The 141,775-nt window shown below is 52.8% G+C and overlaps 1 pseudogene across 1 annotated transcript; it reads right to left on the reverse strand.

Moving 5' to 3' along the window:
- Positions 1-15,197: 15,197 nt before the first annotated feature.
- On the reverse strand, positions 15,198-89,233 carry LOC309585529 (epidermal growth factor receptor kinase substrate 8-like protein 2; annotated as a pseudogene). Its single transcript has 6 exons — positions 89,093-89,233; positions 88,207-88,326; positions 87,209-87,356; positions 85,938-86,121; positions 85,399-85,531; positions 15,198-15,230 (listed from the first exon to the last, which is right to left on the reverse strand). The product of its transcript is annotated as an epidermal growth factor receptor kinase substrate 8-like protein 2 (transcript).
- Between the last annotated feature and the right edge of the window lie 52,542 nt (positions 89,234-141,775).

Genomic DNA, 141,775 nt, shown 5'->3' on the forward strand with positions numbered 1-141,775 from the left:
GATTGCATTGAAATGCCAGGGGTGCCAAATGTTTTCCCCAGGCAGAGCTCGGAGCCAGCCCAGTGGGAAGGGGTTTAGTGGCCATTTTCCCGCTCCCTCGGGGCAGCAGCACTGGAGCACTCGCAGCCACCCGTGCCCGAGGTGCCGAGTACTGGCAGGAGGCAAAGCCAGGGACTGGGCAGGAGGAGCTTGCAGTGCTCCTGGAATCGCAGAGCTGGAGCTGTGGGTTAGAACTGCCAGGAGCTGCTGCCTCACTCAAACCTTGTTTAAAGCTCAGCATCCCTCCTGCTCCCTTGGAATGATTGTTGCTTCTGTTGTTGCTCTTTCCTGATCCATTATGATTATTATTGTAAATTCCCACTCCATTTCTTCCATAGCCCTTTGCTTCCCAGAGGTGGTGCTTTAGGCAAGCCCCTCCAGCCTGGGAAGGGGCTTTTGGCTCCAGACTCAGTCCCAGTCCCCATGAGCAGCTGGAGCTGTGCTGTCCCCAGCAGGTGCCTTTCCTTCCTTCCCTGCTGCACTTTGGCTTTTTGAGGGCTCTCTAGGGGGCTGAGGGAGAAGTTCTTTGTCATTCCAGGGCAGCATAAGCCCGGATCCCACTCAAAGCAGGAGGAATCATTCCATCCTTGGTTTTGGATACACCTTTGGTGTTCTCTCTCTTTTGCTGACACTGTGTGGTGAAGCAGCAGCTCCCTGGAATAACTTTTATTTGTAAAACAGTGAATTCCCTGCTGGAATCCCAGTCCCAGCCCCCCAGATCAAGGTGCAGTTTAAGGCCTTACACCCTGACCAGGACAAGTTCCTGTCCTTAGACATGGAAAACAGGGGAAAACTCAGACTGGATTGGAGCCAGCATCCAGAATGGGGAGAGTGAGGCAGCGTGCTTGGCCCAGGCTGGGGCTGGTACAGGGGGTGTTCCCCATAGGATGACACCCGTTTGGAGCAGATGCTTCTCTTCCTTTGTCCAAAGTCCAATGGCAAAGGAGTGAAGAACCCACAAGTGGGGCCTGGAAGGAAAACAGTTCTGTTAAAATTAGGCAAAGAATACACTAAGAAAAAATGGACATCCTTTTTAGGTATGAAAGTAAGTAGGGGAAAAATGTTGAAAAAGAGCTCTTTTATTTGGTGCCACCTCTCATTTTTTTATGGATAAAACCTTCTAGTGAGCAATCAGAACAGGAGTGGGAAAGCCAGGAGCCTTTGACTTCCACAGTGGACTTAATTGCCATGCTTAATTTCAACAATTTCTTCTCTCTCTCAGGCCAGGAAAACCCACTTAACTTGTCCCATCTTTGCCAAAAGCTTTGGTGTTTGAGCAGCCAAACCCAATGGGCTCTGGCCCCACCAGCCTGTACTGGAGGGCCCCTGGTCCTGCCCATGGTGTGGGATGAATCCCCAATTGTCCCCAGAGGGGGCTGCCCTGGTCCCTGCAGTGCCCAGCACCTGAGACACAGAGAGAGCCCTGTCCAAAGGGGCTCCTTGTCAGGAATGTGGCAGCAGCCCCAGGAGCAGGCTGGAGGTGAGAACTGGGGCTGTGTTTGAGACTGACCAGGTCAGCTCAGTGTTTACCTGTGGGGGGAGTTTGGCCCCCCATGCTGAGTTGAAGCTGGATCAGGGTGACAGATGCTGCATTTTGGGCACCCTGAGAGTTTCTCTCCCCCTTGGAGATTTCCTGCGGGGATGGGGCAGGGCAGGGAGCAGAATTAACCCTGCACCTCCCGTGGGCACTGCTGGCCTTTGTCTCTCTGCTGTGCCATCAGCCTGTGGGAATTTGCTGCTGCCGCTGCTACCCCACCTGGGGGCTGCGTGCTCCTGGCAGCCCTTCCCAGCCCCACACCCGAGCTCCAGCGCTGCCTCCAGGCTGTGTTGGGAGAGTTTGCTGGGAATGTGCCTCATCCCTGGGAGTATCCTTTCCTTCCAGAGTGGCTGGATGGAGCTTCTGGGCTTGTCAGCTTCAGAGTTTGCTTGCAAAAGTCACTGCAGGGAAGAATGACAAGGAGGTTTGTCAGAGTGCTGCTGTCAGACCCCACCTGCCAGTCTGTGCTTTGGCTTGGAGGTTGTTGTGTATTGGCCCTGCAGGGAATGAATGTCCCCTTCCCACCTCAGCCCAGCAGATCCCAAGGGCTCTTCCTGGAGTACTTACTCTTTGCTTCCCTTTGGGATAACTTAATCTGCACCCTTCCAGGAGCAATTCCTTGGCTTCTCCTGGAGAAAACCCCAGGGCAGAGGCAGTGTGCAAAGGAGCCCAGAGCTGTGCTTGGAGCAGGGAGTGCTGAGAGCTGCATGTGCCTCTGCTGCCCCAGGCTGGCAGTATCCCCATGGAACAGACTGGGCAAATGGCATTAGAGGGAGCACAATCCCTTCCTGGAAGAGGTTTTCTCCTGTGCAGATCAGGCACGGGGCAGGAAGGGAACTTTGGAGATCAGCTGCTTTCCCCCAGAAAGCATCACTCACACCAGCATGGATGACATGACCTGTGCCCACTGCTCACCATGCACCCGGCCAGAATCAAGAGCAAAGGTGGGTTTGGGTGTGAGCACTTGAAATAACTTTGAAAGAGAAGCAATCACCTTTTGCTGCTTTTTTCTTTCTTGCAGATGCTGCGATTGCCTCTGGGCACATGGGCTGAGCTCTCCCTGCAGGGAACTGTCAGGCCTTAACAGCTGTGAGGTTGTGTTCTTCTCAGTGGGGAACTGGAAATAATTATTAATTAATTGCAGAAATGTTTTCTGAACCTTTCCCCTTTCCTGGTAGATCTTCTCTCTCTGCCTCTGAATTTACAGCTGTTCCCTGGTGTCATTGGCCCTGCCTGAATTCCTTGCAGCTCCTCACTGGGAAAACCTGGGATGACTTTGAGGGGACAGAGGAGACATTTTCAGCTGAAAACCTGGGGTGACTGAGAAGGGACACAAGAATTGTTTGTGTAGGAAAATGGGAGGGGATGTCAAGCAGAGCAAGGTGGCATTTTTGAGGGAAAAGCTGAGGTGATGTTTAGGGGAGAGAATGCACATTTTTGGGGCAGAAAAGAGTTAATATTGTACAGGAAGGAAAAACTGGGGGGTAAAACTTGATGTAATCTGTAGGGGACAGAATGAATATTTTGGAGCAAAAATGAGGTACTCAGTAATAGACAAAGAAGGAAAATTTTGGAGGCCAAACTTGACAAAGTCTCAAGAGCAGAGAATGAACACTTGGAGGGAAAAAGGAGGTGATGAGTACTGAGCATGTGGGGAAAATTTGGGGGCTAAATCTGAGCTAATCTCTAGGGGAGAGCATGAACACACTGAGGTAACATGAGGGAATCAGTTGTGGGCAGATAGGGAAACTTGTGTAAAAATAATATTAAATAAGCTGTAGAAAGAACATTTTGAGGTAAAAATGAGGTAAGCAGTAGTAGACAGATGGAAAACTTTGGGGGTAAATCTTGATAGAAGCTACATGGTAGAAAGGAAATAAATATTGAAGGAAGAATGAGGGAATCAGTAGTGGACAGGTAGGGGAATTTTGGGGGGTCAAACTTGAAATGATCTAAAGGTTGAGAATGAATCTTTTTTGGTAAAAATGAGGTAATAAGTTGTGGACAGTTAAGGAAAATTTTGGGGGTTAAACTTGAGGTAATCTCTAGGGAGAGTGTGACCACTGACATGAACTGAGGCAATCACTGGGGCTAGGCAAGGAAATTTGGGGTGTAAAACTTGGGAAGATCTGTAGGGCAAAGAATGAACATATTGAGGAAGCAATGAGGTGATCAGTAGTCAAGATGAGGTAGAATGTGGGGGGCAAACCCTGAGGTAATTATGTAGGAACCATAAGTGGTTTTGAGAAAAAATCTGACCTAATTTGTAGGGGACAGAATGAACATTTTGGGGGTAAGACAGACATAACCTGCGTGGTTTGGGTTTTAAAATCTAGTCAGTGTACAGGGGACAAAATAGACATTTTGGTGATAAAATCCGAGTTCATCAGTAGAAGAAAGAACTCATGTTTTGAGGTAAAAAGGAGGTGATCAGAACTGGGCAGGTAGGGAAAACTGAGGGGGTAAAATGTGAAGTCATCTCTAGGAGAGAGCAGGAGCATCCTGAGGTAAACTGAGGGAATTGCTGTGGACAGGTGGGTAAATCTGGCAGGTAAAACTTGAGGGAATCTCCATGGTAGAAAATGAGTATTTGGAGGTAAAAATAAAGTACTCAGTCAGTGGTGGAGATGTGCAGAAAATGTTGGAGGTAAAATCTGAGGTGATCTGTAGCAGAGAGAATGCACTTGATGGGGTAAACTGAGGTAATCACTTATGGACAGGTAGGGAAGTTCAGAGGGGTAAAAATTGAAAGCATCTGTAGGGCAAAGAATGAAAAGATTGAGGTGGAAATGAGGAAAGAGGTAGTGGACAGGTGGGGAAAGTTTTGGGGGCAAATCTTGTGGTAATCTCCAGAGCAGAGAAAGAATGCTTCCTTGTAAAAAATGAGGAACTCAGAAGGAGGCAGATGGGGACATTTTGGGGGTAAAATCTCAGGTCATCTCAAGGTGAGGGAAGGACTATTTGGAGGTCAACTCAGCACTCACTGTGTCTTCCTTCCTTGGCAGCAGCTGGCAGGGAAGGGAGAAGAGGCCTCAGGCTGGAGAGGGGCAGGAGAAAGGCACTGTGGGCAAAGGCACCTCCCTGGCATCCCCAGGGCACCTGTGGGGAACACAGTGGACACTTGGGGAGCAAAGGGAGGTGATGGCATTGTCCCTTTGGGGGATGCTGGCATTTAGATCATTCCATCCATTTGCCTGCTGACATTTCCCAGCCCAGGGGCTTTGGCTGCCAGGGCAGCACAAAGATTGTTCCCTGGGTGGTGGGCAGATTTGGGGGTTGGCTTTGCTAGTTCAGATGAATTCTACCCAAAGCCCTGAATTCCCTGCTGAATTGCCACTGGCATAGCCTCCCAGCGCCTCCTGGAGCATGGATATTCCCATGCAGAGCTGCCTATTTAACACCAGCTGTGTCAGGACCCAGCAGAGCTTCCAGGGAAGCTCAGCAGGGTCAGGGCAAGGACAGCTTCATGTTCCATAGAATTTGCTGTTTGTAACCCTCATCCCCCAGCCCCCCCCCAATGTCCCTGGGGGCACCTGACAGAGTTCCCTGGAATTCAGCTGCCTGCACCCCCCGAGCTGGGGCTCCAGGTGATATTTGAAAGCAGGAACAGGCGCTGGCTGGACACGCTCCCAGCCCGTGCTGAGGCAGCCCCTGTGCCCACGGGAGGACTTCTCTCCCTGCAGGAGTTGATTTCATTCCAGAGCCTCAGGAGTGGCCTCTGCAAGTTCTTTTCCCTCAGGAAAGGGATGCACATCCCTGCCTTCAGGGCACCTGCAGTGGGAGCCACCTGGGAAAGCTTTCCATCAGTTGTGCAGTTCCAGCTGGCTCCCCAAAAACTCCCAACTCAATCCAAAGAGATTTCTCTGACTCTGACCTTTCATTTGAAGGCATCTCTGAGGGCATTGCTTGGCATTTCATTGCTGTGGGCGAAGCTTGCCTTGGCTTTAACACTGCTGAGGGATGATGGCCTCAGGCTGGAAGGGAAGGCATTTTGGGTGGCTGGGACATAGCTGGCAGGTGTGTGGGAGGTCAGCACTGGGAATTGCTGTCTGAGCCCCTCTGCAAACAGCCCATTCTGACATTGCCCAGTGCCAGCTGTTCCTTGGGGCATTTTTGGGGTGTCAGTGGGGTCTGTCGGGACTGAAGCATCTCTGGGTGCCTGTTCAGAGCAGCCCCTGGCCGAGGGGCCGCGGGCAGCCCTTTATCCATGTCCATCCCAGCGCTGCCCGGGCAGCCCAGTGCCCGTTCCAGGGATGTGTGTTTGGCACACTGTGTGCCACGGGCAGGACACTGCAGGCACAGCTCCTCTCTGCAAATCCAAAGCACAAGAGCTGCTGCTTCCCTTCCTGGGCCTTCTCCTTCCCCCCATTCCCTGCCAGCTGGGACACACGGAAGGAGCACCAAGGAACACTCCTGGCAGTGAGCAGGAGTTGCTGAGAGCTCTGTGCAGCTCTGGGCCACAAAAGCTGGCCCGGCCTCAGCAGCCCCTGGGATTTTGGGCTGTGAACACTCACCTGTGGGAAAGGCCCCTCTGCAGGCAGGAGCAGCCCTGACCCTCTCCAGAAGAGCTTTGGCCGTGGAGCAAGTGAACCCTCAGGACTTGCCTTGCTCATTTCTCCCTGGAAAGGGCCATGGAACAAGCACCTTTACAGCTGTTGGGTAAATCCTGGAAAGGGCAGGAAATCAGGGTTATGGGAAGAGTTCAGTGCTGTCACACAACTGCTCACCTGTGTTGTTGCATGATCAGGTGCTGGCCATGGAGCTCTGCCCTATGGCAATTACAGGGGCTGGTGTGGCAAGCAGCATTAGCATAAAAGAAAGAGTTGTATTTGCATAGGAATGACCTTGCTGGCACTTGGCATTCCTATCCCAGGCAGGACATTGCCAGGAGCTGAGATTGGCTTGGCTGGAGCAGGCTGCTGAGAGTGCCCAGGTGTGGGTTCAGTGGCCAGAGGAGCCATTCACATAAGGGTTCGACTTGGTGGTCCTTGTGTAGCCATTGCCACTCAAGATCTCCTGTGCTCTGGAAATAAAGAAGAAACATTTTTCCCTGGCCTTTTAAAGCCAGAGGTTTTTGCAGTGGAGCGTGCAAGCCGCAGAGAAAGCGGGGGGGAGGAAGGAGAGCATCAGGTCTCAAGCGGCAGTTGTGGGATGAGCGGCTCAAGCAGCAGCGAGCCCCGGCGAGGCCCCGGTCCCGCAGCGGGCGCAGTCAGAGCAGGAGCGGCAGCAGCGGCCTCGGCGCCAGCGGCCGGGCCGGGGGAGCGGCTCGTCCCGCTGCAGCCGCGCTGGTTGGGCGGGGCCGCGGCGGGCGGGAGGCCCCCGGGGGAGCGGCCCGGGGCAGGGGGAGGCGGGCGCTGCCGTGCGCAGGGGGAGCGGCGGCCTCGGCAGTGCCGGGGCTGGGGGAGCTCCGCGTCCCCGCGGGGGCTGCGGGCGGGGCCGGGCCGGGAGCGCCGGCGCTCCGGTTGCGCCAGGGGGCGCCCCACAGGGCGGGCGGCGCTGAGGGAGCGGCGGCCTCGGGGGGTGCCGGGGCGGGCACGGGCGGTCCCCGCGGCCCGGCCGCTTCCAGGCGCGATCCAGCGCCTGCTGCGGGGAAGCGCCGCCCTCCCGGCGGGCCCGGCACCGGCACGGCCCCGGCTCCCCGCGGCCGCAGCGGGAGCGTAGCCGGAGCTCCGGCGGGAGCCCAGCCCCGCGCTGGCCGCAGCCGGAGTGGCAGCGCCGTGCTCGGCGCCAGCGCCAATCCCGGAGCGGCACTTGCCAGCCGCGGCGATCCCGATGCCTAATGCCATCCCCCATCCCACCTCAGTTCTCCGAGCCCGGCAGCCGCACCCCGCCCGCCGAGAGACAAGCGGCTCGGCCCGGGACCCCCAGCAGACACCGACAGGACCCAGCCCCGAATCCCAGGGCCCGGGTCCCGTTCCCACCTCAGCGCCTCGGGCTCGGCGCAGCGCCGGGAGCAGCCCCCGGTGCCGGGCTCCGCACAGCGCTCCGAACGACGGTCCCGCCACAGCCCGGGAGGAGCAGGATGAGCATCCACCGCACAAAGCGGAGCGGGCGCGGATCCGCCGGCATTTACGGGCGCGGGCGGGGCGGGGCGGGCCCGGCACAGGTGTGAAGGGCGGGGTCCGCACAGGTGCGCGGGGCCCCAGAGCGGCTGCGCGGGGCGGGGCCGAGGGGATTTAAGCCTCGGGAATCGGCGCCGCCGCCATTTGCTCCCTCGGCGCTCGGTGGGAACGGTTGTGGCCGACCGGGCTCTAGATCTCTGTATTTCCATATTTCTATGTCTCTGTAGTTCTTTTCCTTTATATTTGTGTTAGTTTGTCTTCTTCTAACCCTTCTCCGTTCTCCTCCCTCTGCCTCCCCTCCCCCACCCCCTACACCCCCCCCCCTACCCCCCCCCCTCTCCCCCCTAGCCCTCCCCTCCCTCCCCCCCCGGCCCGGTCCCCCCCATCCCCCCTCCCTGTCCCCCTACACACCCCAACCCTGCCCTACCCCTCCACCCTCTCTCCCCTTCTCCACCGTTCCTTCGCCCCCATCCCGGGTCCCCCCTGCCCCCTCACCCTGCTCCCCTTCCCCTCCCAGTTCCCCCCACCTGCCCTCAATCCTCCCCCTCCGTCTCCCACCTTTCCTTCCCCCTCCACCTCCCCGTGTTCCTCTTCCCTCGTTTCCCCTCTGCACCTTGACCCCCCACTTGTGCTCCGTCCTCGTCTTCCCCCCGCCTCCTTTCCTGTCCCCCCATCCCACCTCTCCCTGCACACCCCGAACCCCCCACCTGCGCTCCTTCTTTGACCCCCTCTGCTCCCTTATTCCCATCCTCTGTCCCGTCTTTCCCCCGCAGCCGCGGGGCTCGGGGCGCCGGAGAATAAAGCCCAGAGGGCCGGAGCCCGGCGCCCCTGCCCTCGCTGGAGCCCCACACGGGCCGGGCCCGCTCGGCGGGTCCCCCGTGCAGTACAAAAACAGCGCCGGGGCTCCGGCTTTCCACACATCACACTGGGGATCCCCTCCTCAGGAGGGGTTCCCGGGGGGGTGGTGGGTTTCGGGGAGGGTGGTGGGTTGGGGTGGGCCCCCTCCTCAGGAGGGGTTCCCGGGGGGGTGGGTGGGTTTCAGGGAGGGTGGTGGGTTGGGGTGGGCCCCCTCCTTAGGAGGGGGTCCCGGGGGGGTGGGTGGGATGGGCCCCCTCCGGAGGAGGGGGTCCCGGGAGGGGGTCAGGGTGGGCCCCCTCCGGAGGAGGGGGTCCGGGGGAGGGGGGTGGGGCGGAGGGGGGACTTTCCCCCCCTCCAGTCCCCGCCCCCTCTCCCGGACCCCCTCCTCCGGACGGGGCTCACCCCAGCCCCCTCCCCGGGACCCCCTCCTCCGGACCGGGGCCTCGGGGAGGGGGGTGGGGGGGGAAGCAGAGGGGGGGGGTCACGTCACTCTGTGGCATGAACAGACATAGAGACCACAGGCCAAACCAACAGCCCCTCCCTCCCCCCGGGGCCCCGGTCCGGAGGAGGGGGTCCCGGGGAGGGGGCTGGGGTGAGCCCCGTCCGGAGGAGGGGGTCCGGGAGAGGGGGCGGGGACTGGAGGGGGGGAAAGTCCCCCCTCCGCCCCACCCCCCTCCCCCGGACCCCCTCCTCCGGAGGGGGCCCACCCTGACCCCCTCCCGGGACCCCCTCCTCCGGAGGGGGCCCATCCCACCCACCCCCCCGGGACCCCCTCCTCCGGAGGGGGCCCACCCCAACCCCAACCCACCCCCCTCCCCGAAACCCACCACCCCCCCGGGAACCCCTCCTGAGGAGGGGGCCCACCCCAACCCACCACCCTCCCCAAAACCCACCACCCCCCCCGGGAACCCCTCCTGAGGAGGGGATCCCCAGTGTGATGTGTGCAAAGCCGGAGCCCCGGCGCTGTTTTTGTACTGCACGGGGGACCCGCCGAGCGGGTCCCCCGTGCGAGGCTCCAGCGAGGGCAGGGGCGCCGGGCTCCGGCCCTCTGGGCTTTATTCTCCGGCGCCCCGAGCCCCGCGGCTGCGGGGGAAAGAGGGAACGGGGAGGGATGAGATGGGGTAGGGAGAGGAGTCGGGGTGGGTTGGGGAGAACGAGGGGGGAAGGGAAAGGTCGGGTGAGGGGGAGGGATGATGGTCAGAGGAGGAGGAAGAGAGGGGAGTCGGGTTGGGGAACGGGGTACGGAGAGGGGAGAAAGGAGGGGTGGGGGAGAAAGGAGGCGGGGGGGGTCGGGGATGCACAGGGGAGCAGGGAGAGAGGGTGGGGGGGCGCTGGGGAGAGGGCAGGCAGGGGGCTGGGAGAGACAGGGAGGGTGTGGGGGAGAGAGAAAGAAACTGGGGGGGGTAGGAAAGAGGTGATAAGCGGGGGAAGAAGGAGGAGGATAAGGGCAGGAGAAACAGGGGGAAGAAAGACGGGGAAGAAAGAGGGGGAGCGGGGGCCTCTCCCGGGCCACGCCGGGGGAGCCCGGCCCGGCCGCAGCCTCCCCGAGCTCTGAGGGAGCAAATGGCGGCAGGGGCGATTTCGGGGGCTTAAATCACCTCGGCCCCGCCCTGCGCAGCCGCCCTGGGACCCCGCGCACCTGTGCGGACCCCGCCCCGCGCACCTGAGCCGGGCCCGGCCCCGCCCCTGAAGCCGCCCCCGCCCCCGGCCCCGCTCGGCCCCGCCCCAGAGCCCCGGCCCCGCCCGGCCCGGCACGGGGGCGGCTCCATCGCTCGGGGCCCCGCCCCTCTCTCCCGGGCCGGGCCCGCCCCGCGCACCGGGGCCGCACCGGGGCCGCTCTCGGGACCCTCCCCTCCGCTGACAGACCCGGCCCCGCTCGCTCCTGCTCCTTGCCACGCTCGGCAGCCACCGAGGCCGCCGCCCTCTCGGCTCAGCCGGCACCGGGCGGCAGCAGCGCCGCCCAGCTCAGCCCGGGGGCAGGCACAGAGCACAGGGAAAAGCCGGCTCCGGGCGCTCTGCAGCTCCTGCAGCCCGAGCGTCTCGGCTCCTGCGGCCAGGCGCTTGCTGCTTTCCTTCCTACAGAAAAACGCCGGCTCCTTATTCTCAAAACCTGCGGATCTCTATTCCCAGCTTCTTATATTGCTGTATGCGACAGAGTAGACAGAGAGGGCTGGCTCATTTCAAAATGAATTTACATCTAAATCAGTAGCATTTGCCTATAGACGTAAAAGTGAAGAACTTAACAGGTTTTAGTATTCTGCACACAGCCCTCGCTGGGAGGAATGGTAAAAAGTTAAAAACAAATGAAATTTTAAAAGTAGAAAGTTAGAAACAAAGTTACAACGGCAGAAATTTAGAAACAAACAAAGAGGTAAAATACAAGAAACAAACAAATTTCTAAAGGGAGAAAGTTGAAAACAAACAAAGTTAGAAACAAACAAACAAAAAAATTAGAAACAAACAAAATTAGAAAGGTAGAAATTTAGAAACAAAGTCAGAAAGGCAAGTGTTGAGCCTTTGACAGGGTACCCCTCCTTCTCGGACCAGGGTGAAAGAGCAGAGGAGGCTGCTGTTCTGCTGAGTTCTTTATTTCACGGTCTCACAGCTGTCTTGAAGGCAGAGTTCGAATGGGGTTACATGATACAGCCAAGCAGCAGCAGCAGGCAAAAACAGCTTCTTCTATATGCTCCATACACTCTATTTTTTCTTATAGAAGTGTGGATTCTATTTGTTCATTGACCAGTAAGATTAACACACGATTCTAGTTTTCCTTAAACCCATCCCGGTCTAATTCTAACAGTCGTAAGCCTCACACAAGTGTCATCTGCCCTTGTTCCATAAGGAATCTCTCTACAGACAGGGAGTTGTCACCGGCCCCGTGCTCATGGGCTGCAGGGGACACCCGCACTGAGGAGGAAATGGAAATGGGAAAGAGGGAACTGCAACCTGATGGGACGCACCTCTGGCACCACATTTCCTCTTCTTCCTGCTGTCCTGGAAAACCCCAAGTAAATCCGGTCCCTCAGACCTTGCATCCCTGAACACCAGGAGAGCTGGAGTTTTACCCAGATCCCAGTGCCCTGCACGGCTGCGCTGACACGAGCGCAGGCCGATCGCTCCGCCCAGCACCATCCCTCATTTTCTTCCCATTGCTCCCCAAGCGGCCCCAAAGCACCCCAGCGTGTCTGTGCCGGGGCCAGGGCCTGCCCCGAGCCCGACCAGAGGCTGTCACCCAGCCCTGCACCAGCTCCCACCCCCGGGTGAGCTGGGAATGCACTGAGAGCTCGGCTCCCCGGGCTCCCCAGCACCCAAACTGGTCCTCAGACACACAGAAATGCCCAACCTGCCCCTCTGGGCACAGCCAAACACCACAATTCCATCATCCCCAAGCAACTCTGGCACTTGCCTCTTCACCTCGGCCCATTTCCAGTAGCCACGGCTAGGACCGGGCTGTCAGAAATAGCATTCCCTAGGCAGTTCATCCCAGCGCAGAGGAGAAGAGGAGCCTGTCCCTGACCCACACCATGGGCAGGACAAGGGGGGCCCTAGCTGGCTTTGCCTACTCCAGCACCAAAGCTCTTGGTCCCAAAGATGGGGCGAGTTCAGTGGTTTTTCCTGTCCTGAAAGAGAGCAGAAAAGGGAAGTCAATCCCACTGTGGAATCCAAGACTCCTGCATTTCCTATTTCTGCTCTGATTGCTCACCGTGCAGTTTTATCCGTGGAAAAAAAAAGGAGAATGACACCATATCAAATAAAAAGTGCCCTTTTCCAGCATTTTTATTCCAGGCATTAAAAGGATGCTCATTTCTCTTCTAGCATTGTTTCCCTCATTTTAGGAGAACCGTTTTCATCCCAGGCCCCACTCGTCAGTTGTTCGATCCTCTGGCACTGGATTTGGACAAAGGAAGGGACGCACCTGGATCGCAGGAAATCACTGAGAGAAACCCTTCCAAAACGTGACAGAGAAAAACAACAGGAGATGCAGGAAGACACATCCCTCATTTGCACGTCTGCAAAGCTTTTCTAAAGACTTCTCTGCATCTGGATGCTCTTTGCTCTTGGCTTTCTTCACAGGAATGCATTTGCTGCTAAACACGTCTCAGACCCTTACCTGATCGGGATAAGGTGGGATGGAGATGAAGACTCCCACAGGGAAGAGCCAGGGAGATGCAGGGCCTGGGAACATCAAGGACGGAGAAGAGAAGGAACAGGGATTGTTTCTCTTGTTTAGAGCCAGCAGTGCTGTGAGCTTGGAGAACACACGGCACCGCAGGGATCCAGGGCAGGAGCGGGATAACTGCGGGATAAGGGGAATCTGCTCCCACTCCAGGGCTGTGCCAGGGAAGGAGGGGAATTTTTTAGTGCCTTCATTACACACAAAAACCAAACCCAGCACCACCGAGCTGGACTTTCGTGAGCTGCAAAACAAAGCGGCCCCTGGCCTTTGGGGGAACACAACCTCACCGAGTCACGGAGCCAGGGGATGACACTTGGGAATGATCCTTGCTGCTGCCTGCAGGCAAATCGGATGAGGGAGCCACAGGAGCTGTGGGGTTTCCTGCTCTTCCTGCAACGCCATCGGTCCAGACCAGGAGACCTTTCCTGGAACAGATCTTCCCTGTAAAGGGAGCTACACCAAAGCTCAAGCCCTCATTTAGAGACCCTTGGAAAAGCAAAGGTGAGAGGGGATTACCTGGAGCCCCAGGGGACCGAGGCGAAGGCGATGAAGAAGCAGACAGCAAAGTGCTTCCACTGCTTCTCACTCCAGCAAAGGGAACATCCCTGGAATTTCATGTCCAGTGTCGCTCCCAAACCCCACAGGTGAACCCACACGTACTCCAGGACTGATCTCCTTCAAACTTCCAGCAGCACAGACTCACCGGGAGGAACTGCAATCCAAGGACACACATCAGCAACCGTCTTCCCGCTTGCCGCTCTCTCCACATTTTCCCTTTCCAGTGGGTGCAGGTGCCACCCCCCAGAGGCAGGAAAACTGCCTTGCAATCCAGTACAAAACCTGCCTGGAAAGCCCAGGATGCCCGGAGCCAGCAGCCATTTCTCCTGGAGCTCCTGCTGACAGGCATTTGAAGCCTGCTGTGCCTCACAGCTGCTTTTCTGCCAAGGGCATTCCCACCTTTTCTTTTTTAGCCCAAAGAAAGGTTTGCAAAGCTGAGTTTTGTGAGAAGTGCTTCATATTTGGATTATTCTTAACTTGGAGTTTCCCTTGGCACCAAAATCAGGGGGTAAACCCAACATGGCCTCAAAGGGCCATAAGATCCCAGATATCCAATCCCCAGTTCCCTCAGGATTGGTTCATTAAAGCTTTTCAGGGGTAATTTGGCAAACTTCAGGGTTTGGTGATTTCACCATCAAAGCAACATGAAACCTGTGCAAAAGGAACTTAACTAAAGCTGGCTAAAAGTGGTCCCTGCTGATGACTCATTAAAACACCCCCTTAAAAAGGAGCTAGGGCTGATTCCATACTCACAAACCCCCCTTGCCACGAGCGGCGCTCTCTGCCCACCAAGGACACGGCACCGGGCAGGGACATTTCTCCCACTCCCCGGCAGAGACCTCCTCCTGCCACATCCAGGGAACCGCAGCCGCTCAGGGAACACCAACTTGGTCCTGGGCTGGGAACAGGACAGGGACAAGGAACACTTTGAAGTCATTCCCACCTCGGTGCTGTCCAGACCTGGCAGAAAGCGCTTCCCACACCTCTCCTGGAATTCTCTTCCCTGGCCCTTCCAGCTTCGGACGGCTTCTGTGGGAGCCTCAAGTTTCGGTGCAGCTCAGAAGCTGCACGCGCCTAAAGCATCCCCACGGGAACGCAAAGCTTCCCTCGGGCATTTCGTTTCTTTATCCCAAATACTCTCCCCACTCAGCCACAATCTAGAAAGAACAAAAGGGAAAAGAAGGAAGACCAATTAATTCTGACATAAGGAGTCTTGACTATCCCAACACACTGCCAGGTGAAAAAACATCCCTGCCCCTCTAACAAACCCCTCTGATACTGTCTCCATTCAGGATCAATTATTTAAACGTTGTATTAAGGAGCGTAAGAACACAACGCTTGGAATTCTCAAAAACAGCTCAGCTCTCGGCTGCTCCAAGCACTGTCCCACCCGGGGAGCTGAGCTGTCCCAGATTTAAATGCCACGTTTGATCCAAATCCGACAGAAATCTGATCTTGTTTGGCTACTGAGCTTTCCCAAAAGCTCTGCAGTCAAGCCTGGAAATCCTCGCTGAAGCTTTGCCATGTCACATTGGGATTTACCCTTGGGAAAACCCCACTCTGAGCACTTGGGTTTCAAGAGGTTGCACCCGATGTTACAGACACAGAATTCCTGTGGCGTTTGGCATTTCCTGCACCTCCAAACACGTGAAAAGAATGAAGTGCAGAGTCCCAAGGCTCCATTATTGCCATTCTCCTCACATCCCTTTCCTCAGCTCCACGTGGCTTTGTGCCTCCTCGGAAGGGCTGGAAAGGAATTTGGGAACCCCCCCTCAGCTTCTTCGGTTTTCAGCTTTTTCTCTGAGGCGGCCCAAAAGGCAAACAGGAAAAAAAAAAAAAACCCAGAAGTGCACAAAATCCCAGCCCCTCCCAAGATGCAGCTCCTCACACCAAACCTTGGGAGAATCCCTGGTGCTTCCAACACTGCTGCAATCCCACCTGGAGCTGAGCTTCCGGGGTGCTCTGCCTAATCCACATGCAAGCCTGGATAGCCCAAAGCCTGCAAGAAAAGAGGAGGCAAAGTGAAGGGGAGAGGGGGGGAAAAACGGAATTTTGGGTTTTTCCCGTGTTTGCAACAGGATTGAAGGGCAGGATGGAGAGGTTTTGTGGAAAAGAAGTACCAAAGGCTGCTTCATTGCCAGCAATTAGCGCTGCTCAGGTTGAATCCAAGAGGACAAATGCACCAGGATCAAACAGGAGCGGCCGACAGGATGGGTTATGACACAGATCTGTGAAGCTGGAGCCTTCTTTCTTCTCCCGGGCTCTCCCAGAAATTCTCCATGGCTGGACATGCTCCCGCTCTCCCCGCTGGGATAGCCCGGGTGACTGGTGAGCCTAAAACAAGAAAGTGATGCAGTGATCCAAGTGTTTTTCCTGAGGAAATGACATATTCTCTGGACCTGGGATAACCCATATCCCATGGCCTTCTCCAGGAAGGGTCCCAGCTGGATATGGTCTCCCAGAAAGGATTCCATAGGGGCTCACCTTTTGCCTGGAGCTTGGCTGAAGTCCTCAGCAATGCCAGGGAATGTGGCCATTGGAGGCTTTGGGCAGATTTGGCTCATCTGCCTTTTTAGGCTTTGTTTCTTTCTCTCAGCCTTCCCACTCGATTGTGGCCTCCGAGGAATACGTAAAATCCCATTCCATTCCTGCTCTTTTGGACAATTTTTTGTACCGTCCCTGTACAAAACGAGGCCCCCTGTTCGATGCTTTTCCCCACCGTTCCCCGGCACTTTTATCTGCCGGTGCATTCCCTGCGTTGCTTGGGCTCTTCCCAGCTCTCTGAGCTCCTTCACAAGGCAGGAGATCGATTTGGCCCAGGAACTAAACCCTCCCGAGGAATTGTCTGATGCCATCTCCACATTTGACACCTGATCCTTGTGCTCAAAGGATCCCTCTTTCTTCCCTTCAGCCAATTCCAAGGCTCGCTGCCCCCAGCTGCGATCAGGCCCCAGCCTGATCCCTGCAGTCTTCCCTGCCGGGATCCTGCTCAGGAATCCCTGGGCTACAAATGTAAGAATTCATTCTTCCCACCCCTGCCCACTTCAAATTCCAAAGGATTTGGTGTCTGCCTTACCCGGCTGGAGCCTGCTTCCAACTCTGTTCTTGCTGCTTCTGCTGCTTTCCGTTTCCCAGGAATTCCACCGACGGAGCGACAGCGTTTTCCACCTCCTCCAGGATTCCCTCTGTTGCGTTTGGATGCTGGAAGGATATCAAAACTTTATTCCTAGTGCTGGGCTCTGCATATGGCCGAGAAAATCCCGGCCTCCACACAGACCCAGATTCCAAACTTTTTGATACATTTTAGCAAACCGAGAAATTCACCCTCCCTGCTTCTTCTTAAGGGCATCCTTCTCTTCCCTTACCCGGTGCGCTCTCTCCCACTGGGGGTGGGTTTTCCCCTTCCCATGCCAATTAGTCCCTACTTCTAGGAGGTTTAGGTACCTTTCTTCCCTGGCAGGGATTTCTTAACACAGCTACCGAGGCTTTGGGAGTCTTCTTTATCTCCTACTTTCTGGAAAAACACCCTGTGATCCAGAAATGCCACAGTCCAGACGCCCAACTTCAACAAGACATCCTTTTTACCTAAGAACACTCACTCTCAACTCTTAGATCTTTTGAAGTTTTACCCCCGCAAAATTCCCCTATTTTTCCACCACTGAATTCCTCACTCCTGCTTCCAAGGATTTCTTGGGGCTTTTCTCAAGATTTACCCCCTCAACCTTCCCTACGTGCCCGCTGCTCATCACCTCATTTTTCCCTCCATGTGGTCGTTCTCCACCCCAGAGAGTTTGTCAAGTGTTGCCTCCAAAATGTTCCCCATCTGTCCACTACTGAGTGCCCCATTTTGCCTCCAAAATATTCCTTCTGTCCCCTCCAGATTGCATCCACTTTTACCCCCAACATTTTACTTCCTCTACAATATTGATCAAACCTTTTCCACCCCAAAAATGTGCATTCTCTCCCTTAAACAGCACCTCAGCTTTTCCCTCAAAAACGCCCCAGAGAGAAACTCAGATTCAGCCCCCAAACTCCCATTTGCCTACACAAACAGTTCTTGTGGCCCCTCTCAATTCCCCCAGGCTTTCAGCTCAAGGAAGAACTGGAAGCCTATTCCCTCATCTCCGCCCCTGTTTTGCTTTCCTGGAAAACCTTGTGATCCCACACTTTCTCCAAGAGATCTGCTGGGAGTACTGGAAGGTTTGCTCTCTCAGAGCGCCAGGGGGCTTTACAGCACTTGTTCCTCTGCATCTTTACCCTTTTATCAGCTTTCCCCCGGAACGGAGTTGTGGGAGAAGCTTGGAATTACCAGAAATGGATCAGGTTCACATTTTTGCCCCACCAGTTTTTATCTGGTTTCAGATTCCTGGAATTACCCTCAAATGTGCCCTAGAACACTGCTGTGAAAGGATCAATGAGAAGAACAGCCGGAAAGCAGAAAACCACCTCCAGCAGCAGCCACAATGATCCCATTTCTCTTCTTACCTGGTCCTGCCAGAGCTCCCAACAGCCATTCCCATTCTGAAACAAGAGCTATGGAAGACATTCCTGCTGTCCGTGAGGGTGAGGCGGCAGTTCTGGATGTTCTTCGCTGTGCAATCAGACAACAAACAGAGTGTAAATGATCCTGGTGGTCCCTTCCAAGCCAAACCAGCCCGTGATTCCATGCGTGGATCAGCACCTGTCCCAGCTCCATTCCAGAAACCTCCTCCCACTAACCCAGAACTTTCCTTTTTCTGCTCAACATCAGGGATTTGCTGCCGAGTGCCCCGGGCAGGGGAAGCCTCAGCATTCCCTGGGCTGCCTCAGCCTTCCCTGGGACGCCTCAGCCTTCCCTGGGACGCCTCAGCCTTCCCTGGGACCGCAGCATTCCCTGGGCTGCCTCAGCATCCCCTGCGCTGCTGTTCCACGCCCATCCCGTGGTCCAGCGCCGTTCCGGGCTGCAGTGCCGGGCTCTCCCCACGGGGCGGCAGCACCGGGAGCGAGCAGCCCCGGCCGGTCCCGCTGTCTCGGGGCAGCTGCGCCTTTAACCCGCCCTGAGCCGGCGGGGCCGTGAACACAGCGGGCACAAACCCCACCGCTCCCCTTTATTTCACCCTCAGAGGCACAGGATCGCAGCATTTCCTGGGCTGCAAGGGACCCACAGGGAGCATCGAGTCCAAATCCTGGCCCTGCACCCCAAGAATCCCACCCTGTGCCCGAGAGCCTTGTTCAGACCCAAACGCTTCCCCCAGGATCCTGAAAACACAGCGGGGCTGGGAGAAGGATGACCACGGAGGATTTTTTTATACAGATCTCCTTGCACGATCGTTAAATAACATTATTAGACAGTCCATGAACGCATCCCTGTGCCGGGACAGCCACCCCTGGGCCGGAACACTCATCCCTGGGCCGGAATACCGATCCCCCGCGGCCCCCACCGTCCGCTCGGGGCTGTCCCCGTTCCCCGCTCACCTCCGAGCCCGGAGCACCCGCCCCGGTGCCCCCGGCCCGGCAGCGCTGCTCCCCGGGCTCCCCGCCATTGGCGCTCCTGGCGAAGAAGGGCGGAAGTCACCGGTACCGCACCGATGTGGCTATTCGACCTTCTCAAGATGGCGGCCGGAAGGACCCCCCCCCCGCCCCCCCGCTCCGTCTATTCGACTGCCTGAATGCTCCCGCCTGCCCCAGGCGCCGCTGACCCCACAGTCGCTGTCCGCGTAGCGGGAAACGCCTCAGAAAATTGCGTGCAAGCGCTGGGCTGGCGTCGGCGTCGCGTTCAGGCAGCCGAGTAGACGCAGCTTGGGGGGGGGGGGGGGGGGGGGCCTTCCCTGCCGCCATATTGAGAAGGTCAGAAAACAGTGCACACGGCCGCCATCTTTAGTGTGGCAGTGACGACACTTCCGCCCCTTTGCCGCCATCTTGGGTGCTGGCAGAAGCCACTTCCGGTCGAGCCGCCATCTTTAGTGTGGTACACTTAGGGCCCCCGCCGCCCCTCACAAGGGCTTCTGTCTAGTCGGCTGCCTGAATCCGGCCCGGACTCCGACGCCGGCCCCGCGCTTTCCGCGCGATTTTCCGCCGCGCTTCCCGGTGCGAGGACACGGCTGGCGGGGTCAGCCGCGCCGGAGGCGGCCGACGGCTCCGCGACCGGCGGCAGGCATCGGCAGGGACACCTCTCGCAGGGGGCCTACTGCGTCCGCCATCTTGAGTGTGGCCGAAGTGTAAACCACCCTCTGCAAGGTCCTGGCAGATAATAAAATAATAAAATAAAATAAAGACTGTCATATTCTAATAAAAACGTCACTTAACGCCGTCCCGAGAGCGCGGAACTGCGCCTTCCTTTCCGAGCCGCCTCCTTGAGAGCGACACGTGGGCGGCTCGATTCCGACCGTGCCCGCCCGGTGCCTCCCGCCCGGGTCGCGCTGCGACCGCGCCTCTGCTGCCCGGCAAAACCGGCCCCGCCGGGCCGCCCCCCGCGCTGTCATTCCCCGCGGTCGCCGCCCCGCACGGCGCCCGCTCCTTTCCATAGCTGTGGCCCCGCTCATGCACGGCCGTGTCCCTTGGCGCTGCGAACCGCCCTTCGCCCCTCCCCTCCGCTGACAGACCCGGCCCCGCTCGCTCCCGCTCCTTGCCACGCTCGGCAGCCACCGAGGCCGCCGCCCTCTCGGCTCAGCCGGCACCGGGCGGCAGCAGCGCCGCCCAGCTCAGCCCGGGGGCAGGCACAGAGCACAGGGAAAAGCCGGCTCCGGGCGCTCTGCAGCTCCTGCAGCCCGAGCGTCTCGGCTCCTGGGGCCAGGCGCTTGCTGCTTTCCTTCCTACAGAAAAACGCCGGCTCCTTATTCTCAAAACCTGCGGATCTCTATTCCCAGCTTCTTATATTGCTGTATGCGACAGAGTAGACAGAGAGGGCTGGCTCATTTCAAAATGAATTTACATCTAAATCAGTAGCATTTGCCTATAGACGTAAAAGTGAAGAACTTAACAGGTTTTAGTATTCTGCACACAGCCCTCGCTGGGAGGAATGGTAAAAAGTTAAAAACAAATGAAATTTTAAAAGTAGAAAGTTAGAAACAAAGTTACAACGGCAGAAATTTAGAAACAAACAAAGAGGTAAAATACAAGAAACAAACAAATTTCTAAAGGGAGAAAGTTGAAAACAAACAAAGTTAGAAACAAACAAACAAAAAAATTAGAAACAAACAAAATTAGAAAGGTAGAAATTTAGAAACAAAGTCAGAAAGGCAAGTGTTGAGCCTTTGACAGGGTACCCCTCCTTCTCGGACCAGGGTGAAAGAGCAGAGGAGGCTGCTGTTCTGCTAAGTTCTTTATTTCACGGTCTCACAGCTGTCTTGAAGGCAGAGTTCGAATGGGGTTACATGATAAAGCCAAGCAGCAGCAGCAGGCAAAAACAGCTTCTTCTATATGCTCCATACACTCTATTTTTTCTTATAGAAGTGTGGATTCCATTTGTTCATTGACCAGTAAGATTAACACACGATTCTAGTTTTCCTTAAACCCATCCCGGTCTAATTCTAACAGTCGTAAGCCTCACACAAGTGTCATCTGCCCTTGTTCCATAAGGAATCCCTCTACAGACAGGGAGTTGTCACCGGCCCCGTGCTCATGGGCTGCAGGGGACACCCGCACTGAGGAGGAAATGGAAATGGGAAAGAGGGAACTGCAACCTGATGGGACGCACCTCTGGCACCACATTTCCTCTTCTTCCTGCTGTCCTGGAAAACCCCAAGTAAATCCGGTCCCTCAGACCCTGCATCCCTGAACACCAGGAGAGCCGGTGCTTTACCCAGATCCCAGTGCCCTGCACGGCTGCGCTGACACGAGCACAGGCCGATCGCTCTGCCCAGCACCATCCCTCATTTTCCTCCCACGGCTCCCCAAGCGTCCCCAAACCACCCCAGCGTGTCTGTGCCGGGGCCAGGGCCTGCCCCGAGCCCGACCAGAGGCTGTCACCCAGCCCTGCACCAGCTCCCACCCCCGGGTGAGCTGGGAATGCACTGAGAGCTCGGCTCCCCGGGCTCCCCAGCACCCAAACCGGTCCTCAGACACACAGAAATGCCCAACCTGCCCCTCTGGGCACAGCCAAACACCACAATTCCATCATCCCCAAGCAACTCTGGCACTTGCCTCTTCACCTCCGCCCATTTCCAGTAGCCGGGGCTAGGACCGGGCTGTCAGAAACAGCATTCCCTAGGCAGTTCATCCCAGCACAGAGGAGAAGAGGAGCCTGTCCCTGACCCACACCATGGGCAGGACAAGGGGGGCCCTAGCTGGCTTTGCCTACTCCAGCACCAAAGCTCTTGGTCCCAAAGATGGGGCGAGTTCAGTGGTTTTTCCTGTCCTGAAAGAGAGCAGAAAAGGGAAGTTAATCCCACTGTGGAATCCAAGACTCCTGCATTTCCTATTTCTGCTCTGATTGCTCACCGTGGAGTTTTAGCTATGGAAAAAAAAAGGAGAATGACACCATAGCAAATAAAAAGTGCCCTTTCCCAGCATTTTTATTCCAGGCATTAAAAGGATGCTCATTTCTCTTCTAGCATTGTTTCCCTCATTTTAGGAGAACCGTTTTCATCCCAGGCCCCACTCGTCAGTTGTTCGATCCTCTGGCACTGGATTTGGACAAAAGAAGGGACGCACCTGGACTGCATGAAATCACTGAGAGAAACCCTTCCAAAACGCGACAGAGAAAAACAACAGGAGATGCAGGAAGACACATCCCTCATTTGCACGTCTGGAACGCTTTTCTAAAGACTTCTCTGCATCTGGATGCTCTTTGCTCTTGGCTTTCTTCACAGGAATGCATTTGCTGCTAAACACGTCTCAGACCCTTATCTGATCGGGATAAGGTGGGATGGAGATGAAGACTCCCACAGGGAATAGCCAGGGAGATGCAGGGCCTGGGAACATCAAGGACGGAGAAGAGAAGGAACAGGGATTGTTTTTCTTGTTTAGAGCCAGCAGTGCTGTGAGCTTGGAGAACACACGGCACCGCAGGGATCCAGGGCAGGAGCGGGATAACTGCGGGATAAGGGGAATCTGCTCCCACTCCAGGGCTGTGCCAGTGAAGGAGGGGAATTTTTTAGTGCCTTCATTACACACAAAAACCAAACCCAGCACCACCGAGCTGGACTTTCGTGAGCCGCAAAACAAAGCGGCCCCTGGCCTTTGGGGGAACACAACCTCACCGAGTCACGGAGCCAGGGGATGACACTTGGGAATGATCCTTGCTGCTGCCTGCAGGCAAATCGGATGAGGGAGCCACAGGAGCTGCGGGGTTTCCTGCTCTTCCTGCAACGCCATCGGTCCAGACCAGGAGACCTTTCCTGGAACAGATCTTCCCTGTAAAGGGAGCTACACCAAAGCTCAAGCCCTCATTTAGAGACCCTTGGAAAAGCAAAGGTGAGAGGGGATTACCTGGAGCCCCAGGGGACCGAGGCGAAGGCGATGAAGAAGCAGACAGCAAAGTGCTTCCACTGCTTCTCACTCCAGCAAAGGGAACATCCCTGGAATTTCATGTCCGGCGTCGCTCCCAAACCCCACAGGTGAACCCACACGTACTCCAGGACTGATCTCCTTTAAACTTCCAGCAGCACAGACTCACCGGGAGGAACTGCAATCCAAGGACACACATCAGCAACCGTCTTCCCGCTTGCCCCTCTCTCCACATTTTCCCTTTCCAGCGGGATGCAGGTGCCACCCCCCAGAGGCAGGAAAACTGCCTTGCAATCCGCTACAAAACCTGCCTGGAAAGCCCAGGATGCCCGGAGCCAGCAGCCGTTTCTCCTGGAGCTCCTGCTGACAGGCATTTGAAGCCTGCTGTGCCTCACAGCTGCTTTTCTGCCAAGGGCATTCCCATCTTTTCTTTTTTAGCCCAAAGAAAGGTTTGCAAAGCTGAGTTTTGTGAGAAGCGCTTCATATTTGGATCATTCTTAACTTGGAGTTTCCCTTGGCACCAAAATCAGGGGCTCACCTTTTGCTTGGAGCTTGGCTGAAGTCCTCAGCAATGCCAGGGAATGTGGCCATTGGAGGCTTTGGGCAGATTTGGCTCATCTGCCTTTTTAGGCCTTGTTTCTTTCTCTCAGCCTTCCCACTGGATTGTGGCCTCCGAGGAATACGTAAAATCCCATTCCATTCCTATTCTTTCGGACAATTTTTTGTACCGTCCCTGTACAAAACGAGGCCCCCTGTTCGGATGCTTTTCCCCACCGTTCCCCGGCACTTTTATCTGCCGGTGCATTCCCTGCGTTGCTTGGGCTCTTCCCAGCTCTCTGAGCTCCTTCACAAGGCAGGAGATCGATTTGGCCCAGGAACTAAACCCTCCCGAGGAATTGTCTGATGCCATCTCCGCATTTGACACCTGATCCTTGTGCTCAAAGGATCCCTCTTTCTTCCCTTCAGCCAATTCCAAGGCTCGCTGCCCCCAGCTGCGATCAGGCCCCAGCCTGATCCCTGCAGTCTTCCCTGCCGGGATCCTGCTCAGGAATCCCTGGGCTACAAATGTAAGAATTCGTTCTTCCCACCCCTGCCCAGTTCCAAAGGATTTGGTGTCTGCCTTACCCGGCTGGAGCCTGCTTCCAACTCTGTTCTTGCTGCTTCTGCTGCTTTCCAGTTCCCAGGAATTCCACCGACGGAGCGACAGCGTTTTCCAGCTCCGCCAGGATTCCCTCTGCTGCGTTTGGGTGCTGGAAGGATATCAAAACCAGGCTCTCTGGGGCTTTACTATCAGGAAATTACATCCCCGGATTCGTTCATTTCCAAATATTATCTCTTCCCAACAAAGCACTGGGCATCCAATGAATACAGAAAGTGATGGGCTGACCACTGCTTACTCCTCTGGAATGTCAGAGCTTGGAAAAAAAGGGCACTTGAGGCTTCTCCTGGTGCTGCCCATGAGGTGTATTTTACTTGAGAGCCCCTTCCCGTGTCTTTCCCTGTATCCACCAAAAAATCCACCCCTTCATTCCCCAGCTGCTTGCTTCCTCCCTCTTTTCCTGTATCCAACGGAATTTTAACAGGTCAATAGTCCCCTCTGCAAGAGCACCTTTCATTCCAAACCTAAGAACAAACGAATCACTTCCCTTCCACCATCCTTATTAGGATTCCACTGAGAGCAGTGGATGGAAAATGATCCTCTCCTGGTCCCTGCTGGATTCCCGGAGCAGGGATCCTTTCCCTCTTTCCCCCCACCACGGTGCCCTCCTCCCCCTCCCGCCCCACCCCACACCCTTTTCAGGCTTTGTTCCACAGCTTTTGCCTCCAGGCCTCAGATCCTTTCGTTCTCCACGAGCTCCCAGCAGCTCCACAGCCTTCCCGCTCCCATCCCGACCATTTCTCCGGGAATGGAGCTCCGCATTTCAATTGCCTTCTCTTTTCTCTGACTACTCCCACCAATCCAGAAGACCTAAAGCTGACACAAGGAACACTCGGTGCCCACAAATCCAAACCCAGACCCGGCCATCCCCAAACCAGCAACTCCCGGACAATTTGCGTTCATTCCAACCTAACACTGAGGACTCACCCAACCCTTCAAAATTCCCAAGAAATATCCTGTTGCCTTCACAGCTCCCAGGGGATTCTGCTTCGTGCTCACACGAAGGATTTGGGACTTCCCTGAAAAAACCCGTGCAGGGCACGCTGGAATCCCCGATCCCGTGAATCCGGGGAGCGTTAAAAGCTCGGTCCAGCCTGGGCCCCCGGAAATTTTTGCCAAATATCCCCCAAGTCCTCGGGATAACAGAACTCTCTGGTACTGCATTTTTGGCGTTGTAAAGCCTGGAATTACTCTATTCCTAGTGCTGGGCTCTGCATATGGCCGAGAAAATCCCGGCCTCCACACAGACCCAGGTTCCAAACTTTTGGATACATTTCAGCAAGCCGAGAAATTCACCTTCCCTACTTCTTCTTAAGGGCATCCTTCTCTTCCCTTACCCGGCGTGCTCTCTCCCACTGGGGGTGGGTTTTCCCCTTCCCATGCTAATTAGTCCCTACTTCTAGGAGGTTTAGGTACCTTTCTTCCCTGGGACGGATTTCTTAACACAGCTACCGAGGCTTTGGGAGTCTCCTTTATCTTCTACTTTCTGGATCCATAAATGCCACAATCCAGACGCCCAACTTCAACAAGACATCCTTTCTACCTAAAAACACTCACTCTCAACTCTTAGATCTTTTAAAGTTTTACCCCCGCAAAATTCCCCTATTTTTCCACCACTGAATTCCTCAGTCCTGCTTCCAAGCATTTCTTGAATACCACAGGGCTTTTCTCAAGATTTACCCCCACGACCTTCCCTACGTGCCCACTGCTCATCACCTCATTTTTCCCTCCATGTGGTCGTTCTCCACCCCAGAGACTTTGTCAAGTGTTGCCTCCAAAATGTTCCCCATCTCTCCACTACTCAGTTCCCCATTTTGCCTCCAAAATATTCCTTCTGTCCCCTCCAGATTGCATCCACTTTTACCCCCAGCGTTTTACTTCCTCTACAATATTGATTCAACCTTTTCCACCCCAAAAATGTGCATTCTCTCCCTTAAACAGCACCTCAGCTTTTCCCTCAAAAATGCCCCAGAGGGAAACTCAGATTCAGCCCCCAAACTCCCATTTTCCTACACAAACAGTTCTTGTGGCCCCTCTCAATTCCCCCAGGCTTTCAGCTCAAGGAAGAACTGGAAGCCCATTCCCTCATCTCCACCCTTGTTTTGCTTTCCTGGAAAACCTTGCGATCCCACACTTTCTCCAAGAGATCTGCTGGGAGTACTGGAAGGTTTGCTCTCTCAGAGCGCCAGGGGGCTTTACAGCACTTGTTCCTCTGCATCTTTACCCTTTCATCAGCTTTCCCCTGGAACGGTGTTGTGGGAGAAGCTTGGAACTACCAGAAATGGATCGCGTTCACATTTTTTCCCCACCAGTTTTTATCTGGTTTCAGATTCCTGGAATTACCCTCAAATGTGCCCTAGAACACTGCTGTGAAAGGATCAATGAGAAGAACAGCTGGAAAGCAGAAAACCACCTCCAGCAGCAGCCACAATGATCCCATTTCTCTTCTTACCTGGTCCTGCCAGAGCTCCCAACAGCCATTCCCATTCCAAAACAAGAGCTATGGAAGACATTCCTGCTGTCCGTGAGGGTGAGGCGGCAGTTCTGGATGTTCTTCGCTGTGCAATCAGACAACAAACAGAGTGTAAATGATCCTGGTGGTCCCTTCCAAGCCAAACCAGCCCGTGATTCCATGCGTGGATCAGCACCTGTCCCAGCTCCATTCCAGAAACCTCCTCCCACTAACCCAGAACTTTCCTTTTTCTGCTCAACATCAGGGCTTTGCTGCCGAGTGCCCCGGGCAGGGGACGCCTCAGCCTTCCCTGGGACCGCAGCATTCCCTGCGCTGCCTCAGCATCCCCTGCGCTGCTGTTCCACGCCCATCCCGTGGTCCAGCGCCTGCGCGGGCTGCAGTGCCGGGCTCTCCCCACGGGGCGGCAGCACCGGGAGCGAGCAGCCCCGGCCGGTCCCGCTGTCTCGGGGCAGCTGCGCCTTTAACCCGCCCTGAGCCGGCGGGGCCGTGAACACAGCGGGCACAAACGCCACCGCTCCCCTTTATTTCACCCTCAGAGGCACAGGATCGCAGCATTTCCTGGGCTGCAAGGGACCCACAGGGAGCATCGAGTCCAAATCCTGGCCCTGCACCCCAAGAATCCCACCCTGTGCCCGAGAGCCTTGCTCAGACCCAAACTCTTCCCCCAAGATCCTGAAAACACAGCGGGGCTGGGAGAAGGATGACCACGGAGGATTTTTTTATACAGATCTCCTTGCACGATCGTTAAATAATATTATTAGACAGTCCATGAACGCATCCCTGTGCCGGGACAGCCACCCCTGTGCCGGAACACTCATCCCTGGGCCGGAATACCGATCCCCCGCGGCCCCCACCGTCCGCTCGGGGCTGTCCCCGTTCCCCGCTCACCTCCGAGCCCGGAGCACCCGCCCCGGTGCCCCCGGCCCGGCAGCGCTGCTCCCCGGGCTCCCCGCCATCGCCGCTCCTGGCGAAGAAGGGCGGAAGTCACCGGTACCGCACCGATGTGGCTATTCGACCTTCTCAAGATGGCGGCCGGAAGGACCCCCCCCCCCCCCCGCTCCGTCTATCCGGCTGCCTGAATGCTCCCGCCTGCCCCAGGCGCCGCTGACCCCACAGTCGGTGTCCGCGTAGCGGGAAACGCCTCAGAAAATTGCGTGCAAGCGCTGGGCTGGCGTCGGCGTCGCGTTCAGGCAGCCGAGTAGACGCAGCTTGGGGGGGGCCTTCCCTGCCGCCATATTGAGAAGGTCAGAAAACAGTGCACACGACCGCCATCTTTAGTGTGGCAGTGACGACACTTCCGCCCTTCGCCGCCATCTTGGGTGCTGGCAGAAGCCACTTCCGGTCGAGCCGCCATCTTTAGTGTGGTACACTTAGGGCCCCCGCCGCCCCTCACAAGGGCTTCTGTCTAGTCGGCTGCCTGAATCCGGCCCGGACTCCGACGCCGGCCCCGCGCTTTCCGCGCGATTTTCCGCCGTGCTTCCCGGTGCGAGGACACGGCTGGCGGGGTCAGCCGCGCCGGAGGCGGCCGACGGCTCCGCGACCGGCGGCAGGCATCGGCAGGGACACCTCTCGCAGGGGGCCTACTGCGTTCGCCATCTTGAGTGTGGCGGAAGTGTAAACCACCTTCTGCAAGGTCCTGGCAGATAATAAAATAATAAAATAAAATAAAGACTGTCATATTCTAATAAAAACGTCACTTAACGCCGTCCCGAGAGCGCGGAACTGCGCCTTCCTTTCCGAGCCGCCTCCTTGAGAGCGACACGCGGGCGGCTCGATTCCGACCGTGCCCGCCCGGTGCCTCCCGCCCGGGTCGCGCTGCGACCGCGCCTCTGCTGCCCGGCAAAACCGGCCCCGCCGGGCCGCCCCCCGCGCTGTCATTCCCCGCGGTCACCGCCCCGCACGGCGCCCGTTCCTTTCCATAGCTGTGGCCCCGCTCATGCACGGCCGTGTCCCTTGGCGCTGCGAACCGCCCTTCGCCCCTCCCCTCCGCTGACAGACCCGGCCCCGCTCGCTCCCGCTCCTTGCCACGCTCGGCAGCCACCGAGGCCGCCGCCCTCTCGGCTCAGCCGGCACCGGGCGGCAGCAGCGCCGCCCAGCTCAGCCCGGGGGCAGGCACAGAGCACAGGGAAAAGCCGGCTCCGGGCGCTCTGCAGCTCCTGCAGCCCGAGCGTCTCGGCTCCTGCGGCCAGGCGCTTGCTGCTTTCCTTCCTACAGAAAAACGCCGGCTCCTTATTCTCAAAACCTGCGGATCTCTATTCCCAGCTTCTTATATTGCTGTGTATGTTAGGGTAGATAGAGAGGCTGTATTTGAAAATTAATCTAGACATAAATTAGTATGAGGCATTTCCCTTAAGTGTCCAAGGACATAGGCAGCAGCAAGGAAGGTGATGAAGCGAGTCAAGTTGAACCCCAGAGAGCTCTCGGCTCCTTGTGAAAGCTCAGACAAGCAGCAGAGAAAGAATTAATGCTCCCATATCTGGCATCTAGCAGCCACAGGGCAAGTGAAAAGTTGGTTTCAGAGAATGAAGGAAATACAGAAAAAGCACTAAGTAATAAAAGGTGAGAAAAATCCATCACTCCAACAGGTAAAGGAAGGTAAACCACTTGAAGAAGCAGAGGTAGATGGAGGGAAAAAACCTCACAATTTAGAGTGTCCATGACACCCAGAGCTAAAACAAGGCCAGGGGATCTGGGAAGAGCTAAGCACATGTGCTCCAAAAAACAGCAGAAATGAAGTGAGATCTCTGAAGGGAACAAAAGAAAGAGGCAGGCTGAAGAAAACAAAAAAGTGCCTCCCCACTTTTCATTCCCTGCCCACAAAGCACTTTGGGATTTTTAATCTTGTCTCTTGTACTATGCGGTACAAATCCGAAAATAAAGGTCAGGCAAAGCATGGTTTATTGGGAACTCTCCTGCACAGCAGACAAGATATATCCTCATGCAAATGATTCCATGCAGCACTCGCATCTTCAATCACTTCTTTTCCTCTTGCTGGGGAAGCAGAGCTGCTTTATTTACTCTAAGCAATATTTTCTCCCTTCTCCTTGGCAAAAAACAAGCTCCCATCTTGGCAATGCTCCCCAAACTACCTAATGCTCATCACCCCCCATGCTAAGGAGAGTGGAGCAGGCTAATTTATCACTTCTTATCATGATTAACTTGCCCAGCTGCCGGCTTCAAGAGCCCCAGAGTGCCTCGGGTGATACAGGATCACAGAAGGAAAAGCTCTGTTGAATGAAGCTGCTGCCACACTGGCCCTCTTTGCCTGTCAAACACATTCAGCTGCTCTTGCACTGCCCTGTGAAAACCCCCCATAAAATACAAGTGAAAATCCCTCAGCACCTGTGATAAAGCACAGCTGGGCTCTGCTCAGGGCATTTCAAACTACCGGAGGTATTTGTGACCTCCCCTTGCCAAGGCAACACCTCAGGAAAACCAAAAGTTTCTTTTCATGGACTCACAGGATGGGTTGGGTTGGAAGGGACCTTAAAGCTCATCTTGTTCCAACTCTCACCACACTCAGGACACATTCCACTAGACCACTTTGCTCCAAGCCCCATCCAAGCTGGCCTTGAACACTTCCAAGGCTGCGACAATCACAGCTTCTCTAGAACCTGTTTTGTTCCTCCCAGATCTAAAATCATACCAAACTTACCAGCCTCAGAGGTAGATTTCTATTAAATGTCTACATTTTTCTAGGACAGGAATCCAGCAAACATTGTTTGCATCTGACTTTGCAAAATGAACATCAGCTGCCGCCCACTTTTCTTATTTTTCCCCATTTGGTGGAACATTTTCATTCTGTTGTTGTTTGGAGCCGTATTTTAAGATACCTGGCTGAGGCTGCTTAAAATAGCACAGCAAGATACCGGGGTGTGAGGGGTGGAAAACTGAGCTCTTGCACATCTGGTGTTTCTATTGTTGGAAGTCTTAAATCCCACCTCTCTGGTGGGACGAAATAGGTGGCACTAATCCAATTTCTAAAGTACCATGCATCACGCTGATGCGATTTTAAGACTAAAAAACAAAACAAAACAAAAAAGCCAATTTAAAAAACCCTCTGCTCCTTTCCATTTTCTCTGTTCCACAATTTATGACAGAAGACAGGAGAGAAAGATTGTTTTGGGAACAATGTTTTCAGGACTCTAAAAAGAACATAAAAACTGCTCTGCCACACTCTCAGCTGTTACAGCCCCAAAAAGCACTGGCTCTCTGCTCACAGAGCCACAACTGTGGTGGGATTTCTACCCCAGGTACCAACCTGGTGACCACACCATGGGACAGGCATTTCTTGGTTTTCTCCTGGGAATAGCTACAGCACTTCCGTGTTGCAAGGCAAACTTGAGCCTCTTTTAATGAAACTGGACATGTGAAATGAGGTACACAAAGCCAAAGGCCAGCTGAACCTGTGATCTCTGAATGGGTCTTCACATTCTTCCCAGGAAGATGAATGGGAATCACTCTTTTGCCAGGGAAGCTGCATCAGCTGGGAATTTGCTTTAGAAAATGTGCTTTCTGCTCCTCTCAGAGCCAAAATTCCTACACAATTCTTCTAAGTCCTTCTTAGAGAAGGACCATGTTAAACTAAGTGACAGTGAAGCAAAATGACAATCCAGGAATAAATTTTCCTGTGCACATTATCCTTCACCCACGTGGGTGGTTTCTCACTGGCACACAGGGGTGAGGAAGGAACCCAAATGCATCACTGTACATAAAGTCACACGTGCTGAGGGGTGAACAAATCTCAGAGATACTGGAAACCTCCTCTGAAGACCCAATTCAGGGAAAGCCTGAGCTGCTTTGTGTTTCTGGGGGTGAAGAAGTTCAGGATCTTCCACAGATGCTCCGAGGCAGTAGGATTGTGCCTGAATCTCGCTCTGGAAATGCCAGTGGCTCAGCTGAGAGCTGTGGCAATGATTGACATTGCATTGAGAAGGGCCACAGTCCTGCAAGGCTCTTTCATCAGGAGCAAAGAGCGGCCTGGAGGGTGGGGAATGCTGGATCTGTAGCACCGAGTGCTCATCCTTCACCTTCATGTGGAGCTACCCCCAAAGCCGCCATGTAGCACTTTTTCTATTGCCCCTGTTGTGTATATTCTGGAGCAGCTGTTCCATGTGGCTTTTTATGGTGATCCTGTGGGAAGCAGCCATTCGCCTGCTGTGATATCCTCACAACTAAGACGAACTCCTCATTCCTTTTGGTTTTATTTGGGTTTTTTTATCTGTTTGTTTGATTGGTTTGTGTGGGTTTGTTTGTTTGGGTTTTTGTCTTTTTTGGTTGGAGTTTTTTGTTTGCTTTTTTATAAATGTCTGGTGAAGCTGGCACAGCCAAAGTCAAGAAAATGTAAACCGGGTTCGACTTTCCAGAAATTACTTTGGACTGGGTTTAGCTGCATCCCCCAGGCTCAGGATTATCAAGATATTTGCAGGTTTTGCTCTGCGCCATCAGCCTGCTCAGATTCTGCTCGGTGTTTCACCAATGGAGAAGACAATGGATGCTGTGCCAAGCTTCCTTTCAAACAGCAAAACCTGGGTCAGCATGAGAGAAAAGAAGAAGAAAAAAAGAAAATATTCATCAGTTAGAACAGAGCCAGTGTCCCACCATCTGCCCCTCCACTCTTCCTAATTTTGGCTATTTCGAGACAAGCCTGGGTCTAAAGCTTCCCTCTCTCAGCTCCTGGTGCTATTTGCTACCTTGCAGCTTTGATTTCTGCTGATCTAAGTCCCTGCTGTCCATGTGGGGTTGAGAATGTTCAGCCTGGAGAACAGAAGGCCCTGGAGAGGCTTTGCTGTGGCCATGCAGGACTCGAAGGGTCCCCTAGGAAAGATGGGGACAGTGTTCAATAGGGCCAGTGGCAAGAGGAGAAGCGGGGATGGCTTTGAAGTGCAGGAGGTTGATTTAGGTTGGCTCTAAGGAAGCTGCTTTTTCACACTGAGAGTGCTGAGGCACTGGCCCAGGCTGTGCACAGAGGATGTGGATGCCCCATCCCTGCCAACACCCAAGGCCAGGTGGGAACAGGACTCTGAGCAAGGTGCTCTGGTAGAAGATTGCTCAAGTTGGAACAAGACGATCTTTAGCGTCCCTTCCAAGCCAGACCACTCAGGGATTCCATCATTCTGTGATGCCCGTTGTCCACTCCACGGTGACCCTGGACTCCTGTGAGTTGTGACGTCACGGTCTGCATTCACACTGGAGCTCCCAGCATCCAGCACAGAGGACAACACAACCATTCGCCCTTGTGCCTACACACCCGTCACCCTGCTTGGCCCCTGCTCCGATACTCCCGAGTGTTCCCAAAGGTCTCTTGTGCCTGGATTTTGCCGTTCATCCCTGCCAGATGCTCACATTTGTCCTGAGGAAGGTAAGGTGCCATTCCATGGAAATGGACACCACCTAAGTGCCTCTGTGGGGATGCTGTGGGACAGGGATCCCACTCCGAGGTTTTGCTACATCTGCAGGTTTCCAGAGACGAAGAGAAAGAGATGGAGGTGGATCTAAAGATTGATACAGAGGAGGAGATGGAAGTGGAGGGAGGAGAGACCGGAGAGGAAGAGATGGAGGTGGACGTGAAGGACGAGACGGAGGAAGAGATGGAGGTAGAAATGGAAGAATACAGTGAGGACATGGATGTGGACGGAAAAGACGAGGAGGAGGACATGGTCCTGGGATGAGGACGGACTCCAGCAGTAGGACAGGTATGTGCTCCCCACAGGCAGAGTGGGTGCCCTGCTGCCAGGCTGGGCTGGGCTGGGTGCCCCGCTGAGGGACACGGTGCCCCGTGGGCTGGATTCTGGCAGCACAAGCAGCATCCCCAGCCTGTCCTGCCCTTGCTTTGGCTCACACAAGCCCCATGCCAGTGCCTGGGGCCTGACCCCCAGCCCCAGCCAGGCTCAGCGCTGGCAGCAGAGTCCCGCTCTGCCAGTGTGTCCCAGGCTGGGGGCACATGGAACAGCCCTCTGTGCCTGACTGCAATGACTCTGTCACTTGCTTTTCCTTCCAGGACTGATGGAGATCCAGGCCAGAGACGGCACCCTGCTGTATATACGTTTTAGCGTTTCTTATTGTCTTCTGTAAATACGTTTAATATAGTATCGATAGCTATGTTCTTGTAAATACGTTCTATAGATCGTCGTTGTTACAAAGGTTCTTACAATGTAAATATGTTCTGTAGTTCGTTTTTGTTGCTGCTCTTAGATAAATAAAGGACCTTTGTTTTTCATACCTCAGTTCTCTTGGCATTTTCTTTGGGCACAGGCCTCCATGGACCAAGACTTCCTTTGGAAACCCCCTCTGTCACCAGACTCTGGTACAAGCATAACACGAATTGATCCTCGTAGTTAAAGGCGTGACATTAATTGGCACAAATTTGTCCCTTAAGACTTTCTAGCACAGTAAACGTCAGTGCTCATAATCCCCAATTCCTAATGAAAGCTTTCAGTCTCCTCACCTGCCACGGCACCGCAGGGATCCACGGCAGGAGCAGGATAACTACGGGATAAGGGGAATCTGCTCCCACTCCAGGGCTGTGCCAGGGAAGGAGGGGAATTTTTTAGTGCCTTCATTGCACACAAAAACCAAACCCAGCACCACCGAGCTGGACTTTCGTGAGCCGCAAAACAAAGCGGCCCCTGGCCTTTGGCGGAACACAACCTCACCGAGTCACGGAGCCAGGGGATGACACTTGGGAATGATCCTGGCTGCCTGCAGGCAAATCAGATGAGGGAGCCACAGGAGCTGTGGGGTTTCCTGCTCTTCCTGCAACGCCATCGGGCCAGACCAGGAGACCTTTCCTGGAACAGATCTTCCCTGTAAAGGGAGCTGCACCAAAGCTCAAGCCCTCATTTAGAGACCCTTGGAAAAGCAAAGGTGAGAGGGGATTACCTGGAGCCCCAGGGGACCGAGGCGAAGGCGATGAAGAAGCAGACAGCAAAGTGCTTCCACTGCTTCTCACTCCAGCAAGGGGAACATCCCTGGAATTTCATGTCCGGCGTCGCTCCCAAACCCCACAGGTGAACCCACACGTACTCCAGGACTGATCTCCTTCAAACTTCCAGCAGCACAGACTCACCGGGAGGAACTGCAATCCAAGGACACACATCAGCAACCGTCTTCCCGCTTGCCCCTCTCTCCACATTTTCCCTTTCCAGCGGGATGCAGGTGCCACCCCCCAGAGGCAGGAAAACTGCCTTGCAATCCGCTACAAAACCTGCCTGGAAAGCCCAGGATGCCCGGAGCCAGCAGCCGTTTCTCCTGGAGCTCCTGCTGACAGGCATTTGAAGCCTGCTGTGCCTCACAGCTGCTTTTCTGCCAAGGGCATTCCCATCTTTTCTTTTTTAGCCCAAATAAAGGTTTGCAAAGCTGAGTTTTGTGAGAAGCGCTTCATATTTGGATCATTCTTAACTTGGAGTTTCCCTTGGCACCAAAATCAGGGGCTCACCTTTTGCTTGGAGCTTGGTTGAAGTCCTCAGCAATGCCAGGGAATGTGGCCATTGGAGGCTTTGGGCAGATTTGGCTCATCTGCCTTTTTAGGCCTTGTTTCTTTCTCTCAGCCTTCCCACTGGATTGTGGCCTCCGAGGAATACGTAAAATCCCATTCCATTCCTATTCTTCCGGACAATTTTTTGCACCGTCCCTGTACAAAATGAGGCCCCCTGTTCGGATGCTTTTCCCCACCGTTCCCCGGCACTTTTATCTGCCGGTGCATTCCCTGCGTTGCTTGGGCTCTTCCCAGCTCTCTGAGCTCCTTCACAAGGCAGGAGATCGATTTGGCCCAGGAACTAAACCCTCCCGAGGAATTGTCTGATGCCATCTCCGCATTTGACACCTGATCCTTGTGCTCAAAGGATCCCTCTTTCTTCCCTTCAGCCAATTCCAAGGCTCGCTGCCCCCAGCTGCGATCAGGCCCCAGCCTGATCCCTGCAGTCTTCCCTGCCGGGATCCTGCTCAGGAATCCCTGGGCTACAAACGTAAGAATTCATTCTTCCCACCCCTGCCCACTTCAAATTCCAAAGGATTTGGTGTCTGCCTTACCCGGCTGGAGCCTGCTTCCAACTCTGTTCTTGCTGTTTCTGCTGCTTTCCAGTTCCCAGGAATTCCACCGACGGAGCGACAGTGTTTTCCAGCTCCGCCAGGATTCCCTCTGCTGCGTTTGGGTGCTGGAAGGATATCAAAACCAGGCTCTCTGGGGCTTTACTATCAGGAAATTACATCCCCGGATTTGTTCATTTCCAAATATTATCTCTTCCCAACAAAGCACTGGGCATCCAAGGAATACAGAAAGTGATGGGCTGACCACTGCTTACTCCTCTGGAATGTCAGAGCTTGGAAAAAAAGGGCACTTGAGGCTTCTCCTGGTGCTGCCCGTGAGGTGTATTTTACTTGAGAGCCCCTTCCCGTGTCTTTCCCTGTATCCACCAAAAAATCCACCCCTTCATTCCCCAGCTGCTTGCTTCCTCCCTCTTTTCCTGTATCCAACAGAATTTTAACAGGTCAATAGTCCCCTCTGCAAGAGCACCTTTCATTCCAAACCTAAGAACAAACGAATCACTTCCCTTCCACCGTCCTTATTAGGATTCCACTGAGAGCAGTGGATGGAAAATGATCCTCTCCTGGTCCCTGCTGGATTCCCGGAGCAGGGATCCTTTCCCTCTTTCCCCCCACCACGGTGCCCTCCTCCCCCTCCCGCCCCACCCCACACCCTTTTCAGGCTTTGTTCCACAGCTTTTGCCTCCAGGCCTCAGATCCTTTCGTTCTCCACGAGCTCCCAGCAGCTCCACAGCCTTCCCGCTCCCATCCTGACCATTTCTCCGGGAATGGAGCTCCGCATTTCAATTGCCTTCTCTTTTCTCTGACAATTCCCACCAATCCAGAAGACCTAAAGCTGACACAAGGAACACTCGGTGCCCACAAATCCAAACCCAGACCCGGCCATCCCCAAACCAGCAACTCCCGGACAATTTGCGTTCATTCCAACCTAACACTGAGGACTCACCCAACCCTTCAAAATTCCCAAGAAATATCCTGTTGCCTTCACAGCTCCCAGGGGATTCTGCTTCATGCTCACACGAAGGATTTGGGACTTCCCTGAAAAAACCCGTGCAGGGCACGCTGGAATCCCCGATCCCGTGAATCCGGGGAGCGTTAAAAGCTCGGTCCAGCCTGGGCCCCCGGAAATTTTTGCCAAGTATCCCCCAAGTCCTCGGGATAACAGAACTCTCTGGTACTGCATTTTTGGCGTTGGAAAGCCTGGAATTCCTTTATTCCTAGTGCTGGGCTCTGCATATGGCCGAGAAAATCCCGGCCTCCACACAGACCCAGATTCCAAACTTTTGGATACATTTCAGCAAGCCGAGAAATTCACCTTCCCTACTTCTTCTTAAGGGCATCCTTCTCTTCCCTTACCCGGTGTTCCCTCTCCCACTGGGGGTGGGTTTTCCCCTTCCCATGCTAATTAGTCCCTACTTCTAGGAGGTTTAGGTACCTTTCTTCCCTGGGACGGATTTCTTAACACAGCTACCGAGGCTTTGGGAGTCTCCTTTATCTTCTACTTTCTGGATCCATAAATGCCACAATCCAGACGCCCAACTTCAACAAGACATCCTTTCTACCTAAAAACACTCACTCTCAACTCTTAGATCTTTTAAAGTTTTACCCCCGCAAAATTCCCCTATTTTTCCACCACTGAATTCCTCACTCCTGCTTCCAAGGATTTCTTGAATACCACGGGGCTTTTCTCAAGATTTACCCCCATGACCTTCCCTACGTGCCCACTGCTCATCACCTCATTTTTCCCTCAATGTGGTCGTTCTCCACCCCAGAGAGTTTGTCAAGTGTTGCCTCCAAAATGTTCCCCATCTCTCCACTACTCAGTTCCCCATTTTGCCTCCAAAATATTCAATCTGTCCCCTCCACATTGCATCCACTTTTACCCCCAGCGTTTTACTTCCTCTACAATATTGATTCAACCTTTTCCACCCCAAAAATCTGCATTCTCTCCCTTAAACAGCACCTCAGCTTTTCCCTCAAAAATGCCCCAGAGGGAAACTCAGATTCAGCCCCCAAACTCCCATTTGCCTACACAAACAGTTCTTGTGGCCCCTCTCAATTCCCCCAGGCTTTCAGCTCAAGGAAGAACTGGAAGCCCATTCCCTCATCTCCACCCTTGTTTTGCTTTCCTGGAAAACCTTGCGATCCCACACTTTCTCCAAGAGATCTGCTGGGACTACTGGAAGGTTTGCTCTCTCAGAGCGCCAGGGGGCTTTACAGCACTTGTTCCTCTGCGTCTTTACCCTTTTATCAGCTTTCCCCTGGAATGGTGTTGTGGGAGAAGCTTGGAATTACCAGAAATGGATCACGTTCACGTTTTTTCCCCACCAGTTTTTATCTGGTTTCAGATTCCTGGAATTACCCTCAAATGTGCCCTAGAACACTGCTGTGAAAGGATCAATGAGAAGAACAGCCGGAAAGCAGAAAACCACCTCCAGCAGCAGCCACAATGATCCCATTTCTCTTCTTACCTGGTCCTGCCAGAGCTCCCAACAGCCATTCCCATTCCAAAACAAGAGCTATGGAAGACATTCCTGCTGTCCGTGAGGGTGAGGCGGCAGTTCTGGATGTTCTTCGCTGTGCAATCAGACAACAAACAGAGTGTAAATGATCCTGGTGGTCCCTTCCAAGCCAAACCAGCCCGTGATTCCATGCGTGGATCAGCACCTGTCCCAGCTCCATTCCAGAAACCTCCTCCCACTAACCCAGAACTTTCCTTTTTCTGCTCAACATCAGGGCTTTGCTGCCGAGTGCCCCGGGCAGGGGACGCCTCAGCCTTCCCTGGGACCGCAGCATTCCCTGGGCTGCCTCAGCATCCCCTGCGCTGCTGTTCCACGCCCATCCCGTGGTCCAGCGCCTGCGCGGGCTGCAGTGCCGGGCTCTCCCCACGGGGCGGCAGCACCGGGAGCGAGCAGCCCCGGCCGGTCCCGCTGTCTCGGGGCAGCTGCGCCTTTAACCCGCCCTGAGCCGGCGGGGCCGTGAACACAGCGGGCACAAACGCCACCGCTCCCCTTTATTTCACCCTCAGAGGCACAGGATCGCAGCATTTCCTGGGCTGCAAGGGACCCACAGGGAGCATCGAGTCCAAATCCTGGCCCTGCACCCCAAGAATCCCACCCTGTGCCCGAGAGCCTTGTTCAGACCCAAACTCTTCCCCCAAGATCCTGAAAACACAGCGGGGCTGGGAGAAGGATGACCACGGAGGATTTTTTTATACAGATCTCCTTGCACGATCGTTAAATAATATTATTAGACAGTCCATGAACGCATCCCTGTGCCGGGACAGCCACCCCTGTGCCGGAACACTCATCCCTGGGCCGGAATACCGATCCCCCGCGGCCCCCACCGTCCGCTCGGGGCTGTCCCCGTTCCCCGCTCACCTCCGAGCCCGGAGCACCCGCCCCAGTGCCCCCGGCCCGGCAGCGCTGCTCCCCGGGCTCCCCGCCATCGCCGCTCCTGGCGAAGAAGGGCGGAAGTCACCGGTACCGCACCGATGTGGCTATTCGACCTTCTCAAGATGGCGGCCGGAAGGACCCCCCCCCCCCCCCCCCGCTCCGTCTATTCGACTGCCTGAATGCTCCCGCCTGCCCCAGGCGCCGCTGACCCCACAGTCGGTGTCCGCGTAGCGGGAAACGCCTCAGAAAATTGCGTGCAAGCGCTGGGCTGGCGTCGGCGTCGGCGTCGCGTTCAGGCAGCCGAATAGACGCAGCTTGGGGGGGGGGGCCTTCCCTGCCGCCATATTGAGAAGGTCAGAAAACAGCGCACACGACCGCCATCTTTAGTGTGGCCGTGATGACACTTCCGCCCTTCGCCGCCATCTTGGGTGCTGCCAGAAGCCACTTCCGGTCGAGCCGCCATCTTTAGTGTGGTACACTTAGGGCCCCCGCCGCCCCTCACAAGGGCTTCTGTCTAGTCGGCTGCCTGAATCCGGCCCGGACTCCGACGCCGGCCCCGCGCTTTCCGCGCGATTTTCCGCCGTGCTTCCCGGTGCGAGGACACGGCTGGCGGGGTCAGCCGCGCCGGAGGCGGGCGACGGCTCCGCGACCGGCGGCAGGCATCGGCAGGGACACCTCTCGCAGGGGGCCTACTGCGTCCGCCATCTTGAGTGTGGCCGAAGTGTAAACCACCCTCTGCAAGGTCCTGGCAGATAATAAAATAATAAAATAAAATAAATACTGTCATATTCTAATAAAAACGTCACTTAACGCCGTCCCGAGAGCGCGGAACTGCGCCTTCCTTTCCGAGCCGCCTCCTTGAGAGCGACACGCGGGCGGCTCGATTCCGACCGTGCCCGCCCGGTGCCTCCCGCCCGGGTCGCGCTGCGACCGCGCCTCTGCTGCCCGGCAAGACCGGCCCCGCCGGGCCGCCCCCCGCGCTGTCATTCCCCGCGGTCACCGCCCCGCACGGCGCCCGTTCCTTTCCATAGCTGTGGCCCCGCTCGTGCACGGCCGTGTCCCTTGGCGCTGCGAACCGCCCTTCGCCCCTCCCCTCCGCTGACAGACCCGGCCCCGCTCGCTCCCGCTCCTTGCCACGCTCGGCAGCCACCGAGGCCGCCGCCCTCTCGGCTCAGCCGGCACCGGGCGGCAGCAGCGCCGCCCAGCTCAGCCCGGGGGCAGGCACAGAGCACAGGGAAAAGCCGGCTCCGGGCGCTCTGCAGCTCCTGCAGCCCGAGCGTCTCGGCTCCTGCGGCCAGGCGCTTGCTGCTTTCCTTCCTACAGAAAAACGCCGGCTCCTTATTCTCAAAACCTGCGGATCTCTATTCCCAGCTTCTTATATTGCTGTATGCAACAGAGTAGACAGAGAGGGCTGGCTCATTTCAAAATGAATTTACATCTACATCAGTAGCATTTGCCTATAGACGTAAAAGTGAAGAACTTAACAGGTTTTAGTATTCTGCACACAGCCCTCGCTGGGAGGAATGGTAAAAAGTTAAAAACAAATGAAATTTTAAAAGTAGAAAGTTAGAAACAAAGTTACAACGGCAGAAATTTAGAAACAAACAAAGAGGTAAAATACAAGAAACAAACAAATTTCTAAAGGGAGAAAGTTGAAAACAAACAAAGTTAGAAACAAACAAACAAAAAAATTAGAAACAAACAAAATTAGAAAGGTAGAAATTTAGAAACAAAGTCAGAAAGGCAAGTGTTGAGCCTTTGACAGGGTACCCCTCCTTCTTGGACCAGGGTGAAAGAGCAGAGGATGCTGCTGTTCTGCTAAGTTCTTTATTTCACGGTCTCACAGCTGTCTTGAAGGCAGAGTTCGAATGGGGTTACATGATAAAGCCAAGCAGCAGCAGCAGGCAAAAACAGCTTCTTCTATATGCTCCATACACTCTATTTTTTCTTACAGAAGTGTGGATTCCATTTGTTCATTGACCAGTAAGATTAACACACGATTCTAGTTTTCCTTAAACCCATCCTGGTCTAATTCTAACAGTCGTAAGCCTCACACAAGTGTCATCTGCCCTTGTTCCATAAGGAATCCCTCTACAGACAGGGAGTTGTCACCGGCCCCGTGCTCATGGGCTGCAGGGGACACCTGCACTGAGGAGGAAATGGAAATGGGAAAGAGGGAACTGCAACCTGATGGGACGCACCTCTGGCACCACATTTCCTCTTCTTCCTGCTGTCCCGGAAAACCCCAAGTAAATCCAGTCCCTCAGACCTTGCATCCCTGAACACCAGGAGAGCCGGTGTTTTACCCAGATCCCAGTGCCCTGCACGGCTGCGCTGACACGAGCACAGGCCGATCGCTCCGCCCAGCACCATCCCTCATTTTCTTCCCATTGCTCCCCAAGCGTCCCCAAAGCACCCCAGCGTGTCTGTGCCGGGGCCAGGGCCTGCCCCAAGCCCGACCAGAGGCTGTCACCCAGCCCTGCACCAGCTCCCACCCCTGGGAGAGCTGGGAATGCACTGAGAGCTCGGCTCCCCGGGCTCCCCAGCACCCAAACCGGTCCTCAGACACACAGAAATGCCCAACCTGCCCCTCTGGGCACAGCCAAACACCACAATTCCATCATCCCCAAGCAACTCTGGCACTTGCCTCTTCACCTCTGCCCATTTCCAGTAGCCGGGGCTAGGACCGGGCTGTCAGTAATAGCATTCCCTAGGCAGTTCATCCCAGCGCAGAGGAGAAGAGGAGCCTGTCCCTGACCCACACCATGGGCAGGACAAGGGGGGCCCTAGCTGGCTTTGCCTACTCCAGCACCACAGCTCTTGGTCCCAAAGATGGGGCGAGTTCAGTGGTTTTTCCTGTCCTGAAAGAGAGCAGAAAAGGGAAGTTAATCCCACTGTGGAATCCAAGACTCCTGCATTTCCTATTTCTGCTCTGATTGCTCACCGTGGAGTTTTAGCCATGGAAAAAAAAGGAGAATGACACCATATCAAATAAAAAGTTGATTAATCCACGTAGGGGCTGTGGAGAGGATACAAAGGAGCTTTTCCATGATTTTGGGGCTTGAAGAGGGACTGAATTTCCCTCAAAGCTGGGAAGGGCCTGAGGATAATAAAGCAAAGGAGCAGCTTCATCTCTCCCTGGCAGAGAGCTCGGGGCTCCATTATGGATACAAATCAATCCCAGCAGGATTTCAAAGGGTTTCTTTAGGATGTCAGGTCCCTCTTTATCAGACCCCTGCTGGGATTCAGGGCCTGCCTGGTCACGGGGTGCTTTGATAAGGGCTGGATTTAAATCCCAGATCTGAGAACAGACATGAAAGGTCCCTGGGTTTCTAGGGGGTTGAAAAACTCAAGCTGGATTCGCTGCAGAGCTGAAAAATCAGGGTAAGAGAGAGCAAGGAGTGGCCAGCAGGCCCAGGCTCCTGATCACGCCCCTGGGATCCATGGGATCCATAGGATCCACGGCCTCTGGCACGCTGCTCCAGCACCCTGCAGGGTGACTGACAGCCGGGCAGGGGAAGGAGCCACCAGCAGCTCTGCCATGTGCACCATCATTCACCTTGCACGTGGCCTAAACAGCCACCAAGCACTGATGGACTGACTGAGCCGAAAATATCGGAGAGATCTCAGTTTGCACTCCAAATTCCCTGCAGCCTGTTCCCTTCCTGATCCATCCCTTCAAGCAGCAAGAGTGGAATTCCTTCCATCGTTGCTCTTTCCCTCCTGTTTTCCACTCAACAAGAAAAAGAGCAGCCACGTGAACAGGAGTAAAAGCCCCAAACCCACAAAAAAGCACATTCTCAGCATCACTAATCCCTGCCAAACTGCCAGGAACCTTCCAAAACTACATCCAAGCTTGGAAACAGGGATCCAGTTGTTTGTTTAAGCAGCTATTGATCCAGTCTCTTCCAGCTAATTAAACTATTCACTATTTAAACTCATTAAACTGCTCATCCTGCTCCTGGCAGCCAGAGGCAAAGAAGAAATCGTGTCTAGATTAAATGGTGTTGGTGAATGTGCCCATCCCAGTCCTTGGAGAGGTTGGAATTGCATCCCTGTTCCTCTGCTCTCTTTTCCTTCCTTTTTCCTGCAGTGATTCCCACCCGGATTCCTCAGCTCCAGCTCTCTGAGCAGCCTCAGGGGGAGCATTTCATCCCCTTAGAGCCAACTCCATTTGTTGCATCCTTCATGCCTCAACCACCCCTAAAAGCAGGCAAGTGCTGATGGGCAGTGCAGCTGCTTCCACTTGGGAATGTTTCCAGTGGAACAGGGAGGGAATTCTGAGAAGCTTCCACCCACTGCACGTTATTGCTGGATAAAAGGTCAGGCAGCAAAGGATCAACAAAGGGAGATTTCAGCAAGACAAAGTCCAGACAGAGAGGCTGCAAGTGTGGCTGGGGCTGCTAAACTGGGAAAACTGCAAGGTCAGGCTGTGGGAACATGGATTATACTGAGGTCTGGAACTGGTGTTGGGAAGAGAAGGAGAAGGAGAAGGAGAAGGAGAAGGAGAAGGAGAAGGAGAAGGAGAAGGAGAAGGAGAAGGAGAAGGAGAAGGAGAAGGAGAAGGAGAAGGAGAAGGAGAAGGAGAAGGAGAAGGAGAAGGAGGAGGAGGAGGAGAAGGAGGAGAAGGAGGAGAAGGAGGAGAAGGAGAAGGGCCCGAAGTAACTGCACAGTGAATTTCCTTACCATGAGCCAGGCTCATTCCCTGAGCTGACCAATATCTCCGAGCTCCCCTTCATGGCACAGCCCTGCCAGTAAAGAACAGAAGTTCCTGCTGCTCCCACTGGAATTCTGTAGCGTGCCTGGCATTCCATACGTTCTGCTGCCTGAGAGTTCCTGCAGCCGTCCTCGGGAAGAGCAGTTCACTGCCACAGGAGGAACAAGAGGAAAGCAGCTGCCACTCTCGGGTTCTGTGCCCTGTAAAAAGTAAAAGCAGATAAAGATCAAAGCTCCATAAAGCTGGAACCATCTCCAACCTCGGGACAGCACTTCTGTGGGAAAAGCGTAGATGGGCCATTAGGAAGGAGATCATCATGCAAATGGGCAAGGGGGGGAATTAAATTCTGCTGCTTTCTGATTGAGGCCTGCTTCAATTTGCAGCCTTTATAATATCAGCTTAATGGGACTTTTTGTGCTTTAAAGAGGTTTTTATTAGCTGGGGGTTGTCCCTGCCTGGACTGAGGCACAGCACAATGAGTCTCCTGCCTCCTGAAGCCGTGTCGTTATCCCAGCATCTGAAATTAAAAACCAGCACTCTGGGAAACCTCTCTACTCTGAGGAGAAGTGTGAGGAGCGTTTGGGTCTGTGGAAAGCCTGGAACAGCTCTGAGAGACACCAAACATCCTGTGGATCCCAATAAACAGCAAAACATTCCAGCAGCTCCTTCCAACACCGCCCTTGTAGGGAACTCTGTCACCCCAGTGGGTATTTGTGGGAGTAAGGAAGAAATCCCACTAATGACCTCAGTGTGATCACCTCTGGTTCGTCTGGGGATAAATCTCCTTTATCCTTCTGGGAGAATAAAGGAATCCAATGCTGCCTTAATCCCCAGCTCCTCAGAGTCTGCATTTCCAGAATCCATCTCCTGGCCCAGCATGGGAAGGGTTGTCCAGCGCTGGAACAGCTGCCCAGGGCAGTGGTGGAGTCACCAACCCTGGAAGTGCTCATAAAATACATGGATATGGCACTTGAGTGTTCATAAAATACCTGGGTAAATACATGGGTAAATATAGGAATAAATACATGGGTAAATACATGGATAAACATATGGATAAATATAGGGATAAATATGTAGGGATAAATATGTATGGATAAATACATGGCACTTGAGGTCATGGGTTGGTGTGACCATGGTGGTGGTTGATGTTTGGACTTGATGATGCTAAAGGCCTTTGCCAGCCTCAACAACCCCAGGATTCCATGATTTTCTGCCTTTTTCTCCTGCTCTGGGGCTGAGAAACTCCTTGAGCGGAGCAGCAGTGGGAGCAGGGAGCCACAGGCTGCACATCAGAGCTCTGCAGGCACTTTTAATCCACCTCTCTTCATGTTCATGGAAGATGGCACAGGAAATCTCTCAGCCCGAAAGCATCTCCCCAGCTCTGCACACCCGGGACAAAGCCGAGGTGAATGATCCCCTCCAAGCTCCTTCCAGAGCCATTCCAGCGGCAACCAGAGGCAGCAGTTCCTAGAGAAACGGCTCCTATCCAATTCAGGAGCCTTCCCTTGGGGAGGAGACATCCATTTCCCCTTCTACCTGTCATTCTTCTTCATTCATGGACTCGATAAGGCAGGAAATCTGGCAGGCTTGAAGTAAAAAACGAGCTGTTCACAGCAAAGAGAGCCTCAGCGGGTAAAAAAAAAACAAACCCCAAACTGTTGGAATCAAGATGAAGTTAATAGGAGCAAAAATAAATAGAAACAGACCCTAAATGTAAATGAACATTACATCACCACTGGCATTTCAGCTCCTTTTCAAATACAGAAATAGCAGCAGATTTAACTTGCAGAAAGTTGCTGTGTTCACACAGCCAGAGCTGCTTCAGGGGCACAGCCCTGAACCTTCTGCTCCCCAAAACAACTCAAGACTCGAGAAAGGAGAAACAGGGATCAGGCAGAGGGGGAAAATCCCAACTTCCCGGTCAAAAGAGGTTAAGAGAAATACAATTCCATCCCTTAACTCTGTGGAGATGGGATCTGTTGGCGTTTGCCAGCTCCAGAGGAGTTCACTCCACCTCGGGCAGATCGGAGGTGAAAGCAAATAATGCAACTGCAGCCCCGGAGAAGGCTGGGCTCTTAATTGACAGAGATTCCAGAGAGAGGGAAATAACCTCCAGTACCATTTGGGCAGCAGGTTTCTCTCCCAGCTGCCACCTCAAATCCTCGAGATCCCCGTTGGCCACCCAAAATTCCAGGCACCATTTCCAGCCTGGAAACAAACTCAGAATGCTCTCAGAGTGAGACCTTAAAGCTGGAGCACCTCAGCCCCCACACCTGCTCAATCCCTGCTCTCCCAGGGGCTCAGCCTGGAGAAAAGGAGGCTCCAGAGAGACCTTTTCTCTCTCTGGAATTCCCTGACAGGAGGGGGCAGCTGGGGGGGGGGGGGGGGGGGGCGGGCTCTGCTCCCAGGGAACAGGGACAGAAGTTCTGAGTCATTTCAGGGAGTGAAGAGTTACAGGGCAGGAAACAAAGGCAGCTGAAGAAGATCTGAGACGATTTTCCCTTATTCTTACACACCTCAGACATTCAATTTTGTCCAAGTTTGTGTCTCGAATTTAAACCCAACTCCTTCCCTGTGGGAAGGAGGAGATGATCCCGGCCTGCCATGTGCCAGAGCGAGAGTGACAGAGGGAAGGATGTTACTTGGGGAAGGGTGGCACACTGACATTTCATCGTGGCTGATATGGCAGAGAGACTTCATTTTTTTTAACAGCAAAAGCTTCAATATTTCACAAAATCTGTGTTCCCTGTGATTATTTGTAAAGCATTGTGGATGGGCTTGGCACTTCCCTGACAGAAACACTGGCAGGGCTCTGCCTGGAGGGATCTATAATTGAAGATGGGAAGAGTGGATGGGAGGACAGGGATGCAGCAGAGGGAGATCAGAAAGAGAATTACGAATTCTTTCATTCTTTTCTGGATTTTTTGGGTTCTTTTAATGTGATCCATTTTAAATCCAGGCTTAAGATCTGATTCAACTTCAGATTTTTTTTGCTGCCCAAACTTTCTTCTGTCCCTGGCTGGAGCAGAAAACCAAAATTTCAAAATTCCTCATGAAATAAATAGGAGGGTGGTGTGGGAACAGCCTCACTTTCCCAGGTGGAAACACTTCCCTCCGGGTTTATCATTCTGGGAACAATTCTGGCCCAAAGAAGGGGAAGCACAGAGTGGCACTGCCAGGGTGTGACACGGCCAGGGCACAAGGAGGCCCTGGGTTCTCCTCCAGGTTTGTTTGTGGAAGGTTTGGGGTGGTTTGGGGTGGCTGAAGGGTTTCCGACAGCATTAATTGGGAGTCAATCCCCCTACGGATCCCCATTCCCAGTTCTCCCAGGAAGCTCCTGCAATGGTCTCTAAGGGGTTAATGGAATATCTGCTTTTCCCTGCACGGATGAAGGGGCCCAAAGCACTTCCCTGGCCCTGCAGGATCCCAACACTGAAAATCCCCGAGCAACACCTCGGAGCTGCCGCAGGCACCCAGACAGAAGGGGAAGGTGCCCATTCCCTCAGCTCCCGGCTGCCAGATGGGGGAATATTTTGGGCTTTTGGGAAAAGCGTTGGGTTTCCACCTTTTCCCTGCGTGTGAGGAAGCGCCTGGCACCAGGGAATGCTCTGCTGAGCTGGGAGGCCCCGGCATTCCTGGAGAGAAATCTTTAGGATTAGGTGGGGGATTACACCACCTGCTCCCTTTCCCTGTGGCTGGGGGCACCAGGCTGAGGGCACAGCGGGCGGGATGTGCCGGAGACCCAAATCCCACTGGAACCACGGCGTTTTCCATCCCCTTGGGTCCAATTCCGGGCAGGAGCAGCACCTGGAGGACAAAGCTGCGCGGCAGCCGAATGCCGGGTGACAAAACCCCTGAAAAACAGGCTTGAGGAAGTGGCTGGGTGGAAGGGTGAGCTGAGGGAGGTGGTAATTAGAGCACTGGGGGAAGGTGGTAATTAGAGCACTGGGGGAAGGTGGTAATTAGCTCTGCTGCTCACCGTGGCTCAGCCTTCAGCTGTCACTCACCCACGCCTGGAGCCTGTGGAACACGTTTCTGTCCCATCTGCGAGGGAAACGCTTCCCCTTCCCTCTTCCTGCAAAAGCAGAGGAATCCTTGTCCCTGGATGACCAAGGCCGGGCCAGGGGTGGAGACGCCATCCCTGCAAGGCTTCAAAAACCGTGGATGTGGCGCTGGAGGACAGGGGTGGCTGGGGAGCGTGCTGGTGGGGCTGGGTTGAGGGTTGGACTTGGCGATCCCAAAGGTCTTTTCCAGATATTCTCCTGCAAATGGAATGTTTATATAATAAAGCACACAATTTGGAGCTCGTTAAACAGTTATATTTCAGTCAAAACTCTGCACATAATCTCTTCATGAGGGGTTTTGAATTCCACCTCCCCTCTGCAGCAGCGATCCCGTGATTCCAACACGGATCTCCAGTCCCCTTTGGCATTTTCTGATTTCCAGGCAACATCTCATGGCCTCAAAAGCCTTGGTAGACTTAATCAAAACTGGGCTGAGTCTAAAGTGGACTCGAGCACAACGTTCAGGTGCAATGGATGCTGCTGGAATGGGGGCTCTAATGCCAGGTGTCACATCCTCCCAAACTTCCAGCTCCCGGAACTAGAAAGGAGCTTTAATGGATGGAAAAGAAATCCCCAAACCACAACCCCGTGGGAATCAGGGATGCAGGACTCGGCTGTGCTGCCATCACTCCCTCAGGAATAGCCAGGTTTAGCTCATTCTGTCTGCCCAGAGAGGAGGATTTGCCCCTGGATGCCCTGGAATGTTCCAGGCCAGGCTGGACACTGGGGCTGGGAGCAGCCCGGGACAGTGGGAGGTGTCCCTGCCCGTGGCAGTGCTGGCACTGGATGAGCTTTAAGGTCCTTCCAAGCCCAAATGGTTCTGTGAGTCTTAGAGCCCTGAAATTCTCATGACAGAGGTGGAACTGCAAGAGCTTAAGGTCCCTTCCCAAAGAAACCCCATTGCAGGACTCTGCAGCTTCTGGAGCCCTGGGTCCATGGAAATGCAGTTTCAGAGGAGCTCCGAGGAAATGGGTGTTTTGGGGAGAGCAGAGTGGCTGGAACAGAGGAACAGGAACGGTCTCCTCGAGCAAGCCCTTGTGTCTCAGGGAGCGGGATCGGCTCGCTCCTAACGCACCTGGTGACTCCCAGAGCGGGGGATGGAAATGCAGCCCAGGTCCGAAAGAAACCTCTGCGCATCATGCGCGGGCGCGCTGCCCCACTGCGCGCGGCCCCCGCGCGGGCGCGGTTGCTACTGCGCATGCGCGGGCGCGGTGGCTACTGCGCATGCGCGGGCGCGGTTGCTACTGCGCATGCGCGGGCGCGGTGGCTACTGCGCATGCGCGGGCGCGGTGGCTACTGCGCATGCGCGGGCGCGGTGGCTACTGCGCATGCGCGGGCGCGGTGGCTACTGCGCATGCGCGGGCGCGGTTGCTACTGCGCAGGCGCGGGCGCGGTTGCTACTGCGCAGGCGCGGGCGCGGTTGCTACTGCGCAGGCGCGGGCGCGGTTGCTACTGCGCATGCGCGGGCGCGCGGGCTACTGCGCATGCGCGGGCGCGCGGGCTACTGCGCATGCGCGGGCGCGCGGGCTACTGCGCATGCGCGGGCGCGCGGGCTACTGCGCATGCGCGGGCGCGCGGGCTACTGCGCATGCGCGGGCGCGCGGGCTACTGCGCATGCGCGGGCGCGGTTGCTACTGCGCATGCGCGGGCGCGCGGGCTACTGCGCATGCGCGGGCGCGCGGGCTACTGCGCATGCGCGGGCGCGGTTGCTACTGCGCATGCGCGGGCGCGGTTGCTACTGCGCATGCGCGGGCGCGCGGGCTACTGCGCATGCGCGGGCGCGGTTGCTACTGCGCATGCGCGGGCGCGGTTGCTACTGCGCATGCGCGGGCGCGGTTGCTGCTGCGCATGCGCGGGCGCGGTTGCTACTGCGCATGCGCGGGCGCGGTTGCTACTGCGCATGCGCGGGCGCGGTTGCTACTGCGCATGCGCGGGCGCGGTTGCTACTGCGCATGCGCGGGCGCGGTTGCTACTGCGCATGCGCGGGCGCGGTTGCTACTGCGCATGCGCGGGCGCGCGGGCTACTGCGCATGCGCGGGCGCGCGGGCTACTGCGCATGCGCGGGCGCGCGGGCTACTGCGCATGCGCGGGCGCGGTTGCTACTGCGCATGCGCGGGCGCGGTTGCTACTGCGCATGCGCGGGCGCGGTTGCTACTGCGCATGCGCGGGCGCGCGGGCTACTGCGCATGCGCGGGCGCGGTTGCTACTGCGCATGCGCGGGCGCGGTTGCTACTGCGCATGCGCGGGCGCGGTTGCTACTGCGCATGCGCGGGCGCGCGGGCTACTGCGCATGCGCGGGCGCGGTTGCTACTGCGCATGCGCGGGCGCGCGGGCTACTGCGCATGCGCGGGCGCGGTTGCTACTGCGCATGCGCGGGCGCGCGGGCTACTGCGCATGCGCGGGCGCGGTTGCTACTGCGCATGCGCGGGCGCGGTTGCTACTGCGCATGCGCGGGCGCGGTTGCTACTGCGCATGCGCGGGCGCGGTTGCTACTGCGCATGCGCGGGCGCGGTTGCTACTGCGCATGCGCGGGCGCGGTTGCTACTGCGCATGCGCGGGCGCGGTTGCTACTGCGCATGCGCGGGCGCGGTTGCTACTGCGCATGCGCGGGCGCGGTTGCTACTGCGCATGCGCGGGCGCGCGGGCTACTGCGCATGCGCGGGCGCGCGGGCTACTGCGCATGCGCGGGCGCGCGGGCTACTGCGCATGCGCGGGCGCGCGGGCTACTGCGCATGCGCGGGCGCGCGGGCTACTGCGCATGCGCGGGCGCGCGGGCTACTGCGCATGCGCGGGCGCGCGGGCTACTGCGCATGCGCGGGCGCGGTTGCTACTGCGCATGCGCGGGCGCGGTTGCTACTGCGCATGCGCGGGCGCGGTTGCTACTGCGCATGCGCGGGCGCGGTTGCTACTGCGCATGCGCGGGCGCGGTTGCTACTGCGCATGCGCGGGCGCGGTTGCTACTGCGCATGCGCGGGCGCGGTTGCTACTGCGCATGCGCGGGCGCGGTTGCTACTGCGCATGCGCGGGCGCGGTTGCTACTGCGCATGCGCGGGCGCGGTTGCTACTGCGCATGCGCGGGCGCGCGGGCTACTGCGCATGCGCGGGCGCGCGGGCTACTGCGCATGCGCGGGCGCGGTTGCTACTGCGCATGCGCGGGCGCGCGGGCTACTGCGCATGCGCGGGCGCGGTTGCTACTGCGCATGCGCGGGCGCGCGGGCTACTGCGCATGCGCGGGCGCGGTTGCTACTGCGCATGCGCGGGCGCGGTTGCTACTGCGCATGCGCGGGCGCGGTTGCTACTGCGCATGCGCGGGCGCGGTTGCTACTGCGCATGCGCGGGCGCGGTTGCTACTGCGCATGCGCGGGCGCGGTTGCTACTGCGCATGCGCGGGCGCGGTTGCTACTGCGCATGCGCGGGCGCGGTTGCTACTGCGCATGCGCGGGCGCGGTTGCTACTGCGCATGCGCGGGCGCGCGGGCTACTGCGCATGCGCGGGCGCGCGGGCTACTGCGCATGCGCGGGCGCGCGGGCTACTGCGCATGCGCGGGCGCGCGGGCTACTGCGCATGCGCGGGCGCGCGGGCTACTGCGCATGCGCGGGCGCGCGGGCTACTGCGCATGCGCGGGCGCGCGGGCTACTGCGCATGCGCGGGCGCGCGGGCTACTGCGCATGCGCGGGCGCGCGGGCTACTGCGCATGCGCGGGCGCGCGGGCTACTGCGCATGCGCGGGCGCGCGGGCTACTGCGCATGCGCGGGCGCGCTGCCCTTCTTATATTGAAACTAAAATTTTCACTCTGTCCCCTGTAGTTTTCCTCGTATGTACCTTCAAAACGTTCATTCTGTCCCTCACAGATTAGCTCAGGTCTTTTCCCTCAAATTGTCTCTGTCTGTCCCCTACCGATAAGAACCTCAATTTTCATCCCAAAATGTCACCTACTAATTGCCCCGATTTTACCTCAAAACGTTCATTTTCTCCCATACAAATTAACTCACATTTTACCCCCAAAACGTTCGTTTTATCCCCTACAGAACGTGCCCAGCATCCGAGCAACAGGACCGCGAATGCCTGGCGGCAGCAGCGCCACCGCTCCGCGATTTGCGCTCTGGCCACTGAAGCCCCACACGGCCGGGACAAGCATGAGGCGGCGGCACCCACGGAAATCGTGAGGTCGTGGCCTGCGGTACGGGATGTTACCCCCTGAGCGGCAGCACCGAGCGTAAAAAGCCGCCGCGCCCGCACGGCCTTCCCGCGGCGCTGCGCGTGGGTAGCTGCGGCCGCTCCCTGCACACGCGCAGCTTTCTTCAGCCGGCATCGTTGGGCCAATGCGCGCCTGCAGCTGCTCCCCGGGGTGGCTGCAGTGCCTCCTGTGCACCAGCAGGTGGAAGCAGCGAGCAGCACCACGCAGCTCTCCCGCTTCCCTGCGCGCACGTCGCTTTCTGTCATTGCACCGGTGCGGTTTTCCGCGTTACTGCACGGGCACGGCTTCTCAATTTACTGCGCGTGTGCCGCTCTCCAAGTCGTTGCTCATTCCTTTGCTTTTTTGAGTTCTGCCGCTTATGTGCAGGTATTTTTGCTGGGGTTTTTTTAGGTTTGAGGAGTTTTATTACTGCTTTTTAACTGCACGTGCACGGCGCTGCTGAGTTCACATGCACGGGTGCGGTGTTCTTACTTGCGGTGTTAGCGAGAAGGAGAAGAGCCCAGCCCGTGCTTGGGTTCGGGAGGAGTGCAGCAACGCGCAAGACGAACGTTTGAAACAACGCAGGTCAGCGCGGTGCAAACGACCTGGCAGGTGAGGGTAGCGCACAGAGAAAGGCTACTACGCGCACAGTAGCAGAAGTCAGAATTGTGACACGGAAAAACATGCTTTCCTTCTCGCCCCCGATACAGGAGTCCAGGATGGACGCTTGGAGCACGTCCATCAGAGCACCAAGGACCTCTGCAGGAGCCACAGCCCTAAAGACTCACGATGGCACTGAACACCTCTGTGCTCTGTTAACCAAAGACTGGGGCAGATCATGCCTGAAGAAAGAGTGGTCTCTGTTTTTTTCCAAGCTGCTACAGAAACAAACAAAGGTAGAAAGGTAAAAATGAACAAAGGAGGGAAGGTGAGAAAGGTCGTTTGAAAGTCAAAGTCAGAGAGAGAGAGAGAAAGAAAGTCAAAGTCAGAGAGAGAAAGTCAAAGTCGGAGAGAGAAAGTCAGAGAAAAGAAAGAAAGTCAGAGAGAAAGAAAGTCAGAGTCACAAAGAAAGAGAAAGAAAAATAGAGAGAAAAAGGAATAGAGAAACAGAATAGGGTTTGAGAGAAAAAGAAATCGAGTTTAAAAGAGAATTAGTGTTGAAGAGAAAAAAAGAAACTGAGAAATAGAGTGACAGAGACATCCAGAAACAGTTAAACAGTGAGAAAAAGATAAAGAGTTAGAAAAAGTCAAGGGAGGAATAGACTGAAAAGTAAAGCAAAGCAGAGCAGCAAAGCAAGAAATACGGCGAAAAAATTACTAAACCACACCAAAGGAAGAGAGCAACCAAAAGGGGGGAGGGGGGGTATCTTTATTAGGGTTTATTCAACTTTACTGAACGAGGGTTTTTTATTTACACTTCAACAAAGCAAGTGGAAATAACAACATACACAAGCACAAGCACAAATACAATCCATATGCACACTGGTCAAAGTCCAATTGACATACAGAGCAATATGTGCAAGTGCAGCAGCAAACACCAACACAGAGCAACACAAGCCAACCCCCTATCAGTACAATGGAACAATTGTTCTATTTCTGGAAAATTCATTACATTTTATTGTTTCAGGAAACCCAAAACAACAGCAGCACAGGGAGAAGAAAACACTCATCCACCACACACCTCCTTCAGCTGACACACAAACCCACCCTCGCTCTCGTCTCGAGAGCACCCCATGGGAACGCGGTTCCCGGGAGCCCCAAAATCATCCCGCCTGACAAATCCCCGGCACGGTCGGCACCCAAACCCTGGCGATGAACGGCACCTCACAGACCGGCCGGGTCCCAGATAAACAAACCCAGCCGGGAGGGAAAACATCCCCAGACAGCGCAGCTGGGTTGTTTTTACTCTGAGTTTAAAAAGCAGCTGAAAAGCCTGAAAGGCAAAACTCACACACACAAGGTTAGGACCATTCCACACCCGCACTCTTCTCGCAGGCAGACAGACACAGGCACACACACACACAGTCACACACCCTTCAGCTTACACCCTGACTGCAGCCCTTACTCCAAACATCCCAGCCATGGAGATGCTCCGACACAGCTTCTGGATGCCGCTCCTCGACGTCGAACGGCGCGCGCCGGGAAAATCAGCAGCGTCGGTGACCGCGGAGATCCGGAGCCGCCTCGGGGACCTGCGAGACAACGGGAGGCGGTCAACGAGACGCCGAGGGCTGGGAGTTATTCCCACACCGGGCCCATAAGTCTTCTGCCCAAAAACCCATGAAAAAGAGATGAACCACTAAGTTTTATAACTCTTCTACTTAACCGTGACCCTACGTGCCGGGGCAGGGCAGCTCAAACCCAGAAAGCACACAGGGAAGTGTTTTACCATGTACAGCCCCGTGAAACAGAGTGGGCCGAGAGGCAAGAACTAAAACGCAGGGGAAAGCAGGGATTAGATACAATAAAATGTCGGTAGGGCCTTTTTTAAGCTGAACCTGAGTCGATCACTACATCAGGTTGAACTCTATGTTAACTTCCAAAGACATATGTCTTTTCAAATCCAGACAGCTGGTTTAGAACTTCTGTGTTGCTGTTTAGACATCAAGCTTTGGGGCTGAGGTTTTTTTATTCCCAGGTGCTTGCTGGCAGTAAAAATACACTTCACATCTGCAGTGTGTGCACGTGGCTTGGGCTGTGGATTCTGGGGCAAAAAAAATTCAGGAATCAGGGAAAGAAAGAGATGGAAAAGAGAAAGAGAAAGGGAGTGTGAAGGGAAAGGGAAAGGGAAAGAAAGGTGGAAGAGAGAAAGGGAAAGGAAAGGGAAGGGAAGGGAAAGGAAAAATTAGACATAGAAATAATATTAAACCCAAAAATAAAAATAAATATGATGCCGCTCCCCATCCCGTTCCCCCGTTCCCCATCCCGTTCCCCGTCCCGTTCCCCCATCCCGTTCCCCCGCTCCCCCATCCCGTTCCCCGTCCCGTTCCCCATCCCGCTCTCCCGCTCCTCGCTCACCGCCCGGGCCCGTCCGTGCCCGCCCGCCCCAACCGCTCCCGCCGATTCCAACTGGCCACGCGCAGCCCCGAGCCGCCTCCCCATTGGCCAGCCCTCGGCCCGCCCCGCCTTCCCATTGGCCGCTGGGCCCGTCAATCACGCGGGAAACCCCGCCGCCCGCAGGCGCTGTCCCACGGCGGCCGCTGGAATGCGGCCTGGGCACATCCCCAAGGGAAAAGGAGGCACAAAATGAGGAATTGGGAAGTAAAAGGGGAAGGCTGCGCAGCGCCCGCGGCGCCCCGACAACGAGGAGCAGCCCCCACTCCTCTCCCCATCTTCGTTTTGCACCCCCGAGCCCTGCACGTTATCAGGGAGCAGCCCCAACCCTCTCCCATCATTAACTCGGAGATATTCCATGGTTTTTCCAAACTGCTGAATTTATTGTGCTGAAGAGCCGCTTCGTTCAGCACACACCGGTCCATAGAGCTGCATAGAAAAGTGCTGAGATACAATTCCAGGCTTCCCCAGCCCATCTCCAGGTGTCACCCCCAGCCCTCCCAGGGGCTCCCAGTTCCCAGGGCAGAGCAGAACCAGCACCCAGCCAGCAGCTCCTCGGTCCTGCGAGGTGTGTGGCACTTCCAGAAGTACACGATGCCTTGGAGCAAGCTGGCCAAACAATTCCACACCTAAACCCTTCAATCCCTGCACGTCAAGGCAGACTCACAAATGCCCAAGAATTCGCACCTGCCATGGAAAAGTTAAAAGATCAACGTCTGCCTGAACTGCATTTGCAGAGTCCAATTGCACCCATTTTGCTCTGCCTCACGCTCGCAAATTGCCCGGAACGTGCTGTGTACAACAGCCTGGAAACCATGGAAAACTCCTGACACTGGTATCCTGACGCCTCTTGCAGACACCCAGCTCAGGGAAAGCTTTGCAGCAAAGCACATCCCAAAGGAGCTGTTTTCCCCGAGGAAGCCCAGCAGCGGCAGCGCTGCCCCAGAGCACAAAGCAGCAGCTCTGCTGGGGAAGAGCATCCTTCAGTTCCTCTGCTGCTCACTTGACCAGAGAGCTGTTCCTAGGCCACATTCACTGCCCCACCCTGGATGAAATACCTGCACCCCCCCCTTCCAAGTGCTCACTGCTCCCTGCTGTTCACGTGACCTTTTCTACATCAAACTACCAGGAACAGTACCCAGACAAATGGAGACCTTTCAAAAAAAAAAAAAAAAAAAAACACCTGGGTTTGCATAAATAAGCACTGAACCTAAAAACTTTTATGTTTCCAGTATTCCAACCATGTCCAGATGGTGAGCAGGTGCTAAAAATAACAACAGAAAAGCACAAAAAGACACAAATCTTCCTTCTCGACCTTCAATATCCTCAATTCAGGAAAATCACCAAACTCAACAGCTCTATATAGAAGGGGAAAAAACCCCACGTGTACTTTGAGCTGGTGAGAAGAACAGGAACCTGCAGCAATTAAGGCTGCACAGTCCACAGCAGCGAGAGCTCAGCACACGTCCAGACAGGCAATTCCAGCACCTAAATTAAAAAAAGAAGAAAAAGTTGATTACTTTTTTTAAAAGTTACTCTAAGTTAGTAAAACCAAACCAGCCTTTGCTCTTGATTTTGGCTCACTGATGCACACACACACACACAAGAAGCCAATGGTCACACAGGGCCCCCTTGCAGAATTCCTGATCCAAACCCTCGCCTTTCCTGCCCAGCACTGAGGGAGATCTGACAGAGGATTCATAAAGAGCCCTCGCTGAGAGCAGTCATCGCCCCAGGCCTTCAGGCTTGGCAAGATCCTGAAGTGAACGGACCCAAATTCAATTCCTAAATCTGAATCTCTGACAAGTCCTGTTAGAAAAACAGCGGACAGTCCATCAGAACACAGAATTAAAAGGCTGCACAAGGAATAACAGAAGCTTTTCCAGGAATAGCACAAGTTCCTTCTCTCCCTCACCGGTCCGGGACCGTGAGACCGAACCTTGGGCCCCAGGAGACAGGAGAGCTGTTATCAACACCCGAACCTCCCAAGCGTTGTTATTGCTCAGAGAGCTGCGCCGGCACTGAGCTACTCCCATGCGCCTGCAGGGCTCTGGGGAGGGGCAAGACGACCTCCCACTCCTGCCTGGAGAAATTTCAACGCCCTAAAAAGTCATTTCCCTTCTCTCTCTCTGAGCCACGGCCAAAGCAGCTGTGTAGAACGACCCGGGGGATTTATGGGAGGGCTGATTCTCTCAGGAAAGACCCCAGACCCTGAGGAAACAAAACCACCCCAAATTTCCAGCTGGAAACACGCTGCCTCCTGAACGGGAGCGCACAAAACTCTCTAGAGCCAGACAGGAGGTGACAGACCGGAAAAAGCCAAAAGATGTGCTCTGCTTCCATGCACTCTCTGACTGGTAATTCCACAGGAAATTCCCCACGGATCGTCAGCAGTCGCCTACAACTTGTCCTCTGCAATCATGACTGCCTTGGCTTTCTGTGGAAGTGTTTCAAACATCCAGGGAGGGTTCAGGGCCTCGGCTGGCTCGTTTATGGCTCTTCCTGACAGGCCCAGGCCAAACCCAAGCACCCCCCTCACTGCTCCAGCCCCAGGTTCAGGGAAATATTGATACGGCTTAGAAATACTCTCCTTCCCTGCAACTCAGTCCCTCCCTGCACATCCCCGGAGAGGATTTACTCCGTCCTTTGTTCCCGACAGCACCTCTCCAGCGCAAATCCCGCTTCACACAGACACTGACTAAGCAGACCTAAGGCAATGGTTCCAGCAGCAGCTGCAATCCCGAGCTCCCTGTCTCCTGCACAGCTCATCCAAGCACTCCCAGCAATCTCACCTCGGCCCAGACACTCTCTGTCCTCAGAGGGAAACACAACCCGATGGCACGCAGCTCTGGCACCACATTCCCTCTTCCCTTTTTCCAGCACACCAGGCTGCTGGCAATGGCATTCCCATGGCAGTTCATCCCAGCACAGAGAAGAGGAGCCTGTGACTTACCCGCACCATGGGCAGGACAAGGGGGGCCCTAGCTGGCAGGGACGGGTTCTTCTAGCACAGAGGTTTCTGAGCCCAGAAAGGAGCCTTGCTTTGGCTTCCCTGACTTATTCAGCAGCCCTCTGGAAACACGTGGCAGGGAGGGAAGCTGCTTTTCCTGACACCATTCAGCTGCCAAAACCAGTAACCCCTCCACAGTGCTCCTGCAGCCTTGCCTGGCCCTGGGGCCATAGAGCAGGAGCCTTGTGGGCATGAACCTGCCCCTGATTCATCCCCTGAGCAAAACCCGCTAGTGAAAGGTGGTGAGAGCAACCAGGGCAGGGGTGGTAAGCAAATCTGGGACCCCTTAGGAGAGGCCTGTGCCACCAGAAATGTAGAATGGTGTCTTTCAGTTGAAAGGGACATACAGTGTTCATCTAATCCAGTTGCCTCACCAAACACAGTATCTGACATACAAAATAATAAGCAGAAACCTTATTTCTGATATTTCCTCACTTCTAAGTCTCAGAACTTGCAACTAAACCTACTCCATCTGAAAATTTGCGAATGTCATTTATTAGATTATTTGTAATCGTCCTCGCTGCTGAAGGGTTAACATGGTGTCCTTATATCCTGATGCTTATCAATCATTAAGGACACAGCAGAATTCTTCACTAAAATCTACTGTAGTCTTTTCCAGAACTGATTTCTAATCCTTTCCAAGACAGCTGCACAATTTAATTAAAAAAAAAAAAAGTGCTGAACCATATTTCACAACTTGCCAGCTGCCTGCCAGGGCAGAGGGGTGCATGGCTCTGGCAGGGAGGGCACAGCCTCAGCACCAGCCTGCCTGGAGAACCTAGCTCTGCTCAGTGCCTCAAGCAGCAGTGCCTCAGGAAGGACCCTTTCCCAGCCCATCCAAAAGGACATAGGCACTTACTGGTCTGGCCACAGGGAGGGGGTGAGTGCTGCAACGGGGAGGCTCCTGCACAAGTTTGGAGTGGGCAAAGAAGGCACAACTGAGAAGGAATGGCCACCTCAGCCCCTCTCCTTCATTACAGCTCTGCACCTTCCCCTACCTGTAGGTCATAGGGAGAGGTGACAATGGGCACTGAGGGAATTAGTTGGCTGAGCAAGCTGGTGGGCAGAAGGTCCAAGAAGCTGACTTGCAAAAAAACCCCAAAACCTAGAACGGTTCATCGTGATTAACCACATATCAGAAATGCCTTCCTCTCTAATGGTAAAGCCACTGACACACTTCTTCTTCTCTTGCTTTGTCATTTATCTCGTAAATCAACCCATCTGCTTTCAAACCAAACGTGCCAAGTAAATATGAAGATTATTAGGAAGCCTTTTTATTTCCCTAGAGCAAATTAAACAGCTGGAGGTTACATTTTTTTTAACATTGCCAAGCTGTTACCAGGCGTAACAAAAGGCAGTTGGCTGCACACACAGCCCCGCAATGTTTCACTGGGCTGATGCAGCAAAATCAAGGAACTTGTGCCTTGCACCCAGCTGCAAATGCCAGAGACGCACCGCTGATTTTATGGCAACTGTCACACCAGGAGAGCTGATCCTCCCAGACAGTGGAAGTACACAATTAGGTCACATTAAACATCGAGAAAATGCCACAGCAGTTCCACATGCCCACTACAAGGGAGTGACACTGGAAAACAGTTCCTAGCTGGCAAGAGCCATCCCAGCATCAGTGCATAATAAACTGCTAAAAGTTGACAGATGAAGTCTGAGGGTGCGGAAGCGTGAGCAATCACCCAAACAGAGGGATTCATAACATTTTCCCACAAGGCAGAGAAGTAAGACAGGCAAGCACCAAAGCCTGGTTTATTCCCCCTGGGAAGCCACCGCTACCTCCTGTTCACAGAAACAGAGGGGCTGGGTACAGCATTCCTTCAGGAGGGTTTCCTTTAGGGCCAGAATAACAAGATGAAGCAGTGGTGCTCACAGCAGAAGCTTCAGACTTGTGTAGGCTTTTTTTCCATGTACAACACCAAGCTCCTAGCCCTACCACAGGAGCAAAAGTGTTTGCAGTGTCCTGACCATTGCACCCACACACTACAGAGTACGTCCTTGGCCAGAGGTGGACAAGCGAGAAAAGCACAGCCCAGTCTGCTTACAGAAAGCCTTTTGCATCCTGTCAGCACCACCTACGTTCAGCTTAGTCCAGTCTTGCACACCTGAAATCAAAGGTAGTTATGAAAGGCAGCTGTTGTCACAGATAACAGACATTCTGTTGCACAATTATTTGGTGCTCGCCACAAATTGCACCGAAACAACTTCTATGCCATTGCCACAACAGTGGTAATTCTTTAAAACATGAATAAAAGGGCTCTGTACAGGAGGGCAGTGCTGCATGGGGAGAGAACACACCACACCATGTAAACTTCAACACTGTGAGAAGTGTCAGTCTATGTCTTTTTACTCCCATATACTCCCATGTATCTTGAAACTACTTGTGGAGTCTACTGATGACAAAAGCATGCTTAATTTTGCCTGTGATCAAAGACACAGCCATGATGCAGCAGCAAGCAGTGCACCTCAGGGAAACGTCACACAGTTTTTGGGATGGTAAGTGGGCAGCACAGCTTTCTCAGCACATGAATTAACACCTCAATTCTTTAAAAGTTTCCATTTTACCAGTTTCTTCACCAGCACTAGTTGTCGTGATCAGCAGTCCTGTTGCAATATCTCCTCTGCATGCATCCTCACAGAGCATCCCCATGGTTTGCTCCCCAACACAAGAGCAAGGCTATTCTTTACACTTTTAGGTCAGCCCTTTAGCACAGGCCAAGAGCAGCAGCTCATCCCAAAAGCAGCTGTCAGAAAGGCACAGGCAGATACGCATGCAGGAAGTAACCTCCTGAGGTACTGCTGCTGCACTGCCCGTGACCAGGTCTGAGAGCAAAGCCACGCACCAGCACATGCTAAGAACCAAGCTGAGGGCTTAGAGGAAACAACCAACCTCCAGGATATTTTGAATTGTGAAACTTAATTTAAGCTACAGCCCAGAACAAAGAAGTTATGACACCCTCATAAACCAGATTTAGTCTGCTCTGTCATGGCACAAGATTACAATGTCACACTTTCACAGAATGGTTAAAGATTGGAAAGGGACCACTGGAGGTCACCTAGTTCCCAGACATGCAAGGGTCCCCCAAAGCAGCTTATTGAGGATTGTGTCCAGATACCTTCTGAATACCTCCAAAGAGGGAGACTCCACAACTTGTCTAGGCAATCTGTTCCAGTGCTTGGGCATCCACACAGTGAAGTTCTTGCTCGTGTACATCAGTTTCTGCCCGCTGCCTTTTGTACTATCGTTGGGCAAAACCCAACCAGAGCCTGGCTCCATCCTCTTGGCACTCTCCCTTCAGATACTGATAGACTTTGATGAGGTTCCCTCTCTGTCGTCTCTTCTCGAGGCTGACCAGGGCCAGCACCCTCTGCCTTTCCTCACACATGAGATTCTCCTTAATCATCTTTGTCACTCTAAGCCGGACCCTCTCCAGAGGCTCCATGTCTCTCCTGTCCTGAGGAGCCCAGAACTGCACACAGCACTCCAGATGCGGCCTCAGCAGGGCCGAGCGAAGGCGCGGGGTCCGTCCCTCCCGGGGAGGCTCCGGCGGCCTGTGTGAGGGCCGGGCAGGAGCGGGGCGCGCCGGCCGCTCCCTCTCGCGGCCGCGGGGCCGCGCTGGGCTCGCAGCGCTGCGGCTGCCGGGCCCTCGCTCCCGGCAGGGCCCGGCCTGGGCCCCACCGCCCGTGCGGGAGCACCGGCCGCCGGACCCGCCTCCCGGGACACAGCCCCGCTCCCGCCCGACCCCGGCCCCGCTTACAGCACCTCGAGCCCTAAGTGACAGCTGGGCTTCGCAGGACCGAGCGCCATGGAAAAAGGGAATCCAGCCGAAATCCGCACGCCTCACACTCCCAAGCTGTAGGGTGGGCTCTGATGAGAGCAAGAGCTCATCAAGACAGGCCCAGCCTAACCTGGGGGAGACCTGGGACAGAGGAGCTTGAATGTCCCATACCTGGGAAAGCAACAAAAAGCCTTAACCCAAAATTATTTAAGTAGTTCATATTCAGCATAAGTTTTCCTCCCTAATTCCCCATGCCCTCCCCACGACCCCAGCCAGCCTGGGTTTTGTAGAGTAATTTTAGGGCTCCGTGTTTCTGACCAGATCTCATCTACCGTGACATGTGACAGAGCCCAGTGAGTGGAAGGCTCCAGCCCACAGATCCCCAAGAAAATCTAAGATTTCCTTGCTGCTCATGCAGTTTTCTCAGACTGTTTGTCAAAAGTTATTGGTGGCTATTTTTTAAATGAAAGGAGTAGAGAGAAAATAGCTTTGAGGCATATTGGGCTAGCATATTGTTCAGACTCTGTACAGGAACAATAAAGCTTTTAGGATCCTTTGATTGACATATATAATGAAGGTAGCTGTCAAACCTTTGTGCAGCAATTTTATTTTGTATTGACAAGCTATTTCACTGGCCAGGGTTTTGCATAAAAGGAATAATTCACATTGTTGTGGTGCTGCTATTTACAGAGCCTAGAGGACAGTGGCATCACTACAATATAAAGATTAATATTCAAATTTCTTTTGAAATACATAACTCTGTATGCAACCTATCCTACGTGCGCATCTTCATACAGGGAGAAAGGCATTGTTCTGCAGAGAGAAGGGGGCCTGGAGCTGCTGGGGGTTGTTGTTCATTCACTGATTCATCATGTAGCTTTTGAAAAGCCACTTAGTCACTCTGCAGTTGAATGTTTCTCTCTGGAGAGCAGAGAACAAAGCCTCAACACAAACTGCCATCACTGTTACCAGTCAGTGGCAGAGCTCACAGAGCCAGCATGGGGTCAAGGGGCTGCTCTGAGCAGCCCTTGTGTGCACAAAGCCCAGGACAGCTGTGCTCCTCCCAAAGAAGCTTCTTTCTCCTGCCAAAGCAGTGGCAGGGTCAGCTTGGGCTACCTGAGACAGCAGTTGCTGCTTGCCCACTACCTTTCTTTGATTATGAACAATAACTTGCCAAGAAATCACTAGCCTCAGAGAAAACAGGCAGAAAGCAAACGAGAGGGCAAAGCAAAACATAAAGGAGAGGGGGGAAAAAAAAATCCACATAAGCAAGGATGACTCTCACACTATTTGCTATGCAGTCAAGCCCACAAGTGGGTTGTGTATCTGAAGGTGGAAATACAAAGACGTGTCCTGTTCCCTGGGGAAAGGTAAGCAACTTCTCAAATGATCTTTAGAGGCTATTATCAGTCTCGCACTAGCACTGACATACCCTGTGCCCAAAGCCACAGCATGCACACACTGTATCCATAAAAAGAGATATTCATAGCTCTGCAGCTCATAGAAGTGCTGTGCCCGTGCTCTGGTACCAGTATCATTTAAAACAAAACAAAACAAAAAAAAGTTTGAGTTGCAAGTGAGGGCATGGAAGAACTTGCACGGCAAGAATTTGGAAAGAGCATGGTAATCCAGCTTGGTCAATGGGCACACAATTTTTTAAGAGTGTACCACGTTTGTTTGTTCAGTCATTCCTATATTCATTTTCAAGTCCAGAGACAGCAGCTTCATGTCTAGCCCCAAAATAACAGCACTGTCTGAGACAAAACCAGCTTGGTCAGGGGTACCAGAGCTTTTCCCAGCCCGTTTATGTAATAAAGCATTATATACAACTGTTGGAAAACATACCAGTTTAAAAATCTTTTATCTATGACTTTAGCCAGGTTTGCTCATCTTTGCCCCAGGGGAAGGGAACTGAAGCTTCTTTCCAGGGCATTGTTTCTCTAGGTGAGGCCTGATGGGCTTAGCATTTCAACAGACTGGGAGTAGCCCCAACAAGATAAAGCCATCGATGGAACATCAACAGAACCAACAGAACGTCAGCGGCCATCTAGGAACATCTACCCCAGACTCTGCCTCCAGCAAAGACTGATAAGAAATTCAAGCAATGAAGATCTAATTAACATCAGAAGCGAAGAAATCCGGATCTAATAGGAGAGCAGATACTAGGAACTACACAACTTGAGACCAATGAACACTGACCCAATTCGTTTCTATGAGTTTTGACTGCAAAAAAGATCTGAAAATTCTAGTAAAGATCATGTGTCATGGAATGATTCTCTCTGCACACCCGGGCTATGTGCGGATGAGATGATTTCTGTGGTACATCCTGGCCAGAGAAGAAAGTAGTGCCTTGACTCTCTAACATTAAAAATGTTGTTGGAGGCTTTCTTGTTTTTCCTGCAGTTTCAGTGACACAACCAGGAAGCAGAACAGGAGCTATATGTCCCTGTTACTTGGGTCCTAAAATACAGAGAAAGAAGACAGGGCAGAAAGCAAAGAAGAAAAACAGAGCTTTGTCCTCATTCACATGATAGCCCTGTAAGGCTCTAACCCAAAAGATGTAACTGTATAGTGAAACATCTATGGGGGACTCTCTTGCCTGGCACAGAGGGGTTCTGCAGATAGACTTCCAGGGTGGGGAAAGAGTACCAAGTCGGCAACACAAATTACTTCAGGCCAAACTCCAATACATAACTAGAGATTCCATAGATACATCCAGCCTTAAGCCCAGGAGCAATACAGGTGGGGAGAACGGAGCCTGGGTGATTAAAACTACCTATTTAAGCAGTTCAAGGTAGCTGGAAGCAGCACTGGTGCCTCTGGGTTTCTCTGTTCATTATTTAAGGTGAACATAAAAACACAGAGTGCAGGAGCCCAAGGATGTTCCTCACTGGCTTCAAGCTGGCAGTTTGCTAAAAGCAGCGCTCCTTGGTTTCCTTGGTTTGCCGACCAGCAGTGCCACCTCCCCTCCCTGCTGCCACGGTGCTCAGCCTTCCCCAGGGTTAACAAAAGGGCACGTTACTCTGCTTCGCCAGATTTCAGCTCTGAGAATTTCATTCTGAACAGTTCAGCATCTGCTTTGGCCAAAACAGTTCCGCTATTTCCAGGAATATTATTAAAGGAAAAATATACTGCTTGGCACACGCTACCTAAATTCAGGCAACCTTTTATATGAGGATCTCTAGCTTCGGAAGGGAAATTTTGAAATCTGGCAGAGAGGTGACCTTTGTGGTAGAAATGTGTCTATCCCTATCAAAACCTACCTACCTTTGGCCAGATTACAGAGCAGGGAAATACTGCAGTTAAGGGCACGGTAACGAGTTCTGAGAACTGCAGTTACTTGCTGTTTCTGCTGTGGGCAAGAGGTCCCTGATCTCCTGCAGAGCTGCAGCTTGTGCTCACCCACTGCCTTGGCCAGTTACGGCTGCACAGGTCCTCCATGGCTGGATGACGAAATTACAGAGCCAAGGGTGAGCGGAGAGACCAGCATTCCATCTGACGCCTACATACATTCCCGTAACTTTCGGATACGGGACAGCCCCATCTGCCACACAGCCCAGGGTCAACGTCAGCATCACGAGTGCTGCGCAGGCACGAGGGCACTGCAGGAAACAAACTGCGACCAAAAAACCCAGGGCCATTACAATACATCGATGCACAGCTGGAAGAATTAATGTCAAGCAGACAACGGCATTGCAGACGTCCCCTAATAACGAAGGCTTGAATCTGCTGTCTCAGTAAAACTCTCTAAACGAGGTTTGTGTGCAGCTTATGGGGAGTTTCTGAAAGAAATATAAATATAGGCCATCATTCTGCAAAGCTTCACAAACCCAAACCCTTGCATTCAGGTGCCATCTCTCGGACTTTGCTGCAAAATCAAGGCCATTCACGTTAAAAGCACAGACAAGAACATCTGCTCAAACTGATGTGTTTTAACTGTATTAGTTAATTATCCAGACAACTCTTCTTATGTCATGGAAATGCAGTTTGAACACTGGCAGATAAATGCTCTTGCATTAAAAAGGGAGAAATCAGTATTTGCTGTTGGATGTAAGCAGCCATTAGAAGAAACAGTCCCACCTTTCACCCAAGCATACCTTCTCCCCATCTTCAGCACATTATGCAGTCCTTCTGTGTATCCGTGTGTGGGATCTCAGGACTCATATCCATATACCGAGAACTGGCATGTCATCATCATCCTGGAGAATGATTTCAGTTCATTAAGTGCTGCTAGGAAAAAGATATAATTCCTCTCACCAAAAGCCTCAACAGGCTACAAAGGAAGAGTACAAGGAAAAGTTAACTTCTTTCTTCATTATATGTATGCCCTTTCCTCATGCATAAAGCAGGAGCAACACAGAACTTCTATACATATAAAGAAGTTCTATAGATAGATAGATTATATACTTCAGTACATATATGTACGTAGATAGATATAGATCTATGTATTATTATGTACATACTTCAGGTCTGGTTAAAGCACAGCGGCGAGCAGAGGGGGTCTGTGGTGCTTTCATTCCGTGAGAGAAGAAAACCGTACCTCCTGCAGAAGGCAAACTGTCCGTGCAGACTGCAGAAGGCACTCAACAAACAATTTTGGTTTGTCACTCAAGTGCTTGGTTAATGATTCACCCTGAACAACCAGGCAAGGAAGAAGCGAGCTTGTCCTCCTTCAGTGCACTGGCTGCATTAAGAAGAAAGAGCTCAATGTGGAGCCAGTGCAAGAGAGAAACTTCCCACCTGCACTGCTGCAGGAAACTCTTCCCAGGAGTATGAACTGGGATTATGTATCACAACAGCAGGTATGGCTGGAACTATGGAACCAACCCAGCCACACACGGACCTTGTGATATATTTTTCATTAGCAGAACCCAGATCCTTTACGCAGTAGTTGCCTCCCAAATGTGGAAACTGCAAGATAAAAAGCACATTTGGGTGACTTCTTGATGGGTGACTGCAGAGCCACAGGCTCATCTCAGATCTCCCACAGACCCAGCCTTGGAGTGCCTGCAAATTCCTTTTTTCCTCTTATGCTTCTGAATGGTTAAAGGCAGCGTGGCGAGCCATTTTACAGGGGATTTCAAGAAAATGACACGCTTGATGTTTACATGTTTTTGCCCATGAGACAACTTTGATATGCCTTGTGAAACACATGCTTTCACAGAAATCTGAGGAGGAAAACGACATCACCAAGAACAGTAAAATCTTGTTCTGTTTGGAACAGACAATTTTAACAAGACTGTTTTAACGGGAATAGCATTTGGTAGATATTTTTAAATGTTGGCAGCAGTTTTTGCTAGACAAAATTTTATGATATCATTCCTTGGATAGATTGCTAATCTGCAAAAACCCATCATTTGAGACCCATTCTAACATTACAGAAGTCCCTTGATTTCCATGTACACAAGGTCAGGCCATTTATGAGTGTAAAGTGTCCCCAGTACTTAATTTTTCCAGGTGACACCCGGTGCCACTTGGCTGTTTGAAAGACAATTTGAGCCAGTACACTTCCACATAGGACTGCACAGAATGGCCATGTTCTTCGTCCCTTCTAAGAGTTGCATAAGCAGATATAAATGTTTCTGTGTTCAATAACTAAAATTAAGATTCCCTTTGCTTGTAGCCTCCTTCGAGAATGTCACTATTCTGTTTGAGAAACCACATCCTGCTCTGCATCCTATGTGGATTCATTCTGTCAATCCAGGGAGATCAAGTTCAGCAGCCTCCCCAGGACTGCTGATAATCTCCTGAAAGTCCACAGTAAACATTTCTTTACACACTGGATCAGATCTGATGAACTATACAACTTCACACCAGCCAGGAAAGTGTGTGGGACTGACTTTTTAACCAATGCAGATGTGGGGGTACACTTACAGGCCAACTATAATTTTCCCTAGAGAATGCTGAGCATATATTTTTTCCACTCAGAGCTATTGTTCCATGTTTTCCCAGGACTTCAGAGTGTGTCCAGCAGTGACTGGAACCCCCATGCAGTAAACCCACTCAGGCTTACCAGGAAGCTTCTGTGGGAGCCTCAAGTTTCGGTGCAGCTCAGAAGCTGCACGTGCCCAAAGCATCCCGACGGGAACACGAAGCTTCCCTCGTGCATTTCATTTCTTTATCCGAAATATTCTTCCCACTCAGCCACAACCTAGAAAGGAAAAAAAAGGAAAAGAAGGAAGATCAATTAATTTTGACATAAGGAGTCTTGACTATCGCGACACACTGCCAGGTGAAAAAACATCCCTGCCCCTCTAACAAATCCCCCTGATACTGTCTCCATCAAGTATCAATTATTTAAACGCTGTATTAAGGAGAGTAAAGACACAATGTTTGGAATTCTCAACAACGGCTCAGCTTGGCTACTCCAAGCACTTTCCCACCCGGGGAGCTGAGCAGTCCCAGATTTAAACACCACATTTAATACAAATCTGACAGCAATTTGATTTGATTTGGCTGCCAGCATCGGAGCTGCTTCCACACAGACACACGAGGCTGCTCCGAGCTGCCATTTCATCGGCGCCTGGGGACAGGAACAGCACCCGCACCGGCCACCTGGCTCAGCCCGGGCTCCATCCAGCACCCACCGAGAGCCGCTGCGAGCTGAAATCCTCCCGGCCCCTCCTGCCGGGGAAAGCCTGCCTCCGGCTCCGGCTGCCCCCAGCTCTCACCTCCCGGGGAAAGCCTGCCTCCGGCTCCGGCTGCCCCCAGCTCTCACCTCCCGGGGAAAGCCTGCCTCCGGCTCCGGCTGCCCCCAGCTCTCACCTGCCGGCAAACAGCAGCTCCATCCTTGGTGCCTGCTCCCGGCTGCGGGCAGCCGCCGCCCTTCGGGCAAGCCGATGGCTCGGGCAGCTCCGGTGCCCGCTCTTCCTCGATGCTTTTGCGTTTTCCTGCAGCTCCCCGGGCCGGAGGGAGCGGGGGGCGGCGGCGGCGCGGGGGGGGGGGAACGAGAGCCCGGCACGGCACCGCGGGGCGCGGGGACCTCTCGTGGGAGAGGCGCGGCGCGCGCGGCACGGAGGTGTCCCCGCCGATGCCTGCTGGCCGGCGCCCACGCGCCTCCCGCCCGCCCCCGACGCCGCTGACCCCACAGCCCGCAGCAGCCCCAGGTGTGAGCGGCCAGGATGAGGAGGGGGCGGCTCCTGCCAGAGGCCGCTCTCCGAGGGTTCCCCGGGCACAGCTGTGCAGGGAGCTGCTGGTCCAGAGGGGCAATGGGGGCATCCCCAGTGTCCCTCCAGGGACAATGGTCGGAGCATCCGGCAGGAGCTGGGGAGCAGCCGGAGGCACCTGGGCACAGAGCACTGCTCCCAGAAAATGCCCAGGGAAAACCCCTCGTGCCAAGGGGCAGCACCTGAGCAGGCAGGGCAGCATGTGGGGTCCCAGGGAAACATTCCACTTTCCCCTTTCATCTTGGCAGCCCTTCCCCAGTGCCCCCCCCCCAAAAAAGGGGGGTTATGAGGAGAAAAGGGATTTAAACGGAGGGAAAAAACCTTCCTTTTCCATAATTGTCTGTGTTTAAATTGAGGGGGAATCCCCTTCCTCTGCAATTTTAAGGGCATCAGTTGAAGAAAACCCTGCCTTTTCCATGCTCTTAGGGGTATCACTTGACAGGGAATCCCCATTTTCCATTATTCTCCAGTTTAAATAGAAGGGGAAAACCTTGACAATGCTATTTTATTGATTGGAATTGAGCATAACTCCCCCATTTTCATCATCCCAAGGTTTAAATTGAGGGGAAAGCCCGGTTGTCCCTCCTTTATAAGGGTTTGAATTGAGGGAGAAATCCCCCTTTTTCCATCACTGGAGAGACCTGAAGTAAGGAAAACCCCTCTTTTTCCAGTATTTTAGGGGATTCAGAGGAGAGAACCCATTTATTGCTATGGCATCTATTTAAGTAGAGACAAACACTCCCTAGTCTCTCATTTTAAGGGGTTCAATTGAAGGAAGCTCCCCCTTTTTCAGCATTTTAAGAATTTCAATCTGTACTTCAGGGCACTTCTAGCTGGGTACTGGCACCTAATCTCTCACAAGGGAGCGAGCCCAGCACTCACAAAACCTTCCTGCTGCCAGAGAGCCCATTATTTTTTCAGTTTTATTTATAATGAATACATCCCTAATTAGAGACCCCAACAGGAGTTACACCATGTATATTATTACTATTCTTCTCCACCCTCCATAGTCCTGTGACTCAATAGCCACCAATGAACAATTACAGAACTTAACAAGGAATCATGCAACTCATGTGTCTACGCTGCCAAAACAAGAAGCTTTTTTACCCCTTCAGTGGATGCAGCTGTAGTAAAACAGAAGGCATCTACAGAGCCCTTTAGTCACCTAGAATTTAAGGCAGAGCAGCCAAACAGCTGCAGCTCCTCCCAGTGCTTTTATCCCTTCTGGTAAAATTGCCTCCTCCCTTTTCCCGGGCATTGTGGGAACGAGAGGCGGGCCCGGCCAGGGGTATATTAACCCCAGCCCTGGGTAAAAAGAGGCCCATTCTTTCTGTGGGGTTAGTTGGGTTGAGGGTGTCTTCTTATTTCCATGAAGGGGGGGGTCATTCAGGTTTTCTCAGCTTTCTTTCAGCAGGTGCTTTTGGCATCTAAAGCAATAGAGGCTTTGAAGACACTGTGAAGAAGATAGCATTGAGTGCATAGTTCGTGATTTTTGCATCGAGTGTTCAAGGTTGTTAAGGTGCTTGGTGCTTTTTGTATTTTTTTTTTTTCCTTTGCCTTGTTTTTCTTAGAAGCACTGCAATTTCCTGAAATTCCAGATTGTGTCAGTATTACACTCCAAATTTTTCAGCAGGTTCATTGTGCTGCAAGAGGGAGCTACCCTGGGTCAGAGATGACATTGGAGATGGAGGCTTCTGATAGGTAAGTTAAAGACTGCACGTATGAGTGGGAGCAGGGTCCCAGTTAGTAGCTGACTTGTTGGGATTTGGCTTGTATGCCCCTACACTGATGCATTGATTTTGGTTTTCTTTGTCATAGCTGACTAAGAGGCCAACCTGGTGATCCCAGTGCCTTTGGAGATGGCTGAGGTGGACTCCTTTGCATCCAGTGTGGATTCACACCACCGGTCATCTGAAAGCTAAGTTGGGGGCTGGGGCCCGGAGAAGGGATGATAGCAGGATAGTGGGTTGGAAATTGCTGGGAGAGATTTAAAAAGTAGTGTAGGGGAAAGGGATGCTCTCCAAGGGCCTTCTTAGGTAAGCTAAAGGGAGTAGCCCTACTTTTGACTGCAACTGTAGGGTGTGCAGCGCAGAGCAGTTCCAGTGTGTGTTGTCTTGTCCGGTGTGTGTTCTGTGTCTTTGGCTTCCCTTGGATCAGATCTCTCTGCCTTTTACCCTTAAGGGGCTCATCATAAGCATTGGCCATCATCTCTAGCTTCTTGATCTTTCGTACTTCTCGGTAGGATGCCAATATCACTTATTCTTTTACCAGTGGGCTTGGCCACATCTTGGAATCACATCTTGAAAGCATTGAGTCGGATCTCTTTGGAGGCCTTGTTCCCGGCTGTACTGCCATCCATCCTTTCCAGCCTTGAGCTGTAATGTCCTGGGGCTTGTAAGATTGTCAGGATATGGGAGCATTCTAAATGTGGCCTTGTCTCTCACAGCCATCTTGATCATTGTGACTGACAGTTCTTAGAACAGGTCACTGTTCCAGTCTTTTCTTCTGCTCCTTAGAGCCTCTTTCATCCACCATTGCCATACCATCAGTTGTCTCTTTTGGCGTCGTCCCTGTCCTTGCCATTGTTCTTCTTGCCGAGAGCTTTTTTTATCATCCTCATGTCACACTGCTTGTAGTATAATGTGTTGTTTGAGTTTGTGTCTAGCCTGGAATTGCTCTGCTCTGTAGAGTAGTCTTGGGGGGGGGGGGGTTAGGTGGAGAAGAAAGGAGACTTTACAGGGAGCCTTTTGCTTTGCTCAGCCACTTGAGCCACGCCTCGGATGGAGTGACTGTGGCCAGTCTGTGTGGTGTTCAGTGGAGATGTGGGAGTGGTGCAGTGGTGTCTTGCAGTTTCATAGTAGTTTGTCCTAAGGCCGACTACTGTGGGATCCTAGGCAGTTTGCTTTGAGGAATGAGAACTTGGGAAAGGCTAAGCTTTCCCTGTCTGTCTGGGTAACTTTGACAAATAATTCTTTTGCAGAGGGAGAGCATGTAAACCTGATATGAATGGAGGAGACCAGAGGAGCACAGCAACGAGGTGGGTCAGTGCCTGAAGTCCAAGCTACGGCCTGACTTTGGGCTCTATGTTTACCTCACTGTTGGGATTTTCATTTTGAAGATGCGAAGCACTTGGCACAGCAGGTTATTGGCACCGGGGGGACCATGAGCTGGATGAGTATTGATTCCAGCACAGAACTGGATGCTACTGGAGTTGTTGTATTAGTGATGAAACTATAAGTAGCCTTTGATTTTTTTTTTTTTTTTTTGTTTTACAGGTGGTCTGCAGCATTCAAATTGCTACTCCAACGTGACAGACACCCTTGCAGAAAGAGGTCACAGCCGAGCACTTTCAGGTGGAACCTATCTTGGCAATGCAACCCTTTTGGACACTACATGGGCATGTGCCTTTCCATTTTGTTTTGCCCCTTCTCCCCTGGGAAGGTTGGTCATCATTCAGCTTTTCAGGGGTGGTGTTTCATTTTGGTTATGTTGCAGGGCTGTTCTTTGTCTTTATTTTTAGGAAGTAAACCTGGATATCAGGTTGCAGGGCTGTTCTTTGTCTTTATTTTTAGGAAGTAAACCTGGATATCAGCAGTCAAGGTCAAGTGAGTGAGGTAAGCAGTGACCAGTGGACACAACCAGTTATTGCTCGGGTGCCAAATTCTGGGGCAGCTCAAAGCATGCATTGTCTGAGCATCCATTTGTGTGTTTTAGGTGGCCCACTTGTATTATGCCTACAGGGGCTGAACCCCCTCATGGACCAGCTGATGGAGCCAGTTTATCACCCTTGAGCTCCCTGTCCCTGTGAGCCTTCCAGAAGTATTACAGGGCTCTGCAATGAAGCCTGTACCTTTTCTGTTTGAAGGTGCCATCTGGGCAGCCTTTGGCAATGGCTGAGGAGTTGTGGAGAGTCGGGGAGGGAGGGAGGAGCGAGGGTCCCCTCAAGTTTCAGCAATGCCACATCACCTTGTCTCCCCTTAACCCAGGGATACCCTGCGACGTCGGCGTCGGAGTGCGGCCCCAGCGTGTGAGCCAAGGACCGGGGCGTTCTCAGGAGCCGGTGAGTAGTGGAATTGTTGGGTTTTGGCTGATGTGCTGCTGAGTTCAGGCACTGATGTTTGGTTTTCTTTATTGTAGTAGACTGAGAGAGAACAGCCCTCTGAGGGCAGGAACTTCCCAGATGATGAGGTGGCCTTGTTTTGCACCTGATGAGGATTTGCATCCCTGGATATCTGAGAGCTAAGTCGAGGGCTACACCTCAGGGAGGGGGATGAGAGTGGGGTGCTGGGTCAGGACTTGGTGGGAGGGATCTTTGAATTAGCTTTGGAGATGGGGATGTCCACGAGAGGGACCCTTAGGCCACGTAAAGGCAAAGTCTTGCTGTTGATCACAATGCTGAGGTGTGCAGGGCAGAGCAGTCCTGGTGCGTGTTGTGTTACTTGTCTATTGTGTGTTCTGTGTCTCTATTGTGGGCATCTTGTGTCACATGTCTTTTGCCTTACCCCTTTGAGGGGCTTATCAGAAATGCTGGGCATCATCCTCAGCAGCTCCTTTGCGTTCCTTGGCCCGACGCTGGTACCCTTGAACCTTTGACTTGCAGGCTCGGACATGCATCGGAATCACATCTCTCTTTAGCACTATTGAGTCAGACACCTTTTACAGTCTTGTTCTGAGCTGTATTGACAGCTGTGCACCGCAACGATCCCTTATAACAGATTAGGACTTGGGAGAATATGAGGATAGGTAGAGGATTCCAACCGTACGATTCTCGGGCATCCATCTTTGCGGTTCTTGGCATAAGTCCTTCTGTTAAGGTCTTTTCCTGCCAGAGTTCTTTGAGCCTCATCTAGGTCATGTCATTGGTAATTCTTCTTGCTGAGACTTTCCTCTCCTTGTTGCATCCCCTTGTTTGTCATCTCCTGTGTCACAGGTGTCTGTGTGTTTGGCCTGGGGCTGCTTTGCCCTGCTACATAGTCTGGGTGTAGGTGTAATAGGATAAGTCCTAGGGACTTGACATTTGTAATGTAGGGATTAGTTGGACTCAAGATGGTATTTCTAGATTAACACAAAGTGTCTGGAGCTGCTAAGTTATGATGCAGTACTTTGACTTTTGTCATCACTTTCTTTCAGATGCAGATGGATTGAATCTGTGGCAGAGTGCCCCATACCAGGTGAGGTGGTTCCCACAGGAAGGTCAGTCACTGTTTGTCTTTGCAGGGCAAGTGTAAATGGTGACTATGTTACAGCTTTGTTCTTCATCTTTATTTGTAGGAAGTAATGCTGAAGATCAGTGGTTGAGGTCGATGGAGCGAGGTGAGCGGTGACTGGTGGCCAGAATGAGTTGTTACTGCTTGGGTATCAGTTTCTGGTGCAGCTCTAAGCATCCGTTTTTGTTTGTGCATTTTAGGTGGTCCACTGGGAAGGTGTCCCAGCCCTGGGATGCTGGAGGCCAGGTGGGTGCAAGCTTAAGCTATAGGTGTGGTGTACTTGAGTTGGAGCGGGGAGGCTGTGGTTTCAGTCTCTCAGCATGTTTTTTTGCTTTGCTTCTCTGCAGGTGCTGCTGCTGCCCTGGGCATGCCAAGGGACAGAGGCGAGCAGGTGAGTTGGCATTTAGGTGGGGCGACTGATAGGTGAGAGGTACGTGGCAGCATGCGAAGCGTGTCCCTTTTCGCTTTGCGGGTATTGTCCGGGCCACCTCTGGAGTTGGATGGAGATTTGAGGTGAGCCTGGGCCAGTGGTGCAGAGGGAGCCCAGCCCGTGCATTTATTCTTCTGGAGGGCAATAGTCGCAGTTTCTGTTTTGTTGTCTTAGGTACCACAAGTAGGTGCAGAGCCTAAGTTTGGAAACGGCTGGTGAGCGATGAGCCTCAGCAGTTATGAGGGAGAGAGGCATTGTGCAAGGGGTCACTTCTGGGACGTGTCATCACAGTCTGAATTTTGTCATTATTCTCCATCTTTTGCAGCCACCCAAGTGGGCTGTGGGCCATGTATTGACATCCACGGTGCTGAAGCATTCTTTTCTGTTGAGGATGGATTTCGTCTGCTGGTCTTCAGAGAGCTAAGTGTGGGGACTGTTGGTTGGGAGAAGGCAAAAACCTTTGGAATCACAGGAGGCAATTTGAAGTTAGCTGAGAGGAGAGGGCTGTAGTGGGCCAGGCCCCTTGGAGGTTAAGGGAGAAAGGGTTTCTCTTCAGCATCACTTGAGCCTTTGCTGGGCCGGGCAGTTCCAACCCATCTCCATGTTCTCGTGAGCTTTGCATCATTGGATTTTGAGTCTCGATGTCATTGTCCATCTTTTCACCCGAGGAGCCTGCCTTCAGGTCTGGCACAATTGCCACGGTCTAAAGTTTGCCTACTCTTCAGTGTAGCCATGCTTTTGAGCACTTTTGAGCATAGCAAGCACGCGGACATCTTGCATCTTGGCCATTTGTTGGTCGGTCATGTTTTGTGATGTCACTTCTGCCTTTGGCAGCAGAATCCTTCTCTAGGGATCCCTTTGTATCAGCTGGCAGTCGTTGCCTCCTTCTCTAGGCCTACTGCACTTCTTGAGCATCCTCTTACCAGCTTTGGCACTAACTTCTCATAAGGAGTTTACCTTTCACTGTCACGTACTACTGCCGTAGAGCCTTCTTTCCTTCGGCGTCATGGGCCTCTGGCTCATCTTGCACTAGCAATCTTGGGTCCATCAGGTAAAACTGCTGGGCAGTTTGTTTGTGTCTATGTGATGTGGTCTGTGTCCGTTGTCTTCAGTGTCATAGGGCTTTGTGTTGTCTCAATGCTTTACAGGCATCGTTATGGGCCATATTGGCAGCAGGAGCACTTGCATACTTTCCTGGATCGGGCTTATTCTGGCGTCTTTATGGTTTTGCTTTTTGAGACCAGAAGAAGTACACAAGGTGTTCCTATCCATCTTCCTTCTCAGTTTTGGTAGTATCTTTTTTTTCATGTGCTGGTCCCTTGGACTTCTGTATGAAGTGTACTAGACCCTCCTCACTGCAGTAGTTTTGTAGCTTCTGTCGCCTCAAAGCATCCTGGTCTCAAGAGTTTATCTTCTGAAGCGTTATCTCAAGTCTTCATGTCATCTTTGCTTATATTTGATGCACTGTGTGTCCATGTGCCACTTATGCTTGGAGCTGCCCTGCCCTGGCACATTCAGTCCTGGCTAGTTTGAACAGTTTTAGAACTCTCCTCTCCTGTCTATGGGCTTTTGGGTAGAAAGTTTATGGGGCTGGTGTGGGGATAACTCCTAGCTGTCAGCTACTTGCAGACTGCCTCATGCTGTCTTGCAGGTCCCTAAGGCAAATTTTGATCCCTATGGTCACTGATGCTACCAATTTTCCCAGGATCTACTGTTCCACATCAAGGAGCAGCAGATGGAAGAAGATGTTAAAGCATCTTCTTTAGGGGGGAGTGTTTCTAGTAAGGGCTGCAGTCAGTGTGTAAACTGAAGAAGGGGTGTCTGAGAGTGTTTCTGTCTGTGTGTGTTGACTGGCTCTAACCTTATATGTGTGTTGTTTTTTGCCTTTCAGGTTCTTCAGTTCATTTTAAAATTTAGAATACGAAGAACCCAGCTGGTCCTGCCCATGCTGTGGGGTCAGTCAGAGGGACACAGGGTTCCTCTTCTCCTTTGTGCTGGGATGAACTGCCTAGGGAATACCATTTCTGACAGCCCAGTCCTACCTGTGTCCTTTGGAAAAGGGCAGAGGTGAAGAGGCAACTGCCAGAGTTCCTTGGGGATGATGGAGTTGTGGTGTTTGGCTGTGCCCAGAGGGGCAGGTTGGGCATTATTTGTGTGTCTGAGGACTGGGGAGCCGAGCTCTCAGTGCATTCCCAGCTCTCCCAGGGGTGGGAGCTGGTGCAGGGCTGGGTGACAGCCTCTGGTCGGGCTCGGGGCAGGCCCTGGCCCCGGCACAGACACGCTGGGGTGCTTTGGGGACACTTGGGGAGCAATGGGAGGAGAATGAGGGATGGTGCTGGGCGGAGCGATCGGCCTGTGCTCGTGTCAGCGCAGCTGTGCAGGGCACTGGGATCTGGGTAAAACTCCAGCTTTCCTGGTGTTCAGGGATGCAAGGTCTGAGGGACTGGATTTACCTGGGGCTTTTCAGGAACAAGGGGAAATGTGGTGCCAGAGCTGTGCCCTATCAGGTTGTGTTTCCCTTTGGGGACAGGGAGTCTCTGGGCTGAGGTGAGATTGCTGTGTGAGTGGCAGGGAACAGGGAGCTCAGAATTGCAGGCACTGATGGAATAATTGTCTTAGGTCTGTTTGGTTTGTGTTGGTGAAAACTGGGATTTGGGCTGGAGAGGTGCTCTTGGGAACAATGGATAGAGTAAATTTGCTCCATGGATGTGTCAGGAAGGACAGGGAAGGGGAGTATTTATAACCTGTTCTCAGTATTTCATGCAAATTTGGGGTGGAGCAGCAATGCAGGTGGGTGGGTTTGGCCTGGGCCTATCAGGACTAACCACAAAGAATCCAGCCAAGCCCCTGACCCCTTAAGGCATCTGTGAAACACTTCCACAGCAACCCAAGTCAGAAATCCAGTGATTAGGGAGGTAAAATTATAGGTAATTGCCTATGATCTGTGGGGAATTTCCTTTGGAATTATCAATCAAGGCAGGGCCTATCTTTCAGCTCTTTTCCTGGTGTGCAGTTTGCTCTCTGGTTTAAATGAGTTTGTGTGCTCCTGTTAACAAGCAGTGTGTTTTCACCCTGAAATTTGGGGTGATAGGCCTTCTTTAGCGTTTTTCCCACAACTGAATCATCCCTTCCATGAGTAGTCCATGTTGTTCTACACAGCTGCTTTGGCTGTGGCTCAGAGAGAGAGAAGGGAAATGACTTTTTAGGGCACTGAAATTTCTCCAGGCAGGAGTGGGAGGTCGTCTTCCCCCTCCCCAGAGCCCTGCAGGCGCATGGGAGTAGCTCAGTGCCAGCGCAGCTCTCTGAGCAATAACAACGCTTGGGAGGTTTGAGTGTTGATAGCAGCTCTCCTGTCTCCTGGTAGCAGTCCTAGGCGGAGGAGGGGAAAAAAGGAACTTGTGTTATTCATGGAAAACTTTCTGCTGTTTCTTGTGCAGTGTTTTAGATCTTTGTATGATTTACTATCCAGTGTCTGTAGGTAGAGAATGACTTATTGGAGGTAAAAATTGAGATAATCACTAATGGAAATGGTAGGGAAAACTTTTGAAGTGAACTTGAGGTGACCTGTAATGGAGAGCATGAAGATTTTGAAGTAAACTATAGCAATCAGTTGTGCACAGGTAGGGAAACCTTTGGGGGTAAAATACAAGGTCACCTCTAGGTGAGGGAATGAACACTTGTTGAGGTAAACTGAGTGAATCAGTTGTGGAAGTATTAGTAAATTCTGGGGGTGAAACTTGATGTAACCTCCATGGTAGAAAATAAATGAATCTTTTGAGGTAAAAAGGAAGTAATCAGTGTTGGAGAGGCAGGGAGATTGAGAGTAAACTTGAGTCTGTAGTCCAGAGAATGAACATACTGAAGTTAAATGGAGGTAGTAACTTGCAGACAGGGAAAAAATGTGGGGGTCAAGTCTGAGGTAATCTCTAGGGGAGACAACATTTTTGAGGTAAACTGAGGCAGTCACTAGGTGACAGGTTGGCAAAGTTTTGGGGGGTAGAAATTAAAATGACCTGTTGGGCAGAGAATGGACATACTGAGGTGAATATCAGGTAATAAGTAGTGGACAAGTAGCAATAATTTTGGAGGTGAAAGCTGGGGTGATGTGTGGCAGGGAGAGCATACATCCTGAGGTAAAGTGAGACAGTACTGGAAAGATAGTGAAATATTTCAGGGTAAAACTTGATGAAATCTCCAGGATAGAAAGAGAATATTTATAGGTCAAAAAGAGTAAATAGTTAGTGGGCAGGTAGGGAAAATACTGGGGGTAAAACCTGAGGTTATCTCTAGGGGGAGAGAATGAACATAGTGAGGTAAAAATCAGGCAATGACTAGTGAATGTTAGGGCAATTTTGGGGGGGTAAAACTGGAGCTAATAGCCAGAGTAGTGAATGAATACTTTCTTGTAAAAAAGAAGAAATCAGAAGTGCACAGACAGGGACAGCTTGGAGGGAAAATCTGAAGCAATCCCCAGGGAAGAGAATGAACAGCATGAGGTAAACTGAGGTAGTCACTTGCAGAGACACAGTGAAAATTTTGGGGATAGACACTGAGACATTCTGGAGGACAGAGAAAATTACTTTTGGGGGTAAAAATGGGATGATGGGTAGGGCAAAGCTTGTGGGAAAGACTTGAAATAATCTGTAGGAAAGAGCATGAGCATTTTGATGGAAAAATGAGATATTTATTCTTTGCTTCCCTTTGGGATAACTTAATCTGCACCCTTCCAGGAGCAATTCCTTGGCTTCTCCTGGAGAAAACCCCCATGGCAGAGGCAGTGTGCAAAGGAGCCCAGAGCTGTGCTTGGAGCAGAGAGTGCTGAGAGCTGCGTGTGCCTCTGCTGCCCCAGGCTGGCAGTATCCCCATGGAACAGACTGGGCAAATGGCATTAGAGGAAGCACAATCCCTTCCTGGAAGAGGTTTTCTCCTGTGCAGATCAGGCACAGGGCAGGAAGGGAACTTTGGAGATCAGCTGCTTTCCCCCAGAAAGCATCACTCACACCAGCATGGATGACATGACCTGTGCCCACTGCTCACCATGCACCTGGCCAGAATCAAGAGCAAAGGTGGGTTTGGGTGTGAGCACTTGAAATAACTTTGAAAGAGAAGCAATCACCTTTTGCTGCTTCTTTCTTTCTTGCAGATGCTGGGATTGCCTCTGGGCACATGTGCTGAGCTCTCCCTGCAGGGAACTGTCAGCCCTGAATGCCTGTGCAATAACTGCAGCTGCCCAGGCAGACACAGGAAACTATTCCACACATGAAATTGCCATGACCCAAGGCACTCCTGGAGAGAGAGTGTAGAGAGTTAGAGCACTGATCCTGCTCCCTGCTTTCCCAGTAGTGCATGAACATGATTTCATCCTGATCCTGAGAGCTCCAAGGACAGTAACAACTGAGGTGCCACTGATGCTGCCACTTTTCTGATGGGCCTGGCCCAGAACCATAGCCCAGCAGGGGTCTGTGGGAGCAGTTCAGTTCCCCCTCCCTTCCTGCACTCTGGGCAGTTCCAGGAGCCATCTGATCCCTTTCTGAGGTTGCCACCACAGCCTAAGCTCCCCCCCCCACTGGGCCATGATGGCATCTGCATTCCCAGAGCCAGCGAACGGCTCCGGCCCTCGCACCACTGCTGCACATCAGGCCGGGCCAGGGGAGCTGAAATAAAGCCTGGAACTCTCAAGGGTAAACTGGCACCACAACCACAAACCTCCCTCACTTGAGAGTAAAGAGGTGTCCCTGTATTTACACACGTCCAGGAACAATACTCCTCTAGAGCAGGCGTGGATTTACTTTTTTATCAGTTGAACTGGCACTGCTGCCCCCTGATGCCATTAAATTCTCCATCCCCACAATCCCTGGTTACCCTTGGCTGTGGGGTTTTTGCTGTCCTACAGTGAGTTAGGAGGGATCTCTGGCCAGCCTTGTTGCCCAAGAGCATTCAAAATCCTAATCCTCACTTCTCTGACTACTGAATACCTTAAACGCCACTCTGCGTTGTGCAAAAAAGTGCCTTGGTCCCACTGGGAACTGCACATCTCTAACAGCTGTTCTCAGTTATTCCAACTGAGTAAAATAATTATTAAGGAAAAGAGGAACCAGTTAAACCTAACAGCTTTTGCCTGATGTTTTCCTCAGGAATGAGTTAGGAGCTCAGTAGCAAGGCCTTCAGACAGGCACAGTGTCTGATATAAACTATATCTGGGCACACATAAAAAATAGGTTATATATAAATAGATAGCTATATGCCCTAATATATAATACATATTTATATTACAGAGTTATGTAAGGCATAAATATCTGCCCTACACATAACCAAAAATATTTATCACCAACTACCTCTAAATTACCCCCTGACCCCTGATGCTAGGAATGTAACATTTTTAGGGATCCTAAAATCAAACAGATGCAGGAAAATAAACCACGATTTTATGCCATTAATTCCAAGATGTTTTCCTGGATGTGTGCTGCTGCGTCTGTTTTTCTGTAAGATCTTGTGCCTTATCCCTGAAGTGCACTCAGAATTGTCAGGATCATGAAATCCATTTGGGATTTTACTGTTGCTGCAGTATCCAGTGAGATGAGTTTTTTCAAAATTATTTCTCTTGGACCGAGCACATCTCCTCAAGTTCCTTCTCACTTTCTGCATCCTGGAAATGCAAAAAGGGAAAAGATCAATGTACAGCTCAAGTGAAACAAATAAAAAGCATCATTTCCCTTCTTTCTCTCCAACCCCAAATCAGTTTTTAAGCATATCATGGAATCCTGGAATGGTTTGGGTTGGAAGGAGTCTTGAAGCTCATCCAGTTCCACTCGCTTCCACTGGGCCAGGCTGCTCCAAGCCCCGTCCAAGCGTGAGTCTGAAAAACCCCAAACAAGTCCCAGATCTAGACAGCCCACTGGAAGAAAACCCAAAATTAATTAGAGCAGCAGAGCCTGGCTTCAGTCTGGCACTTCTCCTTGACAGCACACAGAGCTGAACGGAGTGGTCAGGGCACACTCGAGGGCAAACTGGGAGAAATCACGGCGGGGTCTGCCCTGGGATGGAGACCCAGCGCCGCCACCGAGCGCCGTCCCGCTCGCCCCCCCTCCGGCCCCAGGGTGGGTCGGTCCCCGCAGCGCGCGCCCCTTCGGCCGGGCTCGCCCACTCTCCGTGAAGAGGGGCGGGAGAGGGGGCTAAGCAGAAGCTGCGGAGACAGGATCCCCTCATGCCGCTTCTCACCGTTGAAGTCCCCGGTGTCGGCCACCACCGTGGTGTGGTGCTTGAGCTGGTCCAGCGCCGACTCCACCTTCTGCCGCTTCACGGGGGACACCGACACGTCCGCGGCTCCGGGGGACTCGCGCGCCCAGGAGGGACGGTACGTGCCCGAAGGGCACCGGCCCGCGCGCTCCCGCCGCCCGCCGCCAATCCCAGCCTGGCTGGGCGGCAGCGGCCAATCAGGAGCGCGGACAGGAGACGGACGAGGCAGCGGGAGGGAGAGCGATTCTGATTGGCTGGTTCGTGAGGGCCGGGCGGGGGTTCGCCTTGGCGACCGTGACGCCGCCATCGTCCCCGACGGAGCGTATCGGGGGAGTCTCCTGGCCCCGAGATCTCTCGGGCCCGGAACCTCCTGTCCCCGGAGTCTCCGTGTCGCCAGAACCCCCGGCAGTCTTCCCCGCGGCCGGTACGGCGCCCGACCCGCCCCTGAGCCACCCGTCCCTCGTGGCCGCGCGGGGCCCGGGCGCGGCCGGTGCCGCAAGGTGGCGGCGGGCAGCCCCTGAGGGAGGCGGCCGTGAGGGAAGGCTCGGGGCCGCGTCGGTGGTGCCCCGCTGCAGGAGCTGAGCGCTCTGGGCTCCCTTCCCCGCCGTTGTGGCAAGGTTCGAAATGGTTTATCGAGTGCAGCTCCAGGCGCTGAGAGAGCCCTCGGCCCAGTAAGGCAGGTGTTTTGGGCTCGTGGTTCGCCTGAACTTTATTTAGGCTGTAAAAGAGGTGATCTTGTTAGTGTGGGCCCACTTGGAAATTGTACTCTCCAAAACATCTACAGAAGGAATTACCAGTTTTTTCAGCTGGGTAATTTAATTGTTAAGGAAAAGAGAAGACAAACTTTTGCTTCTGGAAACAGGATGGCTCTTGGCTGGAAATGTTGGAGAATCCGTGTAACAGGCTCCTAGTCATGGGGTTATGCTGTTCCCTCTTTCTGTATGGTTCCACTTGGGACAGCTGCCACAGTCGTTCCCCTTCCAGAGAGGCAAGAATGTGCTTTTGTGCAGCCTTCTCATGCTTTGCCCCTATTCTTAAGACACAGCTATCCAGGCCGTAACATCCTTCCTGTTGAATGTCAGTCCCCAAACCCAAAAGGAAATGTGTGGTTTCAGACATTCTGCTGAGTTTCTGAGACTCTCAGTGACAAACCATTATGAAAACCCAGTGAAAGAGACGGAGATGGAGTTATAACTTAACTATTTTAATAAATCTTGTACAGTGCATGGTTATATCATTGTCTCCTTCGCTCAGTTACATCAATGTACAGTACTTTATAGCAGTGTCTGCAGGCAGTACAAACAGAACAGATGCACAGCTCAGTCGCGTGGAAATTTGTAAAAGTGGCCTCTGCAATAAGGTCTACTGAGCTATTTGTTTTAGGAAGTGCTCCTGTGGCTCCCGGCTTTACAGAGCTGTCATGTACATTCCTCTTAAAATCCCAGATAACTGTAATTCCCTGTGATTTGCTTTCCTCTACACCCCAGGACTAGAAGATGGTGTGTTTCCTAGCTCAACATTCGTTTTTATTTTCATTTTAGAAACTTTTTTGCCTCCCGTGCTTGCCATCCTGCCTCCCATCTCCACCCTAATCCGGAGCCAGGGCTTCTCAGGAGGATTGTCCTCTTCATCCCTCCCTGACAAGGTGAGTGCCCTTCTCAGATCCTAGCAGGGCTGTGACTAAACCCAGGATCCTCCCCTGCCTGCACCCTAATTCTGCTGGTGAGAGCAGTGTCCTGTTTCAAATGAAGAAAACAGATTATCCATTGGAGACGCTTAAGAATGAAGCCAAAACTAAGGTGCACTGGTGTTCTCAGTTTTAGACATGAGCTCCCCAGATGCTGTTTTAAAGCTTTTTCCATTAAATGTGCAATGACAGGCACAAATTTGGACGAAGACTCAGCATGTGCTGAGAGAGAAAACCCAGCTGTCCCTGGGCTGTGGGCAGCTCTGGAGCTCTGTGTGCTTTACTGCTTTGCAATCAGATTGGTCTGTCAGTCAAACAGAGCTAGAAATGCAATGTGCCAAACTTGCTGTGGACAGGAACTACGCTGCTTGCTTGAGTTTTGAAATGGTGAGTAAATTTTGGAAGCATAATCACTTAATTCTGCTTCTAGGGAGAGGGATTTTCCTCACCCCTATTTACAGATTGCTATATACAAATGCACATAACTTTATGAAGGAAAACGGGAAGTAAAGAGCAACACCCTGTGCTAAATTAGAGGGAGTTTTTTCTTGTGGCCATTTAATTTGTGTTAAACCTGCCTTTCCCAGTGTGCTTTGGGGTTTCAGCTATTTGGGAATCATTTCAGCTGACTTTTTGCAGTGAAAACGTGAAGATGGGGACAAGTGACCAACACCCTGGGAAGGGCTGTGGGTGTGCCTGGGTCGGGAGCAAACGGTCAGGGCTTATCTTCTCCTGGTTTGAGGCCCGGTTTGGCAACACCACCACAACATTCCAGTGCAGGATCCGTGCCCCAGGGAAGGGCTGCACAGCTGCCCCGAGCCCCAGCCTCTGCATCAGCAGCGGTGGGCGGGTGGAACTCACCTATTTCCAGATTCAAATCCCTTTGTTTGTCACTCCTGCTCATTTCTAGGCACTGAAAGCTCATTTCAGCTGTTCAGAGATAGCACTAGCTGGTCCATGGATTTAAGGAAGCAGCCAGACTTTGGGAATGTGTGTTGCCATTCTAGCCTTGTCCAACGAGGGGGCACAGGGGGACAGGACAAGGACAGGCAGTTGTCACCAGCCCTCGTGGGCTGCAGGGGACACCTGCACTGAGGAGGAAATGGAAATGGAAATAGAAAGGGTTAGGTTGCCCAGAGAGGTCATGACTCACCATTCCTGGAAGTGTCCGAGGCCAAGTTGGACAGGATTTGGAACAACTTGGGCTTGTGACAGGCATTCCTGCCCATGGCAGGGGGGTGGAGTGGGATGAGCTTTAATGTCCTTTCCTTAAACCCAAACCATTGCAGGGTTCTAAAGCCTTATTCCTCTGGTCCAGGCTCCAAGCCTTGAGGCTGGCCTCTCTTGTGCTGTGTGCCACGCCTGCTCTGCCAGGGGAGAGTGGGGAGCAGGGGACAGCCCTTGGAGAAAAGCTTTGGGGGTCTTTTTTTGCTTGAAGCCAGCCCTTGTACATCCAGCCCCGTGTGAATCCTGCTCTGATCGCATGCACGGAAAATTTCAGTATAAAATATATAGTTATAAAAAAAATACTTCATGCAAAATTAAAACACCTTTCCCAGTGGGACATGGTCTTATTGTCAACCCTTCCCAACAGTGTTCAAGGAATTGTCACTCTGATGGCAGCTGGACCCCAAGGGGAGCTCTGCTGCATCTGGCCTGGGCCAGGAATCATTGCTTTCATTCCCTTTTTTTCTGCACTACTTAGGGCTAAGAGCTGAAATAAAGCAGAGAGACTTTAATTTGCAGAATCAATCCTTTCCTGGCGGCGCTTCGTGATTTCTTGGAGCTCCGACTCCCCTCTGCTTTTCTGGAATGGAAACAAAACAGGCAGTTTGGATTTGAACTTCAAGCTGCAGTTAAGTGACAGTATTTAATTAATGCTGTAAAAGTAGAGCTAGTTTCACAGAGATAAGTGATATCAGTAAAAAGCAGATTAATTAGTGGAAACAGGGGGATCTTACAGATTTGCTCAAAAGACACTTCGGAATTTTTACGTGTGTTTTATTGCTGGTGTAGGTTTGGTTGCATTTTTTTTCCCCACAATTGTATTTTTTAAAATGCCTGTTTAATGAGCTATCTGACGCTGCTGGTACAGCCCCCATTCCAGCAGGAATTATCCAGAAAAATGCTTACCTCCAGCTGGTTTTTCTCCACTGTGATCTTGCTGTAGACTCTGTTTCCCTCATCACCGCACACCTTCTTCAGCTCCTCTCTGTTGAGGGAGAAGAGCTGAGCTCCAGTGAGGATGCCCAGGTGTTCCACGGTCCTGGGGAGACACAAAGTAGGGAGGTGACGATTGTGCTGCACGTGGCCTCGTGTCAGAGGTGAGGAGTTGGAGATGGGAGGCCAGGAGCTGCAGTGGGACCATATCACGGGGCCCTGGGGCTGTTCCAAGGCGGCAGCTGCAATTCCAGTAGCATTTCAGGCCTTGGATTTAGTTAGTTAACTGTTTATCTCCAAGAAAATATTTATACCAGAGAAAGGGAGTGACTTTGGGCTCTGAACATTCTGGTTATAGAGCCTGGATTGAACAGGGTTGAAATCTAATTTGCAACACAGGCTCTGTAAGTAAATCCAAGTGGCTTGTCCCAGGTGAGATGGTGCCGGTGGCCTCCCCCGCTCCTTCTCCAGGGAAGGACGAGCATTGCACGTGGCAATAGGGCAAATCTTACTCTTTGCTGAATGACTTGGCCTCCAGCCAGGCTTTGACTTCTTCAGTGCTGGATTCAAAGGTGAGGGGCACGAAAACTTGCTGAGGCTTTTCCACTTTGAAATTCCTGTGGGGAGGCTGAATTTTATTGTTTGTGATCTTCTTTAGCAGCTCGTCGTTCAGCTCATCCGTTTGGTGAATAAGTTCTGTAGAAACAAGTAGGGAATGAAAGCAAGTCTTCAGTCAAAAATGCCATTAAATGTTTGTGGGGAAACTGTAAGGCAAATGGGGATGTGGCTCAACATTCTTATTTAAATTCAGCCCAGAAAAGTGATTCCCATTTTCCTGTGCCCCTGTGTTGCCATTTATTTTGCTCCCATCACCCCTTGGCTGTTGCCTGATGTGGAAGCACAGTTCTGTGAGAATCTACAATTGGAGGTTTGGAATTGAGACCTTTTCAGTCCTCTCTGCTGCTTCTAGTCACTAATTTGCTGATCGCAGAGCTCCAGGTTTTGCTCCGCAACAGAACAGAAGCGGCAGGAAGCACAAACTGGGAATGAGCAACACACTCGTGATGGGATGAGCTTGAAGGTCCCTTCCAGCCCAGGGCATCCTGTGCTTCTGTGAAAACTCCAGTGACTCTTCATCCAGTATCGCTTTCCCCATGAAACTCCTGAAGACTGTGGAGAATAACTCAGTGATACGAACAGATTTGTGTCCTTGTATGGTGGGGCTTCCTGTCGTCCCAGAAGGGCTCCTGCTTCCAGGAGTGGACAGGGTGGGATAAGGGGTGAGGTGAGCAGGGCCCCTGATCTCTCTCCTGCTCTGTGAGCCCCACAGCACGTGCAGGGTGAGGGAGTGATGCGGATCTCCTGTTTGGCCGGGAATTCTGTGGAACCACATGAAGGAAGCGGCCAGGCGGGCACTGTGTGTGTGCCGGGAGATGAGCAAAAGGAAGTGAGAGAAAGGGATTGACCTGAGCTGTTCCTTAGACACACTTAAACATTTTGGAAGAGAAAGGAAACTCTCTCCTTGGGAGGAGGAGGAGGAAGTTAGAACTGGAGGAAGGAGGCATGGGGTGATCACTTATTGCCCTGCTCGGCCCGGGCCACCCGAGAGCCCCGGCGGTGTCACAAGCCCCAGGGCTGCTCTCTTGGCTCTTGTCCTGCCTGGAATGGCCTCCAGACACAGTGCTGCTCCATTGCTGTGATCAGTAAAAGGTGCAGGGGAGCCCCTTGGGCAGGTCTGGTCCCCCGAGCGCCCAAACCCAGGGGAGCCCAGAGTGGGACACACACGTGCGTTCTTTGGCGTCCTGTGCAGAGTGGCGCGACAACATCTCAGTGCCCCACTTATCCCCGGCGTAGCTGGCAGGCAGCTTGTGGGTTGGGCTGGATGGGCCATAGCCCCTGGGGCTCAGGTCTCCTTTGTACCTCTGGTTAGACTGGTTAGAAAGGGAAAGAAAAGTAAGAATTTTTTTTGGTCGTTTTTAATTTTCTTAAGCTTTCTGCCTCACACCCACGGAGGGACAAACTGCCGTGTTCTCCTTGTGCTGATGTGGGGCTGGGGAGACCTCAGGTGGAGCTGCATGGAAGAAGTTAATTTCTGGGAATGAAGAACCCAAAGCAAAGTCTGAAGTTTGCGCAAGGGAATTCCTAGTTGTGCCAAACGTGTTCGATCTCATTGGAAGGCAGAGCCTCACTGCTCCGTAGCTGGGATGTGAAGCGGGACCACTGCCAAGGGCCTGGAGCGGACTGGAAAGTTTTTTGACGTTTTGATTAAACTAGCAGGGATTTATCCAGAAGCCTGCTGGGCCGCCTTAGGCTTTGCCCAAACGCTGCAATACCAAAATGGGGAAGCAATTCCATGCTTCCCTAGGGTGTTTAGAACACTCCAGCTCCACATTTCTGCAGTGCAAGTTGCAGTATTCAGTTAATTCTCACTTAGATGGTGTTTCCATCTGCCTCCACTCCAGTAACGTGTTCCTGGTGCTGAACTGAACTGGCTGAGGGAAGTGTCCATCTTTAATTTAACCCCCAAGAAAAATCTTGATGTGGAAAAATATGGAAAGCAGGAGGCTGGTGCACAAATAGGAAGGATAGGCCTTATTTGGGAAGACGATCGTAGCAAAATGTGAATTTTATCATAGGAGACTCAGGAATCTCCTGGCTTTGTCTACTTCTGAAGGTCTGTCCTGATTGGTGCATAGTATCCTAAGAAATCAGGGAGGTCTAATGACAACATTATTCCCAGAGGCAGATTGTGCCCTGCAGCTGATACCAGTCAGGTATTACCTGACTACAGACCTGTTTGAGCTCTTCCAGTTTCACCACATCCAGGATATTGTACGGAACATAACCGGCCTGCCCACTCCGGTTGAGCAACTTCCACCACTGCTTATTATCTTCCAACACCTGAGAGAGGGACAAAAATAAATCTGCTGTGGGAAAATGGGATTTCAGGCATAAACAACCAGGATATAGCGGGGCCGAACCATCCAAAAGGTGAAGTTGCCAGAAGGACATCACTGAGGCCAGGAGCTCTAATCAGATCTGTTGCTCTCAGATGCAATCCAGGACTGAAACTTCTCCTGGAAAGCATCAGAATGTATCGTAAGGATGAACAGGAGAGCACCTCTGCGTGCTGAAGAACTCATAGTTCCTACATAATGTCCCTGTTTCTCCAGACCTTTTTTTCCTAATGACTGAGTTTCTGATGTCTTTTTGCATTAAAATAAATAATTAAATAAATAAAAAGCCACATTTTGCAGAGAAACCTTTTCCTCAGGTCACAGATCAGTGTCAGCCCAAGTCACGTCCCACCTTGTCCAGCTGCCAACAGTGCTGCAGTAAGAGAAAGGTTATGAGAAAGGTGCTTTTCAGAGAAAACAAATCCTCGTGGAGGAGGAAGTGGTGATAAGGAACCGACCCAGCGGGGGATGAGCAGGGCTCTAGAGCGAGTTGTTGTCCTCCCTCCTCACTGTGGTTAAAATGGGACCGATGTCTTTGAGCTGAGGAAATGACACGACACAGCACAGGCAGCCTGCTCCAGCTTTGGGTTTGAGCAAAGCTTTGTGTCACTGCTGAGATACCACCAGGGAAAATGGAGTTGGTGCTTGTTGCTATCCCGAGCTCTCTCCTGCCCCTGGGGGACACACCTTTTCCAGGAGCGGTCACGTACCTCCAGGATTTCATCCTTCAGCACCGAGAGCTCACTGGCGTTTCGCGCGGTGAAATCGTAGCGGATTTTGGCAAATCTCTTGGGCACAGCCACCCCCTGGGCCTCGAAATTCCTGCAGAAGAGAAGTGGCCTGAAGTTCATTAACCTGAGCTAGACTGTTGGAAGGACTCTGTGTGGAAGCTGGAATTGTATTAGAGGACCATCATAAACTAAAAATATATGTGACAATGTGGCCAGATTGCAATGAATCTAAAGACAGGACAGGGTTGGCTCGAGCTCACAGAGCTGCTGCCTCCAGTGTAAACTAACCGCCTCGTGAAAGCAAATGGTTTTTCACAGACATTATTCAAATAAAAGGGGAAAGGGGAAAAATAACCCAACCAAGAAAAAAGGAAGGTTCCCATTAGCAAAAAAAGCCTACATGAAAAAGTGAGGTTGTGAGCTATGGCCGAAGGGCCGAGTTTGGTGCTGATTCTCAATCAATTCAGCAAATGACAGTGCAATGATGCAACTGTTTTTTTAGTCAAATTTAGTCCTGATTCTTCACAGTAATTTGCCTCAAGAAAATGAGCCCCATATCCTTTGGTGAGTTCCCTGTTGGCTGAGGCCCAGACCTTCAGGCCGTGACTTCTCAACATACTTGCAGTGAGACTGGCTCCCTCTTAATTGCTTCTTTTTGAAGTATGGTTTGTCACTATCATCCTGCTGAAGATGAACAGGGCTGGTGTCTCATCTTCATGTATTCTTCCCCCTCCTCCCCTCTCCTTCTTTTCCCCTTTTTCACCTCTAAATAAATTTCTTCAAGGCGATTTAACCCTGGGATAGTCTAATCCACTTTAGTCCTTCGTGGTCCACCCTCAGATAGATGTGTTGGCACAGAAGAAGTAAGGATGTTCCTTTAGGATCTGATACTGTAATAAAGGGAAGAGAAAGATGAAACAGGCATTTCATGTTTGTCTGTTTTCTCTCCATGTCGTTTCGTGAACATGTACTCACACTTGGCCAAGAGTAGTGCATTCAGACACTGAATATGAGTGTTGAAGAGGGGACTGAGAAGGAAGAAGCTTAGTGTTCTGCAATAGGAATTATGCTTTGGGGATTTTACGCATTGTTTCCCTCTTTTTCACCATCATGCTCTTCTTGCACACTTCCTTGTCTTTTGCTATTGAGCGAAAGTCTGGAGGCTCAGAAAGCCCAAGTTTCATCTGAGAAAGATTTCCTGTGTCAGAGAGAACGGAAGGGATTCTGTTTCCATCCTTTCATGCCAGGAAGGATGAACTGCCTGTATCAGGAGGTGCCGAATTGGTTCTGGGTGCTGCTGTAGCTCACAGAATTGCAAGACCCAGTGCTGCAGGAGTTCAAATAACAGACCGGTGGAAAGGCTCAGGGGCCACAAGCTGTGCTGCATCTCTCATGGACTTGCAAGGAACCTCTCCTTTGGTGTCTGTGCAAGTGCTGGCTGATGTGGGCACTAGGATTGCTCTTTTAATCAGGCAGCTCCAGTACCTTTCAGAAAAGAATTTTCATGGCACATCATGAGCCATTAATCTCTTGACTAACCATAACATTTCCTTACTCCTTGGTTTTACAGCATTACTCAAACACTGACATTTGTCATTTCACCAGCCATCTCCCTTGACCTCTAGCATCAGGCACTTGCAGGGGGAAGGATCTGGTCTCACAAATATTTTCATACTCTGATCTCTGTGATTTATTAACCATGAAGTTTTGCCTTCAGAACTCAAGATGCCATTTCAAATAATTTCATGTGCAAAAGTCGAGTTATTGGGCAAAAGGGATCCTTGATAGCTGGGTACAAAGGACAGCAGGACTGCTGTTGCTGTTTTCTTTTCAACTACTGTGCTTGCTGTGTGACCTTGAGGAAATAGGTTCACTGCAGCTTTATGGTTCCGTTTTTGCATAGGGAAAATAAGGGCAGTGATAATTGCTTTCAGTTGTAAAACACTTTTAAGATTTATGGAATATGAATGATTCTTGCTAAGTGAAAAGTGTTGCAAAGCTGGCTTAGTTGCACACTGTGCTAACAAAATCCCGTATCAGCCTATTGACCCCAGCCTGAAACACTCATTAAAGTTTATAGGACATTTTGGTGGATGAGTTGAGGCAGTTGTTCTGCTGGAAATATCATACTGAAAGCACTTTTAAATCCATCATCCGCTTTGACATTTTTCTCTATTAAAACTAAACACAACTGCTTGCTCTTTCCAGTTTTCTTAGTTTAGTTTTTGATGGGTAAGTACTCACTGTTAACTCAGCTTGTACCCCCATGGCATCTGAGACATTACAGTTCATTCTAGTCATAGCATAAACACACAATAGCTGTTGTACTGAGACAAAAAGAGTTATAAAACATGTAAGATATCCAATGGACTGGTATTAACTATCAAGTTGCATGGTCACTTTTGAATGTCAAATGTTCTTTTTATGGATACTGCATTAATTTAATTTGTGCTTAAACGTTAGCTAGGCTAGACATTGGTGTCTGAAAAGTACATATTTTTCCAATGTCAAAATGTGTAAATTTAGTATTAAAGAAACAAAACATATTTACTTGTACTAGAGGAAAAATACTTTCGTAGCAAAGAAATTAACTGAGGTGCTCTTTAGAAATAGGTCTGGCTTGCTTACAGAATTGTTGCTTATGCAGTAAAGCAGATCTACAGATGTTTTCTTTTTTTCTTCCAGATAAAACTTGGATTGTTTGAAAAGTGGGGAGATATTTCACCATAGTACAAAAGAAGATACAGAAGAGGAGAGCAGAATGAGAGCTCTGCAAGTGCCACATGCCTGCAGCCTGCTGTCTTTAGCGATGCTGTTCCTTCCAGTCACTGGAACGTCAAAACAAAATATCCCAAGACTGAAGCTTTCCTATAAAGGTAAACTTTTCAGTAGTTTTTCTGATTCTGGCACTTTGGTTTCGATGTGATACTGCCAGCAGTTCTTTTTGTATTACTAACCAGGAAATACATAATAGAAGCCTTAAAGATGGATGAATTCTGCCTCGGGGCAGTATTAAAATCTGGGTTTTTTGTTGTGTCGGGGCACATGTTTCTGAAGTAGAAATGTCTTTTAAAAGTATTATTTCTGTTTGCTCCAAGAGGATGTTAACAGACTGTACATAAATTAGAGGGGAGTGGTCCTTGAAAGGCTCTGAGGTGCATTGGAGACATTCCTGTGTGGCTGGTGCGGATGATGTGACACATGGAGGACATTCACACCTTCCTACAGCATCAGAGAAAGTTGAGAGAGCTGACTCAAGTGTTTCAAGGGGACTGACATTTATTTTTGTAATAATTCTTTTTCTATCACTAAGTGGGTATGTTAAACTCTTCATATGTGGTTTTCTTTCTCCTTGCCTCTTTGGATCACAAAAGCGTGATTCTCTGCAGAATTTCTTAGTCTTGTGTGTAGTTCTTGTTAAGAATGGTACCGTCTGAGGGATTTCAACACAGACATATTTATGTATTAATGGCCAATTTTTTAAAGAAGGTGGATTTCTTTTTGCTTTGCATGTACAGTACACCTCCACAGGCACAGAGATGTGTCACTGACACTTCCTTCTTTAGTGAAAACAAATGCTCTCCAGTTAGTTATGTTTCAGCTATGTCAGCACCTTGCCCTTAGGGGAGCTATTTCTGCTCTGTTTTTCAAACTTATGTCTTCCTATGCATTGCAGAGTTACACTCAGGATGGTGTGATGGGACAGGCTGTAGAGCCTTCATCGGGGCTTATGATATGTTTATCATGAGTTTAACACCCAGAGAAATGTATTGAGTAAGCAGAATGACATGCTATTTATTTACAAGCTTCTCTTTTGCTAGATTTGCATGCCACTGTGCATGCTATTCCACTGTGTATATAAATGTGTTTGGATGTGTTTGTGCGAGAGAGACAGAGGAAGCAAGATCAAGGGATCTTGACAACATTTTTATAAATTCAGGGAACAGTTGCACTCCCTGAAGCCAATGCATACAGAAACTGAAAGAGCTGACATGAGTTATGAAAGTTAGCAGTGAAACCCTCCTGACATACAGCCGGCCTTCTCACAGCTAGGCCTTTTGAGCTAATTCCCAAAAGCAGCATATACCATATGGCCATGGCATTTACTGTGGATTTGACACTCACGATTAGTGAATTCCTCTCAACTTCAAAAGCAGATAGCCTTTGGCAAAATCCTGATGGATGCCTTTGGCAGGTAAAGAGGGGGAGAAAGAAAAATTAGTGAGGTCAACACAGGGGAAAAAAAATGGCTGAAATCTTAGTTTAAAATAGTGGCAGAGACCTGCTGGGAACAGTTGGGAAAATGCCTGAGCTCGTTTAAAAAGACAGTGAGCAGATGATTGATATTTAGGCCCTGACCCAAACTTTTCTTAGCAACTTTATAAACCTTTCAGTTTGGCTTGAGGGATACCGTTTCCTGTCCAAACTTATTCACCTATATCCCTGTAGGAGGGGAAAATCAACAACAGATACAGATGCAAAACAGCACATAAATCTTAGTTTTGAGAGCTGTGATGGAACTGAAAAGTCAGAAGAAAGAGAATTACCAGAATTTATTGTGCCTTGTCTTACTTTCTTGGGGGGTTGGAAGGTGTATATTTTTCCACATGGAACAAGAAATAATTTAATGCTGTTTTTTCACATTTATGTATTGTAAATGATTCCAGTATGGCTTATCATAATTAAACTATATTTTGTGTGTTGACAACAGAATATCAGATGTACTGAATATTTAATATAGTTGTGAGAATTAAGTCCACCTTCCTCCCCCCAAATCTTTCAGACAAAACAATTCCAAGGTTTCTGAGAATAAGATGTAGGAGAAATGAACTGTTTTGCCAGTTCTCATAAAATTGTTAGTCATGTCACTGACAAGTCCTGGCATCTCTGTTCTTTGGAATTCATACTTGAACTATCATGAAGAGGAGAATACAGGGCTCTTTTCCTTCTTTATGGAAAACAGATGAGAACTGGCCACATCAGGCAGTTCCAAAAACCTGGTCACATGTGTCTTTGAAGGGAAGGTTTCATCTCCTTTCAGGTGCAATGTGCTTATGGCATAGCTCCATCTTCCCAGAAGAGCTGAGCATTTGCTGGGGCAGGAGAGCTGGAAGTAAGCGGGACTTTGCTCTGCAGTTACTGAAGCTTCCAGTTGCATCAATCAGTGGTGGATGGAGGAAGAGGGAGAGGGTAGGGTGGTTAAAGATGTGTCTATAACTGCAGGAGTGCTTCAATAAACCACAGCATGTCAAAGCTCCTTTGTGTTCAAACAGCAATTGAAATTTTAGACCTTCTCTGAATGGCAGTTATAGGTTTCCTTCTTCTCAAGGTTGTCATCTTAACGAATGGGAATCTGTGCAGGAAATGTTAAGATATTCCAGTGAGTGATGTTGGGATCAATGTAAAGTCATACAATGGATTTCCTTTATTGTTTGTCCCAGTCTAAAGATGTGTTCTAAAAAATTGTGCATGTATAAAACTAAAACTACACACAAATCAATTAAAATATGTTGTAGTACAGAATCAAAGTCATATATTTTCCACCTGTGTTAACCAAATACACTATGATCTTTAATCACATATCTCATCCTTTCACATTTTCCCTGATCCATTAGTTGAAAAATTCTCTTATTCACTCAGACTTAACGTTTAGATACTCGTTCATGTCATTACTATCCCAGAAATTGTCACTCCTCTTGTGATGTTTTTAGGGTGCTCTCACTGCATATACCTTACTTATTCTGTGTATCTTAGATACTTCTACAAGATTGAGGTGCTTTTACTATTACAGCTTTAATATTAGGAGAAGGTAACAAACTGTCTTCTAATAGAAGATTATGATCTTTAGAAAACCAGGGGATGATTTTGAGTAATATTCCATATTTTGACTCTCTTTGCCTAGTACTGCTTTCAGTCTAAGACCAACAGTGTGTATTTATCACTCATTTTCATGTAGCTGGAGATAACCTGTGACCTTCATCCAAACTGCAGAACTCCACAAGCACAGAAGTGATATTCAGCTTCCCTAAGCAGCACGTCCTTGTTGTCTGCTGCCTCATTTAACATCCTCATTCCAACCTCTAGAGCAGATGCAGAAGGTTTTCATATACCAGTCTAATTCATTAATGTCATTTTCAGGACAGCATCAGTTCTGTTACTAAAGAATGGAAGGCTCAGTGTCCTAATTCATGTATGTTTAATTCATACAGTGTAGACAGTCTTGTTTCTGTTTGATCTTCTGAGTAATAATTTTTCCTAATTCATTGGGAGGTCCTTCCATAAATATCGTGTGTGTGTCTTTTTAGATTTTACTTCATAGGGAGAAGTAAAGAATAGCCAGACCAGAAGGTTGATTGCCTTCTGAGAAAAAGAAGAAAAAAAAGCAAATTTTTCTCAATTTGTGGCTATCCTAAAATTTTCCTGCCGAAAGAGAGAATCCTAATTGCAAATTTAACCCTATTGATTTGATTTACTTGGCTGCTTTTCATGGACATTTTAGTAAGTGTAGTCTGTGTTCTCAGTGAATGCATTTATATTACAAAAGTGTGCACCCTAGTTTCTTGGCTGGGGGGCATGCCCTAGCCCAGATTTGGACATTGTCACCAGTGACATCCACAAACATCTATCATTCCCGTGTGGGAATGTGGCCATTCCCCAGAGCAAGCCATGCTTACTGTGACAGCGGTGACTTGGTCAGAGGACCAGGAATCCTGCATTGTGACACAGTACAGAGGAATAAGCAGGACTGAAGGCAACGTTTGGCTTTTAAAGCAGGATTTACTTAGCACTGTTAAAAACGACTATGGTAGTAATTTACATCTAATAAACAAAAGCATTATTCTCAGCTGATTTGTTTTTCTCCATATAGAATGAATTAAGATGCAGTCTCATTCTCACTGAAGTCATGGCAAGAGTTTTTCCACTGAAGTAAATTGAAGCAAGATCAAATTCACGCTCCTCACTTTTTTCATCTTACCTAAATAAACTAAAGACAGGTAGTTCTTTCTCCTCTGCTGAAGGATGACAGTGCTAAATCATCAGCTCCACATGGAAATTAGCCATGTTTAAGGATTGTTTAGTTTCACGCAGTGTTTTGCGCACAGGATTTTCTTCCCCCAGAGTGATCCATTCTTAAAACATGGTGAAAAAGCAAACAGAGAACATTTTGGTGCCAGGAATTCTTTTGAAAATTTGACTGGGTGAGTGCATTTCCTTAATGTTCAAAAATTATCCTTTGAGTATGCTATTTAACAGTGTCAAGCATTCTGTTCTCTATATTGTTTTTGCTTTAAACCTGTTTCATTTTAGAACTGATGAGATGCTTAACTGTTGCATCAGAGCAGTTAGTTTGTTCAGTTTCAGTACAGCTGGCTTATTTCCATGTCATGCATCATTTAATTATACATATAAAACATAGTTAAAATTGTACAGCTCCATGAGCCTCACTTAAACTGTCTGTGGCACTGCAGTAATCCCAGTACCCTGACGGGGTGTTGCACAGCTGTGACTGGTTGGAATGTGGTAAACTGGTGATGTGTAAGAGAGCCTAGAAGTGAGCTTGCATTTTGCAGCTGTGCTTGCTCTACTGGAAGAGGAAGTTAAACCAGAAAAAAACTGCTCTTGTGGCAATATCAGCATCTGTAAATCTGAATGCTTAATGAAAATCAAGGAAAATGTGCTGAGTGAGGAAGTGGTGCTTTTCCCTTGTTTGTCATTTAATTAATTTTTGGTGGTTTGTTATTTCTCAGAAAAATCTATCTCAGATTCCTCTGTGGAAAAACATGAAGTGTTTATGTGAGAGTGAAGATCCTAGTATTGGATGATTGTCTAGATATGCAAAAGACTTTGCCTGTTTTGTCTCAAAAATGCTTTCTGGAGGCAGTGATCATTGACACTTAAAATGTACCCTAGCTTGAAGATGGATGGGCACTGCTGTCCATGTGTATATGCTGTCGACTGAGTATAAACTTGAAGGCATTTATTACATCTTAGTAATGGGAAAAGCAGCAAATTTCTTACAGACATTTTTTTCCTTTTTTAAGCTAGTGAACTTGAAGGTCAGATTCAACTATATGTTGCATTTTCTGTCATATAATTATCATATCTATAATGTCCTGAAGAGCAGCCTCCAGTCAGTGACATCAACAGTTTACACAGCAGTTGAACTAAGAATAACCTTGGAGAACTGACCCATGTCAACCTCTTATGAGTGTAAACTGTAGTTCACAACAGTTTCTGTTTTTTCATGATCACAGAAGGGCCTCAGTTGGATAAAAGAAGAATTGTGTTCAAAAAATACAAAACTATTCTGCTGAATGTTCACTTTACTGTATCTCAGAAGAGGAGAGGAAACAAAACTGAAAGAGTAATACTTAACAAAGTATTTTTGCTCCCTTATAAAAAGAAGGACAGGACAACATCGAAAACAGCTTCCCTAGAAGAATGCAGGGAAGATACATGATAAGTGGCATCAGCTTGGAAGAGGGATCAAAACTCTTTCTTTGATTACTTTTACTAATGACATCTGTTTAAGCAAATCCAATTCAGAGCAGTTTCAGAAATCCCAAACTTGTTCTCTTTCTGAGCACTATTTGGAGGGCATGATCTGCCTGACATCAGTGTCTGTCTAGCAGTGGACATCTGTGGTCACTATGCAGGTGCTCGATTCACATCCTGTTTCCTTTTCCTCCCTCCCCATTTCTGCAGTTCCATTTATAGGTGAGTTCCCCAAAGAAGAGCTGAGGAACATAGGGGATGACTCTTCCGTACTCACAGTCCTTTGGAGATAAATACACAGAGATAGCAGAAAGAGTCAGAATTTCCTTTAATAAACCAGCGCAATATCAGACAGGAAGGGCCAGGAAGTGCTCCAAGAGCTAGAGCATTACACAGGCGGGCTGGGAGGGCTGGGAATGTTCAGCCTGGAGAAGAGGAGGCTCTGGAGAGCCCTTAGAGCCTTTTCCAGTGCCTAAAGGCGCCCCAAGAGAGCTGGAGAGGGACTTGAAGAGCCTGGCGTGAAAGGACAAGGAGGAATGGCTTCCCGCTGCCAGAGGGTGGGTTTAGATGGGATATTGGGAAGAAATCCTTCCCTGTGAAGGTGCTGAGGCCCTGGCACAGGTTGCCCAGAGAAGCTGTGGCTGCCCCTGGATCCCTGGCAGTGTCCAAGGCCAGGCTGGACAGAGCTTGAAGCAACCTGGGATAGTGAAAGGTGTCTCTGGCCATGGCAGGGGGTTGGAACGGGATAATCTTTAAGGTCCCTTCCCACCCAATCCCTTCTGTGATTCCATGATTCCAGCATCTCTACACACATGGAGAGCCAAAGCGCAGTGCAGCATCTTTGGCACCTGATCCTTAAGGTCACTTTGCTGGGCTGATGTTGGGAAACAAGACCTATGGATGGACTGATGAAGTCAGTCAATATTTTTGCCTCCTGCAGTGGAAAACACCTGCGATTCCTTTCCTTGCAGAGCTGCTGGGGGTTAAACAGCAGACAGTGCTTATGGGAATAACCCCTCAGCTGATCTTTGTCTTCCCTTGGTGGTTATTAACAGTGGCAGGGAGTTGTCTCCAGGATGCCCAAACGTCCCAGTGTCACTGTACGTGTCCGTGTGCGTTCATGAGGTTCCGAGGCGGGAGCCAAAGCTCCGGGCGTGCGGATCCATCACCTATTTCCATGTGGAGTGATGTTCTGTTTGAAGGCATCCCCGACCTGTGTCTGCTCAGCCGTCTGGCCACGCTTGAGTGAGGAGTTCCAGTAAGGATATCCATTGGCTGAGGAGAGCTGGAAAGGCAGACATGGAGTCAGTGTTACCAGGAAAGGGGAAAGCTGATCGGAGAAAAGGAGAGGGATAGTGGTAGATGAGTCATGGTCTGGCAGATTTTGGTCAAGGTGTTCTCCAGGGAAGCCTGTGTCCCTGGAGCTCAGTTACGCTGTAGGGTGCTGTTGCCTTGGATTGGGAGAGGCTCATTATTGCTGCCCTTTTCCAGCCTCATTTGCTTTCTGTATTTAACTGGGGCAACCAGATCCAACTGAGTTTTGAGCCAACTACTTGTTGCACGCCACCACTACCCCTGCAGCTCCATTTCTCCGGAAAAGGGGGAGGGAGAGTGAAGAGACAAGGACACAGGACTAACCTTCCTCTTGCAAGTGTCCAATGTCTATTTCCCAGGGAGCTCCACGGAAGATTTCTGTGGGTGGTTCCCAGCCGTTGTGGAATTTGGGGATGTAGGTGGGGATGTTCGTGTCTCGGGGCCACTCGGCTCTAGGACAGAAAGTGGGAATATGAGGTGACATTCACGAAGAATGTGTCTTTCAGGGCATCCCCTGAAAGAAGAAGCAGGAGCATCAGGGAATCCAAGCATCCCGTCTGCGTGGGGAGCCTGGGGAGATGGCAGCTCTGTCCTTACCTGGATCTGGTCCATGTCTCCCCCAGGGAATCCCAGAGGTTTATCTCTTTGGGTGTCAGGTGTCCTCTCAGGAAATCGGTGGTGTCTTTAGAAAGCAGTGGGCTGAGGACAGACGGGGCCAGCTCGGGGCCACCGCAGCTGTTGATGATCTGGGTCACACACAAACCACACAAAGAGGAGAGAACTTGCAGGAAACGGTCAAAATGTCAAACCAGGGACACACAGATGAGCAGGAAGCAAAGACAAAGCTGATCCTTGGATCAGCACAGTCACTGCAAGAAACATCAACCTAAGTCTTTGAAGGAGACTGGACAGTTCAAGGGAACATGAGATTTTTTTGGATTGGAGTCAAAGGAAGAGCTGATCTACAAATGAGCTGTTGTTACAGACGAGTGAAGTGTCAGAAGCTGACACTTCAAAAAATGGAAAGTATCTTGCTATTCCTTTGTGGCTCCTTTTCCAAGTTGGGATTTCTGCTTCCAAGCATTTTCAGTGCAAATACTGAGCCGTATTTGCCTGAAGGTGAGACCAGGCAGATTCCCAGTGGGGACTCCAGCTGGCTGCCCCTTTTGTTCACAGTAATGCCTTATTGACCCGGTGGAAGGATTCATATTTGCTGGGATTCCTGTATTTACTTCAAGCTTCAAACCGGATCAGAGGCCAGGAACAACCGGCATCGCTTCTGGAAGTTCCTGAGAAAGCTGTGGCCAGGTATGAGCAGTTTTCCAACCCTGTTGCACAATCTATCTACTTGTAAGTGTGAACTAGAAATAAAAGGAGTTCCCAGTGAGACCTGGGAATAAGATTTACCAGTTCCAGCGGCCTGAAGAGGAAATGCACCAACTCTGAAGCACGGGGGTTTTGGATGTGCTTCCTTAGTTTGGCCTGAAAAGAGAACGTAAACACAGTTTAACCTTAACCTGAGTGTGCCTTCTCTTTTCTGTCACATGGGGCAAGTGTTGTGGACTGATGAGAAGAGTAAGGGATGGAGGAGTAGGAATCATTCATTTTTATTTTGTGTCCATTTCTAATTCCCAGTGAATTTCAGGAGGGGGGGAATACCCTCTCTGTTAAATCAGTGCCTTTAAAGCTAATTTGAACAGACACAGAAGACCTTGGCTTATTTTGAAAGTCCTAGTGAGGAAGGGCCAGGATTGCTGGTGCTTCTGCCTCTTGCAGGGTTGAGAATCCCACTAGTTCCATGGATGAAAACAACAGGATAGGTGTTCTGAGGGTCCCCTGGCAAACTGCTGACAAGGGAAAGTCTCCACCAAGGTCTTGCCTGGGGCACCCGGAGCTGCCCTGGCCACTGAAAGGCTCCAAATCCAGTGGTATTTGAGGTGAGCTGTGGCAGAATGGAGGAGCAAACACTTGGGATTGATTTACTGCAAGAACTGGGTTTCAGTAACAGCAATCAGCTGAGCTGTGGTGAGAAACCTCTCCAGTTTGTGCTCCCATTCAGCTCCTTCTCCTGTCCTGGACTCCTGGCACTGTTGCCATGGGAGACAGGCTCCCCGCTCCTACCGAAATGCAAAGCATTTGAAATGCCGGAGATGAAACATTAATGTGGAGTGGGAAGTGCGAAACAACTGCTGGCAGCAGGGTGACCCAATGAACGGGCACTTCCCAGGGACTCGGCAGCCCCATGGTGAGGAACGTGGCAGGACCCCACCACAGTGTCCCAGCTCTGCTGCGTGCTCCACCCTGGGCTCTTGCCAGGAGATCAGCTGCTCCTTCTGATTCTGAGCAGGCACAAATTAGCCATATTTGCTTCTCAAAGAAAAGGCTGGAGCTTGGTATCCTGCTTTAAGGTTGTTTACAGTCTCTTGGTTTTCCTTATTAATAACTGCCCAGGAAGGAGCTTGTAGGATGTGTTCGCTGGACAAGTTTGGTCACAACTGACAGAATTCCTGCTGCAGTGGTGAGGCAGGGACTGAGCCTGGTTCATTGTCCCCAGAGCTCAGGTAGTACAGGACAGTCAGGCCAGTAAAGCCCCTGCTCAGGGCTGGGAACGAGATCCTGGCCAGCTTTCCCTCTCTGCCCCTCTCTGCAGTCCTGCTGGCCTATGTCATGCCCTGGGGCCACTCTGCCGTTGCTCAAATGGCCAAAATCCACTCATCCAGGAGTGGGAAAGGGAGGGAGGGCACAGGAATTCATCTTAGGTGGTGAGGCCTGGAAATTTTCAAGGCAACAAATTGATCTTTGGATAATTACAGCAGAGCAGAGAACACGGTGCCATGGGCTCTGGCAGGGCTGTGCTCAGCTCTTTGTTCTCTCCCAGGTCCAAAAGTGTGACCAGTTCCAGCAGCAGCAGCAGCAGTGACAGCTCAGCCAGCGACTCCTCTGACAGCCAGGACTCCTCTACCTCCTCCGAGGACAGTGACAGTGAGGACAGCTCCTCCTCTGTTGAGAGTCTTTCTGAAGAATGGCTAAAAAGCAAAGGTCATGATAACACAGCAGGCTTAGTAAAGATGCAGACACTGAGTCCTTGAGCAAGAGGTTGCATAGATAACAGAATGTGCATTCAGATAAGTAAGCAGACAGAAACCATATGGAAGAGGAAGATAAGACCACCGTGTTTGCAGATCCCACGGAATAGCTCCCACCAATGAGGAGCTCGACTTTTGCAATATGTATGAGCTAATTAAAGGTACTATAAGTAAGTGTAGTTTTGAAAAATAAATCGAGACTTGCTGAACACGATGCCTTGAGTGCTTGTCTCCCGCGACTCCACCCAACACTCCTCCTCCTCCCCCTCCTCCTCCTCCAGCAGCTCTTCCTCCTCCTCCGACTTCGACTCGGATCCGAGCTCCTCCAGCAGCAGCAGCAGCAGCAGCAGCTCTGAGGATGAGCCCCCAAAGAAGAAGAAGAAGAAATAGCTGGGGAGCTGCAGGACTGGTGTGGAGTGGGGGACAAGCCCCTCCCAGGGGCTGGAGCACACGGCTGCCAAACATTCAATGGTCAACATTTCTACTGCTCACACTTTCCAAGTGTTTTGCCTAGTTGTTCCTAGGACATGGAAGGTATTAAATGGCTTCCTGAGATGTACTGAGAGAGTATTTTTGTGCTTTATCCTTTTATGGAAGATTTTACTTTTTTAGTTCCAAGAAAAATTAAAAAAAAATCTATCATCAGATTCGTTTCCATGAGCTGAAGTCCAGTAACCTGGATGCTTACATGCTGGAAAGCAAAAGCTTTTTATTGCAGGTTATGTTGTGCATCGTGTGCTGTGCCTCTGTTAATGACAGCTTCACTTCCATTGAGAAAATCCTCTCCAACTGTTAAAAGCAGAAGTTTTTCAGCGCTGCTGTGGAGCTGTGGCATAGTTGAAGCTGAATGCACAACGTGTCCCACACAGAGCCTCCCATCTCATCAGCTGGTGCCAAATGGATTCTGTGCTGCTGAGCTTGTGTTCCAATGGCTTTTCCTGATGCTTCCAGGTCCAGTCTTAAGTGCACCATCCAGCTGAGCTGTGTTGGTTTGTTACTGATCAATGGAGTGCTTGTCCTGCCCGCAGGCTCTGGGCTTTTCACTCCCCTGTGGCCTTGGCTCGTGCGTTGGAAGTGTTTGCTGAGACACAGAGTGTTGGTGGTGGGAAGCAGCAGCTCAGTGACTTGGGGCTGCTGCTGCTTTAGGAGTTTCATCTTTGTGCCTTTTTTTTGTCAATTCGGTGTGCCCCAGTGAGACAAGGGCTGCAGTGGGTGTTCTGCAGAGCTCCAGCTCAATATTGCCACGCAGCAAAAGCAGAGAAATAATAACAGCCACAACTGGGCACTGTTCTCACTGGATGCTCAGTAAAAAAGAGACTCCTTGAAATAAAGGGCTCAAAGGAAAGTGTTTCCCTTTGCATGTGTGAAATGCAGGATTGCCGAGTGACAGTCTGCAGAAATTCAGTCATTCTTTGTTTGTGGGAACTGCCCTGGAGAAGGAAGTGAATGCAAAAGCCCCACAAGCCCTACAAAAGCAGATGCAGACAGGCTGCAGAGCAGGGATTGCTGGATGCAGAGTGGGAATTCGTTGTTCTTCTGGTGCATTGAAGCAGTTGCCATTAGGATTTTATTTGGTGATGCAGTCTCCTGAATTTCTTCTTGTCGGAGTGCCCTTTGTGGGGAGGGGGCATCACTTGTGGAAGAATTCTCAAGTATCTTGGTTTAGGTAGAATACAGTAACTAAAGTATTTTTAATAATTTTTATGGAAAAAGTAGTGCGTAGACTTCCTTTGGAATAAACTGTAGTTCTTTAAATGTTTGTGCGTGTGTGTCTGTGAGCACTCCTGTGTTTTACAGAACACGCTGCAGACTGTAAATAAAACTACCAGAAAGGTGTTGAAGTCTTGTGGACTGAATGTACCATTTAATGGGAAAGGGAATAAATTATTAAGCAGCAGTTGCTAAGTGGATGCTTCCTGCAAATATCTGAAATCTTTGTGGTGTTTGTGTGCAGGTTTCAGCTGGAGTTGCCCTGGCATTGCCTCCCAGAGGGGCAGGATTGCTCCCCAGGAAGTTCTCCAGCCAGAAGTCCCTCTGGATCCAGATTATTTTTTAAAAAAAGTTTAGTTTGTCTTGGCTTTTTCTTTTTTTCCTGCCCTTTCTGGTTTGTCTCTCCATGTTCTTCTATTACAGAGGAGCCCCTCCCCAGCCTGGCCAGAGCCGCAGCCTCCTTCATGTGCCGCTGCCTCACTCGCTGCTGCTGGTGCTGGCTCAGGAATGTGCTCAAAGCCCGGCTAAGCAGGAATTGTTCCGGGCCTGCTCTGTTGAATCGCTGCCGCCGCGAGCAAAGCTGCCCCTGCTCCTTGAGGGGAGCGCTCGCTGCAGCCCGGCAGGAAAAGAGCCCAGGAAAAGCCGCGCCCTTTGCAGGAGAAGCGCTGGGAGCAGAGGGGAGAGCGGGAAAAGGCAGCGAGAGCAGCTGGGCGGGCGGGGCGGCATCAGCGCTGATCCCTCCGCGGGCAGGAGCGCATCACAAATAGTCCCTCCGGCGGATCACTCCGCGGGCGGGCGCCATCACCGCTAATACAAGTATTTATAAATTCAAAAGAACTCATTAACACAGAAGAAAGCAAGTATGCTTCATGCTGGGTGGGAAACATAGGGTCTAAGGGATAAGAATTTTAAAGTTGTTGATTTTATTTATTTATTTATTTTTTTATTTTATGAGAGAACTACATATCCCATGGCACCCACAGAGTTCAGGACGGGTAGAGAGGATGAAACAAACTTTAAAGAGAACCTTAACTGAATTAATAATTGAAACTCAAATGTCATGGGGTATGTAGTTCTCTCATAAAATTAAAAAAAATTAATATAAAATAAACAACTTTAAAATTCTTATTTTATTATTATTCCATGTTCTTCTCCCCCTCCTGGATGAGGAATAGGGGTCGGTATTTGCGGCTGTGCACTGTAAGGAAATAAACGAGGAGTGGCTGAACCTGCCATCGCAGGTGGCTGTGATCTGGCCACTGGAGGAGAGGGTGCAGTGGATCTGGGTAGGGTACTGCCAGCATGCGGGATGGGTGAGGGGTGGGGACCCAGTGCTGCAACCTCTGGAGGCAGATAATCTGCACGTTCTCTGAGTCGGAAATAAAGGTGACGAACAAAGTCATCCGAAAGCTGAAAGCGACGGTGGAAAAATGAGGGATCAGATGCCTGTTGTGGATTTCGAAGCTGTGAAGAAGGCATATGAGAAGTTGGAGTTGTATTGGTTGTTGTAAAAAAAGGAGATGAAGCTTGGGAAGATAGAGGAATGCTTTCTGAAGCTGTGCTGGTCACTATATCCTTCTCACTGAAGTGTTGAGCAGGCATTTGAGGATGAAAAAGTCCCATAAAATCAGCTGAATGTCCCTGAGAAGTTCGAGAAGAATGTGCATGAAATGGAATGTCTCGATGCGAGACGTCACTATTAATAACACGTGCTTGGTCCTGTTGTGATGGAAGAGGTGTCCACGTATAGTTGAGAAAGTCCTCTTTCTGTTCTGGAGATAAAATCGTATTTGTTTCGCTGAAATGGCACGGGAAACATGGTTCAGCATCGTGTGATTGTTGTGATAATCCTCTGAGTGGTGTTATCAGAGTGATGATAGGGGGTACATGCCGTGGTGACACGGCAGCTGTTGAAATGTCTCTGCTGTGTGTCCACGGCTGTGGCTGCGGTGCAGACGGGGGCTGTGTGGACACAGAGCTGGTAGGAGGTGTAGCTGCCGAAAGCTCCTAGGATGGAACCGCAGTAGCCGAACGAATTGCACTGCTGGCTGGAGGTGCTGTGCTTATCGGTCGTATCGGCGTGGCAGCTGAAGCGTCCGTGTGTGGCTGGAGGTGCCGGGCGGGCGGCCGGGACCGTGGGCGGGACCGGGCTGGCCTGGGAAGCGCTGGTGCCGGGCAGCGGGGCCGGGGCTGGGCTGGCAGCGGGGCCGGGGCTGGAAGCGGGAGCGGGGCTGGGCTGGAAGCGGGGCCGGGGCTGGGCTGGAAGCGGGGCCGGGGCTGGGCTGGAAGCGGGGGCGGGGCTGGAAGCGGGGCCGGGGCTGGGCTGGAAGCGGGGCCGGGGCTGGAAGCGGGAGCGGGGCGGGGCTGGCAGCGGGGCCGGGGCTGGGCTGGAAGCGGGGGCGGGGCTGGAAGCGGGGCCGGGGCGGGGCTGGAAGCGGGGCCGGGGCTGGGCTGGCAGCGGGGCCGGGGCGGGGCTGGAAGCGGGGGCGGGGCTGGGCTGGAAGCGGGGGCGGGGCTGGGCTGGAAGCGGGGCGGGGCTGGAAGCGGGGCCGGGGCGGGGCTGGAAGCGGGGCCGGGGCTGGGCTGGAAGCGGGGGCGGGGCTGGAAGCGGGGCCGGGGCTGGGCTGGAAGCGGGGGCGGGGCTGGAAGCGGGGCCGGGGCTGGGCTGGAAGCGGGGGCGGGGCTGGAAGCGGGGCCGGGGCTGGGCTGGAAGCGGGAGCGGGGCTGGAAGCGGGGCCGGGGCTGGGCTGGAAGCGGGGGCGGGGCTGGAAGCGGGGCCGGGGCTGGGCTGGAAGCGGGAGCGGGGCTGGGCTGGCAGCGGGGCCGGGGCTGGGCTGGCAGCGGGGCCGGGGCTGGAAGCGGGGGCGGGGCTGGCAGCGGGGCCGGGGCTGGGTTGGAAGCGGGGCCGGGGCTGGCCTGGCAGCGGGGGCGGGGCTGGAAGCGGGGCCGGGGCTGACGTCCCGGGCAGGGCCGGGACCGGGCCAGGAGCGGCTCGAGCCGCGAGCGGCGTTGCCGGGGTAACCGGCACTGAGGAGGGGCGGCCGATGCCGCGCCGCGCAGGCGTGGAAGCGAGGGCTCCCGAAGGCGGAAGTAAGGCCGGGATGGAAGCGGCGGGAGTGATGACGTCAGCAGCAGGCGCCGCCGTTCAAACGCGGAAGCGGCCGCGAACCCGGGCCGCGTGGGGATAGCGGGAGGGCCCGATGGAAGCTCCGGGACCGCCCCTGGCCGCGCGCATGGCTCATCTGATGGGAGGACCCCAGGCTCGGGAGGTAGGGACCTGCCTCTGCCTTGCGCCGTAACAGATGGATCGGGCGAGATGGAAACCGAGAAATATTCTCGGCACTCTCGGTTCCTACACTCAGGTGTATTCCTGGTTCCTGACATTCCTTTAAAACTACCGAATTCTTCTCTCAGGTCCCTGGCAAATGGGGCTTTGCAGCCTGGGGGAGTTCTTGCAAAACGGGGTCTAGTGAAGCGCTCTGCAGGAGTGGTTGTGCACCTGAGCGGTCATTAATTGTCTCCTCTAATGAGGGAAACGTGATTAAACTCCCGGTGCTGTGCTGCTGTTGTGTGTCGGCCTCGAGGTGTGAGACAGTCCCTGTGTCACACTGGAGTTGCTTAGTGGCTGGACTGGGACTGGGACAGGTCTTGTTGGTCAGGAACAAAAGGGAAAATTTATCTTTTGGCTTGCTTAATATCTTGGCTTTATTAATGTATCAATGTCAATTTTTGTCATTTGCTGCCTCCTGCACAGTGTGTTTGCAGCTCTGTGTGAGAGCAGACTCTCCCCTGTTGGGGAGTGAGACAATCCTGGAATATCCTGAGCTGGAAGGGGCCCACAGGGATCACCCAGTCCCACCCCCGTCCCTGCCCAGACCCCCCAACAGCCCCAGCCTGGGCATCCCTGGCAGCGCTGTCCAAATGCTCCTGGAGCTCTGGCAGCCTCAGGGCCGTGCCCATTCCCTGGGGAGCCTGGGCAGTGCCCAGCAGCCTCTGGGGGAAGAGCCTTTCCCTGATCTCAGCCTGAGCCTGCCCTGGCCCAGCTCCAGCTGCTCCCTGGGTCCTGTCTGTGTCCCAGGGAGCGGAGATCAGAGCTGTAGGCCCCGATGTGTTCTGACCTCACACTTCTCTACCAGAACAAACCCAGTGCCCTCAGCAGCTCTTTCATGGTCCTTCCACACCCTTCCCCATCCCCATGTCCCTTCTTTGGATGCTGTCAGCTTTGTATCTTTTGTATACTGTGGCACCCAAAAGTGCCCCCAGGACTCCAGTACGGTTTAACAGCAAGGAAAGAAAACAGTAGATTTCAACTTTGATCTCAAAAGCTGTCTCAGGCCCCTGATACTGCCTCGAAATGTCTTTGCAGTTCTTGCTTTATGACTTGTGTCAAACACGGAGAGAGTGAGACTGAGCCCCTGGGGTCAGGTTCTGTGTGAGAAGCCACACAGCAAGCCAGAAATCTTTGCTCCAGATCACCAGAAATTTACAGTATTGAGGGCGGAAATACTGAGAGTTGAGTCTTGGGAGCTGAGCCAGGAAAGCAGCACCTCTGCCATGGGCAGATTTGGCACGTGGAGAGAGCTTGAGCAGCTTGCAAGAGGTCCCAGCAATGTGTGTGTGGAGCTGGGAGGAGCATGAGTTGCAGTGTCGTGTTTGGAGTCCCCCTGGGTGAGGATGTAGGAATAGACTGGAGTTTTTGGTGACTGAGGTTTCTTTTCTGTGGCAATAATTGTTCTTGGCCACATCATTTTGGTTTGTTACTCGCCTGTGGTTTGTTCTACAGGCCTGTTTCCTTTCTCTCCTACTATGGTGTCTCAGTTATCTTCAGCAGAGGCTCAGCAATAACTAAACTTGAGCTTAGATACTTAAACTTCAGTTCAGAGTAGATACGCAGAAGAAATCCTTCCCTGTGAGGGTGGGCAGGCCCTGGCACAGGGTGCCCAGAGCAGCTGTGGCTGCCCCTGGATCCCTGGCAGTGTCCAAGGCCAGGCTGGACACTGGGGCTTGGAGCAGCCTGGGACAGTGGAAGGTGTCCCTGCCCTTGGCAGGGGTGGCACTGGATGGGCTTTAAGGTCCCTTCCCACCAAGGCCTCGTCTTCCTTTGCCTTCAGTGTCTGCCTCAGAGTTTGTACCCAAACCAAAGTGAGGTTGGTGTCACCTTCTCTAAACTGGGAGAACAGATCACTCCAAGCTGTGGGGAGATGGAGAGGCTGTAGGATGGAGAGGGTGCAGCCCTGCAGACGCCGAGCTGTGGGGTTGCTGCTTTCAACAGCCTCGTTGTTGCTGCGGACACAGCTCAAGGTGGGTCTGAGAGAGACAAACTCTGCTTTTGGGGGTTTGTGTTGATGAGGAGGGGAGGGGAGGTCGCTGCTCTGCTTCTTGTAACTGCTGTGGCAGAGCCAGGAGCCCAAGGCAGGACAAGGGCAAAGCAAACCTCTCCGAGCTCTTGGGTTCTCTTCATTCCCAGATATTCTGATTCCTGCCCAAGTCCAAGTTCATTGTGCTGTGCAGGATGCAAGTTTAATCAGGTTTTAGTGCTGGTTTAGCTGAGTGTTTCTAGGGCTTGAGGATGAAGCCAAATGCTCTGCACTGAAAAAGTGATGGATGTTCAGCACAAGATTCTCTTCAGGAACTGGCACGAAAAGTGGTTGCTGAAGCTGAGGGAGAATTCACAGCTTGGCTGGAAGAGGGAGAAGTGCTCACTGCTGGTCTGTCACTTCATCCTCATGAGTGAGTCTGGGAGCTCCCGAGATCGGCCAGGCTGCAATTTCAGATAGTTTAGATGGGCTGGCCTTGAAAAAATCATATTTTGGTGCCTGGAGCAAAAGCTGAAGGTGGCAGGAAGTGGCAGCAGTGGCAGGGAACTGAAGTGACACCACCCTGAGCTCAGAACTAATTTTGGTTGTGACCTTGAGCAGTCCCTGGGCCACACCAGAGCTTTTTGTGTCACCTGCTTTGGGAGGTTCTTCCTTGCCCGTGGAGAAGTTGGGTCTGGCACAGGTCTGCTGTGGAGCACCTGTGCCACCACCTTTAAAGAGCCACCCTGGAGGTGTCAGTGAGCCCCTCAGTGCCTGCCCAGCCTAGAGCAGGGCTGGGAGGGCAGGGGGCTCAGGGAGTGCTCATTCCTGGTGGTGTTGGAGCTCTGAGCCCAGCCCTGAGCTGGGTTTGTGGCTCTGAGGGCACGGGGAGTGTCCGGAGCAGGCCTGGCCTGGGCAGAGTAGGAATTCCTGGAGTAACTCCTGAGTAAGCCACACCTTCCACGCGAGAGGGAGGCACTCCCAGAGTCAGGCGCTGTCTCCTCAGAGGTGCTTTGGGGTTTAATTCTGTTCTCACAGTGACTCCTCTCACCTGGGAACCCCGTGGTTACCTCCAGAGGGTCTGAGGCCTTAGGGATGTAAATATGGACAGGAGGGGTTGGAATCTGCCTATCAGGGAATCTTCCCCTTGCCCAGAGGAGAGTGTGCAGAACTCTTCTGTGTGATGATAATGTTTTCATACTTTAGGTGTGAAAATAAAAAATGGGAGAAATCTCGTTTTTCTGGCAGCACGCAAAGAACTTTCTTCTGTGTCACCGCTAAAACTCTGTGAGGGGATGAACACCTGGGAATCTGAAAGAGACATAGCTGGAAAGCATCAATATGAATGGATTTTTCTGCTTCTTTTTGCACTTGAAAGAAAGGTGAAAGTTACAGGCTGAGTCAAGCTTTTACCCTTTATTTCAATCAATTCAGTTATTGCTAAATATGGCTACACACAGGTAGCCCAGGTGACAGAGCTGCCTCCAGCTGCTCCTTGGCCCCAGTGTCCCACGCGGGATGCTTGAGTTATCCACTGAGAGCCCCCTTGAGACTGGAGCACAGGTAAATCTGCCTGTCTGAAGGGCAGGATTGTGTCCTAAGTCCCTCCTCATTCCTTCCTTTCCTCAGGCCCCACCATTGTGGCTTGGGTGGCAGTGGCACATTGGAAAGGCCTGGGGGTGCCAGCTGGGGTGAGAGCTCGGGGTGCCAGCCCAGGCTCCACCAGCACTTGGCCCACACTGGGGCACAGATTGAGAGATGAACTCTTGGAAGCTTGTCCTGAGGAGGATGAGTGGTACCTGCTGGCGAAATTCGGTGCTTTTGCAGAGCTGTGATAAACCCCAAAGTCTTAGACTGCCAACCTACAGCCTCTGCACCGTCACATTCCCCAGTTGCATTTTGTATTGGAATTTTACCTGCTCCCACCTGCGTCCTCCTGCTGGCAGTGCCAGCAGCCCACGTGCTGCCTCTCCTGAGAGCAAGTTCCTGCCTGTTTCCTCTCCCAGCCCCAGCTCTTGCTTCCCTCTGGCAGAGGCAGCTTTAGGTGCAATATCCTGATGTTTCTGCGAGTGGGTTTTGGAATAAACCTACACACGGGATGTCCATGGGTTGCTGCTATGGATTCTGTGAAAGGTGATCAGGAAAAGCAAGTTCAGAGTTACTCAGGGGATTCTCTGATTCCTGCCCATCTCACGGAGCTGCTCAGGGTGAAACTACTACTCCCATGCTTTTTATTTTGCTCCTCTTAGTGCTGGTTTTTCCCCAGGTAAGTCAGTGCTGGAGCAGCCCTTGTGGGTTTATCTGTGATGAGCAGTGGTTGTGTCTGCACACAGAGATAGCAGATTCCAGCTGTAGTGTGCAAACGTCGGTGCTTTGTGCCTTAGTGCACAGCCACATTTGTCAGCTGACAGGGCTGATGCGATGAGAAAACCTCGCACTCTCCAATAACCTGAGCACAGGCACTTCCTGCGTTGTTACATTTAACCAAAGCTCTGATAAAAAATACTACATTAATTTTTCTAATGGAGACCAGATTCCGCATTATCATCATTTACGTTTTTGGATAGTCTTTGATTGACTCTGGTGGGAAGGGAGGTGAATCAGTATCTTGTACTTTAGGGAAAGATCTAGGGGAGAATTGAATTGTACTTCCTTGGAATTCACATCACCCGCCCTTAGTCGGAGATGTTGATCTTGAGAACAAGCAGAGAACAGCCCAGGAAGGGCTGAACATGACAAAACAGTGCAGAGCATACAGAAATCCTCTTTGCTGTGTTCATCATTCTGTCTTCATCTTGGATTGTTTCCACCCTTCTCCTCCACCTGGAAGTCACAAGCATCCTGCAGTGGCAGGTACTCTGGGTTCTTCAGCCAGGAGTAGTCTAAGAACAGCTTTTGCTGGGAGCGGCTCTGACCTTGCTGAAATCACTGCTGAAACCTCCCCTGACTCTTGCAGTGCCAGAATTTCAGGGTGCCAGTGGTGAGGCAGGGACTGAGCCTGGTTCATTGTCCCCAGAGCTCGGGTAGTACAGGACAGTCAGGCCAGTAAAGCCCCTGCTCAGGGCTGGGAACGAGATCCTGGCCGGCTTTCCCTCTCTGCCCCTCTCTGCAGTCCTGCTGGGCTATGTCATGCTACTATGTTACAGCATTGTTCCATGTCTTTTTTTTTTTTTTTTTTTGGAAGTAATGCCGGATATTGGCAGTCAGGGGCGATGGAGCGAGGTGAGCAGTGACCGGTGGACAGAATGAGTTGTTACGGCCTCGGTCTCAATTTTTGGTGCAGCTCTAAGCATCCGCTGTTGTTTGTGTGTTTTAGGTGGTCCACTTGCAGGATGTCCTGGCCCTGGATGCTGGAGGGTGCAAGCCTAAGGTATAGGTGTGGTGTACTTCAGTCGGAGCAGGGAGGCTGTGGTTTCACAGTCTCTCAGCATGTTTTGTGTGTTTTTGCTTTGCTTCTCTGCAGGTGCTGCTGCTGCCCTGGGCGTGCCAAGGGCCAGAGGCGAGCAGGTGAGTTGGCATTTAGGTGGGGTGGCTGATAGGCCAGCGGTCTATGGCAGCGTGCTGAGCGTGTCCCTTTTCATTGTGCAGGTTTGTCCTGGCCACCTCCAGAGTCAGATCAGGATTTGAGGTGAGCCGGGGCAGTGGTGTGGAGTAGCCCGGGGATGCTCTTCTGGAGGGCAACAGTGACGTTTTCTGTTTTGTTGTCTTAGGTACCGTGAGCAGGTGTGGAGCTGAAGTTTGGAGAGAGCAGGTAAGCGCTGAGCCTCGGCAGTTTCGAGGGAGGGGGCCTTGCGGAAGGGGTCTCTTTTGGCGTGTGTTGTCAGAGGCTGAATTTTCTCCTTGTTCTCCATCTTTCGCAGCTGCCAAAGCGGACCGTGGGGAACGTGTTGACATCTGAGGTGCTGATGCATTTTTTCTGCCAAGGATGGATTTTGTCCGTTTGTCTTCAGAAAGCTAAGTGTTGGGAGCGGTGGTTGGGAGAAGGGAAAGGCCTTTGGAGTTCCAGGAGGCAATTGGAAGTTAGCTTAGAGGAGAGGGCTGTTGTGGGAGGGTCCCTTGGAAGTAAAGGGAGAGGGTTTCTCCTCAGCATCACCCGAGCCTTTGCTGGGCAGGGCAGTTCCCACCCATCTCTGTCATCGGCCTTTGAGTCTCGACATCATCGTGGATCTTTTTGCCCGAGGAGCTCGCCTTCGGGTCTGGCACGATCGCCACGGTCTCCATTTCACCTACTCGCTGGCGTAGCCACCCGCGGGCATCTTGGCCACTTGCTGGTTGGTCACGTTTTGCAACATCACTTCAGCCTTTGGTGGCAGAGTCCTTCCCTAGGGATCCCTTTGTATCAGCTGGCAGTCATTGCCTCCTTCTCTAGGCCTGCCGAGCTTCTCAAGCATCCTCTGAGCTGCTTTGGCACTGGCTTCTTGGAAGGAGTTACGTTTCACTGCCGCGTGCTGTTGCCATAGAGCCTTCTTTCCTTCGGCATCGCCAGCTTCTGGCTCATCTTGCTCTAGGAATCTTGTGCCCATTGCTGGGCAGGTTCAGCTCGTGTCTGTGTTATGTCATTTGTGTCTGTGTTCTGTAGTTTGTGTCCATCCTCTCCTGTGTCACAGGGCTTTGTTACGTCTCGGTGCTTTCTCGGCCTCGTTCTGGGCCGTAGCGGCAGCGGGGGTCTCTGCTCGCGTCCTTTCCCGGATCGGGCTCATTCCGGCATCTTTACAGTTTTGCTTTTGGAGAGCAGAAGGAGTACACAAGATGTTCTCATCCATCTTCCTTCTCACTTTTGGTAGTATCTTTTTTTCATGGGCCATGGACTTCTCTGGACCCTCCTCACTGTGGTAGTTCCATAGGTTTCATTGCCTCCAAGCATATCGGGTCTAGAATTTATCTTCTGGAGAGTTATCTCAAGTCCTCGTGTCATCTTTGCTTCTATTTGGTGTGCTTACACTTGGAGCTGCCCTGCCCTGGCACGTAGAGTCGTGGCTGGGTTGAACAGTTGTAAAACTTTGTGGTTCATCTCTTGTCTGTGGGGTTTTGTGTAGAAAACTTACGGGCCTGGTGTATGGGGATAACTCCGAGCTGTCAGCTACTTGTAGACTGCCTCATGTTGTCTTGCAGGTCCCCAAGGCCGATTCCGATCCCTGCAGTCACCGATGCTACCGCTTTTCCCAGAATCTGCCCTTCCACGTCAGGGAGCAGCAGTTGGAAGATGTGTTGAAGCATCTTCATCAGTGGAGTGTTGTGAGTAAGGGCTGCAGTCAGTGTGTAAGCTGAAGAAGGGGTGTCTGTCTGTGAGAGTGTGTGTCTGTCTGTGTCTGCGTGTGTCAGTCTGTGAGAGCGTGTGTGTTGACTGGTTCTAACCTTGTGTGTGTGAGTTTTGCCTTTCAGTTTTTTCAACTGATTTTTAACTTTATAATAAGAAAACAGCCAGCGGTGAGGTTTTTTTTCTCCCCCATCTGGGTTTTGTTTTTCCTTGGTCCCATCCTGTCTGTGAGGCGATGTTCATCGCCAAGGTTTGGGTGCAGCTAAAGAAAGAGCCTCCCTAACAGGGTGGAGAGTACACAGTGGAGGTTAGGAATACAGGGAAAAGGTGCACCAGCCCTTACACCACCCCTAACAGCACCATTTTCCCCCCACCAGCAGCACAATGCAGCAACCCTGGAACCCTCAGTGCAGCACAGCTCAGTAAGCCTGGTGCTGGGATAACCCTGGAACCCTCAGAGGAGGCCAAGCCCCACACCAAAAAGGTGGGGATGACATCTGCAGGCTGGAGAGTGACAGGTACGAGTTGGGGGCTGGGGCGTGTAGAGCAGGAGTGAGGGGTTCCAGGCAGCAAGAGCAGTGCGGGGTATAAAGTAGAGGGGGTTAAAGGTTAGGGGATAAAGGGACAAAAGTCAGGGCAAAGGTTGGGGGGTCAGGGAATCAAAGGTCAAAGTCCAGGGGTCAAAGGTCAAGGTGGTCAATGTCAAAGCACAGAGGTCACATGTAGAAGGTTGGGGCAAAGGTCACAGGGCTCAGGGGGGTCAAAGGTCCTGGGGTCAGGTGTCATGGGTCAAAAGGTAAGGGTCAAAGGGCTAAGGTTGGGGGTCAAAGGTCAGGGATCAAGGTGTAAAGGTGGATGGTCCAAGGTCAGGGGTCAGGGATCAAAGGTCGGGTTGTCAAGGAATGGGTCAAGGGGTCAAAGGTCAGGGGATAAAAGGTCAAGGCTCGGGCTCAGGATTAGAGGTTCCAGCATGATTTTCCATGGTGGTTCCCAGTGTGGGGACACGGGGTGTGGGGTCAGTGGCGCCGAGGGCGGGCAGGAGCCCCGTGGGCAGTGGCCGGCAGCGGCGGGGACGCCTCCGTACGGTCGCGCCCCTCCAGTGCCAGCAGAAGCCCCCCTGCGCCGTGCGGTGCCCGGCCCCACTCCTTGCCCTCCCCGCCGCTGCCTTCCCGCACTCCCACCGCACCCCCTGCTCCCCTCCAGCCCAGGGAAATGCAGGAAAACACAAAATCATCGAGGTGGAACAGTCACCGGAGCTGCCCGAGCCATCCCCCCGCCTGAAGGCGGCAGCTGCCCAGAGCCAGGGGCACCCAGCAGGATGCAGCTCCTCTTTCCCAGGAGCTGGAGGCAGGGGGAGCAGGGAGAATTTCAGCTCCCAGCAGCTCTCTGTGAGTGCTGGATGGACTCTGGGCTGAGCCAGGTGGGAGGTGTGGGTGGTGTTCATGTCCCCAGGAGCTGCTCAAATCCACCTTAAACTCCTGGAATGGTCTGTGCTGGCAAGAACCTTACAGACCATCCTGTTCAGCCCCTTGCCATGGTCAGGGACACCTTCCTGGGGTGTCTGTGCCAGAGTGGTGGAATGGGCAGGACTTTCTCCCTGAGCCCAGTCCTGGGCAAGATTGGGGTTCCCATGGGAAGAAGCCTGTGAGCTGCATTTCCGGAGCTGGGAGCCTCCATGCCCGGGAGTGTTTCCAGTACTGCTCTTTGGCTTTTTCCATAACTGGGCATGATGTTTCTCCCCAGAGCAAGGTGGTTTTCCCTGGATTGTTGGGGTTACACACTGGCTGTTTGACAGCTCTGTTGTCTCTTTGTCCTGAATGGAAGAGTGAGGAACGGGGGATGCTCCCGACTGTCCCAGGGATGTGGGAACAGCCCAGTTCCAGTGAGGAATGTGACGCCCAGCTCGTGGCGTGTGCCCTGAGATGGTCTTTGCTGTTGTTTTGTCCTTAGAGCCTGTTGGAGTGCTGGCCTGGATTTGGGAGGAGCCAAGTAGCCTGGAGCAGTGAGGTTTTTCCTGTCAGAAATCCATGCTGGGGATGTTTTCCCTGGCTGTCCCAAGGGGAAGGAACAGCTCTGGAGTTTTTGCAGCCACAGGCTGGGGATGCATCCCCTGAAAACCAGTTCAGGATCGTTCATCTGACTCTGTCCCTGACCTGTGGCTTCCAGGGAGCCTTCTGGTCTTCCGGATATTCCCAAGAGAGGATATTCCACCACCTGACTTTTAAGCCAGGAATTCCAAACCCAGTAAGTTGGTCACATTCTATGGGAGCTGCCCCAATGGTGGGATGCAGAGGGCACACCCCACGCTGCTGTTTGGGACATTCCTGACTGGAACGGGAGCCAGCTGGGCATTTTGGAGCACTGAGGCCACCAGGGCAGCCTTGAGTGGCATTCCCAGGCAATGCTGAGGCATCCCATGCCTGTGGCAACACATGCCTGATGTGGAGCAGAGAAAGGAAGGGAGAAATTCTGAGTTGATGGGAGGAATGGAATTGGGCTTTCCAGAATGGAATTGGTATAGGTGCTGATGGTATCATGGAATCATGGGGTGGCTTGGAAGGGACACAAAGACCCTCTGGGCTCTGTTATCCCATCCCGTGGCAAAGAACACGTCCAAAACTGCCTCCTCACCCTCATGGAATGGCAGTGGGTGTTGGGAGCTCTGGCTGGAGCACCTGGAGACCAGGTAAGAATAGCAGTGGCATTGTTTTGGCTGCTGCTGGATGTGGTTTTCTCTTGTCAAGATGTTCCTCTGATTGATGTTTTCACAGTAGCTTGCTAGGCCTCATTTGAGGATAATTCCAAGAATTTTGAAGTCGTTGGAAAAGAATGAGGAAAAAAGGTGAACCTGATCCATTTCTAGTAATTCTGAACTTCTCTTGCAGCACCGTTCCAGGGGAAAGCTGGTGAAAGGATAAAGATGCAGAGGAACAAGTGTTGTAAACCCCCTTGCCTCCCTGACAAAGCAAACCTTTCTGCAATCCCAGTAAATCTCTTGGAGAAACTGTGGGATCATAAGGTTTCCTAGGAAAGGAAAACTAAGGACAGAGATGAGGAAATAGGCTTCCAATTAACAATGATTTGATGGAGGTAGGAATGATTCTTGTATGTTTGATGCACCCCTTTTTATTCCTGGGATAATTTTAAATGATTTCTTTAAAAAATCATTTCGATTTGGGAATTCAGATTAGAGAGGAAACGATGCAAAATAAATGCAGGGAGAGATCACAGAATCATCCTGGAATGGCGGAATAATTTGGGTGGGAAGGGACCTTAAGGATCACCTCATTCCATCCCCAGGGTGCTCCAAGCTGCGGCCAGCCTGGCCTTGAACACTTCCAGGGATGGGGCAGCCACGATTTCCCTGGGTTTACGGGCACAAGAGGAAATTTCCAGCAGGAACTGAGGGGTTTCCCTTGCTCTGCCTGGCCCTAGCAGGGCTTTGGGAGGCAGAGGGTGTGGGAACAGGAGCTTTGTCCATTGCCTTGGGGGAGTCTCTGATGTCCCAAAACCCAGCAGAGCAAGTGGTTGTGGTTTAACATCCCGTTCAAAGGAGATGCCAGGCCAGGAACGGGAATGGACTGCAGAGCAGGGATGGTGCCCAGCAGAGGGGTGAGTGTCCAGGGGGTCCCAGCAGTCCATCCCTGCTGCCCAGGTTTGGGATGAGCAGGCTGGTGAGTGTCCCTGTGCTTGCTCTGCAGGATGAGGAAGCCAGGCCTGCTGAGGAGGAAGATGAGGAGGTGTGGGAGGATGGAGACAACGGCCACCAAAGGCTGGGGAAGGCACAGATCCAGGTAGGAGACGTTGCCTTGCGAGGAGAGGGACTTGTGTGTCCCGTTGGAATTTGGGGCGTGAGGCCAGTGGAACAAAGGCTTTGATTCCATTTTCTTGCTCGGGTTTTCACGTGCCTTAAGAGAGCTTTGCTAAAATGTCATTATCCCTGATTGAGTCTCTGAAAAACAGGGATTGAAGCTTTCAGAAGGGGCCCAACCCTGCCTGCATGTATCCAAGTGCAGCCCCCACTCCCTGTTTTTGTGTACAGCTGGGATGAGACCTCAGCTGCTGTTACTTGCCAGCTCACAAGTTGTGTAGCTCAGAGCCTCAGCCATGAAGGGCCAGGCTGTGTTTAAAACAGCCCAAGGTGCCAGAGAGCTGGAGTAATTTCCTAGCAGGTAACTTGACTTGGAAGCTGCATTCTAAAATTTGTCCGCATTTAATTGATGTCCCACATGGAGACACCTAAAGAAGCAGAGGTGGGGTGTTCCTAAGAAAAGAGCATCTAAATTCTTTGGTGGTAGAGGGCTTAAAGTCTGAGTGAGGTGCCTTTAGGACACTTCCATTCCAGTATCTGAATAGAATTTAAATGAAGTAGCCAAATCCTGACAAGCTTGTATGAACTCCAAAGCCTCTGCAAGTGGTTTACAGCCAGGGAAGGAGATAAGAGTCTGGAGTCTCTTCCCCAAAACCTGGCTCCTGGTTTCTTTGGCCAGGCATAGGAAGAATTGTGTATTCCCTGGGGCTCTCCTTATGGGGAGAGGTTTACTTATGTGCCCTGGGTTTATTCAGTGCATCTTCAAAGTGATGGAAACTGATTGCACTGAAATGCCAGGGGTGCCAAATGTTTTCCCCAGGCAGAGCTCGGAGCCAGCCCAGTGGGAAGGGGTTTAGTGGCCATTTTCCCGCTCCCTCGGGGCAGCAGCACTGGAGCACTCGCAGCCACCCGTGCCCGAGGTGCCGAGTACTGGCAGGAGGCAAAGCCAGGGACTGGGCAGGAGGAGCTTGCAGTGCTCCTGGAATCGCAGAGCTGGAGCTGTGGGTTAGAACTGCCAGGAGCTGCTGCCTCACTCAAACCTTGTTTAAAGCTCAGCATCCCTCCTGCTCCCTTGGAATGATTGTTGCTTCTGTTGTTGCTCTTTCCCGATCCATTATGATTATTATTGTAAATTCCCACTCCATTTCTTCCATAGCCCTTTGCTTCCCAGAGGTGGTGCTTTAGGCAAGCCCCTCCAGCCTGGGAAGGGGCTTTTGGCTCCAGACTCAGTCCCAGTCCCCATGAGCAGCTGGAGCTGTGCTGTCCCCAGCAGGTGCCTTTCCTTCCTTCCCTGCTGCACTTTGGCTTTTTGAGGGCTCTCTAGGGGGCTGAGGGAGAAGTTCTTTGTCATTCCAGGGCAGCATAAGCCCTGATCCCACTCAAAGCAGGAGGAATCATTCCATCCTTGTTTTTGGATACACCTTTGGTGTTCTCTCTCTTTTGCTGACACTGTGTGGTGAAGCAGCAGCTCCCTGGAATAACTTTTATTTGTAAAACAATGAATTCCCTGCTGGAATCCCAGTCCCAGCCCCCCAGATCAAGGTGCAGTTTAAGGCCTTACACCCTGACCAGGACAAGTTCCTGTCCTTAGACATGGAAAACAGGGGAAAACTCAGACTGGATTGGAGCCAGCATCCAGAATGGGGAGAGTGAGGCAGCGTGCTTGGCCCAGGCTGGGGCTGGTACAGGGGGTGTTCCCCATAGGATGACACCCGTTTGGAGCAGATGCTTCTCTTCCTTTGTCCAAAGTCCAATGGCAAAGGAGTGAAGAACCCACAAGTGGGGCCTGGAAGGAAAACGATTCTGTTAAAATTAGGCAAAGAATGCACTAAGAAAAAATGGACATCCTTTTTATGTATGAAAGTAAGTAGGGGAAAAATGTTGAAAAAGAGCTCTTTTATTTGGTGCCACCTCTCATTTTTTTATGGATAAAACCCTCTAGTGAGCAATCAGAACAGGAGTGGGAAAGCCAGGAGCCTTTGACTTCCACAGTGGACTTAATTGCCATGCTTAATTTCAACAATTTCTTCTCTCTCTCAGGACAGGAAAACCCACTTAACTTGTCCCATCTTTGCCAAAAGCTTTGGTGTTTGAGCAGCCAAACCCAATGGGCTCTGGCCCCACCAGCCTGTACTGGAGGGCCCCTGGTCCTGCCCATGGTGTGGGATGAATCCCCAATTGTCCCCAGAGGGGGCTGCCCTGGTCCCTGCAGTGCCCAGCACCTGAGACACAGAGAGAGCCCTGTCCAAAGGGGCTCCTTGTCAGGAATGTGGCAGCAGCCCCAGGAGCAGGCTGGAGGTGAGAACTGGGGCTGTGTTTGAGACTGACCAGGTCAGCTCAGTGTTTACCTGTGGGGGGAGTTTGGCCCCCCATGCTGAGTTGAAGCTGGATCAGGGTGACAGATGCTGCATTTTGGGCACCCTGAGAGTTTCTCTCCCCCTTGGAGATTTCCTGCAGGGATGGGGCAGGGCAGGGAGCAGAATTAACCCTGCACCTCCCGTGGGCACTGCTGGCCTTTGTCTCTCTGCTGTGCCATCAGCCTGTGGGAATTTGCTGCTGCCGCTGCCACCCCACCTGGGGGCTGCGTGCTCCTGGCAGCCCTTCCCAGCCCCACACCCGAGCTCCAGCGCTGCCTCCAGGCTGTGTTGGGAGAGTTTGCTGGGAATGTGCCTCATCCCTGGGAGTATCCTTTCCTTCCAGAGTGGCTGGATGGAGCTTCTGGGCTTGTCAGCTTCAGAGTTTGCTTGCAAAAGTCACTGCAGGGAAGAATGACAAGGAGGTTTGTCAGAGTGCTGCTGTCAGACCCCACCTGCCAGTCTGTGCTTTGGCTTGGAGGTTGTTGTGTATTGGCCCTGCAGGGAATGAATGTCCCCTTCCCACCTCAGCCCAGCAGATCCCAAGGGCTCTTCCTGGAGTACTTACTCTTTGCTTCCCTTTGGGATAACTTAATCTGCACCCTTCCAGGAGCAATTCCTTGGCTTCTCCTGGAGAAAACCCCCATGGCAGAGGCAGTCTGCAAAGGAGCCCCGAGCTGTACTTGGAGCAGGGAGTGCTGAGAGCTGCGTGTGCCTCTGCTGCCCCAGGCTGGCAATATCCCCATGGAACAGACTGGGCAAATGGCATTAGAGGGAGCACAATCCCTTCCTGGAAGAGGTTTTCTCCTGTGCAGATCAGGCATGGGGCAGGAAGGGAACTTTGGAGATCAGCTGAATTCCCCCAGAAAGCATCACTCACACCAGCATGGATGACATGACCTGTGCCCACTGCTCACCATGCACCTGGCCAGAATCAAGAGCAAAGGTGGGTTTGGGGGTGAGCACTTGAAATAACTTTGAAAGAGAAGCAATCACCTTTTGCTGCTTCTTTCTTTCTTGCAGATGCTGGGATTGCCTCTGGGCACATGGGCTGAGCTCTCCCTGCAGGGAACTGTCAGGCCTTAACAGCTGTGAGGTTGTGTTCTTCTCAGTGGGGAACTGGAAATAATTATTAATTAATTGCAGAAATGTTTTCTGAACCTTTCCCCTTTCCTGGTAGATCTTCTCTCTCTGCCTCTGAATTTACAGCTGTTCCCTGGTGTCATTGGCCCTGCCTGAATTCCTTGCAGCTCCTCACTGGGAAAACCTGGGATGACTTTGAGGGGACAGAGGAGACATTTTCAGCTGAAAACCTGGGGTGACTGAGAGGGGACACAAGAATTGTTTGTGTAGGAAAATGGGAGGGGATGTCAAGCAGAGCAAGGTGGCATTTTTGAGGGAAAAGCTGAGGTGATGTTTAGGGGAAAGAATGCACATTTTTGGGGCAGAAAAGAGTTAATATTGTACAGGAAGGAAAAACTGGGGGGTAAAACTTGATGTAATCTGTAGGGGACAGAATGAATATTTTGGAGCAAAAATGAGGTACTCAGTAGTAGACAAAGAAGGAAAATTTTGGAGGCCAAACTTGACAAAGTCTCAAGAGCAGAGAATGAACGCTTGGAGGGAAAAAGGAGGTGATGAATACTGAGCATGTGGGGAAAATTTGGGGGCTAAATCTGAGCTAATCTCTAGGGGAGAGCATGAACACACTGAGGTAACATGAGGGAATCAGTTGTGGGCAGATAGGGAAACTTGTGTAAAAATAATATTAAATAAGCTGTAGAAAGAACATTTTGAGGTAAAAATGAGGTAAGCAGTAGTAGACAGATGGAAAACTTTGGGGGTAAATCTTGATAGAAGCTACATGGTAGAAAGGAAATAAATATTGAAGGAAGAATGAGGGAATCAGTAGTGGACAGGTAGGGGAATTTTGGGGGGTCAAACTTGAAATGATCTAAAGGTTGAGAATGAATCTTTTTTGGTAAAAATGAGGTAATAAGTTGTGGACAGTTAAGGAAAATTTTGGGGGTTAAACTTGAGGTAATCTCTAGGGAGAGTGTGACCACTGACATGAACTGAGGCAATCACTGGGGCTAGGCAAGGAAATTTGGGGTGTAAAACTTGGGAAGATCTGTAGGGCAAAGAATGAACATATTGAGGAAGCAATGAGGTGATCAGTAGTCAAGATGAGGTAGAATGTGGGGGGCAAACCCTGAGGTAATTATGTAGGAACCATAAGTGGTTTTGAGAAAAAATCTGACCTAATTTGTAGGGGACAGAATGAACATTTTGGGGGTAAGACAGACATAACCTGCGTGGTTTGGGTTTTAAAATCTAGTCAGTGTACAGGGGACAAAATAGACATTTTGGTGATAAAATCCGAGTTCATCAGTAGAAGAAAGAACTCATGTTTTGAGGTAAAAAGGAGGTGATCAGAACTGGGCAGGTGGGGAAAACTGAGGGGGTAAAATGTGAGGTCATCTCTAGGAGAGAGCAGGAGCATCCTGAGGTAAACTGAGGGAATTGCTGTGGACAGGTGGGTAAATCTGGCAGGTAAAACTTGAGGGAATCTCCATGGTAGAAAATGAGTATTTGGAGGTAAAAATAAAGTACTCAGTCAGTGGTGGAGATGTGCAGAAAATGTTGGAGGTAAAATCTGAGGTGATCTGTAGCAGAGAGCATGCACTTGATGGGGTAAACTGAGGTAATCACTTATGGACAGGTAGGGAAGTTCAGAGGGGTAAAAATTGAAAGCATCTGTAGGGCAAAGAATGAAAAGATTGAGGTGGAAATGAGGAAAGAGGTAGTGGACAGGTGGGGAAAGTTTTGGGGGCAAATCTTGTGGTAATCTCCAGAGCAGAGAAAGAATGCTTCCTTGTAAAAAATGAGGAACTCAGAAGGAGGCAGATGGGGACATTTTGGGGGTAAAATCTCAGGTCATCTCAAGGTGAGGGAAGGACTATTTGGAGGTCAACTCAGCACTCACTGTGTCTTCCTTCCTTGGCATCAGCTGGCAGGGAAGGGAGAAGAGGCCTCAGGCTGGAGAGGGGCAGGAGAAAGGCACTGTGGGCAAAGGCACCTCCCTGGCATCCCCAGGGTACCTGTGGGGAACACAGTGGACACTTGGGGTTGCAAAGGGAGGTGATGGCATTGTCCCTTTGGGGGATGCTGGCATTTAGATCATTCCATCCATTTGCCTGCTGACATTTCCCAGCCCAGGGGCTTTGGCTGCCAGGGCAGCACAAAGATTGTTCCCTGGGTGGTGGGCAGATTTGGGGGTTGGCTTTGCTAGTTCAGATGAATTCTACCCAAAGCCCTGAATTCCCTGCTGAATTGCCACTGGCATAGCCTCCCAGCGCCTCCTGGAGCATGGATATTCCCATGCAGAGCTGCCTATTTAACACCAGCTGTGTCAGGACCCAGCAGAGCTTCCAGGGAAGCTCAGCAGGGTCAGGGCAAGGACAGCTTCATGTTCCATAGAATTTGCTGTTTGTAACCCTCATCCCCCAGCCCCCCCCCCCCAATGTCCCTGGGGGCACCTGACAGAGTTCCCTGGAATTCAGCTGCCTGCACCCCCCGAGCTGGGGCTCCAGGTGATATTTGAAAGCAGGAACAGGCGCTGGCTGGACACGCTCCCAGCCCCTGCTGAGGCAGCCCCTGTGCCCACGGGAGGACTTCTCTCCCTGCAGGAGTTGATTTCATTCCAGAGCCTCAGGAGTGGCCTCTGCAAGTTCTTTTCCCTCAGGAAAGGGATGCACATCCCTGCCTTCAGGGCACCTGCAGTGGGAGCCACCTGGGAAAGCTTTCCATCAGTTGTGCAGTTCCAGCTGGCTCCCCAAAAACTCCCAACTCAATCCAAAGAGATTTCTCTGACTCTGACCTTTCATTTGAAGGCATCTCTGAGGGCATTGCTTGGCATTTCATTGCTGTGGGCGAAGCTTGCCTTGGCTTTAACACTGCTGAGGGATGATGGCCTCAGGCTGGAAGGGAAGGCATTTTGGGTGGCTGGGACATAGCTGGCAGGTGTGTGGGAGGTCAGCACTGGGAATTGCTGTCTGAGCCCCTCTGCAAACAGCCCATTCTGACATTGCCCAGTGCCAGCTGTTCCTTGGGGCATTTTTGGGGTGTCAGTGGGGTCTGTCGGGACTGAAGCATCTCTGGGTGCCTGTTCAGAGCAGCCCCTGGCCGAGGGGCCGCGGGCAGCCCTTTATCCATGTCCATCCCAGCGCTGCCCGGGCAGCCCAGTGCCCGTTCCAGGGATGTGTGTTTGGCACACTGTGTGCCACGGGCAGGACACTGCAGGCACAGCTCCTCTCTGCAAATCCAAAGCACAAGAGCTGCTGCTTCCCTTCCTGGGCCTTCTCCTTCCCCCCATTCCCTGCCAGCTGGGACACACGGAAGGAGCACCAAGGAACACTCCTGGCAGTGAGCAGGAGTTGCTGAGAGCTCTGTGCAGCTCTGGGCCACAAAAGCTGGCCCGGCCTCAGCAGCCCCTGGGATTTTGGGCTGTGAACACTCACCTGTGGGAAAGGCCCCTCTGCAGGCAGGAGCAGCCCTGACCCTCTCCAGAAGAGCTTTGGCCGTGGAGCAAGTGAACCCTCAGGACTTGCCTTGCTCATTTCTCCCTGGAAAGGGCCATGGAACAAGCACCTTTACAGCTGTTGGGTAAATCCTGGAAAGGGCAGGAAATCAGGGTTATGGGAAGAGTTCAGTGCTGTCACACAACTGCTCACCTGTGTTGTTGCATGATCAGGTGCTGGCCATGGAGCTCTGCCCTATGGCAATTACAGGGGCTGGTGTGGCAAGCAGCATTAGCATAAAAGAAGGAGTTGTATTTGCATAGGAATGATCTTGCTGGCACTTGGCATTCCTATCCCAGGCAGGACATTGCCAGGAGCTGAGATTGGCTTGGCTGGAGCAGGCTGCTGAGAGTGCCCAGGTGTGGGTTCAGTGGCCAGAGGAGCCATTCACATAAGGGTTCGACTTGGTGGTCCTTGTGTAGCCATTGCCACTCAGGATCTCCTGTGCTCTGGAAATAAAGAAGAAACATTTTTCCCTGGCCTTTTAAAGCCAGAGGTTTTTGCAGTGGAGCGTGCAAGCCGCAGAGAAAGCGGGGGGGAGGAAGGAGAGCATCAGGTCTCAAGCGGCAGTTGTGGGATGAGCGGCTCAAGCAGCAGCGAGCCCCGGCGAGGCCCCGGTCCCGCAGCGGGCGCAGTCAGAGCAGGAGCGGCAGCAGCGGCCTCGGCGCCAGCGGCCGGGCCGGGGGAGCGGCTCGTCCCCCTGCAGCCGCGCTGGTTGGGCGGGGCCGCGGCGGGCGGGAGGCCCCCGGGGGAGCGGCCCGGGGCAGGGGGAGGCGGGCGCTGCCGTGCGCAGGGGGTGCGGCGGCCTCAGCAGTGCCGGGGCTGGGGGAGCTCCGCGTCCCCGCGGGGGCTGCGGGCGGGGCCGGGCCGGGAGCGCCGGCGCTCCGGTTGCGCCAGGGGGCGCCCCACAGGGCGGGCGGCGCTGAGGGAGCGGCGGCCTCGGGGGGTGCCGGGGCGGGCACGGGCGGTCCCCGCGGCCCGGCCGCTTCCAGGCGCGATCCAGCGCCTGCTGCGGGGAAGCGCCGCCCTCCCGGCGGGCCCGGCACCGGCACGGCCCCGGCTCCCCGCGGCCGCAGCGGGAGCGTAGCCGGAGCTCCGGCGGGAGCCCAGCCCCGCGCTGGCCGCAGCCGGAGCGGCAGCGCCGGGCTCGGCGCCAGCGCCAATCCCGGAGCGGCACTTGCCAGCCGCGGCGATCCCGATGCCTAATGCCATCCCCCATCCCACCTCAGTTCTCCGAGCCCGGCAGCCGCACCCCGCCCGCCGAGAGACAAGCGGCTCGGCCCGGGACCCCCAGCAGACACCGACAGGACCCAGCCCCGAATCCCAGGGCCCGGGTCCCGTTCCCACCTCAGCGCCTCGGGCTCGGCGCAGCGCCGGGAGCAGCCCCCGGTGCCGGGCTCCGCACAGCGCTCCGAACGACGGTCCCGCCACAGCCCGGGAGGAGCAGGATGAGCATCCACCGCACAAAGCGGAGCGGGCGCGGATCCGCCGGCATTTACGGGCGCGGGCGGGGCGGGGCGGGCCCGGCACAGGTGTGAAGGGCGGGGTCCGCACAGGTGCGCGGGGCCCCAGAGCGGCTGCGCGGGGCGGGGCCGAGGGGATTTAAGCCTCGGGAATCGGCGGCGCCGCCATTTGCTCCCTCGGCGCTCGGTGGGAACGGTTGTGGCCGGACCGGGCTCTAGATCTCTGTATTTCCATATTTCTATGTCTCTGTAGTTCTTTTCCTTTATATTTGTGTTAGTTTGTCTTCTTCTAACCCTTCTCCGTTCTCCCCCCTCTGCCTCCCCTCCCCCACCCCCTACACCCCCCCCCACCCCCCCCCCCTCTCCCCCCTAGCCCTCCCCTCCCTCCCCCCCCGGCCCGGTCCCCCCCATCCCCCCTCCCTGTCCCCCTACACACCCCAACCCTGCCCTACCCCTCCACCCTCTCTCCCCTTCTCCACCGTTCCTTCGCCCCCATCCCGGGTCCCCCCTGCCCCCTCACCCTGCTCCCCTTCCCCTCCCAGTTCCCCCCACCTGCCCTCAATCCTCTCCCTCCGTCTCCCACCTTTCCTTCCCCCTCCACCTCCCCCTGTTCCTCTTCCCTCGTTTCCCCTCTGCACCTTGACCCCCCACTTGTGCTCCGTCCTCGTCTTCCCCCCGCCTCCTTTCCTGTCCCCCCATCCCACCTCTCCCTGCACACCCCGAACCCCCCACCTGCGCTCCTTCTTTGACCCCCTCTGCTCCCTTATTCCCATCCTCTGTCCCGTCTTTCCCCCGCAGCCGCGGGGCACGGGGCGCCGGAGAATAAAGCCCAGAGGGCCGGAGCCCGGCGCCCCTGCCCTCGCTGGAGCCCCACACGGGCCGGGCCCGCTCGGCGGGTCCCCCGTGCAGTACAAAAACAGCGCCGGGGCTCCGGCTTTCCACACATCACACTGGGGATCCCCTCCTCAGGAGGGGTTCCCGGGGGGGTGGTGGGTTTCAGGGAGGGTGGTGGGTTGGGGTGGGCCCCCTCCTCAGGAGGGGGTCCCGGGGGGGTGGGTGGGTTTCAGGGAGGGTGGTGGGTTGGGGTGGGCCCCCTCCGGAGGAGGGGGTCCCGGGAGGGGGTCAGGGTGGGCCCCCTCCGGAGGAGGGGGTCCGGGGGAGGGGGGTGGGGCGGAGGGGGGACTTTCCCCCCCTCCAGTCCCCGCCCCCTCTCCCGGACCCCCTCCTCCGGACGGGCCTCACCCCAGCCCCCTCCCCGGGACCCCCTCCACCGGACCGGGGCCTCGGGGAGGGGGGCGGGGGGGGAAGCAGAGGGGGGTCACATCACTCTGTGGCATGAACAGACATAGAGACCACAGGCCAAACCAACAGCCCCTCCCGCCCGGACCCCCCCACCCCACCCGCCCCCCCCTCCCTCCGGGGCCCCGGTCCGGAGGAGGGGGTCCCGGGAGGGGGCCGGGGTGAGCCCCGTCCGGAGGAGGGGGTCCGGGAGAGGGGGCGGGGACTGGAGGGGGGGAAAGTCCCCCCTCCGCCCCACCCCCCTCCCCCGGACCCCCTCCTCCGGAGGGGGCCCACCCTGACCCCCTCCCGGGACCCCCTCCTCCGGAGGGGGCCCATCCCACCCACCCCCCCGGGACCCCCTCCTAAGGAGGGGGCCCACCCCAACCCCAACCCACCCCCCTCCCCGAAACCCACCACCCCCCCGGGAACCCCTCCTAAGGAGGGGGCCCACCCCAACCCCAACCCACCCCCCTCCCCAAAACCCACCACCCCCCCCGGGAACCCCTCCTGAGGAGGGGATCCCCAGTGTGATGTGTGGAAAGCCGGAGCCCCGGCGCTGTTTTTGTACTGCACGGGGGACCCGCCGAGCGGGTCCCCCGTGCGAGGCTCCAGCGAGGGCAGGGGCGCCGGGCTCCGGCCCTCTGGGCTTTATTCTCCGGCGCCCCGAGCCCCGCGGCTGCGGGGGAAAGAGGGAACGGGGAGGGATGAGATGGGGTAGGGAGAGGAGTCGGGGTGGGTTGGGGAGAACGAGGGGGGAAGGGAAAGGTCGGGTGAGGGGAAGGGATGATGGTCAGAGGAGGAGGAAGAGAGGGGAGTCGGGTTGGGGAACGGGGTACGGAGAGGGGAGAAAGGAGGGGTGAGGGAGAAAGGAGGCGGGGGGGGTCGGGGATGCACAGGGGAGCAGGGAGAGAGGGTGGGGGGGCGCTGGGGAGAGGGCAGGCAGGGGGCTGGGAGAGACAGGGAGGGTGTGGGGGAGAGAGAAAGAAACTGGGGGGGGTAGGAAAGAGGTGATAAGCGGGGGAAGAAGGAGGAGGATAAGGGCAGGAGAAACAGGGGGAAGAAAGACGGGGAAGAAAGAGGGGGAAGAAAGAGGGGGAGCGGGGGCCTCTCCCGGGCCACGCCGGGGGAGCCCGGCCCGGCCGCAGCCTCCCCGAGCTCTGAGGGAGCAAATGGCGGCAGGGGCGATTTCGGGGGCTTAAATCACCTCGGCCCCGCCCTGCGCAGCCGCCCTGGGACCCCGCGCACCTGAGCCGGGCCCGGCCCCGCCCCTGAAGCCGCCCCCGGCCCCGCCCGGCCCCGCTCGGCCCCGCCCCAGAGCCCCGGCCCCGCCCGGCCCCGGGGCCCGCCCTGCCCGGCACGGGGGCGGCTCCATCGCTCGGGGCCCCGCCCCTCTCTCCCGGGCCGGGCCCGCCCCGCGCACCGGGGCCGCACCGGGGCCGCTCCCGGGACCCTCCCCTCCGCTGACAGACACCGCCCCGCTCGCTCCCGCTCCTTGCCACGCTCGGCAGCCACCGAGGCCGCCGCCCTCTCGGCTCAGCCGGCACCGGGCGGCAGCAGCGCCGCCCAGCTCAGCCCGGGGGCAGGCACAGAGCACAGGGAAAAGCCGGCTCCGGGCGCTCTGCAGCTCCTGCAGCCCGAGCGTCTCGGCTCCTGCGGCCAGGCGCTTGCTGCTTTCCTTCCTACAGAAAAACGCCGGCTCCTTATTCTCAAAACCTGCGGATCTCTATTCCCAGCTTCTTATATTCCTGTATGCGACAGAGTAGAGAGAGAGGGCTGGCTCATTTCAAAATGAATTTACATCTACATCAGTAGCATTTGCCTATAGATGTAAAAATGAAGAACTGAACACGTTTTAGTATTCTGCACACACCCCTCCCTGGGAGGAATGGTAAAAAGTTAAAAACAAATGAAACTTTAAAAGTAGAAAGTTAGAAACAAAGTTACAACGGCAGAAATTTAGAAACAAACAAAGAGGTAAAATACAAGAAACAAACAAATTTCTAAAGGGAGAAAGTTGAAAACAAACAAAGTTAGAAACAAAAAAAAAATTAGAAACAAACAAAATTAGAAAGGTAGAAATTTAGAAACAAAGTCAGAAAGGCAAGTGTTGAGCCTTTGACAGGGTACCCCTCCTTCTCGGACCAGGGTGAAAGAGCAGAGGAGGCTGCTGTTCTGCTGAGTTCTTTATTTCACGGTCTCACAGCTGTCTTGAAGGCAGAGTTCGAATGGGGTTACATGATACAGCCAAGCAGCAGCAGCAGGCAAAAACAGCTTCTTCTATATGCTCCATACACTCTATTTTTTCTTATAGAAGTGTGGATTCTATTTGTTCATTGACCAGTAAGATTAACACACGATTCTAGTTTTCCTTAAACCCATCCCGGTCTAATTCTAACAGTCGTAAGCCTCACACAAGTGTCATCTGCCCTTGTTCCATAAGGAATCCCTCCACAGACAGGGAGTTGTCACCGGCCCCGTGCTCATGGGCTGCAGGGGACACCCGCACTGAGGAGGAAATGGAAATGGGAAAGAGGGAACTGCAACCTGATGGGACGCACCTCTGGCACCACATTTCCTCTTCTTCCTGCTGTCTCGGAAAACCCCAAGTAAATCCGGTCCCTCAGACCTTGCATCCCTGAACACCAGGAGAGCCGGTGTTTTACCCAGATCCCAGTGCCCTGCACGGCTGCGCTGACACGAGCGCAGGCCGACCGTTCCGCCCAGCACCATCCCTCATTTTCCTCCCACGGCTCCCCAAGCGTCCCCAAACCACCCCAGCGTGTCTGTGCCGGGGCCAGGGCCTGCCCCGAGCCCGACCAGAGGCTGTCACCCAGCCCTGCACCAGCTCCCACCCCCGGGTGAGCTGGGAATGCACTGAGAGCTCGGCTCCCCGGGCTCCCCAGCACCCAAACCGGTCCTCAGACACACAGAAATGCCCAACCTGCCCCTCTGGGCACAGCCAAACACCACAATTCCATCATCCCCAAGCAACTCTGGCACTTGCCTCTTCACCTCCGCCCATTTCCAGTAGCCGGGGCTAGGACCGGGCTGTCAGAAATAGCATTCCCTAGGCAGTTCATCCCAGCGCAGAGGAGAAGAGGAGCCTGTCCCTGACCCACACCATGGGCAGGACAAGGGGGGCCCTAGCTGGCTCTGCCTACTCCAGCACCAAAGCTCTTGGTCCCAAAGATGGGGCGAGTTCAGTGGTTTTTCCTGTCCTGAAAGAGAGCAGAAAAGGGAAGTTAATCCCACTGTGGAATCCAAGACTCCTGCATTTCCTATTTCTGCTCTGATTGCTCACCGTGGAGTTTTAGCCATGGAAAAAAAAGGAGAATGACACCATATCAAATAAAAAGTTGATTAATCCACGTAGGGGCTGTGGAGAGGATACAAAGGAGCTTTTCCATGATTTTGGGGCTTGAAGAGGGACTGAATTTCCCTCAAAGCTGGGAAGGGCCTGAGGATAATAAAGCAAAGGAGCAGCTTCATCTCTCCCTGGCAGAGAGCTCGGGGCTCCATTATGGATACAAATCAATCCCAGCAGGATTTCAAAGGGTTTCTTTAGGATGTCAGGTCCCTCTTTATCAGATCCCTGCTGGGATTCAGGGCCTGCCTGGTCACGGGGTGCTTTGATAAGGGCTGGATTTAAATCCCAGATCTGAGAACAGACATGAAAGGTCCCTGGGTTTCTAGGGGGTTGAAAAACTCAAGCTGGATTCGCTGCAGAGCTGAAAAATCAGGGTAAGAGAGAGCAAGGAGTGGCCAGCAGGCCCAGGCTCCTGATCACGCCCCTGGGATCCATGGGATCCATAGGATCCACGGCCTCTGGCACGCTGCTCCAGCACCCTGCAGGGTGACTGACAGCCGGGCAGGGGAAGGAGCCACCAGCAGCTCTGCCATGTGCACCATCATTCACCTTGCACGTGGCCTAAACAGCCACCAAGCACTGATGGACTGACTGAGCCGAAAATATCGGAGAGATCTCAGTTTGCACTCCAAATTCCCTGCAGCCTGTTCCCTTCCTGATCCATCCCTTCAAGCAGCAAGAGTGGAATTCCTTCCATCGTTGCTCTTTCCCTCCTGTTTTCCACTCAACAAGAAAAAGAGCAGCCACGTGAACAGGAGTAAAAGCCCCAAACCCACAAAAAAGCACATTCTCAGCATCACTAATCCCTGCCAAACTGCCAGGAACCTTCCAAAACTACATCCAAGCTTGGAAACAGGGATCCAGTTGTTTGTTTAAGCAGCTATTGATCCAGTCTCTTCCAGCTAATTAAACTATTCACTATTTAAACTCATTAAACTGCTCATCCTGCTCCTGGCAGCCAGAGGCAAAGAAGAAATCGTGTCTAGATTAAATGGTGTTGGTGAATGTGCCCATCCCAGTCCTTGGAGAGGTTGGAATTGCATCCCTGTTCCTCTGCTCTCTTTTCCTTCCTTTTTCTTGGAGTGATTCCCACCCGGATTCCTCAGCTCCAGCTCTCTGAGCAGCCTCAGGGGGAGCATTTCATCCCCTTGGAGCCAACTCCATTTGTTGCATCCTTCATGCCTCAACCACCCCTAAAAGCAGGCAAGTGCTGATGGGCAGTGCAGCTGCTTCCACTTGGGAATGTTTCCAGTGGAACAGGGAGGGAATTCTGAGAAGCTTCCACCCACTGCACGTTATTGCTGGATAAAAGGTGAGGCAGCAAAGGATCAACAAAGGGAGATTTCAGCAAGACAAAGTCCAGACAGAGAGGCTGCAAGTGTGGCTGGGGCTGCTAAACTGGGAAAACTGCAAGGTCAGGCTGTGGGAACATGGATTATACTGAGGTCTGGAACTGGTGTTGGGAAGAGAGGGAGAAGGAGAAGGAGGAGAAGGAGAAGGAGAAGGAGAAGGAGAAGGAGAAGGAGAAGGAGAAGGAGAAGGAGAAGGAGAAGGAGAAGGAGAAGGAGAAGGAGAAGGAGAAGGAGAAGGAGGAGAAGGAGAAGGAGAAGGAGGAGAAGGAGAAGGAGAAGGAGGAGGAGGAGGAGGAGGAGGAGAAGGAGAAGGAGAAGGAGAAGGAGAAGGAGAAGGAGAAGGAGAAGGAGAAGGAGAAGGAGAAGGAGAAGGAGAAGGAGAAGGAGAAGGAGAAGGAGAAGGAGAAGGAGAAGGGCCCGAAGTAACTGCACAGTGAATTTCCTTACCATGAGCCAGGCTCATTCCCTGAGCTGACCAATATCTCCGAGCTCCCCTTCATGGCACAGCCCTGCCAGTAAAGAACAGAAGTTCCTGCTGCTCCCACTGGAATTCTGTAGCGTGCCTGGCATTCCATACGTTCTGCTGCCTGAGAATTCCTGCAGCCGTCCTCGGGAAGAGCAGTTCACTGCCACAGGAGGAACAAGAGGAAAGCAGCTGCCACTCTCGGGTTCTGTGCCCTGTAAAAAGTAAAAGCAGATAAAGATCAAAGCTCCATAAAGCTGGAACCATCTCCAACCTCGGGACAGCACTTCTGTGGGAAAAGCGTAGATGGGCAATTAGGAAGGAGATCATCATGCAAATGGGCAAGGGGGGGGAATTAAATTCTGCTGCTTTCTGATTGAGGCCTGCTTCAATTTGCAGCCTTTATAATATCAGCTTAATGGGACTTTTTGTGCTTTAAAGAGGTTTTTATTAGCTGGGGGTTGTCCCTGCCTGGACTGAGGCACAGCACAATGAGTCTCCTGCCTCCTGAAGCCGTGTCGTTATCCCAGCATCTGAAATTAAAAACCAGCACTCTGGGAAACCTCTCTACTCTGAGGAGAAGTGTGAGGAGCGTTTGGGTCTGTGGAAAGCCTGGAACAGCTCTGAGAGACACCAAACATCCTGTGGATCCCAATAAACAGCAAAACATTCCAGCAGCTCCTTCCAACACCGCCCTTGTAGGGAACTCTGTCACCCCAGTGGGTATTTGTGGGAGTAAGGAAGAAATCCCACTAATGACCTCAGTGTGATCACCTCTGGTTCGTCTGGGGATAAATCTCCTTTATCCTTCTGGGAGAATAAAGGAATCCAATGCTGCCTTAATCCCCAGCTCCTCAGAGTCTGCATTTCCAGAATCCATCTCCTGGCCCAGCATGGGAAGGGTTGTCCAGCGCTGGAACAGCTGCCCAGGGCAGTGGTGGAGTCACCAACCCTGGAAGTGCTCATAAAATACATGGATATGGCACTTGAGTGTTCATAAAATACCTGGGGAAATACATGGGTAAATATAGGGATAAATTCATGGGTACATACGTGGATAAAAATATGGATAAATGTATATGGATAAACATATATGGATAATCCATGGATAAATATAGGGATAAATATGTAGGGATAAATATGTATGGATAAATACAGACCTTGCTTCCCTGAAGACCAGGAGAGCCGGTGTTTTACCCAGATCCCAGTGCCCTGCACGGCTGCGCTGACACGAGCGCAGGCCGATCGCTCCGCCCAGCACCATCCCTCATTTTCCTCCCACGGCTCCCCAAGCATCCCCAAACCACCCCAGCGTGTCTGTGCCGGGGCCAGGGCCTGCCCCGAGCCCGACCAGAGGCTGTCACCCAGCCCTGCACCAGCTCCCACCCCCGGGTGAGCTGGGAATGCACTGAGAGCTCGGCTCCCCGGGCTCCCCAGCACCCAAACCGGTCCTCAGACACACAGAAATGCCCAACCTGCCCCTCTGGGCACAGCCAAACACCACAATTCCATCATCCCCAAGCAACTCTGGCACTTGCCTCTTCACCTCTGCCCATTTCCAGTAGCCGGGGCTAGGACCGGGCTGTCAGTAATAGCATTCCCTAGGCAGTTCATCCCAGCACAGAGGAGAAGAGGAGCCTGTCCCTGACCCACACCATGGGCAGGACAAGGGGGGCCCTAGCTGGCTTTGCCTACTCCAACACCACAGCTCTTGGTCCCAAAGATGGGGCGAGTTCAGTGGTTTTTCCTGTCCTGAAAGAGAGCAGAAAAGGGAAGTTAATCCCACTGTGGAATCCAAGACTCCTGCATTTCCTATTTCTGCTCTGATTGCTCACCGTGGAGTTTTAGCTATGGAAAAAAAAAGGAGAATGACACCATATCAAATAAAAAGTGCCCTTTTCCAGCATTTTTATTCCAGGCATTAAAAGGATGCTCATTTCTCTTCTAGCATTGTTTCCCTCATTTTAGGAGAACCGTTTTCATCCCAGGCCCCACTCGTCAGTTGTTCGATCCTCTGGCACTGGATTTGGACAAAAGAAGGGACGCACCTGGACTGCAGGAAATCACTGAGAGAAACCCTTCCAAAACGCGACAGAGAAAAACAACAGGAGATGCAGGAAGACACATCCCTCATTTGCACGTCTGGAACGCTTTTCTAAAGACTTCTCTGCATCTGGATGCTCTTTGCTCTTGGCTTTCTTCACAGGAATGCATTTGCTGCTAAACACGTCTCAGACCCTTATCTGATCGGGATAAGGTGGGATGGAGATGAAGACTCCCACAGGGAATAGCCAGGGAGATGCAGGGCCTGGGAACATCAAGGACGGAGAAGAGAAGGAACAGGGATTGTTTTTCTTGTTTAGAGCCAGCAGTGCTGTGAGCTTGGAGAACACACGGCACCGCAGGGATCCAGGGCAGGAGCGGGATAACTGCGGGATAAGGGGAATCTGCTCCCACTCCAGGGCTGTGCCAGTGAAGGAGGGGAATTTTTTAGTGCCTTCATTACACACAAAAACCAAACCCAGCACCACCGAGCTGGACTTTCGTGAGCCGCAAAACAAAGCGGCCCCTGGCCTTTGGGGGAACACAACCTCACCGAGTCACGGAGCCAGGGGATGACACTTGGGAATGATCCTTGCTGCTGCCTGCAGGCAAATCGGATGAGGGAGCCACAGGAGCTGCGAGGTTTCCTGCTCTTCCTGCAACGCCATCGGTCCAGACCAGGAGACCTTTCCTGGAACAGATCTTCCCTGTAAAGGGAGCTACACCAAAGCTCAAGCCCTCATTTAGAGACCCTTGGAAAAGCAAAGGTGAGAGGGGATTACCTGGAGCCCCAGGGGACCGAGGCGAAGGCGATGAAGAAGCAGACAGCAAAGTGCTTCCACTGCTTCTCACTCCAGCAAAGGGAACATCCCTGGAATTTCATGTCCGGCGTCGCTCCCAAACCCCACAGGTGAACCCACACGTACTCCAGGACTGATCTCCTTCAAACTTCCAGCAGCACAGACTCACCGGGAGGAACTGCGATCCAAGGACACACATCAGCAACCGTCTTCCCGCTTGCCCCTCTCTCCACATTTTCCCTTTCCAGCGGGATGCAGGTGCCACCCCCCAGAGGCAGGAAAACTGCCTTGCAATCCGCTACAAAACCTGCCTGGAAAGCCCAGGATGCCCGGAGCCACAGCCGTTTCTCCTGGAGCTCCTGCTGACAGGCATTTGAAGCCTGCTGTGCCTCACAGCTGCTTTTCTGCCAAGGGCATTCCCATCTTTTCTTTTTTAGCCCAAAGAAAGGTTTGCAAAGCTGAGTTTTGTGAGAAGCGCTTCATATTTGGATCATTCTTAACTTGGAGTTTCCCTTGGCACCAAAATCAGGGGCTCACCTTTTGCTTGGAGCTTGGCTGAAGTCCTCAGCAATGCCAGGGAATGTGGCCATTGGAGGCTTTGGGCAGATTTGGCTCATCTGCCTTTTTAGGCCTTGTTTCTTTCTCTCAGCCTTCCCACTGGATTGTGGCCTCCGAGGAATACGTAAAATCCCATTCCATTCCTATTCTTTCGGACAATTTTTTGTACCGTCCCTGTACAAAACGAGGCCCCCTGTTCGGATGCTTTTCCCCACCGTTCCCCGGCACTTTTATCTGCCGGTGCATTCCCTGCGTTGCTTGGGCTCTTCCCAGCTCTCTGAGCTCCTTCACAAGGCAGGAGATCGATTTGGCCCAGGAACTAAACCCTCCCGAGGAATTGTCTGATGCCATCTCCGCATTTGACACCTGATCCTTGTGCTCAAAGGATCCCTCTTTCTTCCCTTCAGCCAATTCCAAGGCTCGCTGCCCCCAGCTGCGATCAGGCCCCAGCCTGATCCCTGCAGTCTTCCCTGCCGGGATCCTGCTCAGGAATCCCTGGGCTACAAATGTAAGAATTCGTTCTTCCCACCCCTGCCCAGTTCCAAAGGATTTGGTGTCTGCCTTACCCGGCTGGAGCCTGCTTCCAACTCTGTTCTTGCTGCTTCTGCTGCTTTCCAGTTCCCAGGAATTCCACCGACGGAGCGACAGCGTTTTCCAGCTCCGCCAGGATTCCCTCTGCTGCGTTTGGGTGCTGGAAGGATATCAAAACCAGGCTCTCTGGGGCTTTACTATCAGGAAATTACATCCCCGGATTCGTTCATTTCCAAATATTATCTCTTCCCAACAAAGCACTGGGCATCCAAGGAATACAGAAAGTGATGGGCTGACCACTGCTTACTCCTCTGGAATGTCAGAGCTTGGAAAAAAAGGGCACTTGAGGCTTCTCCTGGTGCTGCCCATGAGGTGTATTTTACTTGAGAGCCCCTTCCCGTGTCTTTCCCTGTATCCACCAAAAAATCCACCCCTTCATTCCCCAGCTGCTTGCTTCCTCCCTCTTTTCCTGTATCCAACGGAATTTTAACAGGTCAATAGTCCCCTCTGCAAGAGCACCTTTCATTCCAAACCTAAGAACAAACGAATCACTTCCCTTCCACCGTCCTTATTAGGATTCCACTGAGAGCAGTGGATGGAAAATGATCCTCTCCTGGTCCCTGCTGGATTCCCGGAGCAGGGATCCTTTCCCTCTTTCCCCCCACCACGGTGCCCTCCTCCCCCTCCCGCCCCACCCCACACCCTTTTCAGGCTTTGTTCCACAGCTTTTGCCTCCAGGCCTCAGATCCTTTCGTTCTCCACGAGCTCCCAGCAGCTCCACAGCCTTTCCTCTCCCATCCCGACCATTTCTCCGGGAATGGAGCTCCGCATTTCAATTGCCTTCTCTTTTCTCTGACAATTCCCACCAATCCAGAAGACCTAAAGCTGACACAAGGAACACTCGGTGCCCACAAATCCAAACCCAGACCCGGCCATCCCCAAACCAGCAACTCCCGGACAATTTGCGTTCATTCCAACCTAACACTGAGGACTCACCCAACCCTTCAAAATTCCCAAGAAATATCCTGTTGCCTTCACAGCTCCCAGGGGATTCTGCTTCGTGCTCACACAAAGGATTTGGGACTTCCCTGAAAAAACCCGTGCAGGGCACGCTGGAATCCCCGATCCCGTGAATCCGGGGAGCGTTAAAAGCTCGGTCCAGCCTGGGCCCCCGGAAATTTTTGCCAAATATCCCCCAAGTCCTCGGGATAACAGAACTCTCTGGTACTGCATTTTTGGCGTTGTAAAGCCTGGAATTACTCTATTCCTAGTGCTGGGCTCTGCATATGGCCGAGAAAATCCCGGCCTCCACACAGACCCAGGTTCCAAACTTTTGGATACATTTCAGCAAGCCGAGAAATTCACCTTCCCTACTTCTTCTTAAGGGCATCCTTCTCTTCCCTTACCCGGCGTGCTCTCTCCCACTGGGGGTGGGTTTTCCCCTTCCCATGCTAATTAGTCCCTACTTCTAGGAGGTTTAGGTACCTTTCTTCCCTGGGACGGATTTCTTAACACAGCTACCGAGGCTTTGGGAGTCTCCTTTATCTTCTACTTTCTGGATCCATAAATGCCACAATCCAGACGCCCAACTTCAACAAGACATCCTTCCTACCTAAAAACACACACTCTCAACTCTTAGATCTTTTAAAGTTTTACCCCCGCAAAATTCCCCTATTTTTCCACCACTGAATTCCTCACTCCTGCTTTCAAGCATTTCTTGAATACCACGGGGCTTTTCTCAAGATTTACCCCCACGACCTTCCCTACGTGCCCACTGCTCATCACCTCATTTTTCCCTCAATGTGGTCGTTCTCCACCCCAGAGACTTTGTCAAGTGTTGCCTCCAAAATGTTCCCCATCTCTCCACTACTCAGTTCCCCATTTTGCCTCCAAAATATTCCTTCTGTCCCCTCCAGATTGCATCCACTTTTACCCCCAGCGTTTTACTTCCTCTACAATATTGATTCAACCTTTTCCACCCCAAAAATCTGCATTCTCTCCCTTAAACAGCACCTCAGCTTTTCCCTCAAAAATGCCCCAGAGGGAAACTCAGATTCAGCCCCCAAACTCCCATTTTCCTACACAAACAGTTCTTGTGGCCCCTCTCAATTCCCCCAGGCTTTCAGCTAAAGGAAGAACTGGAAGCCCATTCCCTCATCTCCACCCTTGTTTTGCTTTCCTGGAAAACCTTGTGATCCCACACTTTCTCCAAGAGATCTGCTGGGAGTACTGGAAGGTTTGCTCTCTCAGAGCGCCAGGGGGCTTTACAGCACTTGTTCCTCTGCATCTTTACCCTTTCATCAGCTTTCCCCTGGAACGGTGTTGTGGGAGAAGCTTGGAACTACCAGAAATGGATCGCGTTCACATTTTTTCCCCACCAGTTTTTATCTGGTTTCAGATTCCTGGAATTACCCTCAAATGTGCCCTAGAACACTGCTGTGAAAGGATCAATGAGAAGAACAGCCGGAAAGCAGAAAACCACCTCCAGCAGCAGCCACAATGATCCCATTTCTCTTCTTACCTGGTCCTGCCAGAGCTCCCAACAGCCATTCCCATTCCAAAACAAGAGCTATGGAAGACATTCCTGCTGTCCGTGAGGGTGAGGCGGCAGTTCTGGATGTTCTTCGCTGTGCAATCAGACAACAAACAGAGCGTAAATGATCCTGGTGGTCCCTTCCAAGCCAAACCAGCCCGTGATTCCATGCGTGGATCAGCACCTGTCCCAGCTCCATTCCAGAAACCTCCTCCCACTAACCCAGAACTTTCCTTTTTCTGCTCAACATCAGGGGTTTGCTGCCGAGTGCCCCGGGCAGGGGACGCCTCAGCCTTCCCTGGGACCGCAGCATTCCCTGCGCTGCCTCAGCATCCCCTGCGCTGCTGTTCCACGCCCATCCCGTGGTCCAGCGCCTGCGCGGGCTGCAGTGCCGGGCTCTCCCCACGAGGCGGCAGCACCGGGAGCGAGCAGCCCCGGCCGGTCCCGCTGTCTCGGGGCAGCTGCGCCTTTAACCCGCCCTGAGCCGGCGGGGCCGTGAACACAGCGGGCACAAACCCCACCGCTCCCCTTTATTTCACCCTCAGAGGCACAGGATTGCAGCATTTCCTGGGCTGCAAGGGACCCACAGGGAGCATCGAGTCCAAATCCTGGCCCTGCACCCCAAGAATCCCACCCTGTGCCCGAGAGCCTTGTTCAGACCCAAACGCTTCCCCCAAGATCCTGAAAACACAGCGGGGCTGGGAGAAGGATGACCACGGAGGATTTTTTTATACAGATCTCCTTGCACGATCGTTAAATAACATTATTAGACAGTCCATGAACGCATCCCTGTGCCGGGACAGCCACCCCTGTGCCGGAACACTCATCCCTGGGCCGGAATACCGATCCCCCGCGGCCCCCACCGTCCGCTCGGGGCTGTCCCCGTTCCCCGCTCACCTCCGAGCCCGGAGCACCCGCCCCGGTGCCCCCGGCCCGGCAGCGCTGCTCCCCGGGCTCCCCGCCATCGCCGCTCCTGGCGAAGAAGGGCGGAAGTCACCGGTACCGCACCGATGTGGCTATTCGACCTTCTCAAGATGGCGGCCGGAAGGACCCCCCCCTCGCCCCCCCGCTCCGTCTATTCGACTGCCTGAATGCTCCCGCCTGCCCCAGGCGCCGCTGACCCCACAGTCGGTGTCCGCGTAGCGGGAAACGCCTCAGAAAATTGCGTGCAAGCGCTGGGCTGGCGTCGGCGTCGGCGTCGCGTTCAGGCAGCCGAATAGACGCAGCTTGGGGGGGGGGGGGGGGGGGGCCTTCCCTGCCGCCATATTGAGAAGGTCAGAAAACAGTGCACACGACCGCCATCTTTAGTGTGGCAGTGACGACACTTCCGCCCTTCGCCGCCATCTTGGGTGCTGGCAGAAGCCACTTCCGGTCGAGCCGCCATCTTTAGTGTGGTACACTTAGGGCCCCCGCCGCCCCTCACAAGGGCTTCTGTCTAGTCGGCTGCCTGAATCCGGCCCGGACTCCGACGCCGGCCCCGCGCTTTCCGCGCGATTTTCCGCCGTGCTTCCCGGTGCGAGGACACGGCTGGCGGGGTCAGCCGCGCCGGAGGCGGGCGACGGCTCCGCGACCAGCGCGGCAGGCATCGGCAGGGACACCTCTCGCAGGGGGCCTACTGCGTCCGCCATCTTGAGTGTGGCGGAAGTGTAAACCACCCTCTGCAAGGTCCTGGCAGATAATAAAATAATAAAATAAAATAAATACTGTCATATTCTAATTAAAACGTCACTTAACGCCGTCCCGAGAGCGCGGAACTGCGCCTTCCTTTCCGAGCCGCCTCCTTGAGAGCGACACGCGGGCGGCTCGATTCCGACCGTGCCCGCCCGGTGCCTCCCGCCCGGGTCGCGCTGCGACCGCGCCTCTGCTGCCCGACAAAACCGGCCCCGCCGGGCCGCCCCCCGCGCTGTCATTCCCCGCGGTCACCGCCCCGCACGGCGCCCGTTCCTTTCCATAGCTGTGGCCCCGCTCATGCACGGCCGTGACCCTTGGCGCTGCGAACCGCCCTTCGCCCCTCCCCTCCGCTGACACACCCGGCCCCGCTCGCTCCCGCTCCTTGCCACGCTCGGCAGCCACCGAGGCCGCCGCCCTCTCGGCTCAGCCGGCACCGGGCGGCAGCAGCGCCGGGGCGCCGTGTCGGGGGCGGCAGTGCCGCGCTCTCGCCACCAGGCGGCAGCAGCGCCGCCCAGCTCAGCCCGGGGGCAGGCACAGAGCACAGGGAAAAGCCGGCTCCGGGCGCTCTGCAGCTCCTGCAGCCCGAGCGTCTCGGCTCCTGCGGCCAGGCGCTTGCTGCTTTCCTTCCTACAGAAAAACGCCGGCTCCTTATTCTCAAAACCTGCGGATCTCTATTCCCAGCTTCTTATATTGCT

The sequence above is a fragment of the Coloeus monedula genome, assembly GCF_965178545.1.
Source record: "Coloeus monedula genome assembly, contig: HAP1_SCAFFOLD_63, whole genome shotgun sequence".
Lineage (NCBI taxonomy): Eukaryota > Metazoa > Chordata > Aves > Passeriformes > Corvidae > Coloeus > Coloeus monedula.